The 125637-nt window shown below is 55.0% G+C and overlaps 5 protein-coding genes across 5 annotated transcripts; all 5 read right to left on the bottom strand.

The window, feature by feature from the left end:
• Positions 1-9132: 9132 nt before the first annotated feature.
• GALR3 (galanin receptor 3) lies at positions 9133-11951 on the bottom strand. Its single transcript, XM_049772469.1, has 2 exons — positions 10963-11951; positions 9133-9793 (listed from the first exon to the last, which is right to left on the bottom strand). Exons 1-2 carry the CDS (start codon positions 11322-11324, stop codon positions 9133-9135), a joined length of 1023 nt encoding a protein of 340 aa, XP_049628426.1. The 5' UTR covers positions 11325-11951.
• A 6003-nt stretch (positions 11952-17954) lies between these two features.
• On the bottom strand, positions 17955-24044 carry GCAT (glycine C-acetyltransferase). Its single transcript, XM_049771633.1, has 9 exons — positions 23822-24044; positions 22781-22911; positions 20952-21053; positions 20450-20596; positions 19922-20076; positions 19725-19807; positions 19382-19553; positions 19037-19158; positions 17955-18199 (listed from the first exon to the last, which is right to left on the bottom strand). The coding sequence occupies exons 1-9, from the start codon at positions 24027-24029 to the stop codon at positions 18048-18050; spliced, it is 1272 nt and encodes a 423-aa protein (XP_049627590.1). The 5' UTR covers positions 24030-24044; the 3' UTR covers positions 17955-18047.
• Positions 24045-25839: 1795 nt separating this feature from the next.
• On the bottom strand, positions 25840-26517 carry LOC126006315 (histone H1.0). Its single transcript, XM_049771707.1, has one exon. The coding sequence runs from the start codon at positions 26449-26451 to the stop codon at positions 25840-25842; it is 612 nt and encodes a 203-aa protein (XP_049627664.1). The 5' UTR covers positions 26452-26517.
• Positions 26518-47042: 20525 nt separating this feature from the next.
• TRIOBP (TRIO and F-actin binding protein) lies at positions 47043-114970 on the bottom strand. The gene is given in 40 exon segments (XM_049772468.1): positions 47043-47158; positions 48726-48868; positions 48870-48890; positions 48991-49077; positions 49865-49969; positions 50063-50203; positions 50205-50223; positions 50581-50683; positions 51619-51643; positions 51645-51689; positions 51691-51750; positions 51752-51769; positions 56783-56881; positions 57741-57779; positions 57781-58011; positions 58013-58048; positions 58050-58214; positions 58216-58243; positions 59362-59429; positions 59432-59473; positions 59750-59839; positions 59931-59999; positions 63173-63229; positions 76216-76353; positions 78404-78481; positions 79901-80531; positions 80595-80875; positions 81938-81958; positions 82025-82139; positions 90603-93063; positions 99380-99533; positions 101865-102057; positions 103687-103767; positions 104688-104832; positions 104932-105034; positions 105444-105482; positions 110440-110574; positions 113949-114041; positions 114736-114849; positions 114905-114970. Coding segments are annotated over 39 exon segments (6537 nt in total). The 3' UTR covers positions 47043-47158; positions 48726-48727.
• Positions 114971-116977: 2007 nt separating this feature from the next.
• Positions 116978-123612, bottom strand: NOL12 (nucleolar protein 12). Its single transcript, XM_049771704.1, has 6 exons — positions 123520-123612; positions 120190-120295; positions 119984-120032; positions 118522-118664; positions 117793-117890; positions 116978-117307 (listed from the first exon to the last, which is right to left on the bottom strand). The coding sequence occupies exons 1-6, from the start codon at positions 123603-123605 to the stop codon at positions 117145-117147; spliced, it is 645 nt and encodes a 214-aa protein (XP_049627661.1). The 5' UTR covers positions 123606-123612; the 3' UTR covers positions 116978-117144.
• Positions 123613-125637: the final 2025 nt, after the last annotated feature.

The raw sequence follows: 125637 nt of genomic DNA, 5'->3' as shown, positions 1-125637 counted from the left end.
TGCTTGCCCCCAATGCAGTGACTCACTTACCAGTTTCCTGGGGACAGGACCCTAGGCCTTATGTGTGCCAGGCACAGCCGTTGCACTGAGTCTGTCTAGGTCATACCCGGCATCATGCTTGGATTCCCGAAGACCCTCATCCTTGGCTCCTAGGACAAGTGCTCCTGGAACCCATCAACAGCCAGATTGTGGGGTAGAAGGGGGCCTAGCCTTTCACTGGCAACTTGAGCTTGGGAGGAGAAAGGAGTAGTGGGGCGAGGGCTGGAGAGCCCTTTGCTGTCGCCACTGTCCTCACCACCAGGGCTGAGTTAGGGGGGAGCAGCTGGCAAAGGCAGGAAGACACAAGCCCACCAGGTACCCTGAGGGGCAGAGGCCGGCCACAGGAAGGTGGCACCAGTCCTGAATTAGAACCCAGGTCACCCGCATGGCAAACATACAGAACCCCAAGAGAATTGCTCTAGCTACACTGCAGCTCCTGAGAACAGCTGAGGGGGGTCCTGCCTGCACCTGCACCCGGGGCCACCGGGATCAGTGGGTTCTTCCTGTTCCTTGGGATTTGGAGGCCCAGGAGTCTGGCACAAGCCAGCAGACTGGCCTCCTCTGGGCCCACCACCCAGTCCCCGAACTGCAGGCGGGACCCTGGTTCCAGAAGGTGCAGGGGAGGTGGTGCCAGGCCCCACAGAGGCCTGTTAGCACAGAGGGGTGTGGACACCCCAGGATTTCCTCTCTCCAGTGTTTTCTCTCTAATTCCGGGACCCTCAGCGCTTGGAAGAAGCCGGTGTGTCCAGAGAGTCCTAGAGGGGCCCGAGCGATAGCACAGCATGGAGGGCATTCGCCTTGCACGTAGCCAACCCGGGATAGATCTGGGTTCAATCCCTGGCATCCCATAGGGTCCCCCAAGCCTGCCAAAAGCGATTTCTGAGTGCAGAGCCAGGAGGAACCCCTGATCACTGCATTGTGTGGCCCCCAAAACAAAACAAATAAAAGAGAGTCCTAGAAACTTCCAGATCATTGACAACAAGAGGAGCAACCTCAGGCGGATTCCCTCTAAGTCCCTCAGATCTGGGCCGAATGAACCCCAGGAGTGTGGGCTTCACAACACCCAGCTGAGTCACACCCCCAGCAGCCACCTCAGCCAATTAAAGCCTGGGTGGAGAAAAGCAGAGGCCATTGTGCCCCTGCAGAGCCCAGCCCGGTCCCCCGCATGGCCCCCACTGCCCCCCCCCACCCCTAAGCGCCTCTGCCCTCTCCAGTTCAGACGGATCTCCACGTGCACAGGAGCAGAACGCGGCCAGGAGCTGCTGTCATTAATAGGCTCCCGGGACGCATAATTGCTACTTATAGCCAAGCAGCACGTCTGCAAGTTGATGGATCACTGGGTCCCACAGAATTGGGGCGGAGGGAGGGTGGCTCTGGCTGTGGAGACATCACGGCACCCACCTTCCTCAGGGTGGAGGGTTAGCCCTGCGGAGGTAACCACAGCCACAGTGAGGAGCATGGGGGGTCCTCAGTGCCCCCTCCTTCAATGCCTCTTCCCTTAGGCACAGAAATAACCCAGCCTGACTGCACATAGAATCTGTCCTCGTCTCTGGGTCTCAAGCGACAAACTTGAAAGCAGAGGGGACAGTTGTGGCAAGGCCCAGCAGCAGGCCTCTCTGCCCCTGTCTGTCCCTCATCAGGGCCCGCAAGACCCCCAGAATCCTCTTCATATTTCCCAGATTAGCCTCTTTCCCCTTCCTCGGGTCACTCTCACTATCACCCCAGGAACCCAAGTCTGCAGAGGCAGCATCTGGGACCCCTTTCTCCTTAGCCTCAGCATTCAGGCAACAGGCCCCTCCCCCTCCTGGTGTTGCCCCTTGTCCTCCTGCTCTGGTAGCTGTTTAGAGGGTTCCCCTCTTACACACACACACACACACACACACACACACACACACACACACACCCCACTCCTGTCCTCACACCAGCTTTTTACCCTGAGAACTGCTCGCATAGCACAGTGATAGGGTATTCACTTATCATGCAGCCAACCTGGGTTCGATTCCTGGTATCCCATAGGGTTCTCATAACCACACACACACACACACACACACACACACACACACACACACACACACACACACACACACCACTCCTGTCCTCACACCAGCTTTTTGCCCAGGGAACTGCTCGCATAGCACAGTGATAGGGTATTTACTTATCATGCAGCCAACCTGGGTTCGATTCCTGGTATCCCATAGGGTTCTCATAACCTGCCAGGAGCAATTTCTGAGTGCCACCAGGTGTAACTTCAAAAAAATAAATAAATAAAGAGGGGCCGGAGAGATAGTACAGTGGTAGGGCATTTGCCTTGCATGCCCTGATGGACTCTAGTTTGATTCCGGACATCCCATATGGTCCCCCAAGCCTGCCAGGAGCAATTTCTGAGTGCAGAGCCGGGAGTAACACCTAAGTGCCACCAGGTGTGACCCAAAAACCAAAACCAAACAAACAAAAAGAATAAAGAGTCCATCTGGGATGGGGGCTGGAGAGATAGTACAGTGGGGAGGGCTTATGTCTTGCACACAGCTGACCCAGGTTCGATCCCTGGGATCCCATATAGTCTATCGAGCCTGCCAGGAGTAATTTCTTGGCCAAAGAGCTAGGAGAAACCCCTGAGTACCACCAGCATCCCATAAAGTCCCTTGAGACTGCCAGGAGTGATTCCTGAGTGCAGAGCCAGAAGTAACCGCTGAATACTGCCAGGTGTTACCCAAACACACCATACACACACACACACACACACACACACACACACACATACACACACACACGTGTCCATCCAGAGGTCAGAGAGATAGCACAGCAGGAAGGCACAGTGGACAGTAAGGCACTTCCCCAGCATGTGGTCAATTTGCTTTGATCCTTGACATCCCTTATGGAATCAAGTCAGGAGCATTACCAACTGTGACCCCAAAACCAAACCAAATAAAACAACTGTCATCTGGGGCCCAAGAAATGGCTCAGAGTCTACGCAGCTGTCACACACTGGAGCCCAGGTTGAGTCACATTCTCATCACATCATTCATTCTCTGAGCACAGCCAGGAGGGCCCCTGAGCTCTCTAGGTATGAGCCCACACAGACACACAGCCAATCTGATGTGGTCACCCTAGTTTGGATTTTTTTTTTTTTTTTGCTTTGTTATATCCAATTGTTCTCAGGGGTTACTCTAGGCTCTGTGCTCAGGAATCACTCTGGCAGGCTTGGGGGACCCTATAGGATGCTGAGATTAAACCCAGGTTGGCTGCATGCAAGGCCTTACCTGCCTTTCTATGCCTCTGGTCCTGAACAAAACAAAACAAAACAAAACAAAAACAAAAAAACCAACAACAAAAAAACAAAAAGCAAAAAACAAAGAATTTTTCTGCAGGTTTTCCACTGATCTGGAAACATTCAGTTTCAACAAAATTTAAGACAACCGGGGCCGGCGAGATAGCATGGAGGTAAGGCGTTTGCCTTCCATGCAGAAGGACAGTGGTTCGAATCCCAGTATCCCATATGGTCCCCCGTGCCTGCCAGGGGCGATTTCTGAGCATAGAGCCAGGAGTAACCCCTGAGCGTGTGCTGGGTGTGACCCAAAAACAAAAACAAAAAACAAACAAAAAAAATTAAGACAACCCTTGTGACAGCCCCCACTTTACTCTGACTTCCCTATCCTGCATCAGCCTGGGCTGGAGCTCTCGCCAGACTCTGGGCACTTGAGCTGCCACCCTCCTTTTCTTTCTCTATCATCCCCACTTAGCACATGGGGGGCAGCACAGAGTGCCAGGCCCTCCTCTGGGCCACCACCCCCCACCCAGTCTATGAGCTTCAGGAGGGACCCTGGTAACAGAAGGCACAGGGGAGGTAAAACCTGGCTCCACAGAGGCCAGTCAGCACACAGAGGGGTGTGGACACCCCAGGATTTCCTCTCTCCAGTGATTTCTCTCTACTTCAGGGACCCCCAGGCTGCCTTAAGCCCAGTGAATATCTGGCCGGAGACTCATACCTCATAGCTCAGAAGTTCTCCTGGTCTGAGGGTAGAGTTGTCAGCAGGGCTCAGTGTTTATTTTTATTTGTTGGGGGAACAAGAGGGACAAGAGCTCGGGGTTTACTCCTGACTCTGTGCTCGGGGATTCCTCCTCGTAATGTTCAGGATGCAAGCAACTTATTCCTTTATTTGTTTGTTTGTTTGTTTGTTTGGATCACATCCAGTGGTACTCAGGGGTTCCTCCTGGGTCTGCACTCAGGAATCACTCCTGGTAGGCTCAGGGAACCCTGTGGAGTCCTGGAGATCAAATCCAGGTCAGCCAAGTACAAGGCAAACGCCCTACCCACTGTGCTATCACCCTGGCTCCCAGCTCCTTCTGTCTTCTCCCTATATCAGCAGTTTCCAAGGCTGGTTCACAGCCACTTGTAGGGCTCAGTCTGATAAATTGTTGCCCCTCGAACTCCTGAATGAAGCAGAACAGAGTCTGCTCTGCCCAGTAGGTGTCAGACCACACCTCACAGCAAGCTGCCAATCTTTCTGCTATGTCCACAGCTGAAACGCAATTTCTGAGTGTCAGCCCTGGGCAGACTTCCTGGCCTGGGGTTTGCCCATAGAGCTCTGCAGGGGTGTCCAGATGGGTGAAGAGACCCAGATTACTCAGAAGAGTTTCCTCTGAGCAGTTGCCTCTCCTGGGGTCTGGGGTACCCAAATCAGCTCAGACATGTCCCTACTGCTAGGGTTGAAGTAATAGGACAGCAGGGAGGGCATCTGTCTTGCACACAGCAGATCTTTAACACCTCCAGGAGTGATTCCTGAGTTCAGAGCCAGGAGTTACCCCTGTGCATTGCCGGGTGTGACCCCAAAACCAAATAAAAATAAAGCCCACATTCTGTGCAAAGGTGAGTTAAAAAAACAAAAACAAAACGACAACGGGCCCGGAGAGATAGCACAGCGGCGTTTGCCTTGCAAGAAGCCGATCCAGGACCAAAGGTGGTTGGTTCGAATCCCGGTGTCCCATAGGGTCCCCCGTGCCTGCCAGGAGCTATTTCTGAGCAGACAGCCAGGAGTAACCCCTGAGCAATGCTGGGTGTGGCCCAAAAACCAAACCAAACCAAACCAAAACAACAACAACAACAAAATAAAAACAGATCCATGGAGCCGGAGAGATAGTACAGTGGTAGGGTGTTTGCCTTGTATGCAATTGATTCCAGGACAGTTCAAAAACCGGCATCCCACATGGTCCCCCAAGCCTAGAGCACAGAGCCAGAAGTAACCCCCTGAGCGCCTCCAGTGTGACCCTAAAACAAAACAAAACAAAACAAAAAAACAACATCAGATCCAGGGCCAGAGCGATAACACAGCAGGCAGAGTGCTTGTCTTGCATGCAGCTGACTTGGGTTTGGTCCCCTGCATTCCATTGGGTCCCCCGAACCTGCCAGAAGTAATTCCTGATGGTAGAGCCAGGAGTGACCCCTGAGCATTTCTGGATGTGCCCTCAAACAAACAAACAAACACACAAGAAAAGTAAGTGCATGATGGTTTTATTTTATTTGTTGTTTTGGGGCTACACTCAGTGGCTCTCAAAGGTTACTCCTACTTCTGTAATCAGAAATCATTCCTGGCAAGCTCGGGATATGGGATGCAGGGGATAGAACCCAGGTGAGTCCTGGGTCTGCCAAGTCAAGGCAAATGCCCTACCCGCTGTGCTATCGCTCTGGCCTCAGGATCTGCAGTTTTGACTGAGCTGATCTGAATCTCATCTTTCCTCCTCTATCCTCTTCAGCCTCTGTTTCGGCTTCTGGAATACGGAGGTAACAACACCCCTTACCTGAGAGGACTGGAGGAGCCAGCGGGGATGAAAAGGAAGGTTCCAGAGAGAGGCTCAGGGCCTGAGCAGGCTGTCTGCCCTGGAGCAAAGCTGCAAGACTGGGCGAGTGGTGGAGAAAGGGCCAGAGGGTCAAACTGGGCATCCGGAGAGAGGGGAGGACCTGGTGCAGTACCCCGGTGACCTGGGTTCTGTAGCAGGTGGCAGGCAGTGAGGAGGGCCCACAGGCTACCCCCGTCACCTCCCTGGGGGAGCCAGCAGCTGGGAAAGGGCCTCATGTCCTGGCCAGAAAGCAATAAACATTATTGGCGTGTGGGGAGGGCGAGAGCCGAACTCTGCAAGTGTCACGGCTGATTTATTGGTTCATTAGTGCTTTTCCACAGCCACAGCACACCCGGCTGTGCGCAGGCCGAGGCGAGCGGGCTGAGGGGCGTCAGGGCAGCTGGGAGGCCAGATGGGACTCATAAATTGCTCCCCTTTGCCTGGGCCCTGACACAGGGCTGGGTGGGCTGAATTGGAACAGGGCAGGGCAGAGCAGGGCATTGGGTCTGCGAAGCTTCTTCCAGACCTCTGGGGACCTGAATATTGCTAAGGGCACCTAGCCAGGGGTGCGTCCCCCTTTATGGGGGGGAAGGAAGGGCTGATGGGAATGAGGAGAAAACAAGAAAAAAGGTGGCAACTAGACAAACAGAAAGTAGAGCTCAACAGCGAGCTGGGAGCTGGAGAGATAGCACAGAGGTAGGGCATTTGCCTTGCACACAGGAGACCTGGGATGGACTTAGGTTCAATTCCCAGCATTCCATATGGTCCCCGGTGCCTGCCAGGGGTGATTTCTGAGCGCAGAGCCAGGAGTAACCCCAGAGTGCCACCAGATGTGGCCCCAAAACAAAAAAATAATCAACAGCAAGCTGGGTGCTGCAGCTGGATGGAAGTAGGATGATTTAATGTCTGAGAGGTTTGTTACACATACAGGAGCTCTGGGCTAGATCCCCAGCACGCCACAGTCCCCCAACACCACAGGAACCATCAGGCATAGCCCCCAAACCAGCAGAGGCAGGCAGTGGGGCTTTGAAGCCAGCTTTTGCCAAACAGAACTCAGAGACTCAGTGCAAATCATGAAGCCCCCTTTTTTATGTTTCTTTTTTGGAAGGAGGTCATGACCGGCTGCACTCAGGGGTTACTCCTGGCTCTGTGCTCAGAAATCGCTCCTGGCATACTGTGGGGACTATATCGGATGCCAGGATTCAAACCCTCATCCGTCCTGGGTTGGCTGCATTCAAGGCAAACGCCCTAGCGCTGTGCTATCTCTTCGGTCTCATGAAGCCTTTTGAGCCTTGATTTCACCATTTGCAAAATGGGAACGAGGTCCATCTGTTTCAAAAAATATTTCTCTTATTAGTTTGCTTGGTTTTTTTTTTTTTGTTTGTTTGTTTTTGTTTTGGGGCCACACCCGGCGGTGCTCAGGGTTACTCCTGGCTATCTGCTCAGAAATAGCTCCTGGCAGGTACGGGGGACCATATGGGACACCGGGATTCGAACCAACTACCTTTGGTCCTGGATCGGCTGCTTGCAAGGCAAACGCCGCTGTGCTATCTCTCCAGGCCCTGCTTGGTTTTTTTTGTTTTTTGTTTTTTGTTTTTTTTGTTTTTGAGACACACCTTGTGATGTTCAGGGGTTACTCCTGGCTTTGCACTCAGAAATTGCTCCTGGCTTGGGAGACCATATGGGACTCAGGGGGATCGAACCGCGGTTCATCCTAGGTTAGCTGTGTACAAAGCAAACTCCCTACCAATGCGCCATCCTTAATTATTTGATTCAACATGGCCCCATTAGTTTTTTTGTTTTTGTTTTTGTTTTTGGGCCACACCTGGTGGCACTCAGGGGCTACTCCTGGCAGAAGCCTGCGACCATATGGAATACCAGGGATTGAACCCTGGTTGGCCATGTTGTGCAAGGCAAATGCCCTTCCTGCTGTGCTATTGCTCCGGCCCCTAATTAGTCTGTTTGGATGATGAAGTTGAGGATAATATTTTTGTTTGGGGCCCACATCTAGCCGTGCTCAGGCCTTACTCCTGGCTCTACACTTAGAAATTACTCCTGGCAGTGCTCTGGGGACCATATGGGATGTGGGAGATTGAACCCAGGTCTGTGGTGTGCAAGGAAGTGCCCTCCCCACTTAAGCCATAGAAATTTAAAGCCACCCCATTTTTGTTTGTTTGTTTTTGAGCCACTTGGGAGGTGCTCAGGGGTTCCTCCTAGCTCTGCGCTCAGAAATCGCTCCTGGCAGGCTCAGGGGACCATACAGAAGGCAGGGGATCAAATCCCAGGCTGCCATGTGCCCTCCCTGCTGTGCTATGGTTCCACCACCACCATCCGTTTTATTTTAATCACCTGGGCAGTGCTCAGTGAGACTTATTCTGAGCTGGGCTGGGCTAGGATAGATTCCTGTTGGGGCTCATGAAATCACGTGTGGTATCAGGGTTCGAGCTAGGATTGGCTGCGTGCAAGAAGAGTACCTTCATCCCAGGAGTCTCTCTGAGCCCAAGACTGGAGATAATGAGTGCACTGGATGGAGGAGGTGTGAAATTAGGGACTGTGCTAGCTAAGTGCTTGCTGGCTAAGAGCTCATTAGCACTAGGTCCTGGGGCCTAGCAAGGCCTCCCCTCAGCTAATGATGGGGAGAGCAGAGAGAATGAACCCCACTTGGTCCATAGATAGTGTGTTTGGGCACAGACTCTGCACAGAGTAGGGAGGAGCCCGAATGACTCTCTCTTTTGTTTGTTTTGGGGCCACACCCGGTGTCGCTCAGGGGTTCCTCCTGGCCATGCGCTCAGAAATCGCTCCTAGCTTGGGGGGACCATAGGGGACGCCGGGGATTGAACCATGCGGTCAGTCCTAGGTCAGTGCGTGCAAGGCAGACGTCCTATCGCTTGCGCCACCTCTCCAGCCCCTGATGATGACCCCCTCTTTTCTTTTCGTTTTCTTTTGGTTTTTGGGTCACACCCAGCCATGTTCAGGGGTTCCTCCTGGCAGGCACGGGGGACCCTATGAGATGCCATATGGGATTCGAACCACCATCCTTCTGCATGCAAGGCAAGCGCCTTACCTTCATGCTATCTCTCCGCCCCGACCCCCTCTTTTCCCCCCACTCCATCCCTGCTCCTCAGCCGACCCACCCCACCATGCCCTGGGGGACAAGGAGTGACTGACACGGGACACCCAGACAGAGGGTGGCAGGGCAGGGCACAAGATTTATTCCGAGACAGCTAGCTAGCCAGCACCGGGGCGCAACCGGGGTGCTCATTCGGCGTCCCCAGCGCCGGCAGGGCCCTCGCTGGGCTCCTCGGGGCGGACGCGGGGGCGGCGAGGGCGGCGGCGGCGGTGTCCCCGCGGGCCGCACGCGGGCCAGAGGCGACGGAGGCGCGCGCGAAAGTGGCGCGAGGCGAGCGCGTAGACCAGCGGGTTGAGGCAGGAGTTGGCGTAGGCCAGGCAGTGCGAGGCCAGGCGGCAGGCGTAGGTGGCGGGGCTGAAGGCGAAGCGGCCGAACCAGAAGCAGAGGATGAGCGCGTGGTGCGGGCCCCAGCACAGCGCGTAGAGCGCGGCCACCGCCAGCATCGCGCGGCCCGCGCGCCCCGTGGCCCGGCGCCGCGCCCCGATCGCCGGCCCCGCGGGCCCCACGGCGGCCCAGAGGAAGCGCAGCGTGCGGCCGTAGGCCACGCTCACCACGGCCACGGGCAGCAGGTAGCCGGCGGCGAAGGTGGCCACGTCCAGGGCGCGGCGCGGCGCGTCCTCCCAGGCGGGCACGCACAGCTCCAGCGCGCCGTAGCGCACCGTGCCGTAGTAGCTCAGGTAGGGCGCCGAGCACAGCGCCGCCAGCGCCCACACCAGGCCCACGGCCAGGCGCGCGTGGCGCGGGGTGCGCAGGGCGCGCGAGCGCAGCGGGTGCCGCACGGCCAGGTACCTGCGGGGCGCACCGGGGAGGAGAGTAGAGGAGAGGAGAGGAGGGGAGAGGAGGACAGGGGCGGTCGGGTCAGACGGAGATGGAGTGCCCGCCCTGGCAGGCCCTGCCACCTCCCACCTTTAGGCTGTGCACAACCGCATGGAATGGGGGGCAAGGCCTGCCAGGGGGATATGCGCCAAGATGGGGGACCCTCTGGGACGACCAGGTACCTGCGGGGGGGGACCCTGCCCCAGCCCTGCCACCCACCCACCAAGCAAGTCCCTTAGGTGTGCGCACAGCACAACCGCCTGGCACGGGGAAGGCCTGCCAGTGGGATGTGTGTCACCCCACCTCTTCAACCAAGATGGGGGGGGGGCTGTTGGTATGGCTAGGTACCTGTGGGGAGCAGCAAGGTTAGAGTGCCCGCCTCAGCCCTGCCACCACCCACACATAGGTGTATGCACAACCTCCTGTCATGGGAGAAAAGGCTTGCCAGGGGTTGTGCGCGTCACCCACCTCTCCAAGTAAGATGGGGGGGGGCCTGCTGGGAATGCCAGGGACCTGTGGGTAGGGACTGGAGTGGGGCAGCTGGGTCAGAGTGCCCACCCCGGCCTTGCCAACCACCCATGAGAGCGAGCCCCTTAGGCGTGCCCACAGCACAACCGCCTGGAACGGGGAAGTCTGCCAGGGGGATGTGTGCACCACCCTGTCCTGGGAGCGCTTGCAAGTGCCCTCCGGGGGGCCAGAGAGATATCATGGAGGTAAAGCATTTGCCTTGCATGCAGAAGGTCATTGGTTCAAATCCTGGCATCTCATATGGTCCCCTGAGCCTGCCAGGAGCAATTTCGGGGCGTAGAGCCAGGAGTAACCCCTGAGCGCCTCTGGGTGTGACCCAAAAACCAAAACAAACAAAAAGCAAGTACCCTCCGGAAAGCTGGCGGGTAAGAAGGGCCCCCCCACCCAGGTGGCCAGTCCTGCTGTGCCTTGGCAGCCCGCAAGCTGGCGCGCCTATGCGGAGTGGGGCACCCTTCTTTCCAAGGCGTGCATCCTGGTGGTCCCAAGTGGAGTTGGGGAACAGCAGCCAGAGATCGGTCCTTCCTTCCCTCCCCCTCCCCAGGCACCCCTGGAAATCAGAATTGGGTCCCCTCCTCCCCACTTCATCCAGTCCCAACCCCCACAGCCCCGCGCACCTGTCCACAGACACCGCGGCCAGGGTGAAGCTGCTGGCATACATGGTAAGGTAGATGAGCAGGTGCACCGCCTTACACACCAGCGCCCCGAAGAGCCAGGCGTCCAGGGTGTAGATGGCCGCCTGGAAGGGGACGCAGCACAGGATGAAACACAGGTCGGCCACCGCCAAGTTAAGGATGAACAGGTCCGTGGTGCTGCCTGTCTCCTGCCAGGCCCCCAGGCCCGGCTGCATTAGCACCGCCAGCACCAGCCCGTTGCCCACGGTGCCCAGCAGGAAGATGAGGGCGAAGACCACGGGTACCACCACCGCCGTCCCTGCCCCTCCCGGACCGTCGAGGGAGATGTTCTGGGCATCAGTCATGGCGCTGCCTGCCAGGTGGGCACCTAGAGGAGTGGTGGGAAGCTGGAATGATCAAGTGGCAAAACCCCATGTGCTGGGCACAGGATTGAGGAAGTGGGCAAGGAGATGGGAGCCAAGTCCCCCACTCACACCCACCAGCCCACCAGGCTAGCCCCTCATACTGCCATGATGGTGTTTTGGTTCTGGGGTGGGTTTCTTCATTTCCCAAAGGCCTGTCGAGTTACCCAGGCCATGCAAAGGGCGGCTCAACGGATGGGCATTTCCAACAAGGAAAGGGGGACATGCTAGGTGGGGCTGGGGAACCCTAGTCCCTGCATCTTTTCCCTTCTCAATAAAAGAAACCAAGCCCAGGGGGCTTTGGGGTGATGGTTGTCACCGCGTGCACAACTGGGACCACCCTGTTGTCTGTGTACCCTGAGTCCCCTTAGGGCTCATCAAGGCTTCGAAAGGGGATGGGGAGGCTGACAGATGCCACAGTCTGGCCCATCTGGGGCTGAAGCACCCCTGGGTCCCCACGGAGCACTTACCTGGGAGTCTGTGACCTGCAACGATATTTTCAAACTGTCCCCACCTTCCAGCCCTCACCAGCCACAACCTGTGGATGCTGCTCTAGGCCTGGCACCTCTGGGTGCTGAGACAAATAAAGACAAGGGATCAGAAAGGGGATCTAGCTGCATACATCCCCACTCAACACATAGCACCCCCAAACCTCATTACGGGGGACACCCACCTTACCCCTGGGCAAGGGGGCTCCCCGGCAGGTCCAGGCAGCCTCCCTTCACCTTCTGCTCCTTTCAGGCCCCTCCTCTGCCATTCGGGACTCAGAAAGTCCTTTGGGAGTAGCCACCAGTCACCCCCTCAGTCCCCCGCTGTCCCCCCGCAGGGCACGAGCTCTTCTGGCCAGCTCCTCTCTGCGTGGTTTCTGCCTTTCAGCGGCCAGTAACCAACCCATTGATCTCGCTCAAGATGGGCTGTGTGGTTAACCCCTCCCTGCCCAGTCCAGTCCAGCCCAACCCAGTGCTGCTGCTGCGTGAAGACTCCCCCACCCCACCCCACCCCTGCCACCAACACCCCCACTGCACCAGAGCTGGCAAAGCACCACAAAATCCCTTTGCTGAACACTCACTCAGGAGAAGCGTCCTCCTTTTCCCAAACTCGGGAGCCTGACCCCACCGGTTTCTCTCAGCTAGTTTTAGAGCTTCAGGCTGGCTGGAGCCCAGAGCATTCGTCCCTGTCTGTATGTGGTCTAAAGGCTGTGGGAGATAGTGGAAGTTATAGAGCGGAAAAATGATTCATCTATTTATTTTGATGCTTGGGGGCCATACCCGGCAATGCTCAGGGATTACTCCCGGCTCTGCACTCAGGACTATTACTCCTGGCGGTGCTCAGCAGTACTTAATAGTAATAGGATTATTACTCCTGTGCTATTGCTCCATCCTCTGTCTACTTGGAAAGTGAATTGTGGCCTGGGGTGAGGAGGATGGACCGAGGGGGGAGGTGATGTAGTCAGGTGCTTCCTTCCCAGCAGAGACTCCAGAGCTGGGAATGGCTTGGAGAATTCTCATAGGAACAGGTCATATGGCTAAATTCTTTCAGCCAGCTAGGCTGACACCTAGATTCAGCATCAGAGCTGGACAGGGATGGTGGGGGTGAAGGTGATGAGTTAAAAAAGGGGGGTGGGGCCGGGAAGATGGCGCTAGAGGTAAGGTGTCTGCCTAGCAAGCGCTAGTGTAGGACAGACCTCGGTTCGATCCCCCAGCGTCCCATATGGTCCCCCCAAGCCAGGAGCGATTTCTAAGCGTATAGCCAGGAGTAACCCCTGAGCGTCAAATGGGTGTGGCCCAAAAACCAAAAAAAAAAAAGGGGGGGGGGGAGAGGGGCCCGGAGAGATAAATAAAAGCACAGCGGCTTTTGCCTTGCAAGCAGCCAATCCAGGACCAAAGGTGGTTGGTTCGAATCCCGGTGTCCCATAGGGTCCCCCGTGCCTGCCAGGAGCTATTTCTGAGCAGACAGCCAGGAGTAACCCCTGAGCAATGCTGGGTGTGGCCCAAAAACCAAAAAAAAAAAAGGGGGGGGGAGAAGGGGGCTGGAGAGATAGCACAGTGGTAAGGCATTTGCCTTGTATGCAGCCAATCCAGGACAGGTGGTTCTAATCCTGGCATCCCATATGGTCCCCTGAGCCAAGAGTGATTTCTGAGTGCAAACCCAGAAGTAACCCCTGAGCACCGCCTGGGTGTGACCCAAAAAACAAAAATAAAAAGAGGGGGAGGGCCAGAGTGATAACACAGCAGGGAGGGTGCTTGCCTTGCATGCAGCTGATCCTGGTTCTATTCCCAGAATCTCATAATGTCTCCCAGCCTGCCAGGAGTGATTTCAGAGAAGTCTGAGAGACCAGCTTTGGGGCTCACATGTGTCTCCCAGAGCCTCATTGTCACCTTCGAAAGCAGCCCCCTTGAGCTGGGATGTGGACAACCACTGAAATAATTAGGGATCCTACCCTGGCTTCTCTGTCTTTGACTGAATTTCAGAGCTCTCAAAATTGAATTCAAGTGTAGACTCCAGAAAGGGGGATGGGGGTGAGATTCTGGGTGTGTGTTTCTTGGGGATTTTTTGGAAATTTTGATAGTCCATGGAAATAATATGTTGGGGCCGGAGAGATAGCATGAAGATAAGGTGTTTGCTTTGCATGCAGAAGGACGGTGGTTCGAATCCTGGCATTCCATATGGTCCCCGAGCCTGCCAGGAGCAATTTCTGAGCGTAGAGCCAGGAGTAATCCCTGAGCGCTGCTGGGTGTGACCCAAAAACAAAAACAAAAAAATGTGTTAAAACTCCAAGAAGTCTGTACACAGTACATATCTGATTCCCCCAAAGGTCCCTGAGATGTGTGTGTGTGTGTGTGTGTGTGTGTGTACACACACCGTATTTTCCGGCATATAAGACGACTTTTGAAACAAAAAAAAGTCAACCGAAAATCGAGGATCGTCTTATACGCCGAGTATATCCCGAAAAATGTTTCAATATGCCACTAAACGAAAATTGTCTGAATATTGCCACAAAACTAATTTTCCAACTCGATCCTGCACCGATCACTGCAAGGCTGCTTGGACCACCTCTCTGACTCAGCTAATCCAAGCAGGCTTTTATGCATGCAAATTAGACAATGTGCTTGACTGGAATCTACACTGTCAAAAGCCTGCTCAGATTGGCCAGAGTCAGAGAGAAAGTCTATTCCAGTAGAACCTTTGAACCTTTGCTTATTGTGATTGGCTCACTGTGGTACATAGAGTTGCAGCACAGGAACTTCTGTCTGATAAAGCGAATATAGGCCTAAACCTATGTTTTAACTGCAAAATTAGGGGGTTGTCTTATACACCCAGTCGTTTTATATGCCAGCAAATACGGTATATATATATTTGTTTTGATTTTTGGGTCATGCCCGGCTGTGCTCCTGGCCCTGTGCTAAGAAATTGCTCCTGGCAGGCTCAGGGGACCGACCATATGGGATGCTGGGAATTGAACCCAGGTCCACCCTGGGCTGGGTGAGTGCAAGGCAAACGCCCTACTGCTGTGCTATTTCTCCTGCCCGAGATATATACTTTTTTGGGGGGACACACCTAGCAGCACTCAGGGCTTCCACCTGACTCTGTGCTCAGGTATCATTCCTGGTAGTTAGCTCAGGTGGCCGTGTAGGGTGCTGGTAGGTCGAACCCACCTTCCATATGCAAGGCAAGTGCTGTCCCCACTGTGCTATCCCTACATCCTGCCCCCTGAGCTCTTGACCATCTGCCCCTTCTCTTCCCTTGGGCACCATAAACCATGAGATCTGTCCATGCCAAGGTGGGACAGCTTGAGAACCGGGTTCCCAGCAGGGTAAGGTTGAGGCCCCCCCCCCATTATTTTTTTTTTTTGGTCACACCCGGCAGTGCTCAGGGATTACTCCTGGCTCTGTGCTCAGAAATCACTCTTGGCAGGCATGGGGTCAGGGGGGCAGATGGGATACTGGCAATCGAACCACCTTCAGTCTTGGGTTGGCCGCGTGCAAGGCAAACGCCCTACCGCTGTGCTATCTCTCCGGCCCTGCGCCCCCTTCTTCTGTCCCTCCAACCAGCCCTGGCTCTATGGCAGACAGGATCTTTGACTGATGCTCCAGCTCCCGACTGCGAGGCACTTCCTTCGCCCCCTAATGGTCAGCGCTGGGCATCGCACCGAGGTACCAGCTCAGCCAGCCGAGCCGCGACCTCTTCCCGCGCTGGCCAGTAGGGGCGCCGTGTCCCAGCATCACTAGCTGCGGGCTCTCCTGCCTTCTGCCACCTGGGCCCGCTGGGTGTGCCACGCTGTCTGCCCTGCAATGGTGGGTGGCCCTGGGGCTGCTCGTGGTGGCCTGGCAGGACCTACCGCTGGGCCACCATTCCGGCCCCTTGTCCTGCTTCTTAAGCTGTTTCTGGCCAGACAGACCTACCTCAGGGTAGTCCCATGTCATAGATATGTGTGTAGGGTCCGGCCCACCTATGTCTGTGTTAACACCTAAAGCAGCAAAATCACCTGATGGCACCGTGCCACCATCAGGCCAGACCAGACCAGACCACACCACCCTGGTCAAGCTGCTGGCCACGTGGCAGCAGGCTGGCATGAGGACTGGCGTATAATTGCAGCTGTGTGCACACACCCACGGGCCCACGGTGCAGGATGCATGTAGAGGTTCGTGTAGCCTGTCTCTGGGCTGCCTCCCCAGCATCTGGCACCCAGCATCCTGACCTCCAGGGCCTCAAGGTGACAATCTTGGGATTTCCAAGATTCTAGCCAGAATAAGCAGGCAGAGCCAGGCCAGGTTTGCCCAGAATGAGAACCAAGCAATGTGACATGGTCCCTCCTGATAAAGAAGGGGCTTCCTTCCCTACCCAGGCAGATCTGGCAAACCTCCATATCCACCAGGTCCAAAGGACCAGGCAAAGTGTGGGAAAGGGGGTGAGCATCTCCAACGAGGACAAAGCTGCATGGGATCTCTGGTACAGCCAGAGTGTGGGAGGGGGTGCAGGATCCATTCTACTTGAGTGCGCCAGGAACCTGAGCTCGCTGAATCCCCCCAGTGGCTGGTTATGAGACCAGCAAGTGCGCAGGATGCATCTGAACCTAGTCCAGCTTGTTTTTTTTTTTTTTTTTTTTTTTGGGGGGGGCACATCCGGCAGCACTCAGGGGTTCCTCCTGACTGTTCAGAAATCGCTCCTGGTTGGTACAGGGGACCATAATGGGGTGCTGGGGATTGAACCCACGTCTGTCCTGGGTGAGCCGAGTGCAAGGCAAAAGCCCTACCGCTGTGCTACCACTCCAGCCCCTTGCCCTGCTTCTTTTTTTTTTGTTTGTTTTGTTTTTTGTTTTTGGGCCACACCCGGTGGGGCTCAGGGATCACTACAGGCTGTCTACTGAGAAATAGCTCCTGCCAGGCACAGGGGACCATATGGGACACCGGGATTCGAACCAACCACCTTTGGTCCTGGATCGGCTGCTTGCAAGGCAAACGCCACTGTGCTATCTCTCCCTTGCTTCTTAAACTGTTTCTGGCCACAGACCTCATGGTGGCCCTATGTCACAGGCATGTGAAGGGTCCAGCCACTTAGGTCTATGTGAGCACATGCACTGACACATATAGCAGCAAAGTCTCCTGATGACATCGCGCTCACAAAGTACCCTCAGGGGTAAGCGGAATATTTTTGGCCACTCTTGATATGGGGGAGACTGAGGCACAAAGGAGGGTGCAACCTGTGCACAGAGTCAGGGTCAAATTGAAAGAGAACAGAGTTTCAGGTCTGTGGGTTTCTATAGTAGTGATCCACATTCTTTCTGATTGTGTTTGTTTTGGGGCCACACCTGGAGTTGCTCAGGGCTTATTCCTGGCTGTGTTCAGGGATCACTCCTGGTAGGGCTTCAGGATCATACGAGGTTCTGCGGATCAAACCTGGGTCAGGGGGCTGGAGAGACAGCACAGTGGTAGGGCGTTTGCCTTGCATGCAGCAGACCTGGGATGGACCTGGTTTGACTCCCGACATCCCTTATGGTCCCCCAAACCTGCCAGGAGCAATTTCTGAATGCAGAGTCAAGAGTGACCCCAGAGTGGCACTGAGTGTGGCCCAAAACCAATCAATCAATCAATCAAGTTTAAAAATAAAAACCTGGGTAAGTTGGGTATAAGGCAATTTCTTTGCTACCTAGGGACAAACATCCGACCTACTGAATTCTTTCTCCAGCCTGTGACCCACATTCTTTTTTTTTTTTGGTCTCTGGATCACTCCTGGGGAACTGGGGGACATCAGTTCAGCACCTGTTCAGTTTCAGGCCTGTACCACAAAGAAGGCACTAAATTGGTTGAGTTTTCTGGCCTGTGACACAGTTCTCTTGGGCCTCTGTTCCCCAACAGGGCTGTGTGGTATTCCCCCTTTATCTGGGCAGTTGGGAAAAGTCCTTTTACCAATGTAGTTCTGGATCTGAGGGCCAGTGTTTCCCGTTCTCTACGGCATAGACCCACCCATGCTAGGCAAGAATTGGGCCAGCTGGGCATGTACACACCTCAGCAGCTCCAGCCCAAGTACTCCACAGGTCCTGGGCAGGAGGGAAGGAAGCACCAGCAGACGGCATGCAGTTTCCAAACTTTTGCTTCACATCTGTACAGCAAAGCATGACCCCAGCCCTGCCTGTTGCAAGCCCTGGACATGGCGTGGCCACAAGGCTCAGGGAAGTGCCCCGTGCAGCCGCCCCACCTCCACAAAGGCCTCTACACAGCGGTCAATGTCCTCCTCGCTGTGCACAGCCGAGATTTGCACACGGATTCGGGCTTTGCCCTTGGGGACCACAGGATAGCTGAAGCCGATGACAAAGATGCCTGGGAGGGACAGAGGAGAAGAGGCTTGAGCTCGGCTCACTGGGGCCAGGCAGGACTTGGGGGGCAGGACCTACAGCCCTGAGTTCTCCAAGGCTCTTTGAGGCATCTCAGACTCCTGCCTCATTCAGAGGTGTTTTTGTTTGTTTGTTTCTGGGGCACTCTTGGCGGTGCTCAGGGGTTACTCATGGCTCTGCACTCAGAAATCTCTCCTGGAAGTTTCGGGGGACTATATGGGATGCCAGGGACCGAACTTGGTTTCTTTTCTTTTCTTTTCTTTTTTTTAACTTGGTCTCTTCTAAGGCCAGCATGCGCAAGGCAAATGCCCTACCAACCTACCGCTGTGCTATCTCTCCGACCCCAGGGTTTTTTTTTTTCCTTCTGGTTTTTGGATTACTTCTGGCTCTGCGCTCAGGAATCACCCTCCTGGAGGTGCTCAGGGAACCCGATGAGATGCTGGGGATTGAACCTGGATTGGCCTCGTGATAGACAAATGCTCTGTGTTGTGCTATCGCCAGCCCCCACATTTATAGCTTTTTAAGCTTAGGCTTAGTTGGTTTAAGAAGGGTGAATGGGGGGCCGGAGAGATAGCATGGAGGTAAGGCGTTTGCCTTTCATGCAGGAGGTCATCGGTTCGAATCCCGGCGCCCCATATGGTCCCCTGTGCCTGCCAGGAGCAATTTCTGAGCCTGGAGCCAGGAATAACCCCTGAGCACTGCCAGGTGTGACCCAAAAACCAAAAAAAAAAAAAAAAAAAAGAAGGGTGAATGGGACTAGCAAATGGGGGTGGAGGTTCTAGTCCAGGGCAGCCCTTCCTCAGTTCCCTCCCAGGCCCCTCACCTCTCTTGAGCATGTCATCTGCCATCTGGGAAGCCAGCCGAGCATCCCCCAGCATCACCGGGCAGATGGGGTGATTGGCTCCGGAGATGGTGAAACCAGCGGCCTCCATCTTGCTGCGGAACCTGAAAGCACCAGGTATGATGGGGGGGTAATAACAAGACAGAAGTGCAACGAGGGGCATGGGTGGGTGGGGAGAGAACAGAAGGCAAAGCAGGGTCAGACACCGAGAAACACGGCAGGGCAGAAGTGGAAGAGGCAGAGGGGGAGGTCAGGGGTGGGAATGAGGGTGGCTGGAACACAGAACCGGGAGCACAAACAAGGTCTGGGGCCTGATTCGGGACGCACCGCTGGGTCTTGGCCGCCATGGACTGGACGATAGAGTTACTGTCCATGAGGAGGTCCAGGGCCTTGGAGGCGCAGCCCACCACGGCGGGGGGCAGGCTGTTGGAGAAGAGGTACGGCCGGGCGCGCTGCCGCAGCAGAGCCACCAGAGGTGCCGGCCCCGTGGTGTAGCCCCCTGAGGAAGGCAGAGGTGGGAGAGGATGGTGGTCAGAGGCCTCCTTTGGGGGATCATCTGGGGGAAGGCAACCCCTGCCTCCACCAGATTTCTGCAACCAGGGAAGTGGGGGGGGTCCTCTGAAAGGGCGTGGCCTTGGTGGAAGGGCGTAGCCTAGCAGCCAGTAGGTACCTGAAGCCCCGCCCAGGGCCTTGCCCAGCGTGGAGTTGATGATGGTGACCTGCTCCATCACACCCAGCAGCTCATCCGTGCCCCTGCCAAGGAAGTGTTTGTTCCTACCCCACCATTGGCTTGTGCCAGGCGGGGGCCGTAGAGACGGACTTCCCTGTTCCCCACCCAACCCCAGGCCTCAGGCTGCGTGTGCCCACCGTCCTGTGGCCCCCAGGAAGCCAGTGGCATGGCACTCATCCACAAAGACCAGGGCGTTGTAGCGGGAGGCCAGGCGGCAGATCTCCTGCAGGGGCGCGACGTCGCCGTCCATGGAAAAGGCACCATCCGTGGCCACCAGGCGCAGACGGTGCTTCTGTGGGAAAGCATGGACGGGGCGCTAGGTGCGAACTGTGGGGTCGGGGCCACACCCTCCCTTTTCCACTGCCCAGGACTCTAGGAGCCAGTGCTCAGCATAGAGTGGACACGTGGGACCGGAACCTGGCTCCCCCCTTCCTTGCTTGGTTCTCTGGGCCACAGACTTCGCCCCAGTGGCAGCACCAGATCTGTCCTGATGCCTCCCACCAGAGACACTGCCCAGCGGGAACCTGGGAATCAGCGCTGCATCGGTCACGAGCCTTCTCTTCAACTGATTCCAATTTTCTGGCTCCAGCGGGAAGCAGTCCACCTCTCCAGCCCCCTCCTCCCTCCATGGAGAGTCTGAAGGGATCCAGGGCCCCCTGTCCCACCTGGGCCTCCTGTAGCTTGCTCTCCAAGTCAGCCATGTCCAGGTGGCGGTAGCGGAACTTGTGGGCCTTGCACAGCCGGATGCCATCGATGATGGACGCGTGGTTCAGCTCATCGGACAGCACCACGTCCTCTGGGCTTAGCAGGGCCTGGGGCCAGGGGCCAGGAGGGAAGAATACAGCTGACCGCCAGCCAAAGATACCCCCTTCTCGGACTGGTCCAAAACCAACATGTCATGCCATGCCCAATGCCAGCCAGGGGGTGCCTCGGTCAGGGAGGGAAAGAGCATGCTAGTTTATGGGGTTTTCAGAGCCCAGGACTAAGGGACCACCTGCTTGGTGAGTGCCTGGCCCCTGCCCGCCTTCTGCCAGCTGCTGGAGGCTTCTCTGCTAGCCAACCTGAGCTGGACTGGCACCTTGAACATTAGCACTGCCAGGTTCTCTGCTTGCTCCCTCTCCAGCCTGGCAGGATCCCCCACTTGTACCCACCCACATCTGCACATACCTCAAAGAGGCCAGCGTTGGCATCGAAGCAGCTGGGGTAGAGGATGGCATCCTCCCGCTGGTGGAAGCGGGCGATCTTCTTCTCTAGGTCTTTGTGGATGCTCTGAAAGTGGGCAGAGGGCTCGTCAGGCCTGGCCCACCTTGGCCACAGAGGCTTTGGCACCTGCAGCCTGTCTCTCCAGTTTGAGTTTATTTTTTCTTCCTTTACCTAGGGGTGAGTCCTGATTCCGTGCTCAGTGGATCTTATGGTGCAGGGCCTAGACATGTGCAGAGTAAATGCCTTACCTCCTCTCTCTCACCATGCAGCCCTCTGCACAGATGTGGCTGTGATGACTGGGTGAATGGGGGGGTGGGTATCATCCATGTACTCAATGGAGCCATACCTTTTATTTGGTATTTGTGCATTTTGGATTGTGGCAGGCTGGAGACTACACAGGTAAGCATTCTAAGCAGGTATTTCCAGGTACTACCCGTCCAGCCCAATTTTCATCTTCTATTGTTTTTGCTTTTTGGGGCCATACCCAGAGACGTTCAGGGATCTGCACTCAGGAACCACACCTGGTAGTGCTCAGGGAACCATATGGGATGCTAGGGATCGAACCCAGGTTGGTCACATGCAAGGCCAATGCCCTTCCAGCTGTACTATTACTTTAGCTCTACATTCCAGCTTTTGTTTGTTTATTTAGGCCACACCTGGTGTCATTCAGGGGCTAGTTACTCTAGCTCTCTGCTCAGAAATCACTTCCAGCAGGCTCAGGAGACCATACGGGATGCCAGTGATTGAACCCCAGTTGGCAGCATGCACAGCAAGCACCCTACCACTGTGCTATCACTCTGGTCCCAGCATTCCTGCTTTTAGACAGATAAGACTAGAGAGATAAAACAGAAGGTCAATGGAGCCAGAGTGATAGCCGGTAGGGTGTTTGCCTTGAACCAATCGATCCAGGTTCAATCCTCAACATCTCCTATGGTGCCTGGAGCCCCCACCAGAAGTAACTTCTGAGTGCAGAGTCAGGAGTAACCTGACTGTCACCAGGTATGGCCCCAAAGGTTTGATCCACAGTGTCACATAAAGTTCCCAGAGCATTGCTAGGAGGGATTTTGAGCACTGAGTCAGGAGTTGTCTCCAAGCACTGCAAGGGTGTAGCACCAAAAATATAACTGGAGCACAAACTTTTTTGGAACGAGGGGCCACATCTAGGAACACTCAGGAGGAACTCCTGACAATGCGTGGGTGTCCATATGGAAAGCTGAGGCTCAAATCTACAGAGAGCAAAGCAAGTGCCTCTAATCTCTCTCTGGCTCTGGGAGCCAAAACTCTTGGGTCAAGTCCCTGGACCATTTTGTATGGTGGAGGTCAGAGAGATAGTACAGTGGGTAGGGCACTGGCCTGGTTTGATTTCAGCACCCCACTGGGTCTCCTCTGAGCCTAGAGCCAGGCGGGTGTAGCCCAAAACAAGAAAGTATTTGTGGTGGGTTGGGTGTTTGAGCCCCACCCCGCAGTGCTCAAGGCTATTTCTGACTTTGTGATCAAGAGTGACCCAGGACACTATCCTCCTTGAAACTGCAGGGAAAAGGATAAAAGCTTAAGGATTGGGGGAGATGGGGGAGAGGTCTCAGGTGACCCTAGTGGGGAATGATTTTGAGCCAGTACAGGAAACATGAGTAAGTGCGTGTACATTTCCTGTGGATTTCTAGCTTAATTTTGTCATAGAAGCTTGTAAAAGTGCATTTAAGGAGCAGGAGATGGCACAGCAGGGAGGGCATTCGCCTTGCTCCCGACAGACACAGGTTTGATCCCCGCCATCCCATATGGTCCGGTCCGTGTACCTGGGTCCCGCAGATGAAGCGGACAGAGCTCAGGCCAGCTCCGAACTCCTCCAGGGCACGCAGCCCGGCCTGGATCACCTCGGGGTGGCTGCTGAGGCCCAGATAGTTGTTGGCACAGAAGTTAAGGATCCCTGGGAAGAAGGGAGTTCACAGGAGTCGGCTCCAAGGGGGAGAGCCCAGGAAAGGGAGGGTCCAAGGGTGGGGGGAGGCCAGAACCTGGACTCTTCCAGGAGGAGACAGATCCCCAGTTAGTTCTGATGCTGGGTTGTGAGGGCAGCTGATTCCCTAGAATCAAAGAGTCGGAGGAGCTGGAAAAGTGAAGGCTCCCTGATGAAAGACAAACTTTAACTGGTGGAAGAGCATTCCTGCAATTTGGCTGCAAGTTGTACCGTTTCTTCTGCTTCCTTCCCCGCAGCCAGCCCAAAGAGAGCACGGTGGCAGGAGGGGCCCTAGAGTGTCAGATTCCCCATCTGCTTCCAGATGCCGGCTTCCCAGGGCACCTTATGCGGGTGCCAAGCTCCCTTTCCAGACAGAAAGCAGGGTGTGGGCCTCTGTGTAACCACCTGGTTGGCACGGCCAAGGGGCGGGCAGTGCTGGCCTTTGGGGAACAGCCTTCCCCCACCCCCCGACTTGGGCCCTAGACCTCCCGGGTCCCTGACCATTTGGCCATCTCCCAAGGCTCCGTGACCACAGCCTGGCACCCCACTGCGGTCGGGGGGGGGGGCTTCACTTCACTTTTCGGCCTCTGGAAGTGGGATGGGTCCCTCCCTAACTGCGACATTTGCCCGTGGAGGGGCCTGAGCAAACTCGAGCCGTCTGGGGCGGCTCCCACGTCCCCCCGTCCCGGTGGGGTGCAGCCCCCGAGGCCCAAAGAGCTCCAGGCCAATCGTGCTCATCCGTGAAAACGGGTCTAACCGGGTTAAGAATTAATTTCAAGATGGAGCAGGCGGGCTCGAAGTCTGCAGAGCCGAGGCAAGGCGGCCGGGCCAGGAAGGGGCCGGGGTGGCCGCGTGGCCGGAAGGCGCGCGCCTCGAAAGTTACCTCCCGGGACGCCCTCCACGTGGATGCTGGGCCCCTGCGGCGACGTGATGACCCGCTCGCTCTTCCAGGTGCCGGCCCCGCGGATGCCCTCCAGCTGCTCCTCCAGGATGCCGCGCAGCTGCGCCAGCGCCGACTGCGCACGTCGCCCCGGGGATGCCCGGGCCAGGGCGAGGGCCACGGCGGCCCGGCAGCCGCGACCCGCAAGCATCGCTCCGACTCGCCGCCCGCCACGCGCCTGCCAGTCCGGACCCCAGGGAGGCCACGCCCCTCCCCGGGCCCCGCCACGCCCGGACCGTCACGTGCGGGGGCCGGGCCGCGCCGGCCAATCGGAGGCGGCGGACTCGGCTCGGGGGCGTGGTAGGGAGCGGGGGCGTGGCCGGCGCGGTCGGTAGAGAATTGGGATCCGAAGCTCCGAATGGCCTGGGAGGCAGGGTTGGGGCTGGGGCTGGGGCCGGGGCCGGGGGCGGAGGGCGCCGCCCGCCAGACCCCTTCCCACTTCTCCGCGCACCCGAAAGGCCGAGGGACCTCCGAGCGTGTCTGCCGGCTCTGCAGCGCTCGCCCTTCCCCCGAGTTTGCTGGCCGAGGTTTTCCGGGGCCCTTTGGGACCCCCGCCCCGCCCCTCCGCCTTCTCTTCCCTGGGAGGAAAAACACACGCGCCGCGGCTCGGGATTTTCTTTCTCGGTTTTATTTTAAAGTGTACAATGACAGCAGATTCTTTCCGACACGAATAACACTGGTTTCCAAAATAAAAAAGAGGCTGAAGGGGGGGCGCGCACCTAAGCGAGTCTCGCTAGTTTATTAGAAATAAAAGACTGTAAAGTGTTTTTTCTGCAGCTCCCGAACAGATCGCGGACGGACTCGCCCGAGCTACGATCTATTTACACACCACGCACAGATGCACACGCGTCCAGCTCGGCAGAGCGACTCGGCGGCGGGCCAGGGTTCGCGTTCGCAGCCGGTGCCGGGCTGGAGTCTCAGCAGGTCGCCCAAAGCAAGCCACCGGAGTCCCGGAGGAGCCAAAACCCGAGCGGGAAGGAGAACGCCAGGGGGGAAGCGGACACAACAAACTGTCCCAGGACACAGCCCACGTTTCGGGGCGCATCGAGGCACTTCGCCGACTCCCCGCTCTTCCCGAAGTTTCCGCGCCCGTGACTGGGGTGGGAGACTGCACTTGCCGGAGTCAGAGACCCCAGACTCGCGTCCGCTTCCCAAACCAGCGGCCCTCGGCTCGCTCGGGACAAAGGGCGCCCGGACTAGGCTGGAGGCGGCATCCGTATGGACACCGCCAGCCCGCGAGGCCCCCCCTTGGCCAGCTGGGGCCGCCCGCCGGAGTGGGGTTTTTCCACCTTCCTCCCACCGGCCGAGGCCCAGTAAACTGGCACCCGGGGTGCCGCCTCCTCCCCTCGACCCGTCTCCCCTCCCAGGGCCCGCTCGCTGCCTCGCCCTTTCTCTTCTCCCCCCTTGTTTTTTTACCTTTCCCTGCGCACACCGCACCTCTACCCCGCTGAAAAACAAGAAACCTAAGTGGCCCCGCGGCTCCGCACCTCCAGCCGCGCCCCGCCCCAAGTCGCCCAAGTCGGCTGAATCCAAATGAACCCCAGTAGTAGTCCTTCATGAATACACTGGCACGGAGGTTCAGGCTCCGCGAGGTTAAGCGGGATCGCTCCGATCCAGAGTCTGACAAAGTCCAAGAAGCAAGGGGGGCGGACAGATGGGTTGGGGGTGACAAGAGACAGAAGAAAGGAGGCAAAGCACTTGCGGGAGTGGGAGACAGCCGGGCAGGGGGCCGGCCTGGGGAGGGGATGGCTGTCACTTGTCGCCGGGCTTTGGCGCGGGCACGGGAGGGGGACCCCGGGGTGGGGGGTCAGCAGAATCGCTCCGATGCAGTCCCAAAGCCCAGGAAACAAGGGGTCAGACAGGTGGGACCGGGGCGCAAGAGAGTCCGAGACGGAAAGAGGCCGAGCATGGACGGACAGCAGGAGGCGGCGGGCCGGCCCGGGGAGTCGGGTCGGGGGGCGTCACTTCTTCCGGGCGACCTTCCTGGCGCCGGCCTTGGGCTTGGGCTTGGCGGGCCGGGCCTTCTTGGGCTTGGCGGCGCGCACGGGCTTGGCCCGGACCGCCTTGGGCTTCTGCGCCTTGCGGGGCTTGGCGGCGGGCGGCTTGGGCTTCCGCTTGGCCTTCTTGGTGGGCGAGGCCGCCGCCGCCGCCGCCTTGGGCTTCTTGCCGGGGGTACTGGGCGCCGCCCGCTTGGCCTTCGCCGCCTTGCCGGCCGCCCTCTTGGGCGCCTTGGCCTTCTTGACGGCCGCGCCGGGGCGCCGGGGCTCGTCGGCGCGGGCCAGGCGGAAGGAGCCCGAGGCGCCCACGCCGCGCGTCTGCTTGAGCACGCCGGCCGCCACGAGGCGCCGCAGGGCCAGCTTGGTCTGCGCGTCGGCGTTGTCGCCCACGGCGTAGTGCGCCTTCACGTACTTCTGGATGGACTGGCGCGACGAGCCGGCGCGCTGCGGGTCCGCGCGCAGCGCCGCCACGATCATGTCCGAGTACTTGGGGTGCTCGTGCGGCTTCTTGCCCGCCGCCCCCGCCTTGGCCCGCTTGGGCTTGGCCGCGGGGCCGGACGACGAGTTCTCCGTCATGGTGGGCCGACTTGTGTGTGGGAGACTGTGTGGGTGTGAGAAAAGAGCTCTGAGGGTCGCGCCTGCTGGGCCCCACTCAGGCCGGGAGAAGGGGGCGCGGCGGGAAGTGAGGGGGGGGGGCCCTGACTCGGAGCAGCGCACGGCCTCAGGTCGGAGGGTCGCTCGCAGGCTTGCTCCTCAGGCGTGACCGCCCCCTTGGTGGCTTTCGCCTCAGGCGACCGACGCCTGGCTGGATTTCCTCGCAGAAGATCGCTCTCTCCTCGGGCGATTGCCTGCCTGGAGGCTTTCTCCTCAGAAGATCCCCGCTTGCTGCCTTCCTCCTCAGGAGATCGCTCCTTCGCTGGCTTTTTCCTCTGACGCTCGCTCGCGCCCTCAGCGGCGCTTCCTTCCTTCCTTCCTTCCTTCCTTCCTTCCTTCCTTCCTTCCTTCTTTCCTTGCTCCCGGAGCTCGCTCGCCAGCTCCGTCCTCGTCCCCGTCTCGGCGGCGAGTGGCGCTCGGGCGGCCGCATCCGGGTATTTATCGGCGGCGGGCGGACCGCGGTGAGGACAGGCCGGCTGGCTGGCGTCTCCCGGCCCGGAATGGCGCCGCGCCGCCGCCATCTGTGTTTCTTGCGCCGAGCAAACGGCCCTTTTCCCGCCCGCCCGGCGCGCCCCGCCGCCCGCCGCCTCCGGGGCTCGCTAGCCGGCTCCCGGGGCTCCCCCTTCGGCCCCGCCGCTGCCCCCCACGGCGCCCCCGGCGCCCGCCACGCGCCCCAAACTCGGCCGCACCCCTCGGGGCCGCCGGCACATTTCCCCTTTGCGGGGGGCTGGCTCGGAGACGCCGGGGAGCCCCGAGGCGCGAGACCCCGCGCGATGAAGCTCCCCCTTGGGGCTCCCCGGGGCACCCGCTCCCGACCCGCTGCGGGGCTCCCCGACCCCCCGGAGCCCCCCGAAAGCGGCCTCAACTAACACACGCCGGTCCCGACTCGGGCGGCTCCCAGCCCGGCCGAGGCGGGCCAGGGGGGAAGGGTCGCTCCCCCGGGGTCTGGGTCCCTCTCGGGGGTCCCCCCGCCACCCGCACCCCTGCGCCCCCAGCCCCCCTCTGCGCCCCCGGGGCGCCCCAGGCCCAACTTTCCCGCCCAGAGTTGCACAAACTTGGCCCCTGCCCCCTCCCTCCTCGCCCACTCCTCTTCTCCCCTCTTTGGGGCGCCCCCCAGGACTCTGACCCCCAGCTTCTCTAAGGTGGCTGCACCCCAAAAAAGTCCCCGAGTCCCCGGGGCATCGAGAGGGGGGGTCTCCCGAGTCTCTGCAGAGACCCCTCCATCTCTCACAGATCCTAACTAGGAATCTCATTATCTGGCTGTCTCAGCCTTGTGCAAGTTTGGGGCTGTCACAGAGGCATCTCGAGGCCTCCACTCGGGGGTCCAGACTCTCTCAAGGGCTCCTGGAAGTAATGGGGGGGATGGGCTGGCCAGCAGGACCCCCCCCCACACACACACACCTACAAGCCCCTCCAAGGCTCTGCCCTGGGAGAAGTGCTTGAGCTTGAATGCTCCCTGCACTTGGGGAAGTGGGGTTCTGGGGCAATGCGGGAGAATAGGGGTGTTGGCGTTCCTGGGGTGCTGGCTGATGTTTGGGGAAACTATTGGGGGGCCAGTGGCCGGGACCACCGCCATTTTGCTGGGAGGAGGCGGGGTGTCTTTGTTGAAAGTGTACAATCTTCCCCGCTGCCTGGCAGGTACAGCGATGGAGGCAGGACCCTGCAAGCGCCTGCCCAGAATTTGGGGGGGCTCCTAGAGGCCTGAGGGGCCCAGGAATTGCCCAAGAGACCCCTACAGGTCCTCGCACCCCATCTCTGCAGCTGACCTGCTCACATGCAGTGGGGGGTAGTGAGCGGCCCTGATGGAAACTCTGAGAAGCTTTTCCTTGCACCCCCCCCCCCCAAATTCCCTTTTCTCTGGCCTAAAGCAGACCCTTAAACAATGCCCGGGACTTTGGGGGGGGGGTTGGAGGGGGTCCAAAGACCTTGGCCAGTTGGGAAGGGAAGGAGGAGACATGTGGGAGGTCAGGATGGGGTGTGAGTGTGGGGGGGTCCAGATTGTTGGGAGAGCCTCACTGGACTTGGGTGGTCTGGGACCACCACGAGGGGATGGGTCCATTCAATTGATTGGGAAGGGAAGGACAGAACAGGGGGAAAATAACTCCTCCCCCACCCCACCCCACCTCCTTATCTGGGTGATACAGGCTGGGAGGGGACATGGTGAAGGGCCAGGTTAGTGCAAAAGGTCAAGGTACTTATTTGAGTGATGGCGTTTGCCCTGATTTGGAAACCGGGGAGCCGGTGGGTGGGTTGGCCTGGGCTGGTTTCTGGGGGGATCAGGTAGCCAAAAGCCCACCCCTCTATTTAACCTCAGCGCCCTGAGACGTGCTAGGTCGCCCCCACCTGACCCCGGGGGTCCGGGTTCTCAAAAATAAGGACTGGGGGGACTGCAATGACCCTGGAGGTGGGGTTGTTTCCCTGGCAAAGTGCTTGCTTCCCATTTTGGGGTCCTTGGAGATTTCATCTTGGGGAGACAGACAGCACAATGCTCCGTCCCGCACCTTCCCGCAGCATCACCCCCATTTTGTAGCCATGGCCTGGGGACTCTGCAGGACTGATGGGGAAGGGGTTTGCATCGTGAGCCTTAAGTTCCCGGCACCCCCAAACCTCCACTTCTCCTGAAGGCGCTCATAGCTCGTGTCCCCGCCCACCCCGAGACTCAGTAAATTATTTTGGGGGAACCGCAGCTGGGAGAAGGAGGGTGAGAGGGGTATTCAAATCCAGGGGGGTTTTGGAGAGTAATGGGAGAAGCCGGGAAAGGAGACCCCAAGAGTTGGGCGCAGTGTCCGGGGCTGAGAGGAAAGGGGGAAGGAAAGACGCCCCCTCAGATCGGCTTTGCCTCATCCAGGCCACACTGCAGGAACTGGGGGCTCATGGAGACCGAACCCCTGTTTCGGGACCCCTGTTTTGGGTTTCGGGACCGCGGGGTCCGCGCCTCCTTTAAGGCGAGCCCTTTAAAATCCCGGACTCGCAGCCGCGGGCAACTCCTCCTGGGAAATGTAGTCCGGGCTCCAGCCCCACCGGAGCCCACCACCCCGGGGCCCAGAGCGCTCTGCACAGACCAGATATGGACCACATCGCCCACCCCAGGCTAGGGTGATGGACTGGAACTCCCCCAGTCTTCCCTAAGGTGTATTTTTCTTTTTAGGGTCTGCTGTGACATGAAATTGTCTATGAAAAATCCCTGAAGACCATGGACACTATATATAAATATGGTTTGGTAAATATATGTATTTTTTGGTTTGGGGGCCACACTGGGTGGCCCTCAGGGGTTACTCCAGGCTCTGCGCTCAGAAATCGCTCCTGGCAGGCTCAGGTGGCCATATGGGATGCCCAGGATGGAACTCAGATCAGCCTCATGTAAGGCAAATGCCCTCCTCCCCTTCACCCCGTGCTAATGCTCTGGTCCCCGTATTTTTTTATTTTTATTTTTATTTTTTTTTAGTTTTTGGGTCGCACCCGGCAGCGCTCAGGGGCTCCTCCTGGCTCTATGCTCAGAAATCGCTCCTGGCAAGCTCGGGGACCATATGGAATGCTGGGATTCGAACTATCGTCCTTCTGCATGCAAGGCAAACGCATTACCTCCATGCTATCTCTCCAGCCCGGCCCCCATTTTTTTGGGGGGGTCACACCCGGCAGTGCTCAGGGGTTCCTCCTGGCTCTATGCTCCTGGCAGGCTCAGGGGACCATATGGGATGCCGGGATTTGAACCACTGTGTAGCATATGAAAAAGTTTCCATAAGATGATTCTTGGAATTGTATTTAAAAGTGTTTCCTTAGGATTGTTCTGTGACTTTTGCCCCACCTAACCCTTCCAGGTGGGGCGCTGTGGAGTTGGCAATAAATAGCTTGAGGGACAGGAGTGAGGGGTCCTTCTGTGAAAAGCTGCTGGCTGCAGGAGGATTCTCTGGCTCTCCTTGCCCGATCTTTTAAACCCTATCGTTCTTGTCTGTGTGGATTATTACTTGCTGCGGATAAATATTACCAAGGCCTTCCCCCGAAAGGGGACAAGGGGATGGGAAGTAATTTCTCATTCTGGGGACTGTTCTTGGATTCACAAATACCCAGCCAAGATAACGGCGAAGATATCTTGCACCACTGTCCTTCTGCGTTTAAGGCAAATGCCTTACCGCTGTGCTATCTCTCCGGCCCCCCATATTTTTAACTTAGTGACTTAATATTTGTCCAGTGTGGATCGGCTTGGAGATGGGTGACAAGTTTTAGGAGCCCTGGAGCAATCTGGCTGAAGGCTGCCCTTGATGTAAGAGAGAGAGAAAGAGACAGAGACAAACAAGAGAGACAGAGAGACTGAGACAGGCAGAAAGAGGGAGGGAGGGAGGGAGGAAGGGAGAGAGAGAGAGAGAGAGAGAGAGAGAGAGAGAGAGAGAGAGAGAGAGAGAGAGAGAGAGAGAGAGAGAGAGAGAGAACAAAGGAATGAAATGCTGGGGCTGAGTGATAGCACAGCAGGGACGGCATTGACCTTATGTGAGGCCAACCCAGATTCAGTCCCCAGCATCCTATATGGTCTCCTGAATCTGCCAGGAGCGATTTCTGAGTGCAGAGTCAAGGTTAACCCCTGAGCAATGCTGGTGTCCACAGAGAAAATGCCATTGCAAGTAAGTACCCAGCCAGGTTTGATTCCCAGCATCCTCGAAGGTCCCCTGAGCATCACCAGGAGTGATCCCTGAGTATAGAAACAGCATACAACCCTTAAGCATCACCTATTGTGGCCCCCAAACGAACAAACAACCACCACAACAGAAGCCGAATTTGAGACAGAGTTTGAAGGAGGAGAGACAGGGGGATGCCAGAAATGCAGCCAGAACAAATGTCCTGTGGCAGAATTGTCAATTAGTTTAATGGAAGCAGTTTAATCCCAGAGAGAGAGTACAGAGGTCAAGGTGCTTGCCATGGGCACGGACACCCTTGGTTCGATCCCAGCACCACACAAGAGCCCCAGAATGCTCCCAGCAGTGATTCCTGACAACCGAGCCAGTAAGCCCTGAGCATCACTGGGCGTGGCCCCCAGAAAATAAAAAGTGGACGACCCGGTTGAATCCCTGGTATTCTATATGGTCCCCCAAGCACATTAGGAGTGATTCAGCCCCATGGTCAGGCTTGATCCCAGATGTGTCAACAGTGGATCCAGAACAGGCAGGTAAAAGAAAAATCTGGATTCAAGGAGTGGCAGGCAGGGAGCTGGGAGTTCCAGGGAGAGATGGGTAAGAAAGAACACCAAGCACAAACAAAAAGGGACAAAGCAGTGGGCTGGGGACTGACAGGGAGAGGAAAAAGCCGCTGGAGGGAGGCTGGGTTCGCTCCCCCGAACCCTATAGAGCCCTGTCAGGAGTGATTCCTGAGCACACAGTCAGGAGTAAGTCCTGAGCATTGCCCACAAATAAGCAAACGGGAAGAAAGACCTTGGGGCCACAGAGATAGCACATTGCGGAGGGTGTTTGCCTTGCACTCATCAGACCCAGGTTCAATTCCCAGCATCCCTTATGGTCCCCCAAGCCTGCCAGGGGTAATTTCTTCTTCTCCATTTTTTTTTGTGTGTGGGGGTGTCAAACTCGACAGCGCTCAGGGGTTCCTCCTGGCTATATGCTCAGAAATCTCTCCTGGCAGGCTCAGGGACCATATGGGATGCCGGGATTCAAACCACCGACCTTCTGCATGCAAGGCAAATGCCTTACCTTCGTGTTATCTATCCGGCCCTTGCCAGCAGTAATTTCTGAGTGCAGAGCCAGGAGTAACCCTGAGACCCACAGGGTGTGGCTCTAAAACCAAAAAATAAAAGGACATTGTGGAGGTCCATAAAAGGAGTAAATAATCCAATTCATGGAGAATTCTGGAAAGGCCTCAAGAGGGAGACACTGAGCTTCCAGATAAAGGCGTGGGTGCAGGAAATAGTTCCAGAAATGGTCACAGGGCCCCCGAGGACAGGCATGCAGACCCCGAGGTCAGTAACTGGGTCTGGTGTGCCTGGGATGCCCTTTATTCCTCTCTGAGACATGGGATTGGGATGGTAAGATTTTATTTTATTTTATTATTTTTTTTATTTTTGGGCCACACCCTGCTGAGCTCAGGGGTGACTCCTGGCTCTTGTACTCAGAAATTGGTCCTGGCAGGTTTGGGGGAACCATATGCTGGGAATCACGACGGGGTCTGTCCGGGGTTGGCCTCGTGCAAGGCAAACGCCCTAACACTGTGCTATCACTCCGGTCCCCAGAAGTGATTCTTGAGTGCAGAGCCAAGAGGGACCCCTGAGCATTGTTCAGTGTGGCTCTGAAAAACAAAACAAAACAAAACAAAACAAAAAACAGGAAAAAAAATTAAAAAAAAAACCTGAGTATCTGAGGGGTGGCCCCAAAACAAAAAACAACAAACCACAAACCAACTGGGGCTGAATAGATGCACTAGCACAGTGGGGACTAGTGCCTTGAGTGCAGCCAATCTAGGTTTGATCCCCGGCACCCCATGTGGTCTCCAACCCTCACCACCAGGAGTGATTCCTGAGAGCAAGAGCAAAGAATAATCACTGGCCATCACCAGGTATAGGACCTTCCCCCACCCTACCCCCCAAAAAAAAGAAGTGTTCAAAACCAAGTATATTGGAAAAGGAGAGGCATGGTGAGGGGACGGGATTAGCTTGGAAAGGCCACCCCAACCCACTTCTGATCTTCCCCACACCTCCAGTTCACACTTTTTGTATTTTTCTCTAGGAGATGCGTGTCCCAGGTAACCCCCATTTGGGCCTACTCTGGATCCCCCAGTCACTCTTTTACTCAACCCGTCACTCTACACTGTAGAAATGGAGAAAGCTGTACCCTGACTCTGGGCTCCAGGGCCTTGGCATTCACTGATCAAGACAGCAGCTGGGCTGGAGTCTCAGCAGTTCTCCCCATCTTGGCTAAGTGAACATCCCCCAGCTCTGGAACTCTCTTTCCTGGACATGCCCACACGTGTTGGGGTTTTTTGGCCTGTGCAGATGAGCCCTTCCTAGCTGTTTGTTTGTTTGTTTGTTTGTTTTGGGGGAAGGGGTTTTGGGCCACACCCCATGGTGCTCAGGGGTTACTCCTGGCTCTGCACTCAGAAATCCCTCCTGGCAGACTTGGAGGACCGTATGAGATGCTGGGAATCAAACTCTGGTCCGGTCTGTCCCAGGTCAGTTGCGTGCAAGGCAAACGCCCTAGCGATGAGGAGGGACACTTGGGAGAAAGATGGGAACTGAGAGTCCTAGGGCACGAAAGAAGAACAAACCTCAAAACTAGAGCTTCTGGAAAAAGACAACAAACCACAAAGGTCATTGCCCTCAGCCAGCTGCCCCCCAACACTATGTGATTCCCTCCCAGGAAGAGGTCTTTGCTTGGTGACTGAAGGACAAGGGCTTTGGGATTCAAATCCAGAAATGTTGAAATTCTGAGCTAAACTTAATTCTGAACTGAACTAAAAATTCTCAGGGTTTTTTTTTTTTTTTTTTTTTTTTTTTTTTGTCTTTTAAGCCATATCTGGTGGTGCTCAGGGGTTACTCCTGGCTCTGTTCTCAGAAATCACTCCTAGCAGGCTCTGAGAATGCTAGAGTTCGAACCTGGGTTGGTCGCATGCAAGGCAAATGCCCTCCCCACTGTACTATCGTGCTAGCCCCTTTATATCTTATTTGTTTTTTTGGGTCACACCTGTTGTGCTCAGGGGTTACTCCTGGCTCTACACTTAGAAATCGCTCCTGGCAGACTCAGGGACCATATGGGATGCCAGACATCAATCCCCGGTCTGTCCCTAGTTGGCAGCGTGCAAGGCAAACCTCTACCGCTGTGTGATTGCTCCAACTCCTAGTCCCTCTAATTTTTTATACTTGTATTTGGGTTACTCCTGGCTCTGCATTCAGAAATTTATCCTAGTGGGTTTCGTGCAAGGCAAGTAGGGAAGCTTTGGTCTTCATTGCTTTGGGGCTATTCCCAGGGCTTACTACTGGGTCTGTGCTCAAGAACCAGCCCTGGCGGGGCTCAGAGGATCATATGGGGTTCTGGAAATATAACTTGGGTTGGCAGCATACAGGCAAGAGCCCGGCCCACTGTGATCTCTCTCTGGTCCCCTCCTCCAGCCCTGCTTTTGCACACACTTGATTGTGAGGCTCAACAGGATTTACACACTTAGTGGCTGTCCTGGGGATGGCAGACAGTAGAGACAATGGCATTGAATTTAGGGGGTGCTAGGAACCAAACTCAAACCTCAGATTTGCAAAACTGATGCTTTGTCATTGAACTAACCTTTGGGGTGGGGGTTGGCGTGGGTCACATCCGACCACTTTCAGGGTCTACTCCTGGCTTCAAGTTCAGGGCACCATATGAAATGCCATGTGCCAGGCAAATGCTGTATTCTCTTTAGCCCCATGAAGCATTATTTATCCCTTTTGTTTATTTGTTTTTGGGTCAAACCCAGCAGTGTTCAGGGGTTACTCCTTGCTCTGCACTCAGAAATCATTCCTGGCAGGCTCTTGGGACCCTATGGGACGCTGGAGATTGAACCTGAGTTGGTCCTTTGTAAAGCAAATACTCTCCCACTGTGCTATAGTACTCTGGCCCCCCCAAGTCTTTTTGTTGTTGTTGTTGTTGTTAGAAGCCACATCTGGGGCCTGGAGAGATAGCACAGTGGCGTTTGCCTTGCAAGCAGCCGATCCAGGACCAAAGGTGGTTGGTTCGAGTCCCGGTGTCCCATAGGGTCCCCCTTGCCTGCCAGGAGCTATTTCTGAGCAGACAGCCAGGAGTAATCCCTGAGCACCGCCGGGTGTGACCCAAAAAAACAAAAAAACAAAACAAAAAAAAAAAGGGCCCGGAGAGATAGCACAGCGGCGTTTGCCTTGCAAGCAGCCGATCCAGGACCAAAGGTGGTTGGTTCGAATCCCGGTGTCCCATATGGTCCCCTGTGGAATTACTCCTTGTGGGAACTTAACTGACTGGCTGGATGCAAGCAAACAACTCCACCTATGCTGCTATGCTCCAGACTTGAAGACCCAGAGAGACAGAAATAGAGACAGAGAGACATAGAGGGAGAGAGAGACACACACAGAGAGACAGAGAGATACAGAGAGACAGAGAGAGAAAAGAAGAGAGAGAACCTTAGCGTGAACCTTGGTCAGAATCAACAGTGGGGTTGTCCAACTCGTTGCTGTGGAGACAAGTTGATATGTCAAAAGGTGAGAGTTCTGTTTCCAAAGGGCAGTTTTCAGCTTTTTTGAGGACTTTTTGGTTTGTTTGTTGTTTTCTGGGCTTTGGGGCCACACCTGGTGGTGCTCAAGGGTTATTCCTGGTTGTGCATTCAGAAATTGCTCCTGGCAGGCTTGGGTGACCATATGGGATGTTGGGGATTGAACCTGGGTCCGTCCCAGGTCATGCAAGGTAAATACCCTACCTCTGTGTTATCTCTCTGGCCATTTTTTGTAAGGTTAGACTAGCTACAACCCTAAACAAAGGTGTTCCCCCGACTTCCTCTTCCCAGTAACTACTTCCTTTGATATTTAAAAGCCCATCTGGATTACAGGATGTACCCCATCTTGGTGAATTTGGTTCTGGAGAAAAAAGAGAGAGCAGTTCTGGCTTCAGGGGGTATAGAGAGAACACATGGCAGAGAGGTCATGAGGCAAAAGGCAGGCTGACTCCAGTGAATATCTTTTTTCACTGGTTTGGGATTATTTCTCCATTGCTTCCCTGCTTCAACAGACCCGTCCGCTTAAGGGGCTAGAAACAAGGTGTCTGGGGCGGTCTCACAACACATGGATTTTATTTTACAATTATTTTTTATTTTACAATTTTTTGTTTGTTTTTCTTTTTCGTTTTTTGTTTTTGGGTCACACCTGGCATCGCTCAAGGGTTACTCCTGGCTCTATGCTCAGAAATCGCTCCTGGCAGGCTCAGGGGACCATATGGGATGCCAGGATTCGAACCACTGACCTTCTGCATGCAAGGTAAACACCTTACCTCCATGCTATCTCTCCAGCCCTTATTTTACAATTTTTGAGGTTTTTTTTTTTTTTTTTTTTGTGTGTGTGTGTGTGTGTGTGTGGTTTTTGGGTCACACCGGCAGTGCTCAGGGTTTTTTTCCTGGCTCCGTGCTCAGAAATCGCTCCTGGCAGGCACGGGGGACCATATGGGATGCCAGGATTCGAACCGATGACCTTCTGCATGAAAGGTAAATGCCTTACCTCCATGCTATCTCTCCGGCCCCTGAGTTATTTATTTTTTTAAGGACCCTCTTTTCTGTTTGTTTGCTTTTGGAACACACCCAGCAATGCTCAGAGGTTACTCCTGGCTCTTTTTTTTTTTTTTTTTTTTTTTTTTTTTTGTTTTTGGGCCATACCCGGCGGTGCTCAGGGGTTACTCCTGGCTGTCTGCTCAGAAATAGCTCCTGGCAGGCACGGGGACCATATGGGACACCGGGATTCGAACCAACCACCTTTGGTCCTGGATGGGCTGCTTGCAAGGCAAACACCACTGTGCTATCTCTCCGGGCCCTACTCCTGGCTCTTCACTCAGAAATCACTCCTGGTGGCTGGGATGCCTGGGATCAAACCTAGGTTGACTGCAAAGCAAATGCTCTACCTGCTGTGTTATCGCTCTGGCCTCAAGGAACCTCTTTTAACCCCTTTAGAACTCAATGAATTTTGGGCGGAGTGATAGTACAGCAGGCATGTACTTGCCTTGATGAGGCTAACCCAGTGTTAGATGCCCTGGACCCAGATGGTCCCTCAAGAACTGCCAGGAGTCATTCCTGAGTGTAGAGCCAAGAGTAACCATTTTGCTGGGTCACTGGATGTGGCTTCAAAACAAAAACCAAGCAAAAGGTCATCGAATTTTACAGTAAAATAAGGACATCAGAATGCAAAGTTCATGTGTGCACATAGGATTAGCCCACTTTGCAGGAGAGTCAACAAAGGAACCTTTTTTCTTTTTCTTTTCTTTTTCTAGCCACACCAAGCAGTGCTTAGAGGTTACTCCTGGTAGGGCTTATGGGATGTCGGGGAACGAACCCTGGTCGGTCCCAGGTTGTTCGTGGGCAAGGCAAACTCACCACTGCTGTGCTATCACTCCAGTCCCTAGTCTTCATTTCTTAGTGATCCTTTCTTTTCTCTTTCTGTTTTATTTTACTTTGGGGGGAAGAGGGTCACACTGCTCAGGGTTTACTCCTGGCTCTGCAGTCAGATAACACTCCTGGTGGGCTCAGGTGGAGCCAGTGGGGTTCTGGTGATCAAATCCATGTTGGCTGTTTGCAAGGCAAACACTCTCCCCGATGCATTATTGCTCCAGCCTTTTTGTTTTTGTTTTGGGGCCACACCCAAACTCAGTGTTTACTCCTGACCCTACACTCAGAAAATCACTCCTGGCAAGCTCGCAGACCATGCTGGGGATCAAACCCTGGTTAACAACATGCCAGGAAAACATCCTCCCTGCTGTTCTATAGTTCTGGCTCTCATTTGTGATTCCTTCAAAAAAAAAAATTGTAACGATTGAAGCCGGCCAGATGGATAGCACAGTGGTGAGGGCACTTGCCTTGCAAATGGTCAGCCAACCTGGGTTCAATCACCAACATCGGGGCCAGAGAGAGATAGCACAGCGGCAGGGCTGCTGACCCGGGTTCAATCTCTGGCATCCATTATAGTCCCCCAAATCTGCCAGGAGCGATTTTAGAGCACAGAGCCCTGAACGCTGCCGGGTGTGGTCCAAAAACCAAAACCAAAACCAAATCAATCCCTGGCATCCCAGAGAGTCAGTCCTCTGAACCCACCAGGAGTTCCCAAAGAACTTAGGATAGGCTGGAGCAGTAGCACAGTGGTTAGGGTACTTGATCTGAATGGGCAGCCTGGGGTTTAAGGGACTATTCTGGGTCAGGCCAGGCCACTGCTCTCTGACCTTGGGACATACACACAACACACACACGAACTCAGTGCTTCATGAGATCTGTGAGCAGGTGTACGTCGTTGTGCCTTCGGTGTCTGAAACATCGGCAGGAACAGGAACAAGAACATGTCAGCATCTTCGTCCACGAATCAGGAATCAAACCCAGTTGAGCATTGGAACCACCTCCCACCATCTTCTGAGGCTCCAGGGGGGGCCAGGGAGGCAAAGAGAGGATAAGGCATTAGTCTGGGCTCACACAGCAAGCCTGTACCCCAACCCCCTCCCCCTCCGCTGCTCCTCTTTGCTGGCAGGGTCGGATGGGTGTGTGTATATGGGCTGATGTTTGCTTCTCCAGTTGTTTACGTGGACTTGAACTCAGCTGCACCCCCACACTCTCCACGGACGCCTCTTTGTCTGGGGACTCAGCGCTGGGCGTTGGTCACCTTGCTGACCCAACTTTGCATCACCAGGGGCTCCCTGACCTCAGGATCCTCAAGTGGAGGGTGTGTCCCTTCTCCTTTGCATCACTATGGAGGAACCTGCCTGACCGGGAGTCACAGTGATGGTGGCGGTGGGCATGGTCCCTGGGGCGGGTGTGGTCCCTGGGGCAGGTGTGGGGGCACCCCAGCTCCTGACAATGTGCCTTAGGGGCCCTGTCTTGGGGAAGAGGTTCCAAGGATCGTCAGAGCACCAACCACGACAGGATTGGGCAGGACTGAGTCCTGAAGTTGTCTTCAGAGTGGCGTGATTTCACTAGGGTTGGAATTTCCAGGAGGGGAGCTGGAGAGATAGCATGGAGGTAAGGCATTTGCCTTTCATGCAGAAGGACAGTAGTTCAAATCCAGGCATCCCATATGGTCCCCTGTGCCTGTCAGGGGTGATTTCTGAGCCTAGAGCCAGGAGTAACCCCTGAGCACTGCCGGGTGTGACCCAAAAACCAAAAGAAAACCCAAAAAACAAAAAAAACACTAAATAGGGGCCGGAGAGATAGCACGGAGGTAGGGCATTTGCCTTGTATGCAGAAGGTCAGTGGTTTGAATCCTAGCATCCCATATGGCCCCCTGAGCCTGTCAGGAATGATTTCTGAGCATATAGAGCCAGGAGTAACTCCTGAGCACTGCTGGGTGTGACCCAAAAACCAAAAAAAAAAAAAAAAAGTCTGGGTCTGGGGTGATAGCACAGTGGAAAGGGCGTTTGGCTTGCCTTCCTTGGAAGACCTGGGTTTGATCCCTGGCGTCCCATATGATCCCCTGAGCCTGCCAGGAGTGATTTCGGAGCTCAGAGCCAGGAGTAACCCCTGAGAGCCTCCGGGTATGGCCCCCAAACAAAAACAAACAAAACCCCTCACCAAACCCCAAAACTTTTTTTTTGGGGGGGGCCATACCCGGCGGTGCTCAGGGGTTACTCCTGGCTGTCTGCTCAGAAATAGCTCCTGGCAGGCACGGGGGACCATATGGGACACCGGGATTTGAACCAACCACTTTAGGTCCTGGATCAGCTGCTTGCAAGGCAAACGCCGCTGTGCTATCTCTCCGGGCCCCCAAAACTTGTTCGCGGCCCAGAACAGAGCTCAGCGGGCGTACACTTACTTGCCTTCTTGTATGTTTGAGGTTCTGAGTCCACTCCCCAGCACTGCCTAAAAAAACCCACAATTTTTTCTTTTTTTTTTTTTTTTTTTTTTGGTTTTTGGGCCACACCCGGTAATGCTCAGGGGTTACTCCTGGCTATGCGCTCAGAAGTTGCTCCTGGCTTGGGGGACCATATGGGACGCTGGGGGATCGAACTGTGGTCCGTCCAAGGCTAGCGCAGGCAAGGCAGGCACCTTACCTCTTGCGCCACCGCCCGGCCCCCACAATTTTTTCTTAGTCTAGGAACAGATATTTCTGTTGTGGACAACAAACTCAGAATGTTGGAGAGTTAATGAGGTCAAAATAGGTGATCCTTAGGGCTAGAGGGATAGTCCAGTGGGCAGGGTACTGACCCTGGTTTCAATCACCAGCACCATAGATAGTCCCCTGAGCCCCACCAGATGTGATCACTGAAAACAGGGCCAGGAAAAGCCCTAGATAATGCTGGATGTGCCTATCACCAAATCATGTGGTGTCAGAGATCCAATTGGGGTCAGCCCATGCAAGGCCAGCTTTCAGCTGCTGTACTATTTCCCTGCCCCTGTTACTGATTTTTGTGAAGGGAAGGAGTTGATGCATGCTTGCAGATGCTCAGGGCTACTCCTGGTTCTGTGTTTTGGGATCACTCCTGGTGGGGCTTGGAGGACTCTACATAGTGCCAGAGCTCAAAGCCTGAGTTGGCCCTGGCCTAGCTCTTGGGTGCCCCTCATTGCCTTTTTATTTTCCTATGTTTGGCCACACTCAGACAGCAATCTTGGCTCTGCGCTCAGAAAACACTCCTTGCAGGCTTGGGGGACCACATGGGATGCCGGGAATTTAACCTAGATCAGCCGCTTGCAAGGCAAATGCCCTACCGCTGTGCTATCCCTCTGGCCGCCTTTGCCCCACTCTTAAAGGGAGGGGTCTCTCTTTTCCTTATATCATGAAAATTAGAACATTTTAACCATCTCTCACTTACCTGGCAATTGAATTTCACAACTACATCATTTTTCCCCCCCTCGAAGACAAATCACAACTGCTAATGCTCTAACTAAGCTTCTAAATTAGCGACTTTTTTTTTTTTTTGGTGTTGTTATGGTTTGGTTTGGTTTGGTTTCTGAGCCACACCCGGCAGTGCTCAGGGGTTTCTCCTGGCTCTGCACTCAGAAATCACTTCTGGCAGGCTTGGGGGGTCCCTATGGGAGGCCAAAGACCCAACCCAGCAAGCACCCTACTATCTGTGCTATCTCTCAACTACTTCCCTCACAGTTTTATAACTTCATGGCACCAGCATGATGAAATCATGGAGATGCTCCTGACATCCTGTACGGCCAACGCTGTCCTGTCACAGATATGGAAGGTTATGTGAGCCAGAGAAAGGAACATCACAGGGTATGGGGCTCCGGGTCCCCACAGAGGGGCTGGGAAGTAGAGACACCCTCACATCAGTGTCCTCGGGGGCAGTCGGGGACAGAGAGGAAACACCTGAGCCCAGAGGGTTGTGGCCGCCCAGGTGACCACCTCCAACCTTGACAATGACGCTAGGAAGCATGTGGCCATGAGTCACATTCAGGTCAGACCCGCCTGGCCAGTGAGGCCAGATGCCCTCTGGTGGTGTTTGGGCAGCTGGACCTGTGGGGCAGAGGGTGGCTGAGCCAGGACGCAACTGGGTCTCCCTCTCTCGCCCTCTAGCATCTACAGAAATGGTGGATAGGGTTCTTTTTGTTTCGGGGCCACATCCAGTGATGCTCAGGGGTTACTCCTGGCCCTGCACTCAGAAATAGCTCCTGGCAGGCTTGGGAGACCATATGGGATGCCAGGGATCAAACCTGGGTCCATCCTGGGTCGGCCAAGTGCAAGGCAAATGCCCTACCCTGTGCTATCTCTCTGGCCCCGATAGGGTCCTTCTGTCCAGTGTTCAGGGAGGTAGGGACAATGTTGACTAAGAAACTTAGGGATGGAGGGAGTGAGGGTGGGACAGGGGTGCCAGTGGGCAGCAGCTTTTGAGAAGTGGGTCTTGGGGTACACCTGGGCTTGCACCCCCATTTTGAGCAGGGAGCCTATCGCTGCAGGATGGCCGAGGGTAGAGAGCCTGGCTGTGACCAGGCAGCCCCACATCAGCCTCCCTTCAGGGGTCTCTAGCCCTCCTGGCCCCCACCCAGGCATCTTGCTCTGTGTGAGGAGTACGAGAGGCAGAAGTGGATAGGACAGCGTGGAGGGTATTTGCCTCATATGTGGCCAGTCTAGATCCAATCCCGGCAAGAGTGATCCAGAGTACAGAGCCAGGAGTAAATCTTGATGAGTACTGCTGGGTATGGCCCCCAAACAAGCCAAACAAAGGGGGCACAGAGGGGTCAGAGCAATAGAACAGTAGGAATGTTTGCCTTGCATGTAGCTGACCCGATTCAATTCAAGGCATCCCATATGGTCCACCAAGCCTGCCAGGAATGATTCTTGAGCACAGAACCAGGAATAACCCAAGTACCACAGTGTATAGCCCCCAAACCAATAAAGAAACCGAGGCAGGGACTCAGTGTGGAGGTGACTGGCCCTGGTAGAGGGGCACCCCCTCCCACCTCACAAGTGGTTATCTGATCCCAGGTGACCTCCAATGAGGACCCCTTACCCCGGGGTTCAGTTTAGGATGGTTCCTGGGACCCCAACTCCTGCCCCATAGGGAGGTGATGCATTGAGTGGCTCTTGGTGGTCCTGCTTTCGAATGGGGTTCATTGTGCACCCCTGAGCCCGTGGGCCCTTCTGGGGCTCATGGTGGTAGTGGGAAATGGTGCAACAGACACTGGGCCACATTGGATTGGGGATGATGCTGGGAGTTGGCTGTGGGAGCAGACAGGAACCTCGCGGACGGCCCCTTGCTGTGCCTCAGTTTCCTACTCTAACAATGAGGCACAGCTTCGTACTTCAAAGGGCGCGGGGACGCTGGCTCTGAAGTTGGCTCCCTCCGTGGCCTCAGCCCACAGGGCCTGAGCTCATAAAGTCCAGATGGCTGTCGGGGTGATGGTTGAGTCACCCCAGCACCGCCCTCCCAGGCGCCGGAAACAGGTGAGCGGCTGGGCTTTGCGGCTGGTTTATGGGGAACCCTGGCCCTCTGCCAAGGGCATGGACGGCTGAGGTGGTGGGGTGGATGGTATTCCCGGCAGTCACAAAGTCTGTCACCAGGGCTTGAAGCCATAGCATAGCACCTTGCACGTGGCCCAACCGGGTTCGATCCCCGGCATACACCGTATGGTCCCTTGTGCCTGCCTGGACTGATTCCTGAGCTCAGAGCCAGGAGTAACCAGAGTGCCTCTAGGTATGGCAAAACAAAACAAAACAAATCAATCAACAGGGGCCGGAGAGGTGGCGCTAGAGGTAAGGTGTCTGCCTTGCAAGTGCTAGCCAAGGAAAGACCGAGGTTCCCCCGGTGTCCCATATGGTCCCCCCAAGCCAGGGGCAATTTCTGAGCGCTTAGCCAGGAGTAACCCCTGAGCATCAAAAGGGTGTGGCCCAAAAAAAAAAAATCAACAGACTGGGCTGGAGAGATAGTGCAGTGGGGAAGGCATTTGCTTTGCCTGTGGCTGATCCAAGTTCGATCCTTAGCACCCCACATGGTCCCCCAAGTTCCGTTCAGGAGTGACTCCTGAGCATCGCAGGTGTGGTCCCTAAATAAGACAACAGAATAAAAAAAAATCTAGGGCTGGAGTGATAGCACAGCGGGAGGGCATTTGCCTTGCACGCTGCCAACCCAGGGTGACCGGGTTCCATCCCTGGCAACTCATATGGTCCCCCGAGCCTGCCAGGAGCAACTTTTGAACGCAGAGCCAGGAGTAACTCCCGCTTCCAGGTGTGGCCCAAAACAAAACAAAAACAAAATCTATTCTAGTTTAGGCCTGGCAGATGGTTCAAAGAGTGGAGCACACTTTTGGGGGCCACTCCTGGCAGTGCTTGGGAAAACATATGGGGGAGGGCATGGACTGAACCTGGGTCAGCTGTGTGCAAACGAAGAGTCCTCCCCAGTGTGACTTGTTCTGCACATAACACCTTGATTCCATCGCCAGTTTGGCAGAGGGGACACAAGTGGTCAGAGCTGGCTTTAGGGGTGCCTCTGGGCTGGCTGTGGGCTGCTGTGGCTGCCCACAGCAGGGTCACCCACCTTTCGGACTGACTTCCTGCACCTGCACCGGGTCACTTAGGACTCAGGAACAAGCATGTCATGAGAAGCAGCAAACTGGGGGTGTGAGTGTGAAAAGACGGCAGGACAGGGTGTGAACAGTGGTCTACAGACGGGGGCCCCCCACTTCTAGGACAGGGTCCCTCTCCAGCAAGCGCTGGAGAGGCCCAGGAGAAGGGGTGCATGCGGCTGGCCACCACCAGGTGGCATTCCCGAGCACAGAGCCAGGGAGAGGCCCAGAGCAAGGAGTGACCCACACCTCGCAAGCAAACAAAGGCTGAGCTTGGGTGATTTGCATTTCGGGAGCCCCAATGTCGATCCCTGGCGCCACACGGTCCCCTTCTGGGTGTGGTTCCAAGGCAGTAAAAACGCTTTCAAGTACTGGGAGGTGGTCGCCTAAACAGGGAGCCTGACTGGCAGGTGGGGGACCCACCCCCCAGTTTGCTCCTGAGAGCTCTGTGCTGTCCTGCTGGATCTGATCACCCTGTGGCCTGATCACTGTGAGCCACTCTGAGCTTTGGGGGTCCTCAAAGCTCAGAAGGGCCCCCAAACCAAACCTGAAAAGCCCGCTGGCAGGTGGAGGTGAGGGTCAGGAAAAGGGCTCATGGGGTCTGGGAAGAGCCTGGGGACCTGGTTTTTCGTTTGTTTTTTTGGGGGGACCACATTTGACACTTTTCAGGGGCTACTTTGCTTGGTTGTCTCAGAAGTGTTCTGGGGACCCTGTAGCTTCTCCCTGGTCCCTTGAAGAACCCCCCCCTATTTTTGTTTTGGGGCCACATCCTGGGGCGTTCAGGGGTTCCTCTTGGCTCTGCACTCAGAAATTACTCCTGGCAGTACTGGGGGACCGACTACAGGATTTTGGGGATCAAGGATGTTGGCTGTAGCAAGGCAAACACCCTCCCCATTGTGCCACTGCTCCGGGCCACTGGGGTCCCCTTTGGTCCGAAAGAACAGAACTGGTGACAGCCCCCCCCCCCCAAGACCACAGCCCTGGGGCCGGAGAGATAGCATGGAGGTAAGGCATTTCCCTTTCATTGCAGAAGGTCAGTGGTTCGAATCCCGACATCCCATATGCCAGGAGTGATTTCTGAGTGTAGAGCCAGGAGTAACCCTTGACTGATGCCGGGTGTGACCCCAAAAAACAAAACAAAAAGAAAAGAAAAAAAAAAAGAACACAGCCCTGTCCTCACTGCCTGCAGCCCTAGCTGTAGACACACCACCAACCTTCCTCAATTCTATACTTTGGGGGGGCTCAGAGGCAGGCTGCTGAGTAAAGGGGAAGGATCCTGGTTCTTTCTTCCCTGCTGGCATTTTCAGCACAGATGGCAAAGGAGTGCCAATGTGGGAGCCTCAAGGCAGTCCAAAGACCAGAGACAGAGACCTCCCTTCTCTGCACCCCCCCTTTTTTGGGGGGACCACACCCATTTGACACTCAGGGGTTACTCCTGGCTCTGCATTCAGAAATTGCCCCTGGCTTGGGGGACCATATGGGATGCTGGGGGATCAAACTGCAGTCCGTCCTAGACTAGTGTTTGCAAGGCAGACGCCTTACCTCTAGTGCCACCTCTCCGGCCCCTGCACCCCTTTTTTTGGTGGGGGGTTTGGGCCACACCTAGCAGTGCTCAGGGGTTACTTTTGGCTCTGCACTCAGAAATCGCTCCTGGCAGGCTCAGGGGACCCTATGGGATGCTGGGGACCAAGCCCGGGTCAGTCTTGGCTTAGCTGCGCGCAAGGCAAACATTATTGCTCTGGACCCTCTGCGTCCCTTTTGTTTTGCTTGTTTTGTGGCCACACCAGCAGTGCTCATTAGGCTTACTCCTGGCTCTGTGCTCAGGAATCACTCTTGGTGGGCTCAGAGGACCATATTTGGTGGTGGGGACCGAACACTGGTACAAGACAAACGCCTTGCCTTCCCGGCTGGCTGTGCTGTCCCTGTTGCTATCTCTCAGGCCACTTGTTGCCCCTCCTGGCTGACACCCCCACCTGGAGTCCCGCTGTAACTCACACCTGCATGGTCCTCGGGCCATCCCGAGCCACCCCAGGCTTGCATGGCATTACCCATGGACCAGCCCTACAGGAGGGTGGGGTGTGTGGGTGGCGAAACCTCCTCCAGACTCATCCAGGACGCTGGAGCTGCTGGGACATTTTTATTAAGTTAAGAAGGCTCATGGGCAGGTGCGAGAGGAGAGCGAAAAGAGGGGATGCTTGCCTTGTGGGCGGCCAACCTGGGTTCCATCCCCGGTACCCCATTCTAGGTCCCCCAAGCCCGCCAGGATGTGATTCCTAATGCAGAGCCAGGAGGAACCCCTGAGGGCCGCCGGGTGTGAACCAAAAGTTAAAAACAACAATCAAAAACGAAATTGTCCGTGGGCAGGAGAGAGCCATCTTCATGGGAAAACTGGAATGGTCGCAGGCCAGGAGGTGATGGGGCTGCGCCATCTCGGTCCCTCTGTCCCGAGGCTAGGGCTGGGGTCCTCAGGACAGGAAGTAGTTAGTGGGAGGTAGGAGGGTAGGGGGGGCGGGCTCCCTGCCTGGCCCCCCAGCGGTTCAATTCTGTCACATTCGGGGCAGGAGGCACCAGGATGACAGGTACTTGGTGACTAATATTGCTCCAAAGTATAAAGTGTTGGGGGAAGAAGGGGGGAAAACTATATAAAAAATCTCTTCACATATAAAATCCTGAAGAAGGTGCAAAGTAAGACCCAGTGTGAGGGACACGCTCAGATATGCAGAATGTGTGTGTGTGTGTGTGTGTGTATGTGTGCGAGGTCTTGTGTGGCCGTGTGTGTGTGGCCGTGCATGTGAGTATGTAGGTGTGTTGGGGCTTGTGTGTCCTGTGGGGGGTTGTGTTGGTGCGGCCCTCAGAGGGTGGGGACAAAGCTTGGCTTCTGACTTCCGTCCGACTGGACAGGAGGGTGACAGGCCTCTGGGACGGGGTCTGCGGATGAGAAGGACGCCAGGACCTGAAAGACAGGGGGGAGGCGCTGAGAGCTGGACCCAGCACAACCTTGAGACCCAGCCTGGTGTAGTTGAGGCAAGGGGGTGGGGAGGTTCACTAGTTCCTCCTAGAACTTCTCAGTCCCACATCCGGGGCCGGATCTGTTTCTCCAGCTTTCTAACATGTTCGTTGATCGAAGGAAGCACGGATCAGACAGAAGTTCTAAAGCTGCGTGATGCAGAGAAGTGCCTATGGGCCAGGACAACTCTATCTGGGCAGAATGCACACAAGAGGCCAGGTTTGCTTCCCAGCACCAAACGGACTCCTGAGTACCACAGGGAGGGACCCCTGAGCACAGAAGCAGGAGGAACCCCGGAACAGTGCTGGATGTGAGCCAAAATCACACCAACCAGACAAAAAGCAAAAATCCTTTTAAAGGTCTGAAGCCAGCTCAGGGCTGGAGTGCAGCCTGTGGGCAGCAGACACAAGGAGGATCCATCCTGGGAGCACTGTCGGGGTCCAGTCCTGAGCACAGAGCCAGGGGGAAGCCCCTGGGCACCGTCTAGTTTCAAATACAACAACTAGTACAACAATTAGTTTCAAATACAAAAGAAAAATAATCTAACTATTTAGAAAAAAAAAAAATAATCTAACTATTTTCCAGGACGTAGGTGGTTGCAGGCCCAGGGAAGGACTTTGCTTACCCATGCCCAGGCGGATGGGTGCTGCCAGTACAGGTGGATGCTGTGGGTAAGGAGGGAAGCAGTCTGCTGTTTTAGGGCCACACAAGGCAGAGTCAGGGGTGAGTGGCAATAACAGACTGTAAAGCGGCTTAGAAAGAGGCAAACAGGACCCCCTGGGCATCAGGAAAAAAAAATCACTCGGTAAGGGGAGGGTCCAGGGAGGGTCCTTGGGGGTCCAGGCCCTGGGTTTGATTTCCTGCTCCCCCCAACAGAAAAGACATCTCCAAATGCTCCCAAACCCCACACCTTTGGGCCTTGGGTAACTGAGACAAGGGAGAAGGGGATAGACTGGATTGGGTCCCTGATCTGGGGTCCCTGGAAAGCTGTTGGGGGCCGTATTGTGTCCCCAGGAAGGAAGTGGCCTGCTCACACCCTGCTCACCTCCCCCAAGGACAGGTCCCAGTAGCCTCCTCTGGACTAGGCCAGGCAACTACCTGTGGCTGGCCCTAACTGAGGCGGGACACACCCACCTACCCCTAAACCCCGCCCACCTCCTTATAGGAGGCCCTCTCATTTTCTAGGCCCGCCCACACCCACCTACTGAGTCCCGCCCACGCTCACCAAGGCCCCGCCCCTTATTATACTGGGCCATATCCAGCTCCCAAGACCACGCCCACCTCCTTGTACTGGGTCCTGTCCACATTCCTCAAGGCCCCGCCCACCTCCGTATACTGGATAACGCCATCTCCCTCAAGGCCCCGCCCACATCATCATACTGGGATCCGCCCACTACCCTCAAGGTCCGCCTAGTCCTTACACTGGGCCACGCCCACACCCAACTTCTTACGCTGGGCCACGTCCACCCATGACATGCCGGGCCCCGCCCACCTCCCTCCAGGCCCCGCCCACCTCTAGTCGGCCAGGCCGGCGCGCAGCCCGTCGCGCTCGCGCAGGGCGGCCGTGGCCAGGCGCAGGTGCTCCTTGAGCTGCTCGATCTCGCGCTCCGAACGCGTCTTGATGTGGTTCAGCTCCACGTACACGTCCTGGTACTTGGCCCGACGTGAAGCGCTTGTCCTGGGGCAAGGGGGGCGCTGAGCATCCGCGCGGGGTGCAGCGAGCAGCAGCAGGGGCCACCCCCTGCCTCCCCGAGCCCCTGTGCCCCGGCCGGCCTCACCTTCTGCAGCATCTGCAGCTCGTCGCGGAGGGACTGAACCTCCTTCTTTAAGTACTGCAGCTCGTTCTCCTTCACCCGCAGCAGCACCTGCGGGGGTCATCGGGTCATCAGGCAGGCCCACCCCAGCCCAGGCCCCTGCCCTGCCTGGGCCCCAAATGGCACGGTGAAGGTGTGTTGGTGTGGACTTTGGCCATACCCGTGTATCCAGGAATGACTCCAGACTCTGCTCAGGGTCACTCCTGGCAGGGTTCGGGGGGACCTGGACATGTGCCTGGGATCGAACCGGGATTAACCATGCATAAGCAATACCAGCTCCTTCACCTCCTCTGTCACCCCACTATCATTTCCTTTTCTTTTACTTGTGTTGGGGGGCATGCCCTGTGGTGCTCAGGGGTCATTGCTGGCTCTGCTCTCAGAAATCGCTCCTGGCGGGCTTGGGGCACGATATGGGATGCTGGGATTGAATCCTGGTCCGTCCAACACGTGTAAATGCCCTTCCCCGCCAGGCTATTGCTCCAGCCCCTCCATTTCTTTTCATTTCTATTTTTGCCACTGTAAATATAGGGCTTATTCCTGACTCTGTGCTCAGGCAGGGATCACTCCTGACAGGGATTGGGGGAAGGGGACCATCTGGGGTACCCATGGATCGAACCTACGTTGAACAAGTGCAAGACAAATGCCTTCCCCCACCGTATGTACTCTGGCCCTCAATTCACTGAAATACTGAGTGTCCTAAAGGCCCCGTACTTTTTTTTCCCAGCCGAGGAGGTGTTATTGGCCCCATTTCACAGAGGCGAGAGGGGCTGTGGCCAGGCGGCAGGGAGAGGGGCTAGACCCGGGGCTCCCCTCCTGCCCCCCACGGGGCTCAGCTCACTTCCAACTCGCAGGAGCTCCTTTCTCCGCAGCCCTTGCTGGAGCCCTGCGAGGCGATGAAACTGCGCAGCCGGTCAATCTCCTCCGACAGGCGGGCGTGCAGGTCCTGGGGGGCAGGCAGGAGGGAGGGTCAGTGTGTGTATGTTGGGGTGAGGGACTCCCTCTTCTCCACCCTCCACAGGCCCTGGGCTGGCCCCACCTGGTTGTGCCTCTGGAGCTCCTGGCCTTCCTGCTGGCAGCAGCGCAGCGTGTGCTCTCGCTCCTCCGCCTGGAGCGTCAGGGCCCCGATCTCCAGGCACTTCTGCGAGTACTGCTCGGACAGCACCTGCAGCTCGCGCTTTCAGCCCCTCCACGTCGGACCTGTGGGGTGGACAGTCCCACGTCGGACCCAGGACCACTGGCCCCAGCTCGCCTGCAAGCCCCAGACAGGTGCTGCGGCCAGGAGCGCACAGGACACCTACTAGCCGAGTGCAGCAGTGCAGCCCAGCTCCAGGAGCGCCCAGGCCGCTAAGCAAGGGGACCAGGCCCAAGTGATAGCTCAGGGTCTTGGGTTCGAGCCCCTGCACAGTGGTAAAGCCAGAAACCCAAACCCAGACTCCGCATGGCTGAGCTAGGGGCCTGGCTGAGCACGCGAGGCTTTTTGCCCATCTCCCCTCCTCACGTGTCCCCCCCACCCCAGGATCCCTGACTCCTGAGCCTGCTGAACACCCGACTCACTGGTGCTGCTGCTGCAGGCCATCGGGGCCCTGGTGGACACCCTGAGTCTTGCTCAGCTCCCGGCTCAGCTCCTCCTTGTAGGCTTTCTTCACGGCCTCGATGGCTGGAGTGGGCAGAGGGGCGTGAGGAGGGAGCTCAGAGGGGGTTGCCACCCCCATAGAACAGTGATATCAGCTGACGGGGTGGGACAGGGACCCACGAGCCGAAAACCACTGAGCAGGGACAGGCTAGCCAGGGACAGGGTGTCAGCTGTTTGAGAAGCCTGCTGGGGGGATGAGTGACCCCTAGTCAGTCACTTTTTTTTGTTTTTGCTTTATTTTGGGGGGGGCAAACCTGGCAGTATTCAGAGATTCCTCCTGACTCTGTGCTCAAAAATCATGCCTGGCACACTCGGGGAATGCCGAGAATGGGATGCCAGGAATTGAACCTGGGTTGACCGCAATGCAAGGCAAGCTCCCACCCCGATGTGCTATTGCTCCTCATTCAAGTCAGTGATTTCTGAGGGATACCACAGATACCCATCTGCTCCCACCTTGTCCAGCTGGGTTCCAGAGTGCAGAGTCAGAGGGACAGCTGCAAGTATCAGGATCTCAAGCCCCTGACTGGGATCCCGGGGACCCCCAAGTACCCTCTGATGGACTTCTTATGGGAACAAAACCCTTCTATTAGTTAAAGGCATCCCCAGGCTGTGAATGCAAGAATGGGCCCCGGCACCCCAAGATCTGCCAGGGGGAGCCCCCCAACAACAAACAAGAACAAAATGGCAAGGTCTGGACTGGGGAAATCATCCTATGGTGGATGGAATGTTCACCAATCTGAGTTCAATCCCAGCCTCTCCTATGGTGCCCTGAGCACTGCTAAGAGTGATCCCCTGAGCACACAGTCAGGAGTAAGCCCAAGCACTGTGAAATGTGGGCCCCCCCAAATATAAAATCCCAGGGCCTGGGCTATGAAGCAAGCCCAAAGTGAGCATTCGTGGGCCGCAGGGTTCAAGCCCCAGCCCCTTCCGGCCTCCTGAGCATGAGCCCCAAAACGCACCGGAAGCGGTGGCCGCCGTCTCCTCAGGCCAGGAGCCAGTCCTTTTCTTGCTGCAGCCGCTGCAGCTCCCGCTTCATGGTGTCGCTGCAGTTCCTCCAGCAGCTGCTGGTGCGAGGACTCCATCTCTGCCAAGGCTGCGCTCGCAGGCCTCCTGCCCAGGGAGCAAGGAGCAGGGGGGGTGACAGGTTGGGGGCTGCTGCCTGCCTGTGCCCAGCCTGATGCCAGCAGCCTTGGGTGCCTGCAGTGACCCTCCTGTCACCCACTTTTTTTTTGCTTTTTGCTTTTTGGGTCACACCCGGTGACGCTCAGGGTTTACTCCTGGCTATGCACTCAGAAATCGCTCCCGGCTTGGGGGACCATATGGTGATGCCGGAAATCAAACCACAGTCCGTCCTGGGTTAGTGCATGCAAGGCAGAATGCCATACAGCCTGCACCACTGTTCCAGCCCTGTCACCCCACCTTTTTTGTTTTGTTTTGAGTTTTGGAACCATTCTGGCAGGAGCCTGGGGGGCACTGTATGGAGTTCTGGGACTTGAACCCAGGTTGGATAACTGCAAGGCAATCGCCTACCCACTTGCCACTATACTTTATCTTATTGTTTTGTTCTTGTTTTTGTTTTTGTTTTGTTTTATACTCCTAGGGGGCCAGAGCAATAAGCACAGCGTGTATAGGGCATTTTGCTTTGCATGCAGCTGACTCAGGATGGACCCGGATTCAGTTCCCCGGCATATCCCATATGGTTCCTGAGCCTGTCGGGAGCGATTTCTGAGTGCAGAGCCAGGAGTAACCCCTGAATGCCGCCAAGGTGTGGCCCAAAACCAAAAAGAAAAAAAGAAAATTGCTCCTGGCAGACTTGGGGAACCATATGGGATGCTAGGGATCGAACCTGGGTCTGTCCTGGATTGGCCAAGTGCAAGGCAAACACCCTACTGGGCCCCTGTTTTGTTTAGGTTTCCTATTTCTGTATTTGTTTTTGGTTTTTGAGCCACACCTGGTGGTGCTCAGGGGTTACTACTGGCTCTGTGCTCAGAAATTGCTCCTTGCAGGCTCAGGGGACCATATGGGATGCCGGGAACTGAATCCAGGTCTATCCTGAGTCAGCCGTGTGCAAAGCGAGACATCCTAATGCTGTGCTATTACTCCGGCCCTGCTGGGGGCATTTTAAATGACCCCAACTCTGACAGTCATCTCCAGCAGTGAGCATGGTAGTTGGGGAAATGATTTCCAAGTGCTGCGGTTACAGATTTGGCGGACAGGAACCCCAGGTTTGATACATCCAAACCCCATGGTCCACCCAAGCACCTCAGAGGGTGACCTCCAGAATGGCGCCAGGAATAGCCTCTGAGCACTGCCAGGTGTGACCCGGAAATCCAGGTGGTACCAGGGATCAGAGATAGTACCGAGATGAGTGAGTCAAGGCACAGACTTAGTCTGCAGCCGAGCCCTGTGGCTCAATCCCCGGAATCAGCACAGCCCCTGAACACCATGGGGGTGAACTGGAGGACTTCAGGATCTAAGCTTCGGCCACAGTGATTCTTGCATTGAACCATTGGCCCAGTTGGCTGAGGATGATCACAAGGAACCCCTGGCTCTCTTGAGCAGGGCCCCCAAAGGAGTGAGCCCCAAGTCCCAGTAAATAAAGCCCAAGGGGCCAGAGCAATAGCACAGTGGGGAGGAGTATTTGTTTTTGCACTCAGCCGACCCAGATTTGTTCCCTGGCATCACCAAATGGTTTTGCTGAGCAAGCCAGGAGTTAATTCCTGAGCACTGTCGGGTGCAAGCCCCCAAACGAAAATATATAAATAAAAAATAAGGCCCTTAGAATAAATTCGCTGCAGCAAGGCTGTAACAGACACAAACTAACCAAGAGTCTCGGTGCCACTGGAACCCCTGAGATTCCAGGATTCACCTCACAAAGGATCCCAGGATGGGATCGAAGAGACTGTGTAAGGTGAAGGTATTTGCTTTGCATGCTGCCAACCTGGGTTCAATCCCCAGCGTTGGCCAGTGCAAAAGTCCAGCGGGAAAGGCACTTGTCATGCATGAGGCCAATCCAGGTTTGATTCCTGACTGCCCAGAGGGGGTGAGAACCTCCAGGAGGATTCCTGAGTGCAGAGTCAGAAATAAACACTGAGGTTACCTGGTGCAGCCCCTCAAAAGACATAAAGACTATCTCTGGCACTACAACAGGTTCCCCCAGAGCCTCCCATGAGTGATCCCCTGAGCACAGAGCCAGAGTCAGCCCTGAGCACTGCTTGGTGTGGCCCCAAACTCTCTCTCTCCACCATCCCCTCCATGACACTGTCAGAAGACAGGGTTCCCCAATAAAGACGAGGAGCTAGTCACTATTTTTTTGTTATGGGATCACACCTGGTGGTTGCTCAGGGGTTACTCCTGGCTCCGTGCTCAGAAGTTGCTCCTGGCAGGCTCGGTGTGACCATATGGGATACCGGAATTTGAACCTGGGATTGGCTATCCATCCTGGATTGGCTTCGTGCAAGGCAAATGCCCTACTGTTTGTGCTATCTCTCCAGCCCTGGAGGGGGGCGCTGGTTCCTGACTGATGCACCAGGCACAGCTAGCTGACAGTACCTTGGGCTGCCACCATCCCCAATATCCGGGAATCTCCAGCGGCCACATGGACTCTGAAGGTTAGCCATTTCTCTGGGTCATGTTAACGTCTCCTTACCTCTTGTACCATCCACCCCACAATCCCTTCTGCTCCTCCCTTACTCTCTTTTTTTTTTTTTTTTTTTTTGGTTTTGGGCCACACCCGTTTGATGCTCAGGGGGTTACTCCTGGCTATGAGCTCAGAAATCGCCCCTGGCTTGGGGGGACCATATGGGACGCCGGGGGATCGAACCCGCGGTCCGTTCCTTGGTAGCGCATTACAAGGCAGACACCTTATCTCTAGGCCACCTTCCCGGCCCCTCTCCCTTACTCTCTGAACCCCAAAGTATCTTGTGCTGGTAGCCCTCGGTTGCACACACGGCGCTGGTCTAAAAACCAGGAAGCCTGAATACAACCGCCCCCATCTGCAGTATTAGGGTTTCAGTTTCCCCTCTTTAATTCCCCTCTCTTTTATTTTTGGATTTTAGAGTCACATCCAGTGGTGCTCAGAAATCATTCCTGGCAGGCCGCAGGAGACCATATGGAATGCTGGGGATCGAACCTGGGTCTGCCGCACGTAAGGCAAAATGCCCTAACCATTGAAAGCTATGGTTCTGGACCCCAGGATCTTCCTCTCTTTTAATTGAGACAGGAGGGAGGTGCCGATCAGAGGTCCTGAGATAGAGGGAAGAATTCGGGGTGCTCTCCCTCTCTCCCCCCTTACCCACCCAGGAGCTGGATCTGGGGAGCCCAAGGGCCCAGACCCCAGGGAGGGTCCCTGAGTGGTCTCACTCTCTCGGGCTGGGCCCCCACCTCAGTCCACAGAGGAGCTGGACGAAGTTGGGCCAAGAATTTTGGTGCAGGGCCCGGAGAGATAGCACAGAGGTGTTTGCCTTGCAAGCAGCCGATCCAGGACCAAAGGTGGTTGGTTCAAATCCCGGTGTCCCATATGGTCCCCCGTGCCTGCCAGGAGCTATTTCTGAGCAGACAGCCAGGAGTAACCCCTGAGCGCAGCCGGGTATGACCCAAAAACCAAAAAAAAAAAAAAAAAAAAAAAAATACAAGGGGCCGGGCGGTGGCGCTGGAGGTAAGGTGCCTGCCTTACCTGCGCTAGCCTAGGAGACGGACCGCGGTTCGATCCCCCCGGCGTCCCATATGGTCCCCCAAGCCAGGAGCGACTTCTGAGCGCATAGCCAGGAGTAACCCCTGAGCGTTACCGGGTGTGGCCCAAAAACCAAAAAAAAAAAAAAGAATTTTGGTGCAGTCTCCCCACAGGGGACCTGCACCCCTGGACCTGGGTCTCTGCACAGCTGCAGGCCTCACCCCTCAGCTGCTGCTCTTCTATCCCTATCAACCCGTAATCACCTTCCGACCGATGCCACCCACCTCTCAGCCATGGCCCTTGTTCCTGCCCTTGGTCCTGTTCACACCTGTCCACACCCCACTTCTCAGACGGACTATGAAACCCCAAACCAGTCCTCAGGCCCAACACCTGGGCCTGACAGAAAAGTCACGTGACTTTCTCCCTACACCAGGGCTAAGCTCTGTGCTGCTCCAGGTTGTCCTCCCCAAGAGCCTTCATACTGACCTCCATCCATGTGGGGCTGGAACAAATTCCTTGGGGCCCACTGCTCCTCTGTCCCCATAACTGAAGACAAGAGGTCTGTTTTGTTTTAAGGCCACACAGGGACTATAGGGTGGTGAAGGGAACCAAACCTTTATTAGATCCATCAAGCAGGTGCCCAGGACCAAAACTTACTGGGTTGTGCATTTGGGGGCGACACCTGGTGGCACTCAGGCTTACTCCTGCTCTGTGCTCAGGAATCGTTCATTGGCAGATGCTCAGGGGGACCCATTGGGGGGATGTTGGGGGATCAAATTCAGGTTGGCTGTGTGTAAGGCAACATCTTCCCTGCTATTGCTATATCACTCTACCCTCTCCCCAGTTGCAAATAAAGTTCCAACCAATTAACCTGACGCACACACAAAACATCTACCAGCCTGGAAGGAGACTTGGGGCTTGTCCAGCTGAGGCTATAACCGTATCGCAAAGGGCAGGGGAGCGCGCTCGGCTATTTGTGGGTCACCGGGGGAGGCATCGAGTCATTTTGATCTGAACATCAGGCGCAATCGAACCATCCTTTCCACCCTTGGGCTGACGTGTACCAGCTCGGAGCTAAGCGTCCACAGCGGCGTTTCTGGAACGCTCGGGGCGTACATGCCGGCCGACCACAAGCCCTCAAAGTTGACGGTCCCCGGTGAGGAAGTCCCCCAAGGCAGGGCCAAGCAGGAGTGGGTCCCCACTGGGTCCCCACTTTCCAGCCACAGTCCCCAAGCCTGCCCCGGTCGGCCGTCACAGGGACCCCCAGAGTCAGCTGCTCCCCCTGTGTGTGAGGTGGGGCAGCGACGAAGGTGTCAGGGCCTGGGACACCACACCTGGTGTCACATGCCACGGGGACATCTCTCCCCACCTGCCTGCCCCCAGCAAAAGGTGGTCCCGGAAAACCATCGACCTGGCCCCCACCCACCCCGAACCCAGCCCTGTGGCCTTACCTGGGAGATGTAGCCTGGGGGGATGTGGGTGTCTTCCTGGCAGCCTGAGGTCTCTCCTCGGAGCCGCCACATTTCCAGCTGGGCGCGGAGGGACTGCACCTGGGGGTGGGTTGCTTGAGGTGAGGGGGGTGCAGAGGGGCCGCTGACACCCCAGAGGGTCAAGGTTCAGCCACCCGAGGGCCCCAGAGGACCAGCCCTGGAGAGACAGATCTTTACCACCAGGCAACAGGGATGGGACCATCTCATGCCTCAGTTTCCCATCAGTGACAGTGATAGGGCAGAGTAGGAGCCAGTGCAGGGGACACGCAGTGACACACAGAGATGATGCTCTGGAAATGGGGCCTCCTTTTGCCCTTCCCTGAGATGGTAAAGGACAGAACTAAAAAAGGGGGAGGGAATTACCCACAGGGGCCAGAGTGATAGTACAGTGTGGTAGGGCTCATGCCTTGCAATAGGCTGACGTGGGGATCGATCTCCAGCATCCCCTTAGGGATGTGATCCCCAAACACAGAGCCAGGAGTAACAACCCCTAAGCATCATGAGGTGTAGCCCCAAAACAAAACAAAACAAAACAAAAACAAAACAAAACAAAAAAACTACCCACAGCTGGGCCAGAGCGATAGCACAGGTGGATAGGGTGTTTGCCTTGCACGTACCCTACCCAAGTTCGATCACCGGCATCTCATATGGGTCCCCTGAGCCTGCCATGAGGGATTTCTGAGCACAGAATCAGGAGTAACTCCTGAGCACTGCCGGGTATGGTCCCAAAACCAAACCAACCACAATAAAAACCCAAACAAACAGGAAAAACACCCCAAACAACCCACAGCTCCAAAATCTCAGGGTCTAGGAAAAGGAAAAAGGTTCAAGTTGCGAGGTGGGCAGAGGTGGTGTGTAGCCGGCCCTGAGCTCAGATGGGAGCTGCGGGGCACCCTGTAGTAGCCCCGGGGAGCCCTACCTCTCTCTCCAGAGCCTCATGGTTATCAGTTGGGGCTCCCCCTGCGCTCGCTGCGGCCCTGATTGAGAAGCGCTGACAGGGGCACCCCTGTGTCCCCCCCCCTCCGTAGCGGCAGCTTCTCCAGCTCCTGCCACTTCTTTTTCGATCTCTCCTCGCTCAGTCTGGTCTGCTGGTCTTCGGTCAGCGGGGCGACCAGGTCCCGGCGCGGGGCCTCCCCTGCAGCGGGCTCGGGGGTGTCGAACCATTTGCGCCGTTCCTCAGAACGCTGGGCCCATGAATCTCTCCAGCTCCTCGGGCTTGGTGGGGCGCGTCTGAGGAACGGGCTGAGGTGCGTGCCCGCTGCGGAGTGCCCAGGCTCAGCGGGGAGAGCTCACATAGTCCAGAGCTGGCCGCTGCCCATTCTGCCTTCCTCGTGGGGACCCCACGCGGCTCCCCACCCCTCAGGGAGCCTTTCGGGGCGACACAGCTGTGCAGGGGTGTTCTCCTTGTTGTTGTCTGAGAGCCTGGAGTGCAGGGGGGCAGCCAGCAGAGCCTCGTCAGACAGGACCCCTCTCCCAAACATGACCCCCAGCCTGTAGCAGAGATGGGGGTTCAAAAGCCCCTTGCAGCCTGTGACAGTTCTGGGAGCCACACGAAGCTCCTGGGTAGCCCCTCAGAGCACCCCAATGCTGGGCACAGATCCTGGTCTCCTGGCCCCCAAAGGGAGTGACTGAGGGGCAATCCAGGAAGGCACAGAAGGGATTGAATTGAACTCAAGCCTCAGCATCCCATAGGGTCCCCCCTGAGCACTATCAGGAGTGATTCCTGAGTGCAGAGTCAGAAGAGAGCTCTGAGCACTATAGATGGAGCTACCTCATAGTTCTGAGTATACAAAGGGGGGGGCAGGGGTACGGTTCAAGCAGGGGCAACAGGCCTTGGTGGGAGGCTGTGAGACTGGCCCCCGAAAAGGATAGCACCAAACAAAAGAAACAGAAAGCCAGGGTTTTTAAAGCTCCCCAGGCCCTCACTTCTGAATAGAGTTTATGTCGTTAGGGTTGGTGTTCAGTTAGGATTGGAATAGAGGGTGGGTTAGGGTATAGAGTTTAGGGTTTAGCTGGGTTAGAGTTAGGGTTAGGTTTGGATCAGGATTCAGGTCAGGGTTGGGGCAGTGTCAGGGTCAGCGTTAGAGCTGGATTGGGGCTTGGTTAGCATTAGGACTTGGACCAAGAGATTCAACAAGTCACCACGGCAAGGTCCGCTTGCTGTGGCCAATGAGGGCTGCACTAGCCACTCCCACCCCCATTCCCCATTATTCCTGGTCCCGCTAGCACATTTCCCAACTCTGGGGGAACCCTGGGTTCTCTCCTTGGTTTCTTACCAGGTATCAGGCCCCTGGGGCTCATTCCTGTCACTTCCAGAGGATTGAGCCCCTCGGAGTCCCCAACACAGACTCAGGCACGGCCCCCAGCCCTGACACAGGGATACACTGTCACCCTGGGGAGGGCCCTCAGCACCACCAGCAAATTTTTCCAGGGATCTCAGAGATGGGGAAACTGAGGCCCAAAGGTGCAGCCACAGCCCAGGGTCTCCCACACCGCACCCCTGACCACCCCAACCCCAACTGCTGGCCCCAAACACATACTTGGTGACATCCGGCGCTGAGGTGGGACGCACTGTCTTCCTCAGGGCCTCGATCCAGTTCCTAGCGGATTGCCCGAGGTCATGGCCGACAAGGTGTAGACGGCGTCCTTGGTCTGCAGGCCCCCAGGGGTGTGGACAAACGGGTCAGCCCTGCTCCCGGGACCCAGAGGAGCTGCCCCCATCCTGTGTGGGGCCTGAGGACTAAGGGAGGGAGTGGGGCCACCCCCATGTCTGGGATCTCACACCCCCCCCTAAAAACCACCCCGTGTCTGGGGATCTAGTCCCATTCCGTGTGGGATCTTGTGATCTCTTCTCCCTATGTCTGGGTTCTCTCCACCTCCCCCTGGTGTCTGGGGTCCCTTTCCCCCATGTCCAGGTCCCAGCCTCACGTGGATCTGGAAGCCATAGTTGCGCTGCACCGCGAACTCAGTCACATCTGTGCAGGTCCGCAAGTCGATCCTCCCATCCAGCTCATCTGCCTGCAGCAGCGGGGAGGCCTTGGGTTACTCTGGGGGGGTCCCATCTGACCCCCAGTGCACCCCGCCACCCTGTGAACGCTTCGAGGCTCACCTCCTCAGCCGAGGAGTCTCTGTAGTACTTGAGGCTGGAGTCGGTGAGCACGAACCAGTGTTTCTTCCACTGCAATGAGGGTGGGTGGGATGGGGTGGGGTGGGGAAAGGTGGTAAGTGGGGCCAGGCAGGGGAGAAGTAGGAGTCCTGCCTGCCCAGGCCCTTCTGCTCTCACCCCTGCTGATGCCCAGAGTCCAGTCCAGTCCAGAGTGGTGCTAGGCCCCCAAGGGGGCAGCAAACATCCTCTCTCCTTCCTTCTCCTGCTTGGACCAGGGCCACACTGATCCCTCCTGGTTACTTCCAGGACTACTGGCTCCTGCCTGGTGCAGGAAAGGCACCATGAGTGCCTTTGACACCGCTTGGTTCCAGGTCCCCCCCTTTAGTGCTTTGGTGCTGGGGAGGCAAACCCGAGTCCCCTGCTTGTGGGTGGCAGGGATGCTTCTGAGCCATTGTGCTCCCTCTAGTGGACCCTAAGGTCTTTCTTTCCCTGATGACCCATGTGGCTGAGCACATGTGAGCCCAAACCTGGACTGGGGTTGGCAGGGGGCGGGGGACGGGGAAAGGTCTGGGCACTGCTCTTGTTCTGTTTGGTGACTGTGCGGTAGGATCTAAAACCTGGGCTCTGGGACCTGTCCTCCATTTGGAACTGGGTGTCAGGACACAGAAGAAGGGGGTGAGAGGCGACAAATAGGGCGAGACACTGCCGTGTTGTCTAGCCTGAGACCCCAGTTCCAATGTCTCAACACAAATATAGTGCCTGAGCAATACTGGGGGGGGTGTGTAATTTTTTTTTTTTTGGCCATATCTAGTGGTGCTCATAATTACTCCTGGCTCTACGTTCAGAAATCATTCCTGTGGTGCTCGGGGGACCCTTTGGAATGCTGGAGATCGAACCTGGTCAGTTGCATGCAAGGCAAGTACCCTCCATGCTGAGGAATCGCTCCACATTGCTCTGGTTACTCCTGAGCACAGAGCCAGTGGTAACCTCTGAGCATCCTCAGGTAAAGAAGACCTGCTCCTCTAAAATAAATGGATTGGGGTTGGGCAGGAGAGAGAAAGCCCGAGGCCTGAGCAGAGGCTGTGCTCACGGGAGTACAACCTGGACCCACCCAACCCAGTTAGGCTACCTCAAGGCTTCGGTCCTTCAACGGTCCCATGTCCATCCCAGATCAGGGAAACACACCTGGTTCCTGGCTTACTAGGGTACCCAGACATCGCCAAATCTGACCCCCCCATCATCTCCCAAACTTGGTTTTTCTTCCCGGAGGAAGCCACAAGTTTCATGAGTGATTCTAGGAATAACCTTTGATCTTTTTTTTTTTTTGGTTTTGGGCCACACCCAGCAGTGCTCAGGGGTTACTCCTGGCTGTCTGCTCAGAAATAGCTCCTGGCAGGCACGGGGGACCATATGGGACACCGGGATTCAAACCAACCACCTTTGGTCCTGGATCGCTGCTTGCAAGGCAAACACCGCTGTGCTATCATCTCTCCGGCCCATAACCTTTGATCTTTACTCAAACTCTTTCTTAAAAAACTGGGTTTCAGGGGCCGAGGGATAGAATCGTATCATACCGCTAGGCCTTGCACACAGTCAACTTGGGTTCGATCCTGGCACCCCAGGACAGGTCCCCCCAGACCCCCTCTAGGAATGATCCTTGAGCTCGAAACCAGGAGTAATCCTGAGTATTGTCAGGTGCAACCCAAAACAAACGAATGAAAAAGAAATGGAGTTTTAGAGGCCAAGAAAATGCAGGTAATGATTCTGGACCCCATTGCCAGCTGTGTGGCCTCCGACAGGAGCCTTGACATCTCTGAGCTGGTGAAGTCGAAAGCAGTGATGTCCCTGTGGGTTCTTGGGTGGCCCAGAGGGATCCAAGCTACCCTGGCACGTCTCTTAGGGCCCTTGGCACCAGGCCGGCCCTGAACTGTGGGGCGGCCCAGGGGTCCAGCCGCTACTTGCCCCTGGAAAAGGCAGCGGCGTCCAGAGCCAAGGCCTCACCTCCGGCTTGAGAGGGAAGCTGGCCGGGCCCCCAAGTCTGGGCTTCTAGAGCGTAAAGGCCTTGCTGGGTGGGTGGGGGGCTGGGCGGGCTCAACTTTGAGGGCCCTTCCAGCTGGGGACATTCCAGAACCCCACGGAAGAGGATGAGTAAGGCCCAGTGCACTGGGTGGGGCCTCGCATCTCTGCCCTCTGGAGAATCGGGGTGGAGGGGCCGGGGAGGGTCACTGGCGGTGTGGCCAGGCCTTGTGTGTGCCTGGAAGGCAGCCTGGGGGAGGCGGGCGGCGGGCACAGAGGGCCGCGGGGCGGAAACAATGAGATTCCTTCTGGCGTGCGGGGCTGGGGCGGGCCATGAGCCAGCTCAGCGGCGGGCTCCAAGCCGGCCACTCCGGGACCGGTCAAGGAAAGGCCACGGCACTGTCCCCTGAATGAGGGACAGAGGAGGCTCGTAGCGGCCTCCCCAGGCCGGGCAGGAGCCCTTCAAAAAAGGCCCCAGGACTCTGGGAATAAAGACTGGACTCCCCCTTGCAGCCCATTTCACAGACGTGACTGCTGAGGCCAGGCCAGGCAGACCACAGAGCTGAGCTTCAGTCCTACCCCCACGGGTGCCAGGTCAGGGCTGGGTAAGGGGTGAAAGGAGGGGCAGGGATACCAGGTGCGGGGGCTAGGGGATCCCCAGTGCTAGAGACACCCTATCCAGGAGGACAGGGCCTGAAACTCTCCCCCCTAGCCCACTCCCATAAGCCCAAGACTCTGGGTGGCTCTTTGGTTTCTGGGCCACACATAGGTTGCTCAGGAGCAAACAAAATTGCATTCCTGGAAGGGCAAAACATCATTACCTCGGCCCACTTGGTCCCTTAAGGCACCCTCCTTTTTTGGGTTTTGGGGCTACACTCGACAGTGCTCGGGGATCACTCACAGATGGGCTTGGGAGACAATATGGGGTGTTGGGGATTAATCCTGGGTCACCTATGTGCAAAGCAAGTGTGTTGCCCACTCTGATCCCTCTCCAGTCCCCCTCCAAGGTCCTCTGTTTTTGTTCTCTTTTGGGGCCACACCCAGCAGTATTTAGGGGTCACTCCTGGCTCTGCACTCAAAAATTACTCCTGGCAAGCCATATGCCAGAGGTTGAACCCAGGTCGACATGAGTGCAAAGCAAATGCCCTCCCCATTGTGTTATAGTTTCAGCCCCCAAGTCCTTTTCTAACAAGAATGCAAACCCCAAGTCCCCCCACTGCCACACCTACCTCGCCCGGCTCATCCAGGATCGACATCCATCCCTTCTTGAAGTTGAGCAGATCGGGCTGTGAGGAGAGGGGAGGAGAGACCGTGAGCCAGGCAGGAGATGTGGGTTCTGAGAACCTATAGAACCCCACATCTGGGCGGGCTCCCCTGCCACAAATCTTTCCGAGCTACGGACCCTGTTGACGGCCTCACCAGCATCCAGCAGCCTCTGGGGGGCCCTGCTGGGAAGGAGACCTTCCTTGACACCCTGAAACTCGGGAACAGGATCTGGCAGCCTCAGTTCCCCATAGACCTCCAGAAAGGCAGTGGATGGAACTGCCAGTGGGAAGGAGACCTTCACTGCCATGAAGCAGTGACCCCACTGGAGAGGGGACCCTCAGAGAACCAGAGAACAGCCTGCTCGAAGAACAGGCCAGTTCCAGCCCAGGAGGGGCCCCAGGGCTGGGTAGAAAAAGAACCCCCCCCAACATACAAGCAGATCCCTCCAACATTCACACACCCAACAGGCCCCAATACATACCTAACACACACATAGGCCCCCAACTTACATAGACACAAACAGATCCCCCAATATACACAAACAGGCCTTTAATATAAACAGGCCCCCACAGCACACATAATATAACAGGCGCCCCAAAACACACACACAACTGATTCCCCAACCCAATAAGTTTGCCAACACACACGAAATAGCCCCTCAAGATACACAACAGGCCCCCCCAATACACACACAACGAACTCCATGACAGATACAACGAACACCAACACACACACACACACACACACACACACACACACACACACACACACACACACACACACACGCCACCTCTGCCTATCCTCGGCTCCTCCAGGGCCCAAGCTCCCTCCCTGATCTCTCAGACACCCTGAGATTCAAGGCCAGGCCCAGACCAGGATCAGGGAGGCTCAGATCCCCCCCAGACTTCCAGAAAGGCTGTGGAGCTGTGGACAGGGTCCCCTAAGCCCTACCTGACGGGTACACCCCAGAGGGGCCCGGGCCCGGGGGGCTCCCAGCTGCAGCATGTTGTGTGCAGGCCCCATGAACCGGGTCCTCCCGGGCCCCCCCTCCCTGCCCTGAGCGGGTGGCACCGTGGGCCAGGCAGGAGGCGGCCGCGTCCCGTGGCTCCAAGCCCACCTATCAGCACCTGCATCGGCCGCGCCAGCCACGGTGTCCGGTTGCGCTGGGTGGGCCGGACAGCAGGAAAGCGGAGCCTCCTGACCCGCCGCTTCCCCCCTCCTGCTCCCTGGGCAGGGGGGGGGCACAACTGAAGAGGGGTGGGGGACATTTGGGGGACACCCTGAGGGTCTTCAGCCCCTGATCCTAGCCAGGAGAGGGGAAATCCTGCAGCTGTTTCCCCTGTCCAACCAGTATCCCATTGTTTGAGGGACCACCCCAGGGCTGACTCCTGGCCCTGCGCTCAGGGGTCAGTCACTCCTGGTGAGCTCAGGGCCCTGAGTGGGATGCCTGGGATCGAACTAGGGTCAGCTGCCTGCAAGGAACATGCCCCTCTTTGCAGTATTATGGCTGTCCTGACTTGGCTGCTTTGGTTTGGTTGGTTTTGGTTTTGGTTTTTGTGCTCAAGGATTAGCCCTGGCTTTGGGCTCAGAAATTATTCCTGGCAGGCTCGGGGGACTATATAGGATGCTGGGGATAGAACCTGAGTTGGCTACATGCAAGGCAAACACCTCCCCACTGTGCTATTGCTCTGGCCCCCAGGTCCTGGCTTTCTGGGGGGACCCAGGAAATGGGTGTGGCAGCGCTGGCCCAGGGGCAAGCCCTGGGAGGGCAAGGAGACTGACTGGACAGGGAGCAGTCAGCCCCTGCCGCACACACACACAACCCCCCCAGGCTCAGTGTGTTGTTCTTCGTGAAACCCCCCTTCAGCCCCATCTGCCTAACACGACATCTGAGGGAAGGGCCCGTCCCCTCAAAGCGTTATGAATGAGAGAAATGAGGACCCAACGCAGAAGCCGGGGCCCTGGGGGGCTGCCATGTGTCCTCTTTCTTAGCCTTTGTTTTTGGGGTCACACCCCATTACTCACTAAGCACAGGTGCTTGGTGCTTGGGGTAGCTTTTTGGCAGTACTGGGGGGGGACCTTAAAGATAACACCCTGCAGTGCTCAGGGCTTATTCCTGGCTCTGCTCAGAAACCACTCCTGATGGGGCTCCGGGAAAGATAGGGGATGCCGGGGATCGAACTCGGGTCAGGAACATGTAAGTCCAATGCCCTCCCTGCTGTGCTTTCGTTCCGGGCCAAGCCCAGACCTCCATGCATGTAGCCCTGGAGCGTCAGTCAGGCTCCTCCAATGTAGGCTTGTCATTTGTGGGGCAGGGGCTCAGGGCCACACCTGGGGGTACTTGGGGAGCTTTTCCCAGCTCGGTGCTCAAGGGGACCATGTGGCGGGGGGTGTCAAGAAGGAGCAGTGGGGAGAACCAGCTCAATGGGCAGAGGGCAGGCTCTGCACACAGGAGTCCCAGGTTCAATCCCTTGCTCCACATGGCCCTGGGCATTCCAAGGGCAACCCCCAAACCAAGTACCCAACCCCTAACATTGTTTGGTGTGAACTCCCCGAAAAATAACAAAAACAGGGCCCGAGTGATAGCACAATTAGGGGGTGTGTGTTTGCCTTGCACACAGCCGCCTGGGGTTCGATCTCCGGCATCCCATATGGTCATCTGAGCCTGCCAGGAGTGATTTCTGAGTGCAGAGTCAGGAGTAGCCCCTGAGCACCACTGGGTGTGGCCTCAAAACAAAAACAAAATAAAAATAAAAACAACCAAGCCTGGAGTTGCAAGGCAAGTGCCTTAAACACTGGTCTATCTCTCTAGCTCCGCATGTGTGTTTTGTGGGGATGGTTTTGGGATCTTGGGGTCACCCACAGCTGGCCTTACTCTTGGCTTTATGCTCAGGGGATCATTTGTGGTTCAAGGGATGGAACGCAGAATGCAAGGCAGGAGCCTCAGCCCTGAACTAAACTCCTTGTCCCTCAAAGAGCCTTTTTGTTTCGTTTTGGTTTTGTTTTGGGGCCATATATGGTGGCACTGACGGGTTACTCCTGGTTCTGCATTCAGAAATCATTCCTGGGGCCAGAGAGATAGCACAGCGGCGTTTGCCTTGCAAGCAGCCAATCCAAGACCTAAGGTGCTTGGTTGGAATCCCGGAGTCCCATATGGTCCCCTGTGCCTGCCAGGAGCTGTTTTCTGAGCACTGCCGGGTGTGGCCCAAAAACAAAACAAAATAAAACAAAAACAAACAAAAAAAAAGAAATCATTCCTGGCAAACTTGGGGGACCTCATGGAATGCTGGAGATGGAGCCCAGGCTGGCCAAGTGCAAGGCAAATGCTCTTCCTACTCTGGCCCCTAAATGCACATTCTTTTTTGGGTTTTTGAGCCATACCTGGCAGCACTCAGGGGTTACTCCTGGCCAGGTTGGGGGATCATATTGGATGTGGGGATGGGGCAGCTGCATGCAAGGCAAACACCCTCCCACTGTGCTATCATTCGGACTCCTGAATGTGCATTCTTTTTGGTTTTGTTTTTTGGGGGTCACACCCAGCAGCACTCGGGTTCCTCCTGGCTCTGCGCTCAGAAATCACTCCTGGCAGGCTTGGGGGACCATATGGGATGCTGGGATTCGAACTACCACTCATCCTGGATCAGCTGCATGCAAAGCAAACGCCCTACTGCTGTGCTATCTCTCAGGCTCTAAATGTGCATTCTTGAGCCCACTGGCAAGGGAGTTCCTGGTCCCCCTTGGGCCCCTTGAGTCCCATGTGCAGCACCCAAAGATCTGCCTACCTTCTCCCTCTCCTGTGCTCTTTTTCACTTGGCTTCTGGGCTGACCACTGACCTGCCACCTTCCAGGCCTCCTTCCCCTTCAGCAGTACTCATGGGCCCCCAGGACCCTTACAGCTAGTCTGGGTGACAATCCAGGAGTGGCCACAGTAGCAGAGAGGCTCCCTCATGCTAGCCTGAGTTCCAGGTCCTCAGCCTGGTCACCATACCCCGAGAGTCTTATTTCTGTCCCAGTGGCTTCACAGATGGTCCCACTGTAGCTCAGGCCTGCCTGCCTGCCCGTGTCTGCCCCTTGAAATGCCAGACCTTCGGGGCCGGAGAGATAGCATGGAGGTAAGTCATTTGGCCTTTCATGCAGAAGGTCATCGGTTCGAATCCCGGCGTCCCATATGGTCCCCCGTGCTTTGCCAGGAGCAATTTCTGAGCATGGAGCCAGGAGTAACCCCTGAGCACAGCCGGGTGAGACCCAAAAAACCAAAAAAAAAAAAAAAAAGAAATGCCAGACCTTCACCTCCTCCTCCTCTGAGAGCCACAAAACCTTCAACCTTCACTTAGGGCTCGAAAGAAAGCTTAACAGGCACCTCAAGGGTCCTTCTCTCCTGCGCACCCCACACACGTGCCTGCCTGCAACCTCCCACACAGGCACTGGCCAGGCGAGTGACCTGGGCCATCTGTTAAGCCACGCAGCACTTCCGTTAGGGATGCACCCTGTATCCTCCTCAGAAGAGATTTCTGTCTTTTGGGGGTTGTTTTTGTCATACCTGGAGGTGTTCTTTGGCTCTATGCTCAAGGGTTACTCCTGGCTCTGTGCTCAGGGGTTTCTCCTAGAAATGCTCAAGGGACCACATGGGATGCTGGGAATCTAACCCAGGTCAGTCGTGTGCAAAGCTATCACTATGGTCACTCTGACCCCAAGATTTCTATGTCTTAAGCACCAGAAACCCAGCTGGGAGACGTCACTGTGCCCACCCTAGTGCCTCCATGCCGTCCTATCCCGCTGGCACTCAGGAGGTAGGTAAGAAACCAGCCTCTGGTGCTGGAGCAAAGCACAGCAGTTTCGGATGTTTGCCTTGCACACAACAGACCCAGGTTCAGTCCCCATATGTCCCCAGAGCCTGCCAGGAGTAATTCTGAGTGCAGAGTCAGGAGGAACCCCTGTGCACCACTGGGGTGTGGCTCAAAGAAACAATAAAACAAACAAAAAAAGAAACCAGCCTCTGATGTCAAGCATGGACCAGGGGACTGGACCATCCAGCTAAAACACAGGTTCCAACTAAAGGAGCTACAAGAAACCCCAACTACAGCCCACCCTGGGGCTCAGGCCCCAGAGTAACAAACCAGATCCCCTGAGAAGCTCCGAGCTTCTCATTCCTGGGACCTTCAGTCACCTGCTACAGAGGTACAGGGATAGAGGGCCAGGGAAGGAGGGAGGCACCCAAGCAGAGACAGCACCCTGTGGGGGACCAAAAGCCCCCCCTCTGTGGTCACTGGGGGCTCCAGATTCCAGCTCCAGCATCCTGGTTGGATGCTCTGAGCACCACCAGTGATTTCCCAGTACAGAGCCAGGGGTCAGCCCTGAGCACAGTTGGGTGTGGCCCCCAAACAAAACAAAAACCAAGACCTACTTTGCTCTCTGGGGTCAGGGGCAGCTGTTTGGTTCAGTGGAACTCTCCAGCAGGGATGAGCTGCCCGCCCCCAGCATCCCCACTTCCAGCGGCCTCCTCCTCCCCCTCTGCTGGGCATGTGCTGACCATACGCTGACCTGCTCGAGGCCACTGTGTACATGTCCTACATTTCTTTTTGTTTTGTTTTTATTTTGGGGCCACACCCTGCCTTACTCAGAGCTCACTCCTGGCTCTGCACTCAGAGATCTCACTCCTGGCGGGGTTCAGGGACCCTGTGGCATGCTGTGGATGGAAGCCTGGGTTGAACTGCGTGCAAGGCAAGTGTCCTACTGCTGTAGCCCCATTTTATACATTTTTGGGGGGGGGGCAAAACCAGCATTGCTCAGGGATTACTCCCCTCTGAGTTCTGTTTTTTGTCTGTTTGTTTGTTTTTGGGTCACACCCAGCAGCGCTCAGGGTTTCCTCCTGGCTCTACGCTCAGAAATCGCTCCTGGCAGATTCAGGGAAACCTACCGGATGCTGGGATTTGAACCACCGTCCTTCTGCATGCAATCTCCTATCTCCATGCTATCTCTCCAGCCCCTACTCCGGGTTCTGCGCTCAGGGTGCTATCCCTATGGGGACGCCGGGGATTGAACTAGAATCTGCCTTAACCACTTGGGACACTCTCTCTCACTCTGACCCCAGCCATGTCATCCATCCACTTCTGATCTCTCCCACACAGCAAGGACACGCAGCAAGACCCGGAGCTCATTGTGACTCGGAATGGGGGCCAGTCCATATGTCCCCCTGTCACCAGGGCCTGTCACATCTCTTAGAAGGGGAACTGTAAGGGGGGAACCTCAAAGCTGGTCTCGTCGTCCAGGCCCTAGGTTTTGAAGTCAGCTGGCACCAGGAGGGCCCAAGCTGGCCCCTACCCTGACCCTCCCTCCCCCTATGCCCAGGGCCCCTGACTCAGTGCCCCCCACCCCCTCATGCGCCCTGACAGCCAAGGGGGCAGGCTGGATGACGACAGGAAGGCCCAGCAGGGAGGCGGCAGGATGTGCGGGAGGCCGAGGAAGTCCCGGAGCAGCGGCCAGGTCAGTGCACACTGGGCCAGGAGCCCCAGCACCACCCCAGGACTCCACACCAGGTGCCCGCTGGCTGCTGGCTGGCTCGGGGCAAGGTCTGGGCGCTCGCCTGGGCGCATGCGCGCACACCCAGGGGCCCCGGCCGCGCCCCCCGCCCCACCCCCACCGCACCCCAACAACAGCCAAGAGCGTCCAGGGCCCCCCAAAGCCAAGGCAGCCCAGCTCCAGCTCCTTCCCTGGACGGGATAGTCACCGACACCCCAAAACCAGGCCCGGAGAGCTCTCAACTCCCTCACTGACACTTTTGGGGTGCCCTGGGGCGGCTCCCCAAATGGGTTTCGCTCCAGATCCTGCCTTTCAAAGCCATCGGAGGAAACGGGGGTGCAGATCTCGGCCCCTGCGGGGTCCCCCAGTCTTGAGGTGGGCCCCACGCGATGAGCTCCAGCATGGGGGGCCAAAGGCAAGCCCCCCAAAAACGACTCGACGGCTCGCCCCACCCTCGGACGCCCCTGCCCTGGAGTTCGAGGACAGAGGGGGGACCCCGGATTGGTCCCTTTCTCACCCACCACCCTCCAAGGGTGTCTTGCAACCGGGCCTCGGACCCGGGCCAGGTCCCCCCCAACCATCGGCTCTGCCCTGTGGGGACCCCGACAGTCCCAGGCAGTTTTGGGGGCCAGGCAGATGGGCTAGAGAGGCGCTGAGATGGGATCACCCCGAATTTCCCCAGTGGCGGGTCTTGCAAACATGGAGGGACCCCCATGGGGAAGTTGGGGGGCATCTCACCGGGGGGGAGCGCTCCCCAAAGGCCCCCCAAAGAGGAGCTGGAGGTTTTGGGGAGGGAAAGGGAGGCCGATCGTCCCCTTGGGGTCCCCTCTAGTGTCTCCCCAAATTGCGGGGCCCTGGAAGAGGGGGACGCCCGTCTCCACTGAAGAGAGGGACACTCACCGTCATGGCTGCGCCCCGGGGTGTCGGGCAGGACCGTCGGGCCGGGCTCAGCGGCGCGGGGATCCCGCCGCCGCCGCCGCCTCCGCCGCCAAAGTCGCTGCCGCCGCTCCGGCCCTTCCCTTCCCTTCCCCGGCGCTGCCCCGGCCCCTTCCATCCGCCCATAAAACTTTTTTTTTTTTTCAAACTTCCTGGGAGGACCCCGGCGGGCCAATGGGCGGCGAGGACGCCGAGGCGAACGGTCACGTGGGCCGCGCACCGGCCAATAGGAGCGCGAGCCCAGCCGAGGGGCGTGGCCTACCCGAAGCCGGGGCGGGGCCTGGCAGTGCAGTGGGCGTGGTCTGTCCTAAACTGGCGGGCGCGCGCAGGGAGCAGGAAGGGCCCCGCGTGCAGGTGACTCGCCCGGGCCACCCCGAGGCGGAGCCTCCGTTGCAGCGGCGGGGACAGCTGGGTGTGGTGCCCTGTCGTCGCCCGGGCGTCCGCTGCCCGCCCCAACACGGGTTCTGCTCATCGCCGAGCCTTCCCTCACTTCTAAAACTCTCCCCCACATACCGATCTTTCCAAAATCACCCCAAAAACCGACGGAGGAGCCTCCCTGGCTAACGGACAAGGTCCCTCAGAGGCGAGATTTTTTGCACCAAATAAATTTTGCATTGCTAAATCGCGTTTTGCATTGGCTACATTGCATTTGGCACATGCAAAATTGCATTTTTGGGCACTTGCTAAATTGCATTTGGGGACACTTGCTAGATTGCATTTTGGGGCACTTGCTACATTGCATTTTGGGGTACTTGCTAAATTGCATTTGTTGGCATTTGCTAAATGGCATTTGGCACATATCCTTTCCTCACGCAGGTATTTTTTTTCCCCCACCAGAGATAGTCCCTTGGGTGTGGCATGGCTGTGTACTTATGCAGCCCTGGGTATCAATCTACTCTCTACCCTTTAGCTACTCCAGGCTACCCAATTCCACTTTTCAGACACTCCCCGAGCCCCTAAAAGCAATTCTAAGAGGCCTTCAGTCCGCAGATGTTCCCCTCCAGGAAGGAGGGAGTGACTCAAAGTGGCATCAGGATATACAGCTTTGTGCTACTTAAGGCCGGGCAATTAGCCTTCTCAGTACTTCGATTTCACCTCCGGTCAGGGCAGAGGAGGTTAAGGACTCCAGAGTGAGCTGCAAGAATTAGGTGTTAAGGGCCTGGAGCCCTAGTCTGGGCGGCTAGGGTTCTCGCTGACCTGGTGACCTGGTTTGATCTCTGGCATCCCATAAAGGTTCACTAAGCAAGCCAGCAGTGATGCCTAAGCACAGAGTCAAGAGTAAACCCCTAAGCACCGCCAGGCATGGCCCCAAAACAGAAGTAGCTGTTAAATAGTTAATTGAAAAGAATTGGGTGTTAAAAGGGATAAAACTCACAGCCCAAATCAACTCTCTAAGTATTGGAGCCTGGGAATGATTTCCATTTCAGTTAATCTGCAGTTGAGGATTCAATTGGGGGGTGGGGGGGAACAACCAGAGTGATAGCACAGTGGTAGGGCATTTGCCTTACACGAGGCCAATCCAGGACAGACCCGGGTTCGATTCCCGGCGGCATTTCCAGCATCCCCGAGCCTGCCAGGAGAGATTTCTGAGCACGGAGCCAGGAGTAACCCCTGAACAGTGCTGGGTGTGGCCCAAAAACCAAAAAAAAAAAAAAATTACATTTGGGGGTGTCTGATTGATAAGTGCAGTGGGTATGGCTCTTGCCCTGCAAGTCAAACCCCGACGGGGGTTCAATCTTCACCTCATATGGTCCCCCATGCCTGCCAGGAATGATTCCTGAACCAGGCAGAACCAGGAGTTAACTCCTGAGCATCGCTGGGTGTAACCAAAAAAAATTACATTTTGAGTTATAAGACAGCAGGAAGGGTGTTTGCTTTGCAATTGCCCAATCTGAAATCAGTTCCCAGCATCCCAAAAGGTTCCCCAACCATCACTAGGAGGAATTCCTGAGCTCAGAGTCAGAAGTTAAGTCCTGAGTATGGTCGGGTGTAACCCCAGAACAAACAAAACTACTGTTGGATTAGGAAAGAAGGACAGTGGGTGGGCCCTTTCTTTGTATATGGCTGCCCCAGATTTGATCCCTTGTTATTTATACAGTCCCCCGAGCCCTGCCACGAGTGACCTGGAGCTCTGCCCTCCCCGCAAAAAATTATTTTGAGACCAGGGAGAAGGTCTAAAAGGCTGGAACACATGAGCCCCCATCTAGCTAGATTCCACACCCAAAGCAGCACCACATTCTGGAGTTCACTCATTCCACCCAGATGCCCAGAGTATCCCCATGAATCCCCCTCCTCACTGTTCCTACAAGAATTAAAGCAACTACATTTCACAGGTAAGGAGATGGAGGCCAAGGCTTCGGAGCTCTCTCCCACCCGGCCCCTCTCTGCCTTCCTCCCTGAGCTAAAGTTGCCAAGGAGAAGTCCTTCTAGACTCCACTGTCTGGCTCCCCCCCACACTCCCACCCTGCCTCAGGTCTCTGCTCAGACGGTGAATCCTAGGAAATTCTCCAGTGGGCTTTGCTGCTATTTTCCCGGGACTGTTCCCTTGACCTCAGGACCAGCTGGCACTCCTGCTTGGAGCAATTCTGCCCCAGAGCAGGATCTGCTGGGCATTTGGTGGCAGGCGGGCAGTGCCCAAGGGAATCCTGGGCCTTGGCAATGCTGTCCTGGGTGGCCATGCCTTCACTCTGACACATGTCCTCGGGAATTCCCCAGAGTAGCCAGGTCACAGGGTCACAAGTTGTCCTCTGCCCTGTCTGAACTAATTTATTTCCTGTCCTTTTGATCACCCCTCTCTCTCACTCTCTCTAGCTCTCTCCCCTCTCTCTTGTTCTCCCCCCTCTCCCATTCCCTCTCAACATTTTCTTAGAAAATTAATTTCTCCTCATTCTTCAAATCTCTCTCCCAAAGCAGATCAATTCTTCTTCTTCTTCTTCTTCTTTTTTTTTTTTTGGTCATACCCGGTGGCGGCGCTCAACTCCTGGCTTTATGCTCAGAAATCACTCCTGGCAGGCCCGGGGAACCACATGGGATGCTGAGGATTGAACCTAGGCCTATCCTGGGTCGGCCGCATGCAAGGCAAACACCCTACTCCTGTGCTATTTATTACTCCAGCCTCAGCAGCTCAATTCTTTGGGGTTTTTTTTAGTGTTTGTTTGTTTTTCTTTTTGGTTTTTGGGTCACACCCGGCAGCGCTCATGGGTTACTCCTGGCTCTACGCTCAGAAATCCCCCCTGGCAGGCACAGGGGACCATATGGGATGCCAAGATTCAAACCACCGGGGCCGGGCGGGTGGCGCTAGAGGTAAGGTGCCTGCCTTGCCTGCGCTAGCCTTGGACGGACCGCGGTTCGATCCCCCGGTGTCCCATATGGTCCCCCAAGCCAGGAGCGACTTCTGAGCGCATAGCCAGGAGTAACCCCTGAGCGTCACCAGGTGTGGCCCAAAAACCAAAAAAAAAAAAAAACAAAAAAAAAAAAAAAAAAAAAAACAAGATTCAAACCACCGTCCTTCTGCATGGAAGGCAAACGCCTTACCTCTATGCTATCTCTCCGGCCCCAGCAGCTCAATTCCTGAAGCAAGATCTTCCTGCTTCTGTCCCTACAGTATTATATGTCAGTGTCCTCCACATTGATGTTATTACACCCATGTTTTAGTAGTCACATATCACGGTGACGCTATGACACCATGTTCTGGTAGGTTACATGTCAGTGTTCACCAAACTGATTCCCGCAAAGAGATGGGCTCGTTTGGAGTTTGATTTTAGGATATGTGTGATTTGGGGAAAGGATTCTGTGCTCAGGAATCACTCCTGGTGGTGCGAAGGGGACAGGATGTGGTGCTGAGGATTAAACAAGGGTTGCCGTGTGCAAAGCAAATGTCTTAACCCCTAGTCTGTCTCTCTGGTCACCCTGCACTCAGAAATCACTCCCAGCAGGCCTGGGGGACCATATAGGATGCCGGGATTCGAACCACTGTCAGTCCTGGATCAGCTGCATACAAGGCAAACGCCCTACTGCTGTGCTAGCTCTCTGGCCCCTCCACTACACTTTCTTTCTTTTTCTTTTTTTGTTTGTTTGTTTGTTTGTTTTTCGGGCCGCAGCCGTTTGATGCTTAGGAGTTACTCCTGGCTAAGCACTCAGAAATTGCTCCTGGCTTGGGGGGACCATATAGGATGCCGGGGATTGAACCGCAGTCCTTCCTTGGCTAGCGCTTGCAAGGCAGACACCTTACCTCTAGCGCCACCTCACCGGGGGCCCCCCCCCTTTTTTTTGTTTTTGGATCACACCCGGCAGTGCTCAGGGGTTACTCCTGGCTCTATGCTCAGAAATCCCTCTTCGCTTGGGGGACCATATGGGATGCCGGGATTCGAACCAATGACCTTCTGCATGGAAGGCAAATGCCTTACCTCCTTGCTATCTCTCCGGTCACCCACTGCACTTTCTTTTTTTTTTTTTTTTTTTTTTTTTGGTTTTTGGACCACACCCAGCGGTGCTCAGGGGTTACTCCTGGCTGTCTGCTCAGAAATAGCTCCTGGCAGGCACGGGGGACCATATGGGACACCGGGATTCGAACCAACCACCTTAGGTCCTGGATCGGCTGCTTGCAAGGCAAACACCGCTGTGCTATCTCTCCGGGCCCGACCTTTAGTAATTCTGATAAGGTTGATTCCTGCCCGTAACCCCATCCAGATAACCGCAGATGTTTGCCAAATCACCCTTGTGCTTTCGTCTGTCTCCAAGAGCAGTAGAGCGGAAATTCCCAAGTGGACAGAGAAAATTCAATTGTCTAGATGTGGCCTGTCCCTGCCACGTCCACACAACCCCAGAAAAGGCCATCATTTCCCACCTAACACATACAGGCCACCACCGAGTCTTGGTGACCTCGCTAGAGCCATTCTCTGTCTAGGACAGAGAAGCGAATTGCAAATCGGCACCACCCTAGCCTGGCTGTGCCCCTGAAAGCCAAGCAAGCTTGGGCAACTTCACCGCCTTCTCTGATCCTCAGTCCCTGCATTCATAAAATGGGCACACGATCTCTTCTGTTCCCAACAGAGTGGAGGAGAGAAGGTGGATGGAGAGAAGAGACCCCAGGAAGCAGTTGAAGGTGCCAGGAGTTGGCCGGATCTCTCATTCAACCCCTCACCACCATGTCCCCACAAGAAAGGGGGCCTCCATCAGGCCCCACCAACCCAGAGACTGAGTGTTCACAGCCCTGTCTAGCTGGGCCCTTACATAAAGCTAGATGTTGACGAAACTGGGTGAGGCCCACTTGTCAACCGCTGAGCCCCAAGCAGGCCTTTCTTTCTGTGGCCCCTTTCCCCGAGACAAGACTGCTCCTCAGGGCAAAGCACCCCACTCCCAGAAATTGGAAAATCCCAAAGGTACTGTCCTGGGGCGACCCCACCCACCCACCCATCAGAGGATGACCTCTGTCCCATTTCCCCATTTCTTCTTAGAGGGGACCCAAAGCCCCTCACTTGGCCCCATTCTCTCTTCTTAAACTAAGGTCGACCTCCCCCAGTTCCCTTCGGCCCCTCCCCCTCCAGCCTACCCTTTGCCAATTGAGGACCCCCAGAGATAACAGGAACGGATTGAACAGCGTGAGGCGGTCCCCGGGCATCCGCCAAGAGGTCACCAGTCGGCCCTGGAGTGGGCTTCCCGCCTTGCCCGCGGCTGGCCTCTTGTCTGCCTGTCAAACAGGGTCCAGGTTGGTCCCCAGGTTCCCTTGCTGGGACAGGGGTTTCCTAACTTCACCCCCTCTCTCCTCTCTCTAAGGATCAGAGCTACCAAAACAAAGCACAAGCAGAGTCTTTCCTGCTGTGGGGGGCCGGTAGCCTCACCTTTGAAATCATTTTGCAGGACCCGAGTGATAGTAGAGCAGATGGGGTGCTTGCCTTGAACACTGCTCACCTGGGTCCAACCCTCCATACCACCTGAGCCCCACCAGGAATAACCTCTGAGCACAGCTGGATGCAGCCCCAAACCGAAAACCTAACCTAAAATCAACATGAAATAAAAAGCTCTGGGCCTCTCCTCCCTGTGGCAACAAGTATCTGAGCCAAGGGTCACACGGTGACCCTCCAGTCCCGAGTCACCCATTGGCCAATTCTGGAAAGGCCCGAGTCCAAGATGTCCAGGACCTCCCTTGGCAGAACCCCCAAATGTGTCCCCTGAGGCTTGTGGAAACCAAGTAGAGGCTACAGAGCAGGTTTCTGGAAGGGGGGAATAGAAGGAGCCCCAATTTGCCAGAGCAGGACATGAGTCTCAAATCAAGGGGGGCTTTAGAGGGATGTCTGCACCCCTTCTGCCTGCATACCCCCTCCTTGGCCTGTCACTGGGCCCTGAGCTTTGGATTAAGGCATCAGTCCAAACGGACATACATGCTTTAAGACCATTGTCAGTTCCTGTAGTGAATGAATGAATGCATATATGAGGGAATGAATGAATAAGCACGTGAATGAATGTGAGTGACTATGAATGAATGCGTGAATGAATAAATGAATGTGTGGTTGAGTGGATGTGTGAGTGGGTGAATAAGTAAATGAATGCGTGAATGAGTGAATAAATGTGTGAATAAATGAATGAATGCTTGAGTGAGTGAATGAGCCAGCCATCAATCCTGTACAGTCAGTTGCCCGGGGTGTGAGAACTAAGCTGTAAGGTGCCGGGGATCAAACTTGGGTCGGCTGGCATCCAAGAGAAGTGCCTGAACCTCTGTACTATCTCCCCGACCTGGGCTGAGAGGTTTTTCTGCGGGACGTACCAATTTTGAAACGTCCCTAGGGAACCCTTGAACCCCTAAAATGGCAGTTCCTCTTTGTTCACAACACTCTCGGCCCAGGAAGTGTGAAGAAATCACCCAGAAAGAGGAAGGGCAGCATCTTGGGAGCATTCTGGGAGCTCCAAGGGCCCACGTCTGCCCTGCCTGGGGAGAGGAACCGGCAGACCCGGGGCTAACAGCGCCGGAACCGGAACTGCAGAGCTGGGCAGCCTGAATCCAGCCACTGGTTGGCTGCTCAAAGACCCGCCTGACCCCTTTGTGAGGGATTGGGGAGAGCACCCCAACTCAGCCAGGAGTTGGGGCCCCCATAGTCTGGCACACCTGACTTGGAAAGGTCCCCGATGTGCGCACAGGATTGGGGGTCACAACAGGACAACAGCTAAGAAAGACACCCCCACACACACTGCCCCCAGCTCTCAGCGCTGACCTCACCTCCCCAGAGGCTGCGGGTGATGAGAAACAGGCCTTTTGGCAGGTTGAGGGGGGCGGGGTGCACCAGGCACTGCAGCTGCAGCTGACCTAGGCCAGGGCCCCCCACCCTCCTCACTGTCTCCAGCCCTGGCTCTTGGGGACCCTCCAAGCCCCTTCCACCCTCTTTGCTAGTTCCTAGGATCCCTCCCGACCCCCCTTTCCTCCTGATCTGGACAGTTCTGAGAACCATTGGGGGCCCTGCCTCCAAACCCACAGAAGAAAAGGCCTGGAAACACAGGGGCCTTAATCAGGGTCACTGAGCCAGCAAGAGCCCTGAGTTTCTGGCTTGGGGTCACCCAGACCCCCCTTTCCCAAGCTCCCCCCATCCCAAGGTGGCTCTGTTCTAGCACCCCACCCTCCCTGTATGTATGTCCGTCTCAGCAGAGGCCTCAATGGGCCCGAGACAGAGCTAGCCTTGATCTGGCGGACACCCGGAGTTCTCCAAACTCTGTCCACTCCCCTCTGTGCCCGCCCAAGTCCCAGCTACCGAGTCAGCCTGTTTCTGCTCCGGCGAGTCCGGGCCTCGGCTGGGTTCTGGCTCCTCCTCCGGCTCCTCAGAGTGCAACTGGAGACAAGAAATAACGGGGCTTAGCCCAGCTCATTCCGAGGACCCCGCTCTCAGCCCTGTGCTCAGTTCCTGACATTTGTCCCCTGACCACCCAGGGCTGCTTGTCTTCTCAGTCCCCACAACCCCATTATAGGGGCCACGACTCACCAAAACCCATATTCCATCTACCAGCCCAGCCCTGCTCACTGTCTGCTCCTCCATCTGTCCGGCATCCTCCTGACTCCATGCTAGTCAGTCCTAGTCAGTTGGTGCCTGTTCCTGGGGCCAACACCACCCCCCCTCATCTCATGTCGCCCCATCCACCCTCTAGCATGTTCATTGTCCCTATTCCTGAAGCACTACCTGTTGCTCTCTTCTCCCCACAGCCCCACATACCCGAAATCACCATCCACCATGGAAGTGCCTAGGAGGTAACTGTGTGCCTCTTGTGGGGGTACCCTGGGGTGGGGTGGGTGTTCAGGAAAGGCTTCTTTCTAACTGCTCAGCCCCCCTGTGCCCAACTCCCCTATGATCTGCCCTCCACATTCCCCCGCACCCTGGCCTCTGATCTGAGATGGAAGGGGCTCCTGCTTCTAGGCCCTCCAGCAAATAACTATTCTGGAAAGCACTGAAGCACTGGAGTCTGGGTACCCCCGGGGACTGTGCCTCTGTCTCAGGTGGGAGAGGGACTGTGGCAAGCACCACTCATATGCCAGCCACAGATCTTTCCCTCAGGAAACCTCTGCCCTTCTCCCTACCCAGCCCACCCCATCAGCCAAGCCTTGTGGAAGCTAGAGATGGAAGTTAGGCCCAGTTGGACTGGGAAGAAATTAGGTAGTGGTAGCATTGGGGTACAGGTCTTGAGGGTGGGGCCTTGGTAGTTAGGGACAGGGCCACAATCCCTAGCAGCTCTGAAGCATCAAAATTCGGGTGTCTAGGGACCGAAGAGCTAGCATGGAGGTAAGGCGTTTGCCTTGCATGCAGAAGGACGGTGGTTTGAATCCGGCATCCCATATGGTCCTCAGAGCCTGCCTGGTGTGATTTCTGAGCGTAGAGCCAGGAGTAACCCCTGAGTGCTGCCGGGTATGACCCCAAAACAAAACAAAAACAAAGTTCAGGTGTTTGGGGGCAAGTGAGGGCAGTTTGGGGGAGAAGGCCCTGGCCAGAGTGGCTTGAGACCTCAGGGGAACCTGCTCAGAGCAGGCCTGGCTGTGCCCAGACACTGGCTGTGTGATCTGGGGCAAGTGTCTTAACCTCTCTGAGCTGTCAAATCAGCAGCTCCTTTTTCATTTTTGATGGAAAATCAAGGGAAACACCCATCGGGTCTGGCTCAGGGTCCTCAGTGTCCCCTTCAGGGTCGGGGTGAGGAGCGGGGCTGGTTCTGAGGGTCACGCAGGAGGTGAGGGCCAGCAGCCCCATGGAATGAGGAGGACTTACCTTCCCTTCTGGCAAGCGGGGCCCCCCAACAGGGCTCCCAGGTGTTTCCTCCAGGCCAGCAGGAACTGGGGCGTCGGCTCCACCGGTGCTCACTTGGGTGTTTGGCCACTGGGTGGAGGTGCTGGCAGGGCCAGGCCCGAGGCCGGGGCTCTGGAGCCGCTGGGCTGGACTGTGGCCATTGACCATGGTGGCCTCCACTCCACCTGCGGGCTGGCTGGGTGGCTCCTTCCCTGGAGAGTCAGGCCGGGGCTCCGGTTCCCTGCGGGCCAGCGGGGCCTGGAGTAGCTCCAGGAGACGGTCCCAGCACAGCCTGGGCAGACTGGGAGCACCCGGGGGCTCCCCGGCATGCGCCCCGAGGAGGCCCATCAGGTCCCTCCAGTCAAACTCGGGGTGCTTCTCGGGGGTGTGGGCCTGGTGTGGGCAGACTCCTCCGTCCCCTCTGTCTGCGGGGGTCTCTGCCTGCCGGGATTTTGACAAGCTTGCAGGATATCTGCTGGCGCTGTCTGGGGGTGTCCTGGGCCGGGGAGGCCCAAACAGCTCCTGCAGGCTGCCCCAGCCCCTCTGGGCCGGCCTTTGGGGATGGTCCCGGGGTCCATTCCGTGGGGCCCCCTCCCAGGCCTCTGAATGCTCTCTGTGGCAGGGGGGACCACCTAGTTGTCCCCAATTGCCCTCAGATTCCCTAGAGGGAACCCACCCTGCTCCCTCTGGGGCTCCGGCAGCCCCCTGGCCATGGTCCCCAAGTCCTTGCCAGCCCCCCAGGCTAGGGTCCTCCTCCTGGCTACTCCAGCTTCTCTCCAGACGTCTGTGAGTGTCCTGGCATCCTGGGGGGTGCTCCTGCCCCGGCCGCCCCCCCACAGGTTGTCTGGGGCCTGTTCGGTCCCTCTCCGGAAGTCTCGGGGTCCGCCGCTCCCTTTCGGGACTCCTGGGAGGAGGGTCCCTTCGGCTCAGGCGGGCAGGCTCTGCTGGCGGGGTCACCTGAGGGTGAGGCCAGGGGGTGGTAAGACCTCAGGGCCTCGACTGGGGGGCCCTGAGGAAGGTGAGAACTGGGAGGTGGCTGGTCCCTGCCCTCACTGCTGGACTGACTGGACTGAAGTAGGTTGGGGGGAACTCAGGGTGGGGACAGGGTGCTCAGTGGCCACATGTGTGAGGCGCTGGGCTTGCTCCCTAGCAAAGGATAAGGGCGAGACCTGGAGTCTGTGTGCAGATGCTCTTCCTGGGGCTCCCTATCTCCCAATGTCCCAGTCCACCCCCCAAACACACACTCTCACATACACACACTCTCACATACACACACACTGATCCTCATGTCCAGGGGACCTGGGTGGGGGGGGCTGCCATTTCTGCTACCAACATGCCATTGAACTTGGGGGGGGGGGGCTCAACCACAAAGGGTGTGTTCATCTTTTGGACTTTTGTGGACACACCTGGCAGTGCTCAAAGGTCACTCCCTGACTCTGTGCTCAGGAATCACTCCTGGCAGTGCTCTGGGGACCATATGGCATGCAGGGGATCCAACCCAAGTTGGCTGCATGCAAGGCAAATGCCCTTCCTGCTGTGCTATGGTTCCGGCCCTCTGAAAGTTTCTTTAAAAGATGGTTCAGGGGCCACTGCGATAGCAAGTTGTAGGACGTTTGCCTTGCAAGCGGCCAACATAGGACGGGCCCCGGTTTGAATCCCAGCATCCCAAATGGTCCCCCGAGCCTAACAAGAGCGACTTCTGAGTACAGAGCCAGGAGTAACCCCTGAATGCCAGTGGGTATGACTCAAAAACATAAAAAACAAACAAACAAACAAACAAAAAACAATGATGGTTCAGTCCCTCCCACCAAGAGGGGGTTCTAGAACTCAATTTCTGTCCCCAGAAACTTCACAGGAGAGCCGCTATTTCAACAGGGACGGGCTGCCTATCTGGTTCATTTTGGGGTCACTTCTGAGGATCTGGGGTGACCATCTGTGGCTGTGTGTGTGTGTGTGTGTGTGTGTGTGTGTGTGTGTGTCTGAGACCTGGGCCAGATGCGTGCAGAGAAAGCACCCCACCTGCTGAACCTTGGCCTGGCACTGGGGATGGGAGTCAGTGCGGAGTCCTCTGGGAGCAGGGAACCCCCGCAGACAGGCAGTGCTCACCTCCCTGCAGAGAGCAGGGCTGGACTGTCTCCGCTGAAGCTGGCTCTGAGTTGGGCCTGGCCGCCGTGAGTGCCCCTCCTCTCGGGCCTGGAAGGCCCCCGGCGCCTCGGACTTCCTACAGGCAAAGGGAAGCACCCCTCTAAGGTCCTTAGAACCCCCACACCCACGACTCTCCTCCTTCCACCCCCGTGGGAGATGGGGAAATCCTGGGAACCACCCCCACTGCCTAGTCAGAGCCTCAGTTTCTCCTTCTGAAAAATGGGGCTGACCTTTACCCCTCTCCAGAAAGGGGGTACACCCAGCCTGGGCCCTGGGCTGCTTACGGCCACTGCAGGACATGCTGCTCCTGCCTGTCCAGCTCACCACTCACGCCCACACAAAAGCCAAGACTGGTTCTTGTGGGGAACAAAGATTTATTGAGCATCTATTGTGTCCTGGGTGCTGTGAGCAGTGTCAGCCGGGTCTAGAGAATGCAAGCATCCCTGCTACTTTTATCTGCCCTGGAGAGGTGGGGCAGGGGTGGGTGGGAAGTGAGAATCCCCCCACCACACACTCCTATGTGATTCTTCCAGCCCCTGGGGCCAAGCTGGGGTCTCCTGGCTCAGGACTCACTCCCTGCTTTTCTCCTTGAAAACACCAGGGCACCTTGGCACTGCCTCAAGCCACTCTAGGCAAAGCCTTGGGAGAGAGGACCTCCCTGCCACCTTCCAGAGAGGCCACTGCCCTATCCAGGACTCTGTAGGACATGAGGGAAACGCTGTCCGACTGGATGGATGGTCTGGCCTGCAGGAGACCAGGGTTCCATTCCAGCACTATGTGGTCTCCAAGCACTGTCAGGAGACACCTTTGAGTGAGCACATATCTGGGAGGACCTGGGGGGTAGGGGCCATGTGTCTTACATGTGAACCTGAGGTCGGCGCCCAGCACTCTATGCCCTGCCACCCCACCACCACCAATATCCTGGTTCCAACTGGTTCCCTTGTTCACGATGCGTAGCATGGCTACTAATGTCTCATGTGGCATCTCTGTGGAGGAGCAGGACCCCCCCAAATGTGGGTGTGTCTCCCCAACGTAGGTCAGGGCGGTAAAGAGGAGACGAGGGGCTGTGTGATAGTACAGTGGGAGAACGTTTGCCTTGCACACGGCTGACTCAGATTCGATCCCTGGTTCCCCTATATGTTTGTTTTCCCCTAGTACTGCCAGAAGTAGTTCCAGAGTGCAGAGTCAGGAGCAACCCTGACTCTGAGCATCACTGTGTTTCAAAAAGAAAACAAAAACAAGGTAGGAAGGATAGCATAGCAGGGAGGGTGTTTCCCTTGCATGCAGCCAACCGGATTCAATTCCTGGCATCCCATACAGTCCTCAAGCACGCCAGGAATAATTTCTGAGTGCAGAGCCAGAAGTAATGCCTGAGCACCACTGGGTGTGCCCCCAAAACCAAAATAAAAAAAATACTAATAAGATCAAAGTTAAAAAATGAAGCCTGTCCCCCCCACCCCACCCCCCGAATGACAGCACAGCAGGGAGGGCATTTGATTTGACTTGCTCGCACCAAGCCAGGTTCGCTCCTTACTATCCCATATGGTCCCTGAGCACTGCCAGCCAGGAATGATCCGAGAGCTCAGAGCTGGGAGTAAGCACTGAGAGCTGCCAGGTAAATAAATCTGTCAAAGATCAGCCGCTGCCATGCTGTGAGGTGCAGCCAAACCTGCCTGCCTGCCAGGAACCAGTCCCCCACCCCACCCCAAGTGAGGTCTCTATTGTTCCCATTTCTGCTTTTCTTTACCATCAGGGCACAGCACCCATTGGTATGCAAATGAGCATCCTGGCAGAGCTGGGGATCAAATCCAGGGACCCCAACATGCAGAGAGTAAGAATGCAACCTCTCCTGAGGATAAGCGTTTTTCTAGCATTTACTTTATTTGGGGGATCACACCCAGAGGTACTCAGGGCTGAATCCTGGCTCTGCACTCAGGGATCATTCTTACTGAAGTTCGGGGGACCCTATGGGGTGCTGGGGATCGAACGCCCTCCCCACTGTGCTCTCACTCTAGCCCCCAATTAGAAGTTATAACTTAGAAGTTCCCCCACTGTGTGGAATGGCGAGACAGATGGAAAAGTTTCTGGATGATTCTGAGACCCCTCTTACAGAGGCAGACCTTTCCGATACTGAAAGAAATGTTGGGTGGTGTGGGGGGGGGGGTACCAGGTCCTGTGCGTACTCTTATTCAGGTGACAGCGACTAAGGAAACACTAGCTGGATGTCAGGGCTGGTTCCTTTCCAGAAGGTACGGAAAGACAGAAACCAGCAGATCTAGCAAATTCCATGAGGATTCTGTTTGGAATTCCAGAGACTAGGACAGGCTGACTTGATTCTAAGATAAGAAATTCCAAAGGATGGGGGCCAGGAAGAGAGTACAACAGGCCAGGTGCGAGGCTAGAGAGATAACATGGAGGTAAGGCGTTTGCCTTGCATGCAGAAGGACGGTGGTTCGAATCCCAGCATCCCATATAGTCCCCCGAGCCTGCCAGGAGTGATTTCTGAGCATAGAGCCAGGAGTTACCACTGAGCATTGCCAGATGTGACCCAAAAACCAAAACCAAAAACATAAAAAAAAACAAAAAACAGGCCAGGTGCTTGCCTTGCACGCAGCCAACCCAGCTCTGATCCCCCAGCACCCCACAGAGTCCCCCAGAGTGCAGAGTCAGGAATAAGCAATAGGCCCTGAGCATCATTGGATATGGCCCCAAGACATTTTTTTTCTTTAAATGCATCTGGGGATAGTGGGACATGATAGAGGAAGGAAGAAAGGAAGCTCATAAAAATGCTCAGGAGCCAGAGAGATAGTACAATGGGGAGGACACTTGCTTTGCAAGCGACTAACCTGGGTTTGGTCCCCGTTATCCCAATGATCTCCGAACACTGCCAGGAGTGGTCTCTGAGAGCAGAGCAGGAGTAAGCCCTGAGCATTGCCAGCTGTGGCCCAAAAACCTAAAGCTTAAGGAAACACCCCTTTAGGAAACACCTCCAGCTCAGGGCGAGCACAGCAGGGATGGAATGTTTATTAAACATTAAAGCCATCAGCTTCTAAAAAAAAAAAAAAATCTGCCACACCTTACAGGTGCTCCTAACAGATTTAAAACTGCTGGGTGGGGAGAGGTAGTGGGGAGAAAGATAGCACAGCAGGGTGGGCGCTTGCTTTGCACAGCACCAGGAGTGATTCCTAAGAGCAGAGCTGGGGGGCCGGGTAGGTGGCGCTGGAGGTAAGGTGTCTGCCTTGCAAGCGCTAGCCAAGGAAGGACCGCGGTTCGATCCCCCGGCGTCCCATATGGTCCCCCCCAAGCCAGGGGCGATTTCTGAGCACATAGCCAGGAGTAACCCCTGAGCGTCAAGCGGGTGTGGCCCAAAAACCAAAAAAAAAAAAAAAAAAAAAAAAAAGAGCAGAGCTGGATTAACTTCCCTGGGCACAGCTGGATGTGTCCTCTCCCCTAAATCAAAACTGGGGGTTGAGGGTTTGCAGTCAAGTTTAGAATAAAATAAAAGGAACAGCCAAGTAACTGAGAAAATAAATAAACCCACAACTAAATGACGACAAACAGTATATGTGTTTGTATGTATATATATTCCTGACTTTTGGGGGCTTTGGCTCACACCGGGCAGCACTTACGGGGTTACTCCTGGCTCTGTGTTCAGAAATTGCTCCTGGAAGGCTTGGGATGCCGGGAGTCGAACCAGGGTCTGTCTATGGTTGAACGCGTGCAAGGAAATGCCCTACTGCTGTGCTATCATTCTGGCCCCATATTCCTGGCATCTATTATAAATTCTTTTTTTTTTTTTGGGTCACATCCGGCAGTGCTCAGGGGTTATTCCAGGCTCTATGCTCAGAAATCGCCCCTGGCAGGCACGGGGGACCATACGGGATGCCGGGATTGGAATCACCATCCTTCTGCATGAAAGGCAAATGCCTTACCTTCACACTATCTCTCTGGCCCCCTATTATAAATTCTTTATCACTGAAAAATTGAAAAAAAAAATGAGTTTTGGGCCCGGAGATATAGCACAGTGGCGTTTGCCTTGCAAGCAGCCGATCCAGGACCAAAGGTGGTTGGTTCGAATCCCGGTGTCCCATATGGTCCCCTGTGCCTGCCAGGAGCTATTTCTAAGCAGACAGCCAGGAGTAACCCCTGAGTACTGCCAGGTGTGGTCCAAAACCCCCAAAAAATGAGGTTTGGGGGAGACAGCTTAGTAGTACTCAAGGCCTGAATATGAGCCCCTATTCTGCAGGGTCCCCAGAGCACTGTCAGGAGTGACCTCCTAACACAGAGCCAGGATTAGCCCCAGAGCACTGCTAAGTGTGACTTCCAAACCAAAAAAGAAAGAAAAAGAAAGAAAGAAAGAAAGAAAGAAAGAAAGAAAGAAAGAAAGAAAGAAAGAAAGAAAGAAAGAAAGAAAGAAAGAAAGAAAGAAAGAAAGAAAGAAAGAAAGAAAGAAAGAAAGAAAATGAAAGAATTTTACTTGGTTTGAAGACTTTAGCAACTGTGCCGAGTTATCAGATAACATCGAAGGTATGCATGCTTCCTCCGGAACAAAAATAATCATTATAAAAAAGGCAAAGACAAGGGGGGGGGGTGTTGGGAACAGGAAAGCAATTCGAATCTATAAAGTGGATAACGAATTCCCGATTCCAAGTCCAGGAGAAACCCGGATCTCATGACTAGGACAATAACAAAGGTTCAGTACCAAAGAGACCAACTGGGGCGCAGACTAAGGTGCCTTCCTTTTCTGGCGGGAGCGGGGGTGCGGGGTGGGGGGAGCTACACTAGGTGGTGCTCAGGGGACTATGCAGTGCCAGGGATCAAAGCTATGCTCAGCCTGTTGAGCCTTCCCTCCTGACCCTGCACATTTTGTGGAGGGACAACACCCAGTGACGCTCAGGGGTTATCCTGGCTATGCTCAGAAATTGCTCCTGGCTTGGGGGACCATATGGGAGGCCAGGGGATTGAACCGAGGTCTGTCATAGGTTAGCAGGTGCAAGGCAGATGCCGCACTACTGCTGGCGCTACTGCTCTGGCCCGATGACCCTGCGGGTCACACCCCACCATCCTCAGGGTTTATTCCTAACTCTGCACTCTGGAATCACTTCTGGAGAGATCCAGAGAACCATATGGGGTGTCTGGTATCAAAAGGGTCAAGGCAAGCGCCCTCCACACGGTACTTCACTCCGCCCATCTTTTATTTTATTTGGTTGTTTTGTTTCTTGGGGCAACAGCAGAGAAGCTCAAAGGTTCCTCCTGGCTCTGCACTCAGGAATCAATCCTGGAAGTGAGTGACACCTGGGATGCCAAACTACTGGGGATCAAACTACTGCCTGCAAGGCAACTGCCCTTCTGGCTATACCATCTCATTGGCTCAGCCTCCATTTTTTTTTTGGGGGGGGGTGTTGTTTTTAAAGCTTTTTAAAAGTTTTTAAAGAGATGAGGAAGATTGTCACCTGGACAGGAAACGGATGACATTTAGTGGAACAGGAAATTGGAAGAATAAGAGATAAGTTTCCTCAGGCAGATTCAAATCTAAGAGAAAGTGCGGCCTCAGGAGACAGGAGGAGGTTGAGGGTGTGGAGACAGGCTCTGAGGGAGCCCCACATGAATTTCTGACACCAGAGGTCTCTGAGCATTGTGAAGAGCAGCCCCAATCACCCCCAGATTAAGCTGGAAGTGTCCCTTGGCACCCCTCATTTCCTGAAAACAAACAGAAAAGAAAGAGGGGCCTAAGCAATAGCACAGTGGGGAGGGCTTTTGTCTTGCAGGTGGCCAACCAACCAGGGTTCAACCCCGAATCCCATAGGGTCCCCTGAGTATGCCAGGAGTTTCTGAAGGCAGAGCCAAGAATGAGTTCAGCCAGGTGTGACAGGAAGGAAGGAAGGAAGGAAGGAAGGAAGGAAGGAAGGAAGGAAGGAAGGAAGGAAGGAAGGAAGGAAGGAAGGAAGGGAGGGAGGGAGGGAGGGAGGGAGGGAGGGAGGGAGGGAGGGAGGGAGGGAAGGAAGGGAGAGAGGGAGGGAAGGGAGGGAGGGAGGGAGGGAGGGAAGGAGGAAGGAAGGAAGGAAGGAAGGGAGGGAGGAAGGGAGGAAGGGAGGAAGGGAGGAAGGAAGGGAGGAAGGAAGGAAGGAAGGAAGGAAGGAAGGAAGGAAGGAAGGAAGGAAGGAAGGAAGGAAGGAAGGAAGGAAGGAAGGAAGGAAAATGGCCTGAGCCAGGAACTCTAAAATCGAGGAGGTATTAATTCAAAATACAAAAAAATTAGGAACAAGCCTGGAACGATAGCACCCGGGACCAAAAACGAAAAAAGAAACGAAGGGCCAAAGTGATAGCAAAGTGGTAGGGCGTTTGCTTTGCATGCGGCTGACCCAGGATGAACCTCAGTTACATCCCCAGTGTCCCATATGGTCCCCCAAGCCAGGAGCGATTTCTGAGCGCATAGCTAGGAGTAACCCCTGAGCATCACCGCGTATGGCCCAAAAACCAAAAAAAAAAAAAAAAAAAAAAAGAAAAAGAAAAAAAAGAAAAAGAAAAGAAAAGAAAAGTAAAGAAACAAGCAAACAAAAAAAAAATATAGGGATGGCTGTGCTCAGACAACGGTAGGTGACGCCAAAATTGGAGATTCTGGAGTCACAACCCCATGCAAAACAAATGCATTATCTCCCGTGCTATCTCTCTGGCCTCAGACCTACATTTTTGTTCTTCTCTTTACCCTAATTCACAGGATTACAGGCATGGTCCTTGTGGGTTTTGTAGCAGGGAAACGCCAGAGGGAGAAATCTCAGACAACAGGAGGAAACAATCCCTGACTGGGGTATGGGAATGTGACCCTGTACTGAGTTACAAAGGACCCTCGCCCCCCAACCCAGGGGCTCGAAGGACCACCAGGCTTCAGGCCATTTTGCCACAAAGAAAGTAACAGGCAACGTCCAGAAAGCCTGTGATGGCGTCAAGAGAGATAGGACAGTGGGGAGGGCATTTACCTTGCACTAGACCCACCTGGACTTGATCTCAGCATCCAAGAGGGTCCCCTGAGCACGGCCAGGAGTGATTCCTGAGTGCAGAGCCAGGAGTAAGCCCTGAGCACTGCTGGGTGTGCCCCCCCCCCAAGAAAATATTTTAAAAAGTAAGGAAAAGAAAATGTGTGATTCTGGATGCTTTTGCACGTGAGGCATGCAAACAGGAGAGAAGTCATGGGCTGAGCACAGGGTTCTCTTTTTTTGGGGTGTGTGTGTGTGTGTGTGTGTGTGTGTGTGTGTGTGTGTGTGTGTGTGTGTGTGTGTGGCCACACCCAGTGACATCCAGGATTTCCTCCTGGTTCTGCACTCAGAAATCACTCCTGGTAGGCTCCAAGACCCTATAGGATGCTGGGGATCGAACCCAGGTCAGCAGCATGCAAGGCGAAAGCCCTCCCCCTTCTGTGCTATTGTTCCAGAACAATAGCCTAGAGCCACAGACTTTAATCCTTGGAAAATGCTTGATCTCTTAAGCACTGCCAGGAATGACCTAAGTCACACCAAAAAAAAAAAAAAAAAAAAAAAAAAAAAAAAATTGCAGGGCCGGTGATAGCATAGTGGTAGAGCATTTGCTTTGCACGAAGCCAACCTGGGTTTGATTCCTGACATCCTATAGGGTCCCCAGAGCCTGCCAGGGGTGATTTCTGAGCTCAGAGCCAGGAGTAACCCCTGAGTGCCGCCGCCAGGTGTGGCCTAAAATAAACAAACAAGCAGACAAACAAAACCACAATGCCGCCACAGAGATGTTAAGTTTTCTTGTATGCTATAGACCCTGGTTTGATCCCCTGGACCCTGCCAAGAGTCACTCCTAAGTGCAAAGCCAGGAGAAGTTCCTGAGCACTTCTAGGTAAGCTCTGCCGCGCGCCCCCCCCCCAAAAAAAAAAAAACCCCAAAGAAAAAAGTTGTGTCTTTGGTTCTGGGTTTAAAACTGCTATTTCTGGAGCCAGAGAACTAGCTGGTAAAGTCCCAGTGTTTGATCCCTGCCCCACCTAGGGTCTTGCAAACCCCACTAAGAGTAAGCCCTGAGCATAGCTGGGTGTGACCTCAAAACCCCAAAACTAATACAAGTGCTATTGCTGTTTCCTAACCTGCCTGGAGGTCGGGAATTTTCTTAGTTAAGGCATCAGAGAATCGGGGTTTCTTCCTTCAAGCTAGCCCATGGCATAAACTGTGGGAATTTGTCTAGTGTCCATTCCAATGACCCTACCCCTCTACCCATTTCAGACGGGAAACTGAGGCTCAGGGAGCTACTCTGCCATGTCCCAAAGCCTGGCAAGCGGCCCAGCATTTATAGTCACAGCCCACTTCGACTGACCTAGACCTCCCTCTCCCCCCTCTTCGGCCCCATCTCTGAAGATGTGGAGGACAGAGAAAGGATGTGAGGGACGGTCAGTGGGAGGCATGATCCAGCCTGTCTGTCTTTCTGTCTTGTCTGTCTGTCCGGGCAGGCCCTCTCCCTGTCCTGGACATCCTCCCTGCCCACCGTCTACCCACCCACCACCCTGTCCACCCAACCGGGGAGGCCTCACCTTCGCTCCTGCCCGAACAGCCGCTCCACCTCTGCACGACCCGGACTTGGGGTACGGCCCCCTCGGCCACCCTGGGGTCCGGGTTCCCTCTGTGCCCGCCTCCTGGGGGGTGGCAGGTCAGCCAGCACCGTGTACTCCTCCCTCTCCAGGTTGTGCCGGGTCTCCCCGGGAGGCACAGAGCCCCGGGAACCCCCAGAACTGCAGGCAGGGGGTGGTGGGGAGGATGCCAGGAAGGCCGCCAGGTCACTTGGGGGATGGCGAGGTGGGGACGAGGCCCGGGGGGCATCACGGTGCCCTATACACACTTGGGGGTGCGGCCCGGGGGATCCCCACAGGGAGTCAGTGGACGGGGCCAGGCTCTCCATGCTGCTGGCCCCGGGGGGGTCCTGGCAGCCTAGGCCCAGCTCGGGGGGCTGGCGTGGCGGGGATGAGAAGGAGGGTGCGTCCCGATGGCCAATGCACACAGGGCCGGGCATGTGGGGGGCTTCACGCGTGGGGTCCGTGGAGGGCCCGAGGCTCTCGGTGCTGGCCCGGGGCAGGTCCTGGAAGAGCAGGGCAGTGGGCTCGGGGGTGTGCCTGGGTGGGGACAAGGCCCGGGGGGCATCCCGGTAGCCGATGCAGGCGAATGGGGGGAACTGTGGGGGGTCGTGTTGGGGGGCCACATTCTCGGAGTCCCCCGTGTCTGGCAGGAAAGGGAAGGGGTCAAACTGTGCGTGGCGTGGCGGGGAGGAGGCCCTGGGCGCGTCTCGGTGGCCGATGCACACGGCGGGGGGCATGTTGGGGGGCTCGTGGTGGGGGGCGTCGCTCTCAGCGGCATGGGGGTCAGGGAAGAAGGGGAAGGGGTCGTGTTGTAGGTGGCGAGGAGGAGAGGTGGCACGAGGGGCGTCGCGGTGCCCGATGCATACGGCGCAGGGTGGTGGGGAGGACTCCAAGGAGAATTGGGGGGGCCCCCGGGAAACAGGGTGCAGCGGGGAGGCACCCTGGGAACCTGGGGCCTGGGGGGTGATCTGAGGGGCTCGGGCAGCAGGGCCTGAGGAGCCCAGGGCCGACTTGGCAGGAGCCGTCGAGGTGCCCTGGGTAGGGCGCAGGGCGATGGATGCCCAGGGCACCTCGCTCTGCTTGGGGCGCGCTGCCGGGGTACTGGTTCGAGTCCCCTCGCCCTGGGTGGGCCGCAGCGGGAAGGAGGCCCAGGGGATGTCCTTATTGGTCCGGTGTGGGGAGTGGTTCCTGGGGGTACCCTGTTGAGGGCCCCGACGGGGCGAGGCTGGGCCGGCATTGCTGCTGCCCGGTGCGGTGCCACTTTGCGCACAGCTGGACATGCCCGGGGTGTCCCTGCGTGGAGATGACGCGGCCTGCGGGGTGTCCCTCTGGGTGCACGAGGCCCTGCTGCTATTCCACAAGGCCCCGGAGGAGGCTTTCGGGGTGTCCCGTGGGGTGGGGGCGTTTCTGGGGCTGTCCCGTGGCGGGGTTCTGTTGGGAGACGGGGCTCTGGGGTTGTCCAAGCGCTGGGCACAGGAAGAAGTTCTAGGATTGTCCCTCTGGGGGGTTTTGCTCGGTGATGACGATGAAGTGCCGGGGTTGTCCCTTTGGCCACAGAATGTCCTGGGATTTTCCCTCTGGGTGGCTCTGTTAGGAGATGGGGAGGCTCTGGGTGTGTCCCGCTGCGGACAGGAGGTTCTAGGATTTTCTCTCTGGGGGGTCCTGTTGGGTGGGGACGTGCTGGGGTTGTCCCGTTGGCCACAGGCTGTTCTAGAATGTTCCCTCTGGGAGGCTCTGTTGGGAGACGAGGCCCTGGGGTTGTCTCGTTGGCCACAGAATGTTCTGGAGTTGTCCTTTTGGTGGGTTCTGTTGGGAGACGAGGCTCTGAGGTGGTCGCTTTGGGCACAGGAGGTTCTAGAACTTTCCCTCTGGGGGGTCCTGCTAGGTGAGGAGGCGCTGGGGTGATCCTGTTGGCTACAGGTTGTTCTGGGCCTGTCCCTTGGGTGAGGAAAAGAAGCCGGCGGGTTTTCCTGTGGGGAGGACAAGGTTCTGGAATGCTCCTGCTGGGGGGCCCTGGCGGGCGAGGACACCTGAGGGTCCCCCCGCTGGGCGGCTGAGGCTCGAGGGTCGTCCCTTTGGGTGGTCCTGGAGGGCGAAGGTGCTCTGAGGCTGCTGTGCTGTGTGGACGGGGTCTTGGGGACGTCCCGCTGCGTGACTAAGGCCCGGGCCTTGTCCCACGGGGTGAGGCGGGTAGGAGAGGACCCCTGGGGGGCATCAGGCGGAGTAGAAGCAGCTGGGCCGGCGTCCCTGAGGGCGGAGCGATGGTGAGACGGGGTCTGGGTGGTGGCACTACGAGGGGCCCCTGGTACGGCCGTGCAGGTGGCTGGGCTGGGTGCGGGCCGGTGGCGTTCCAGGAAGTGGCTGCTTTCTCCCCGGAGCTTTGCCCAGCGCTGGCCGGCACTCGGGCACCCGCCACCCGGATCTGGACAGAGAGGGGGGCTCATGGTAAGGGAGCTTGGCCGGGAGCTGGCCTGGACCTTCCAGGCATCACTGGCTTTGATAACTGGCCTTTCTTTTCTTTGTGGGGGAGTTTGAGCCACACCCGGTGACACTCAGGGATTACTCCTGGCAGGCTCGGGAGACCATATGGGATGCCAGGGATCAAACCTGGGTTTGTCCCGGGTTGGCCGCTTGCAAGACAAATGCCCTACCACTGTGCTATTGCTCCAGCCCCTCGAACTAATTCTTGAGTCCAGAGCCAGGAGTAAGCCCTGAACATGGCCCAGTGTGGCCCCCAAAGAAAATGAAGAAATATTATCAAGCAGGTCAGAGGCAGGCTACCCACTTTGCTATCGCTCCAGTCCCAGATGCTCATTTTTTTTGTTTGTTTTGTTTTGTTTTGTTTTCACACCCAGCAGTGCTCAGGGGTTCCTCCTGGTTCTACGCTCAGAAATCGTCCCTGGCAGGCTCAAGGGACCATATGAGATGCCGGGATTCGAACCACTGTCCTTCTGCATGTAAGGCAAACACCTTATCTTCATGCTATCTCTCCAGCCCCCTAGATGCTCATTTTAAATGGGGCTGAATTGGGTTTGATACTGAGTACCACATATGGTGCCCTGATTTAAGGTAGGAGTGATGCCTGAGCACAGCCGTGTGTGGATCTTTCTTCCCCCCCCCCACCCCCCCCCGCCAAATCAAAGAAGAAATAAATGGTGAAGATATATCATATTCGTAGAGGGCAAGCTTATGTTCTCGAGATATTTTTTCCCCCCTGAACTGATGAATTAATTGGTATGATGAAATCTCTAGCTTCAGGCCAGAGAGATAGCATGGAGGTAAAGTGTTTGCCTTGCATGCAGGTCGGTGGTTCGAATCCCGGCATATCAGATGGTTCCCCTGAATCTGCCAGGAGTGATTTCTGAGTGTAGAGCCAGGAGGAACCCCTGAGCGCTGCCGGGTGTGACCCAAAAACCAAAATAAAGAAATCTCTAGCTTCACTACTTCCTACTCTGAACGATCCATCTCTCTCCATCATCTCCTTATCTCTGGCCTTCCGGTCTGTCTCCTTTCTAGCTTCCTGGTTGAACCATGTTAAGCATTAGTGGAGATCTGGGGAGAAGAGCTCAAAGAACAGAGGGCTTACCGTATTTTCCAGCATATAAGATGACTTTTGAAACAAAAAAAAGTCAACCAAAAATCAGGGGTTTTCAATCTGGGGTTGTCTTATATGCCAAGTATATCCCGAAAAAAAGTTTCAATATGCCACTAAACAAAAATTGTCTGAATATTGCCATAAAACAATTTTTTCAACTCGATCCTGCACCAATCACTGCCAGGCTGCTTGGACCGCCTCTCTAACTTTTATGCATGCAAATTAGACAATGTTCTGGACCCGAATCTACACTGTCAAAAGTCTGCTCAGATTGGCCAGTCAGAGAGGAAGTCTATTCCAGTATAACCTTTGAACCTTTGCTTGCTGTGATTGGCTCACTGTGGTACATACAGTTGCAGCAAAGAAACTTTCTGTCTGATACAGCAAATATAGGCCTAAACCTATGTTTTAACTGCAAAATTAGGGGGTCGTCTTATATGCCCAGTCGTCTTATACGCCGGCAAATACGGTAGTTTTGATCCCTGGTAGGGTGCCCCAGTCACCACTAGGACTGAAGTAACCTCCAAACCCTGAGGTAGGAATAGCCCCCCTCTGCCTGCCAGCACAAAGAGTGCCCCCAAACCAAACAAACCAAACCAAACTAAGGTAATGAGTTGGATCAATAGCACAGTGGGGAGGGCACTTGCCTTGCACACTGCCCATCTGGATTTGATCCCCAGCAACCCACAAGGTCCCCTGAGTCTGCCAAGTGATCCCTGAGCACAGAGCCAGGAGTAACCCCTGAACACTGCCGAGATGCCCAAAAACCAAAACCAAAACCAAAAACTTAATTGGGGGCTAGAGTGCTAGAATAGCAGGTTTAAGGCACTTGCCCTGCACACTGTCTACCCATATTGAAGCCCCGGTACCCCCTAGAGTCCCCCGACCCCACCAGGAGTAATCTCTGAGCACAGAGCCAGGAATCAGCCCTGAGCATCGCCAGGTGTGACTCGCAAAACCAAAACAACTGAGAAAAGGAGTTAGTTGAAGACAATTCATGCCCAGTCCTTCTGTGTTTCCAAGAACAGGGACAGTGCTATGAGGCTTGTCCCTTTCTTTTCTTTTCTTTTTTTTTTTTGGTTTTTGGGCCACACCTGACGGTGCTCAGGGGTTACTCCTGGCTGTCTGCTCAGAAATAGCTCCTGGCAGGCACGGGGGACCATATGGGACACCGGGATTCGAACCAACTACCTTTGGTCCTGGATCGGCTGCTTGCAAGGCAAACACCGCTGTGCTATCTCTCCGGGTCCTAGGCTTGTCCCTTTCTGCCAGATCCTCCGGATCACCACACAACCATCTGTGACCCCCAGACTCCCTCCCTCCCCATCCTAAACCCAGTTCAGGCTAACACATGCATTTCATATCCCTGTTGCTGCTGCTTTTGAGCTTATCTTAACCTGTGGGGGGGCTCATACCCAGTGGCACTCAGGAGTTACTCCTGGCTTTGCACTCAGAAGTCGCTCCTGGCAGGCTCGGAGGACCACATGGGATACCGGGATTCGAGCAACCATCCATCCTGGGTCGGCTGCATGCAAAGCAAACGCCCTACTGCTGTGCTATCACTCCGGCCCCAGAACTTATCTTAAATTTTACTCATTTATTTATATTTATCATTTGGGAGCCACACCTGATGGTGCCTCTACCTGCAATGCTCAGGGGCCCTGGGGTACCAGGGATCAGCCAGGTGGGACCCGAGCCCTTCATCTGGGACCCCTTCTCAGATGACCCCTCCCCCAGACTCTTTTTTTTTTTTTTTTGGTTTTTGGGCCACACCCAGTGACGCTCAGGGGTCGCTCCTGGCTTGGGGGACCATATGGGACGCCAGGGGATCGAACTGTGGTCCGTCCTAGACTAGCGCAGGCAAGGCAGGCACCTTATCTCTAGCGCCACCGCCCGGCCCCATCCCCCAGCCTCTTTTATTGAAGAACAGGCCTCTCTCCTTTCTGCCTTTTTTTTTTTTTTTTTTTTTCGGTTTTTGGGCCACACCTGGCGGTGCTCAGGGGTTACTCCTGGCTGTCTGCTCAGAAATAGCTCCTGGCAGGCACGGGGGACCATATGGGACACCGGGATTCGAACCAACCACCTTAGGTCCTGGATCGGCTGCTTGCAAGGCAAACGTCGCTGTGCTATCTCTCCGGGCCCTCTGCCTTTTTAATTTTTATTTTTGGACCACATTGGGCAATTCTTAGGGCTTACTCCTGGCTCTGCACTCAGGAATCACACCTGGTGGTGCTCAGGAACCCAATGGGATGCCGAGGATCGAACTTGGGTCAGCACGAATGACACAGGCCGTATCCACTATGCTATCACTCCAGCCCCCTTTGGTTCCCTTTGGGTTTGTCTGATTATTTCCTGCAACCAGACACGGGCAATACACTTGGAGCAGGAAGTAAGGACATGTGCATCCCCAGAGGGCCCTCCCCCCAGTACCCGAGTGCGTGAGGCTGGCACCTAGAAAGTGCTGATTGCCAGACCGTCCCCTGGTCAAGGTGCCTGTGCCTGGCGTAATCGGGGTGTAATCTGAGGGCTGGTATATGAGGAAGATCTCGCTTCCCACAACCCCACGGGCAGGATTTCAAGGTCCACCTCTGGGCATGCCTGTCTAGAGCAGTGAATCCCAGATGAGGGCTCTCAAGGTTCTGTTTCTGGGGGGCTCACACTCCTGGACACTGTAAGGCATGTTACTTGCCTCCTCTCTAACCTCACATGGCTCCCGAGTGCTCAGAAAAGCCCAAGCCCTTTTTTTTTTGTTTTTCCTGTTTGTTTTTAAGTCACAGCCAGCAGTGCTCAGGGGTTACCCCTGGTTCTAGGCTCACAAACTACTCCTGGTGGTGCTCAGGGGATCCGGGTCACCACATGCAAGACAAATAACCTCCCTGCTGTGCTATTGCTCTGATCTCCTATTTATTTTGCTTTTCAGCCACACCTTTGGTGCTCAGGACTTACTCCTGGCTCTGTACTTAGGGATCACTCCTGGCAGGGCTCAGGGGACCGGTATATGGGAAGCTGGGGGATAGAACTCGGGTCTGCCGCGTGCAAAGCAAGTGCTATTGTTCTGCGCCTAATAAATGGACTTTGTAGGCCCACAACATCCTGCCTGGCTCTGTCCTTCCTTTCTCCCCCCCCCCCCAGCCTTTTTTTTCTTGTGTGTTTGTGTTGGGCCACACCCGGTGACGCTCAAGGGTTACTCCTGGCTCTGTGCTCAGAAATCGCTCCTGTCTTGGAGGACCATATGGGACACTGGGAGATCGAACTGCGGTCCATCCTAGGTTAGCACCTGCAAGGCAAACGCCCTACCGCTTGCGCCACTGCTCGGGCCCCGTCCCTCTGAGCCTTTTAACAGAGCCGCAGCTGGAAGGCAAGGCAGGTGGGAATGAGGGTTCTCCTCCTCTGCACCCCGCACCCCTTGATCCAGGGCTTGGTACATGCCTTGAAGGAAGGTGCTGTGCACCCAACCCTGAGCCCCCAAAAGGTCTGGTCACTACACGCCCACCCCTGGGAGCCAGGACCGCCTACTAGGGCTAGGACGTGGCAGCTCTGACTACACCCAAAATTTCCCGACACTGCTGAGGTCTCGGAGCAGAAGGGTCACACTATGTCTTAGGGACAGACCCACACTCTGGGGGCTTCGTGTGCCCATAGGATTCTGACCCACATCTTGGACATTATCACCATGGTTCAACCACGGCCTATGTATGTAAAACCACCCTGATGTTCTTTTATTGTTTTTGTTTTGTTTTGTTTTGGGGCCACACCTGGCTCTGTGCTCAGAAATTACTTTTTTTTTTTTGGTTTTTGGGTCACACCCAGCAGCGCTCAGGAGTAACTCCTGATTATGAGCTCAGAAATCACTCCTGGCAGGCTCAGGGGACCATATAGGACTCCGGGATTTGAACCACCATCCTTCTGCATGCCAGGCAAACATCTTACCTCGATGCTATCTCTCCGGCCCCCAGAAATTACTCTTGACAGGCTTAAGGAACTCTATGGGAGGCTGGGAATTGAACCTGGGTTGGCCTCATGCAAGGCAAATGCTCTACCCACTATGCTATCAATCTGCCTCTGAGACCTGAACTTTTTGGCTTGTGTTTCATTCTGCATTTGCAGTGCTAGGGGATCAAACCCAGGGCCTTATACATGCAAGGGAAATGTTCACACCCAGCAGTGCTCAGGGCTTACTCCTGGCTCTATGCTCAGAACTCGCTCCTGGCAGGCTTGGAGGACCATATGGGATGCTGGGATTCGAACCACCTTCCGTCTGCATGCAAGGCAAATGCCCTACCTCTGTGCTATCTCTCTAGCCCTATTTCTTTTATTTTGAGGGACTTAGTACACCCAACAATGCTCAGGGGTTACTCCTGGTTCATTACTCAGGAATCACTCCTGAGCTTGGGAGACCATCTGGGACACTGGTGATTGAACCAGGTGATTGAACCAAGCACCTTCCTCGCTGTGCTATCGCTCCACCCCTATCTCCTGGTTCTGTGCTCTAGGATCACTCCTGGTGGGCTTGAGAACCTTACAGGATGTTGGGGATTGAACTCAACTGTATACAAGGTAAGAGTGTACAAGGCAAGCATTACCGTGTACAAGCGTTCTATCCTAAGCTCTCTATTTCAAAGCTATTTTCTCCTGATTTTTTTTTTTGGGGGGGGGGCCACACCCGGCGGTGCTCAGGGGTTACTCCTGGCTGTCTGCTCAGAAATAGCTCCTGGCAGGCACGGGGGACCATATGGGACACCGGGATTCGAACCAACCTTTGGTCCTGGATCGGCTGCTTGCAAGGCAAACGCCGCTGTGCTATCTCTCCAGGCCCCTGATTTTCTTTTGGTTATTGGGCCACACCCGGCAGTGCTCAGGAGTTACTCCTGGCTCTATGTTCAGAAATCGTTCCTGGCAGGCTCAGGGGACCATATGGGATGCCGGGGACCAAACCACAGAAAGCTCTGGGTTGGCTGCGTGCAAGGCAAATGCCCTTCCACTGTGCTATCTCTCTGGCCCCTCTCCTGATCTAGATGATAACTCTCAGCCATTCCAAACGTTGTCACATTGATAAGAACTGGACCCACCCACAGTATGAGCCCCTCACAATGACACAGCCCCCCAATCTCCACCATCACCGCCCCTGGGAACCAAAACTCACCCTCTTTTCTCTGGCACACCGAGGACCGGGCAAGCACTGAAGGAGTTCCGCGAGCACTGTCCACTCTCGATGTGTCCTGCAGCTTCCTGGGGATCATGGTGGGGAGACCCTCACCACTGCTCTTCTCCTCCTGCCTCTCAACTGTGCCTTGGTCCTGAGAGAAGGGAAGGGAAGCTTATTTTGGGAGACAGGACAGAATCTGAGGTCCGCACTCTCTACATCGCACAGATGGGAGGAAGGAAGAGCACTGTGGGCCAGAGTGATAGCACAGCAGGGAGGGTGTTTGCCTTGCACGCGGCAGACCCAGGTTTGATCCTTGGAATCCCATATAGTCCCCCCAAGCACAGCTTGAAGTGACTCTTCTGTGCAGAACTAGGAGTAAGCCCTGAGCACCGCCAGGTGTAGCCCCCCAAAAGACAAAAAAGAGGGGCCGGAGAGATAGCATGGAGATAGGGCGTTGGTCTTGCATGCAGAAGGATGGTGGTTCAAATCCCAGCATCCCAATAAGGTCCCCTGAGCCTGCCAGGAGTGATTTCTGAGCATAGAGCTAGGCGTAACTCCTGAGCATTGCTAAGTGTGACCCAAAAACAAAACAAAAGACAAAAAAGAAAAAGAAATAGTACTTACTGGTGGCCAGAGAGAAAGACAGCAGCCAAGATATTGCTTTCATGCAGCTAACCCAGGTTCACGCCCCAGTACAGTATGAGGGCCCCAAGCTCACCCAGGAGTGACCCTTTAATGCAGCCCCTAAGCATTCCTGGTGTGGTCAGAAAAACAAAACCCAAAAGAAACAGCACCTGCACTGATCCCACTCCTGGGCAAAGTAAGGCTGAGTGAGCTTATCTTCACCCCAGCAGAGAGGGAGACAGCATCAATTCAGGGGGTCCCTGGTCTAGAACCCCCATATACACAGAGGTCCAAGGAGAAACAGTCAGTACTGCTTTGCCTTTTATTGCTTCATTTGGGCCATTCCCAGCCATGCTAGGGTTTACTTCTGGCTCTGTGCTCAGGGATCACTCCTGTCAGGCACAGGGAACCATTTGGGGTGCTGGGGATCAAATTTGAGTTGTTTGTGTACAAAACAAGTGCTCTACCCAGTATATTTCTGCTCTCTCTGTCTGTCTCTGTCTGTATGTCTGTCTGTCTCTCTCCCTCCTACCCAGTGGCGCTCAGGGGTTACTCCTAGCTCTGCACTCAGAAATCATTCCTAGTAGGTTCAAGGGACCACATAGGATGCCAGGGATCAAACCTAGGTCAGCCATGTGTTATTACTCCAGCCCCATCTTCTCTTTTTCTATGTCACTGATGGCTCTGTGCTCAGGGGATTTGAACAAGGTCACTGCCATAAGCCATATGCAAGGCAAGCACTGGGCCAGCACCTTAACAATGTTCCACTGCAGAGCAGCACCCTTAGACCAAAGAGAAATGGGGTTCAAAGTTCAGATCTGTGTACTTTCCTTCTCAAAGACTCCTTTTCCTGCCTTTAATCAGACCATAGAGACCAGACCAATAGTAGAACAGGGAGAGCCTTGCCTTGCACATAACTGACCTAGGTTTGATCCCCAGAATCCCATAAGGTTCCCTGAGCACTGCCACAAGTAATTCCTGAGTGCAGTGTGAGTAAGAGGAGGAGAAAGAAGAAAAGGAGGAGGGCCAGAGAAATAGCACAGCGGTAGGGTGTTTGCCTTGCATCCAGCCGATCCAGGACGGGTGGTGGTTCAAATCCTGGCATCCCCTATGGTCCCCCAAGCCTGCCAGGAGCAATTTTTGAGCACAGAGCTAGGAGTAACCCCTGTGTGCCACTGGGTGTGACCAAAAAAAAAAAAAAAAAGAAGAAGAAAAGGAGGAGGAGGAGGGGGAAGGGGAAGAGGGAGGAGCAAGAAGAGGGGGAGAAGAAAGAAGAGGAAGAGGAGGGAGGAATAAAGGGGGAAGAGGAGGAGGAGAAGAAATAAAGGCTGGGCAGCTGGGTCCTGGCAGGCCTAGCGAGATAGTCCAGGGACCGAAGCACTGGCCATGCATGCAGCCAACCCCACTCCCACAGCTGTCCCCCATAGCTGCCCACTAGGATGCTCCCAACTCCCCATCACTCAAATTTTCTCCATCTTTATTTTTTAGGTCACACCAGGCCGCACTCAGGGGTAACTCCTGGCTCTACGCTCAGAAATCACTCCTGGCAGGCTCGGGGACCATATGGGATGCCGAGATTCGAACCACCGTTTGTCCTGGATCGGCTGCTTGCAAGGCAAATGTCCTACCACTGTGCTATCTCTCCGATCCAAATCTTCTCCATCTTTCAGTCAACGGCAGCATCCATGGTCACCTTGCAGATACCCTGTGGGTCCTGGCTGGTGGTCCAGGTGAGATTCAAAGCACCTGTTAGTCTCCTGGGTCCCCTAAGACCCAGGCTTGGTCCTGGTAGAGGGACCCCCCTCCACGCTGACACAGAGGGTCATCAGCACTCACACCTGCTTCATGCCCTGCTCACCACAGAGAGACTGCTGCTGCTGGTACCATCAGGGGTGTTGCCACTGTCAGAAATGGAGCTGGTGGTGGAGTCGGGGTCCTCGTCAGAGTCGAAGCTGCCACCCGGGGGCGAGATCAGACCCTCTAGATAGGGCAGAGCTTCTGGGTCCCAGGTGCTGCTGCCAGCGGCACGGGGGTGCTCGGCCAACAAGCCCCTAGGAGAGGGAACAGACCTGTGATATTTCCCCCTAAAGTGATAAGAATCAAGGGGTAACATGCTCCTTCCTGCATACACCCCTGGAATTTGCTTGCTGGAGTGGGCAGTGGTGGCAGATCAGTGTGTGTCTCCTGTGTGGCAATATAAGGCTCCCATGTCACAGATGAGAAACTGAGGCTCGGGCATCTCCAAGAACTGGTCAAGGTGACGGAGCTAGGAAAGGAGCGGGAACCCCCAAACCAGGCAGATAAAGAAGACAGCACTGAGCTGGCAGGGGAAGCAGCTCCAAGACCCAGAGATTGGGTCCACAAACCTGGGTGCCAAGGGACCCACCTGGGGGGGGGGGTGACCACAGGCTGCAGCACCAAAGGGGGGCTCACAACTGAGCCTACCAGAGTAGGCTAGAGAAATGGCACTGGGGGGTGGGGGGAGCCTTTGCACATGAGCACAGTCAGGAGTAATCCCTGAGCACCACCAGGTATGGCCCAGGTATACCCCCTCACCCCACCCCAAAAGGTGACTTCTTTGTAAAAGAATCAAGGTCAGAGAGATGGGATAGAGGGGAGGGCATCTACCTTTCTTGTGTTCAATCTCCAGCATCCCAGCAGGTCCCTTGCCCACCCCCCTTGAAAGATCCTTGAGCACAGAGCCAGGAGTAAGACCTGAGCTCCCCTGGGTGTGGTCCCGAAACCAAACCAGAAAAGCTCTGAAGCCAAACAAGCTTGGAGGATATTACACAAGTATAAATACCGTACAGTTTGGGGCGCACTCCACCCATATACGAGACAAATTGGTAATACACTACACACATACAAGCTGGGAGGCTACCTGTACCTCCCCACCCCCAAATAGAAAGGGCACTGGTAAACCAAAGCTTTTGCTATAGTTCCGCACAGAACCCTGGTTCAACCACTGACCAGAGCTGTTGGGAGGTTTAGCGCTAACTGTCCGATCTCCATACCCAGAGAATGAGGATTTGGTTCAGCACCCTATTTTTAATAATTCCCCTTTGCTTCTTGGGTGTGGGTCAATCTCAGGGATTGCTCTTGGCTCTGTGCTCTGGGACCCTGAAAGCCTCCCACATGCAAAGTGTGGGCGCAGCCTACTGGGCCACCTCTCTGGCCTACACTCCTTCTTAGCTCTCAGTAGAGGAAACAAAGGCCAGGGATAGAGATGAAGCTCCAGGCATCACAGCAGGAGTTTTCCAGACTCTGGACACCCCCTTGGCTGCTGTCATTCCCAAGGGGGGATCCCTTCACCCCAGGTATGGGACAGAGGCAAGAATCCCAGAGTCTAAGGCCAGGCACCCTCAGGTCGGGGGCGAAGTGTAGCAGAGACACCAAGACCACTGCAGCTGACATTTAGAGGAGAAGTCCTTGAGACCCTTTTCTAGGGCTGTAGGGCCACTCCCAGAGATTTGGGGAACCCTGGAGTCCGAGGACAACACCCTCAAAGCCCATACTCTAGCCTTTGGAGCCCCCCAAAGTTGAGTCTTTTACTATGCAGTGGGGCTGGCTTCAGGCTGTATTCCTCCCACAGACAGACACTATATTCCTGAAAGAGAATGGGGTAGCCTCGGGGAGGGTCCGCACCCCAGAGAGCCCATTCCCAGCCTGGCACTACCTACCTCTCGGGGCCTGAGCCGGAGCCCAAACCCGCTGGAGCCCAGATGGACTCTTCTGCTGGGTGCTCTGAAGCAGGCAGACGGCTTGGGAGGTCGCAGTAAGGCACGTCAGCCCTCGGAGGGCTCCTGGGCTCCTGGGCCAACAGAGATGAAAGAGGAGGTAACTGGGGACCACCCCACATGGGAACCCTCCTGCGGTCCTTCCCTCGCTCTCAGGCTGGGAGGCTGCAGGCATCTCCCCCAGGATCTCTTACTTCTCAGGGAACGGCCATCAGGTTAGAGGCACCTCTGGGACCCCTGCTGGGGGCTGGCCAGGTACAGGCACAAGCAGGGATGTGTGTGTACATGTGTGCATAGGTTGTATGTGTGTACCACATGAATAGAAGCGTGTGCATGCATGTACAAAGGCCAGTGCAGATGGATTGGAGCAATGGCACAGCAGGGAGGGTGCTCGCCTTGAATGCGGCTGACCCTCTCGGATCCTGGCATCCATAGTGTCCCCTGAGCACCATCAGGAGTGAGCCCTGAATGCAGAGCCAGGAGTTAACCCTGAACACCACCAGGTATATCCCAAAAGCCAAAGAGAAAAAAAAAAGGCTGATGCAAGAATGCACTACATGCATGTTTAGGGTGAGGACATGAGCGAAAGAACCCCTAACACACACACCCCATAAAAGGCCTGCCATGCCCCAAGATATAGAGAAGAGCCAGAAGGTAAAGAAGGAGGCTTAAGCCAGCCTGGAGAAGGTGGAGGAGGCAGAAATATAACCTTGGGGGAAAGGAGAGAGCTAGGGGACCAAGGCGGGCTGTTGGGGGGCTTCAGGATGCCACGGTCAGGGTCAGGCTGTTGGGGCAGGACTGGCACAGGACCCGATCCTGGCTCCCCCTTCCGGCCTTGGCAAAGACACCCAGGGGCAAGGCTCACCAGGGGGGAACGGCTGCTCCCCTCTACTTCCCCCACCCCTGGGGGCCAAGCACCTTGCACCCGCCTCCTCTCGGGTTACCTGGGCTGCAGGCTCCGGCAGCGGTGGCTGTCAGCACCCTGGTCCCGGGGGGCTGTGGCTCCAGCCCCCACAATGCCACCCTCCCGGGTCCTGACTCCCGGCCGCCGTGGCAGCGCCCGAGGCAGCGGAAACCTTAGAGGGGCAGCTAGGGAGTGTGGGGCCCCTCATTACTGTTTCATAAGCCGGGGCCCAGCCAAGAACAATGCAGGACATGAAACCGTGGAACCTGATCTTGCAGGCTTACCTGAGAGCTGCTGGGCCAGGCGGGGCCTCTGCTCTCGGGGGACCCCAGAACTCTGAGCCCCGGGTCGCAGCCTGCCAAGCACCCCTTCCCTTTGAGGCACCGACTTTGGGTCCCCAAGGCCACCATGATTGGGGCAGGGAACACCGAGATATCTGCAGCAGCCCAGCCCGGCAGAGACAGTTGGGGTTCAGTTCCACCCCCCCTCTACTGACCCCCATTCCCTTACCCTCCCTGAACCAGATTCCGATCAGCTGTAGGAGGTGTCAGATCTTCGGGCTGCCTGGCGCCTTGGCCGAGGCCTTGGGGACCTCAAGGCATGAATGAGGGAGCAGTGTGCTGGGTCAGGCCCTGTTCCCCCTGCAATTTCTGTCTGAGACTTCCCACCATGCCTTCCACTTTTGCCACTTGCATCAACAGCCAGTTTCTGTCTCTGATTTCCTGCCTGGGGGAGAGCAAGGCCTCCAGACAGGCGGCTGGCCGGGTCCTGGGGCCCCACATCTCCGCTGGCTAACCTCCGTGGCCGCCTCCCTCCCAGAGTCTGGTTTGCGGAACTGTGAGGAAAGGTGAAGAGTGAGGAGGTCGCCCCCAAGAGCTTCGGGAATTACAGGACCTTTGAAAAGAGCTTTACTATCTATGTCCCTACAGCTCTAGGTAATGAAAACCTTCCATTGCATTTTATTTTATTTATTTATTTGGTTTTGGGGTCACACCCGGCAGCAGCACTCAGAAATCGCTCCTGGCAGGCTCAGAGGACCGTATGGGATGCCAGGATTTGAACCAGGGTCTGTCCTGTGTTGGCTGTGTGCAAAGCAAATTCCTTACAGCTGTGCTATTGCTCAGGTCCTTCCATTGCATTTTAGAACCTCAGAACTTTTGACCAGTGGAATCATGTCATGGGCCCTTAGGAATACATCCATAGGGGGCTGGAGAGATAGGATAGTAGGGAGGCCCCCGCTTGTCTTACACTTGTCTGACCCAGATTCCATCCCTGGAATCCCCTGGGTTCCTTGGAACATGGTGAGGAGTGATTCCTGAGAGTGCAGCAGAGCCAGGAATAAGCCAAAATAAACAACAACAACAAAGAAAGAAATCTATTGGCCAGAAGATTATTCATGGGGCTGAAGAGCAGATTTGCATGTAGGAAGCCACGAGTGGGGAGTTTCCAGCTCTGCATGAGTCTCACCCAAGCACAGAGCTGGGAGTAGCTCCTTTATACTGTCAAGTGTGCCCTTGGCAAACAACAAAATTAAAAAATAAAATAAAAACCGGAGAGATAGCACAGCGGTGTTTGCCTTGCAAGCAGCCGATCCAGGACCTAAGGTGGTTGGTTCGAATCCTGGCATCCCATATGGTCCCCCGTGCCTGCCAGGAGCTATTTCTGAGCAGATAGCCAGGAGTAACCCCTGAGCACCGCTGGGTGTGGCCCAAAAAACAAAAACAAAATAAATAAATAAATAAATAAAATAAGGGCCTGATAGCCTGATAGTACAGCGGTTTGCCTTGCATGCTGCCAACCACAGACAGACCCGGATTCGATCCCCAGCATCCCATATGGTCCCTCGAGCCTGCCAGGAGCAATTTCTGAGCACAGAGCCAAGAATAACCCCTAAGCACAGCTGGGTGTGACCCTAAACTAAAAATAAAATAAAGTAAAAAAAATTTTGGAAAAAGGAGCCGGGAAGGTGGTGCTAGAGGTAGGTGTCTGCCTTGCAAGCACTAGCCAAGGAACAGACTGCGGTTCGATCCCCTGGCATCCCATATGGTCCCCCCAAGCCAGGGGCAATTTCTGAGCACATAGCCAGGAGTAACCCCTGAGCGTCAAACGGGTGTGGCCCAAAAACAATAAATAAATAAATAAATAAATAAATAAATAAATAAATAAATAAATAAATAAATAAATAAATAAATAATAAAATAAGGGAGTTGGAGCAATAGCCCATTTTTCAAGGCAAACACCTGACCCGGGTTTGATCCCCAGCATCCCACATGGTCTCCCAAGCCTGCCAGTAGTAATTTCTAAGCCCCAAAATGAAGCAACATAAATTTAAAAAATAATGAATTGACCCCATGTAGGAGTGATAAGAGTGGGGCATTTGCAGACACAGCCAACTTGGGTTTGATTCCTGGCATCCTATATATTCCCCAGAGGCCTCCAAGGAGTGATCCCAGAGTACAGAGCCAGGAGTAAATCCAGAGCATAGAAGAGTGTGGCCCCAAAAACAAACAGGGGCCAGAACAGTGATGCAGTGGTAAGGCATCTGCCTTGCACATGCTAACCTAGGACGGACTGTTGGTTCCATCCCCCGGCATCCCATATGGTCCCCCAGGCCAGGAGTAATTTCTGAGTGCAAAGCCAGAGTAACCCCTGAGTGTCACCGGTTATGGTCCAAAAGGCAAAAAACAAACAAATAAAATAATAACTGGCCCCAGAGCCAGGAGGCAGCTCAGAATCTAGTTGAGCACCCAGCCAGGAGCTGCCTCTAAGGCCTGCAGGGTTTGCACCCTGGGGTGATGAGAGCCATCCTGGAAGCCTGCGGTCCCTTCAAGTGGGGCGTGTGCCCTGCACATAGACTAAGTGGCCCCACATATCTGCTTTTGTTTTTTTGTTTTGTTTTGTTTTTAGGCCACACGCTGTGACACTCAGGGGTTACTCCTGGCTATGCGCTCAGAAATAGCTCCTGGCTTGGGGGACCATATGGGACGCCAGGGGATGGAACCGAGGTCTGTCCTAGGTTAGCGCATGCAAGGCCCCCTACACTTGTACCACCGCTCCGGCCTGGCTCCACATCCGAATCTAGTCCCCGTGATCCAAACCTCCAGCAATGCCAAACCCAAAAGACTCCCAAGTTGCTATCTCCATCCACAGGGGGCTTGTGATCTAAGGGTCCAGTGTGCCCCACAGAGAGACTCCACTCACCCCCCAAAACCCTAGTCCAATCTCTCATCCAGGAAACAATGGGATTCAACATGTCACCCCCCAGATCTCTTCCTTTCCCCATAATGTATAGTTTCTCTTCCTTATTCTGACATGTGCCCATTTGGCTTCTCTCACCCCCTGCAACTCCCCCATGAGGAATTGCACCTTTTCATTACTGGGTCCCCAATCCAAGCATTCCCTGTACCCCACAGCTAGTTTCACAATCAGAGTGACTTAAGAAAATATCCATTTTGGGCTGGAGAGATAGCATGGAGGTAGGGCGTTTTTGCCTTGCGTACAGAAGGTTGGTGGTTCAAATTCAAGCATCCCCTATGGTCCCCCAAGCCTGCCAGAAGCAATTTCTGAGCATAGAGCCAGGAGTAACCCCTGAGCATTGCTAGGTATGACCCAAAAATAAAAAATAAAAATAAAAAAAAAAGAAAGAAAATATCAATCCTGGGACCCGGAGAGATAACACAGCAGTGTTTGCCTCGCAAGCAGCCAATCCAGGACCAAAGGTGGTTGGTTCGAATCCCGGTGTCCCATATGGTCCCCCGTGCCTGCCAGGAGCTATTTCTGAGCAGACAGCCAGGAGTAACCCCTGAGCATCACCGGGTGTGGCCCAAAAATTAAAAAAAAAAAAAAAAAAAAGAAAATATCAATCCTGGGGCCGGAGCAATAGAACAGCACAGCACATCTGCCTGGCACACGGTCAATACATGTTCGATCCCTGGCATCCCATATGGTCCCCCAAACCAGCCAGGATTGATTGTTGCACACAGAGCCAGGAGTAACCAATGAGCACTGCTGGATGTGGCCAAATAAAAAGAAAAAAATATATATATATGTATATATATATACATATATATATATACACCTGGGGTCAGAGCAGTGGAAGAGCAGGTAGGATGCCAGTCTGAGAGGCGGAGCCTAGTGATAGTTCAGTCAGTTATCAGAATCTGAATATCTGATATGGGGAGGACATAGGCTTTGAACGTGGTCAACCCCATTCAATCCTAGATACCCCATATGGTTCCCTGAGCCTGTCAGGAATAATCCCTGAAGGTAGAGCCAGGAGTAAACTCTGAGCTCTGTCAGTTCCCCCAAAGCCAAAAATTAAATAAATCGGGACATGGAGGTAAGGTGTTTGCCTTTCATGCAGAAGGTCATTGGTTTGAATCCTGGCATCCCATATGGTCCCCTGAGCCTGCCAGGAGTCATTTCTGAGCGTAAAACCAGGAGTAACCCATGAGCACTGCCGGATGTGACCCAAAAAAAAAAAATTAAATAAATCAATAAATGTAAATTTATTTAAGTAAATTAAAAATAAAAGTTATCAGCTAGGACCAAGGAGAGTTCAGTGCCCAGGACTTTTCCTTGCACACTGCCAACTGGGGCTCCATATCTGGTACCACCAAAAGTGATCCCTGAACACAGAACCAGGAGTAAGGCCTGACACTGCCAGGTTTGACTCTCAAATCAAAAACCAAAGTTAAGGGGGCTGGAGAAATAGCACAGCAGTAGGACTCGCAGCGGACCCAGGACAGACTTGGATTGATTCCCAGCATCCCATATGGTCCTGAGCCTGCCAGGGGTAATTTCTGAGTGCAGAGCCAGGAGTAACTCCTGAGCACTGCTGGGTGTGGCCCCCCAAAAGAAAATCAAGGCTAGAAAAATATTACATGAATTTGGGGGGGTATAAAAACAGGAGCGAAGGGGCCAGAGAGATAGCATGGAGGTAAGGTGTTTGCCTTTCATGCAGAAGGACGGTGGTTCGAATCCCGGCATCCCAAATGGTCCCCTGTGTCTGCCAGGGGCGATTTCTGAGCATAGAGCCAGGAGTTACCCCTGATCGCTGCCAGGTGTGACCCAAAAACAAAAACAAACAAACAAACAAAAAAAAAACAGGAGAGAAAGGGGACAGAGTGATAGCACAGTGGTAGGGCATTTGCCTTGTATGCAGCCAATCTTGGATGGACCTGGGTTCAACCCCTGACATTCCATATGGTCCTGACAGGAATAATTTTTTTTTTTTTTTGGTTTTTCGGGCCACACCCATTTGATGCTCAGGGATTACTCTTGGCTAAGTGCTCAGAAATTGCCCCTGGCTTGGGGGGACCATATGGGACGCCGGGGGACCGAACCATGGTCCTTCCTTGGCTAGCGCTTGCAAGGCAGACACCTTACCTCTAGCGCCACCTCGCCGGCCCCAGGAATAATTTTTGAGCACAGAGCCAAGAGTAACCATTGAGCGCTACTGGGCATGGCTCCAAAAGAAAACAAAACAAAATAAAACAGGAGAGCAGGGCCAAAGTCATAGAATAGTGGTCAAAGTGTTTGCCTCGGACTCAGCCAAACCGGGTTCAATCCTCGACATGTCATATGGTCCCCCGAGTACTGTCAGAAGTGACCCTGAGTGCAGAGCTAGGAGTAACCTCTGAGCATTTTCAGTGTGGTCCCAAAACAAACAAAAATTCCACGGAGTTCAACCTCCTTACTGTACATATGGGGATCCCAAGGGTGGACCCAGGCTCTGGTTCATCGGCCTTACCCATCCCTAGACCCCCTAAACACCCACAAAAAAACCCTACCTGGTTCCCTGCTGTATGCTCCTCCTCCTGAACCCCACAATTCTGACAGCAGCTCTCGGCAGGCATGCTGGCCTCAAAGTGTCCACAGGGGGCATAGACACGCCCCCACTCCATGCTGGCTGAGTCAAGCAAAATCTGGAAAGAAAGGGAGAAAGGCAAGGACAGGTTTGGGGGGGTCCATCCAGACTTTGATCCCAGTTCAACCCCAGACAAACAATGAGCAAGGATCCCAGGACACACCCACTCATTCACCTGTTCGTAGATTCACTCAGCAAACACTTCCGTAGCACCGCTGAGCACTTCACTCATGTTTCCAAAAGGCTGGAGAGATGATACAGAAGTTGAGACACCTGCCTGGCATGTGGTCGAAGCGGGTTCAATCCTCCTCACTGCATAGGGTCCCCCAAACCTCTTAGGAGAGCCAGGAGTAAGTCCTGAGCACCACTGAGTATAACTCTTCACCCCCCCCCAAAAAAAAAAAATTAGTGCTGGAGACCAGAGCGGGGAGGTGAAAGCGGTAAGGTGTCTGGCCTTGCCCGCACTAGCCTAGGACGGACCGAGGTTCAATCCCCCGGCATCCCATATGGTCCCGCAAGCCAGGAGCGATTTCTGAGCGCAGAGCCAGGAGTAACCCCTGAGAGCTGCCGGGTGTGACCCAAAAAGCAAACACAAAACAATAATAAATAAGATAAAATAAATTCCCAGAGGGCTGGAGACCTAGCACAGCGAGGAAGGTTCTTGCCTGCCTTGCACATGGCTGACCCAAGTTTGATCCCTAATCTCCCATATGGTTTCCTGAGCCTGCCAAGAGTGATTCCTGCAAGCAGAACCAGGAATGACCCCTGAACACTACAGGGTGAAGCCCCAAAAATTAATTCCCAGGGGCTACAGAAATAATACAGTAGGTGGGCCCGGAGAGATAGATAGCACAGCGGCGTTTGCCTTGCAAGCAGCCAATCCAGGACCAAAGGTGGTTGGTTCGAATCCCGGTGTTCCATATGGTTCCCCGTGCCTGCCAGGAGCTATTTCTGAGCAGACAGCCAGGAGTAATCCCTGAGCATCGCTGGGTGTGGGAAAGAAAGAAAGAAAAGAAAGAAAGAAAGAAAGAAAGAAAGAAAGAAAGGAAAGAAAGAAAGAAAGAAAGAAAGAAAAGAAAGAAAGAAAGAAAGAAAGAAAGAAGAGAAAGAAAGAAAGAAAGAAGAAAGAAAGAAAGAAGAAAGAAAGAGAAGAAAGAAAGGAAAGAAAGGAAAGAAGGAAAGAAGGAAAGAAGGAAAGAAGGAAAGAAGGAAAGAAGGAAAGAAGGAAAGAAGGAAAGAAGGAAAGAAGGAAGAAGAAGGAAAGAAAGAAAGAAAGAAAGAAGAAAGAAAGAAAGAAAGAAAGGAAAGAAAGAAAGAAAGAAAGAAAGAAAGAAAGAAAGAAAGAAAGAAAGAAAGAAAGAAAGAAGGAAAGAAGGGAGGGAGGGAGGGAGGGAGGGAGGGAGAAAGAAAGAAGAAAGAAGAAGAAAGAAGAAGAAAGAAAGAAAGAAAGAAAGAAAGAAAGAAAGAAAGAAGAGAAGAAAGAAAGAAAGAAAGAAAGAAAGAATACAGTAGGTAAAGTACTTATCTTGTATGCAACTGATTCAAGTCAATCCCCAGCATCTCATATGTCCCCCCCAAGTCCCCCAAGACTAATTCCTGAATGTAACTAGTTCCTGAATGAGCACAGCTGAGTATGGCCAAAACCCCAAATTAACTATTTGTTTAATTATTTTGGTTTTTGGGCCACACTCAGTGATGCTCAGGGGTTACTCCTGACTATGCACTCAGAAACCTTTACTGGCTTGCATATAGGATGCCTGGGGATCAAACCACAGTCTGTCCTAGGTTAGCGTATAGCAAGGCAAATATCTTACTGCTGCGCCACCGCTCTGGACCCTAGCTTATTTATTAAATTAATAAGTCCCCTTGGGACTAGAGAAATAGTTCACAGATATGATCCTTGGCACTACACAGAATCCCCCATATGACTCCTGAATGACTCCTGAGAACTGAGGCAGGAGTAGCCCCCACGCATGGATTCGTGCTGGTTTGCAAGTATCAAAAAGTTAAAAACTGAAGGGCAGGAGAGATAGCATGGAAGTAGGGCATTTGCCTTGCTTGCAAAAAGACAGTGGTTTGAATCCCGGGATCCTATATGGTCCCCAGAGCCTGCCAGGAGGAACCACTGAGCGCCACCGGGTGTGACCCCCCCCCCAAAAAAAAAGAGGTTCCTTGAGGCCAGAGCGATAGCACATCAGTAGGGCATTTGCCTTCATGCAGCAGTCCTGGGATGGACCCAGATTTGATCCCTAACATGCCATACGGTCCGAGCCTGCCAGGAGCAATTTCTGAGCACAGAGACAGGAGTAACCCCTGAGCGCTGCAGGTTGTGGCCCAAAAAACAAAACAAAAAATATAAATAAAGTTGAAAAGTAAGGGCTGGAGCAATAGCACAGCGGTAGGGTGTTTGCCTTGCACACAGCCGACTTGGGACAGACCTGGGTTCAATCCTCGGCATCCCATATGGTCCCCTGAGCCTGCCAGGAGCAATTTCTGAGCATAGAACCAGGAGTAACCCCTGAGCGCCACTAGATGTGACCCCCCCCCAAAAATAGATGAAAACTGGGGACTGGGGCAATAGCACAGCAGGTAAGGCATTTGCCTTGCATAAAGTCAACCTGGGATTGAGACATAGTATCGCATAGACTCCCTCAAGCCTTCCAAGAAAATCTCATTTGTGGGGCCACACCTGGCAGCGCACAGGGGTTACTCCTGAATATGTGCTCAGAAATCGCTCTTGGCAGGCTCAGGGGACCATATGAATGCCAGGATTTGAACCACCGTCCTTCTGCATGTAAGGCAAACACCCTACCTCCATGCTATCTCTCCGCCCCCCCCCCACCAGGAGTGATTTCTAAGCGCAGAGCCAGGAGTAACCCCAGAACGCTGATGGGTGTGGCTCAAAAACCAATCAATCAATCAATAAAGTTAAAAAAAAAAAAAAAAAAACACTGAGATGAGACCGAAGTATTCTAGTTGAGGCCAGAATCTTGGATGCAGGGGAGTAAACCAAAGTCCCTGGATCTGAGCTTAGTATGAGCAATTCAGTTGTTCTCTCCTGCTCCTGCATCCACCCAGTCACGCCTCATGTCTGGCCTTGGGGTGGGGGCGACAGCCAAGTGAGTTGAAAATACGCTTTTGGGGCTGGAGAGATAGCACAGCAGCGTTTGCCTTGCAAGCAGCCAACCCAGGACCAAAGGTGGTTGGTTCGGATCCCAGTGTCCCATATGGTCCCCGTGCCTGTCAGGAGCTATTTCTGAGCACACAGCCAGGAGTAACCCCTGAGCACCGCCGGGTGTGGCCCCCCCCCAAAAAAAATACCCTCTTGCTAATATAGAATCCTACAAGGACTGCAGTACGGGGACCCAAGAGACCCTCAATGCACATACCAAATACACATATGCATCCATCCCACCTTCTACCAGTTCTCACCTGGAAAGCTTCCATCCAAGTGCTCCAGGAGCTGGATGTGGAGAATGTCACATTCTCCCCCAGGACAGCCAGCCTCTGCCTCCACCAACCGGCCTGGGGAGGAGGAAGGAATAGGGGGGTGGTCGTGAGGGACCCCACTGGTCCCTGGGCGGCTTGGAGGGTCTCTGATGTCATTTCCCAGCGCCTTTACCTACTCCTTGGGTAGCACATCCATCCCACCACCCACCTGGGCGGTTCTTTCCGGATCCACATACATAAGAAGTGCATCATCCCCTCCTAGACTGAGAAGGCGGTCGTTTCTTTGGGGGGGCTAGAGCAGCACGTGCCCCTCTCCACTCAACAAAAGGCAGATTTTTTTCTAGAAGGGGAAGGGGAAAGCCTGCAGGGGCTGGGCCTGCCACACCCAGAGAATGGATCTCTCTCTCTCCTCTCTCCTCTCTCTCTCTCTCTCTCTCTCTCTCTCTCTCTCTCTCTCTCTCTCTCTCTCTCTCTCTCTCTCTCTCTCTCTCTCTCTCTCCTCCTCTTTCTCCTCCTCTCCCTGTCTCTCTCTTCTCTCTCCCTCTCTCTTTCTCTGTCTCCCTCTGTCTGTCTCTCTCTTCTCTCCCCTCTCTTTCTCTCTCAGAAAAATGACTCCAATGGGGGAGTCTATTCTCTCTGTCTCTCTGTCACACCCCCAAGAATAGACCCCTGGATCTATCTTGCTGTCTCTCTCTGTCTATCTGTTTCTCTGTCTCTCCCTCTCTCTCTCTCTCTCTCTCTCTCTCTCTGCCTGCTCCCCAAATCCCACCCCTGGCCGTCTCCCCCTTCTCCCCGCACCCCGCAGCCTCCTCTGCAGCATCGCCCGCCCAGGCCGGTCCTCACCTGGGCCCGATCGGGTTTCCAGGCCCGCGGGGATGTCCGGCTGGGGGCGCCGGGGTCATCGCCTCTTCTTTTTAACAATGAATCAGAACACTGACCCGGAGTGCCCGGAGGCCACGCCTCCGCCGCGCCCGATTGGCCGTCTCGAGGCGCCTCATTAGCATGCCGGCTCTGCGATTGGGCGGCCCGGGGCGAGGGGCGGGCGGAGGCCCGGCTGCCTCGGAGCGCGGGATTGCTGCAAGCTCTGCCTGCTGGGCTGCAGCAAGCTTCTGCAAGGGGGTCCTGGTCCCTGGGGTGGGGGTGTGGCGGGGGGGGCCCTGCAGGGAGCTGGCACCGGCGGGGCTGGTATCCTCGGAACGCTTTCTTTTCTTTTGGATTTTGGGCCACACTAATTGACACTCAGGGGTTAATTACTCCTGGCTCTGTACTCAGAAATCTCTTCTGGCTCCGGGGACCATATGGGATGCTGGGGATAGAACCAAGGTCCATCGGGGTCAGCCTCCTGCAAGGTAAACACCCTACTGCTGCGCATCGCTTCAGCCCCTTTTTATGTTTTTAATGTGACTACTGGAAAATTCTAAATCTCATTAGGTTTGATCCACGGAGCACATAAGACCTTCCCGAGGGGCTGGAGCAAAATCACATCGGGGAAGGCGTTTGCCTCGCAGGCAGTCAACTCAGGTTAGATCCCCGGCATCCCATATGGTCCCCTGAGCACTGCCAGGAGTGATTTCTGAGTGCAGAGCCAGAAGAAACCCCTGAGCACGGCCAGCAGGTGTGGGCCCAAAACAAAAACAAGGGAGAACCACAGCTCAAACCTGGAGGGCTCCAAGTACCTAAGGCCAGTGGACCCCAATCCCAGACCCAGCCCATCAGAACAACCAGGAGCCATCTGATTTAAGGTCCATAGATGAGTCCCTCCTAAGAGCCCTTTATTTGTTCGGCTGCAGACACCCCAATACTGAATCTCCCGTCAGTAATACAAAGTTCAATTCTCTTTTCTTTACGTGTCTTGGGGGTAAGGAGGGGGGCTGTGAGGTGCAGGAAGGCTCTGAGCCACCACCAACTGTCCACAGACCAGCTGCCTCTCCCAAGAGGTCTGTGAGGCTGTGTTCAATGTTAGGGATCTAGAGGATTTCTTGTGGGGGGCCACTCCCAGTGGTGCTAAGGGCACAGGACCTAAGGGTACACTCAACCCTTAGCTTAGAGCATCCCCTGTCCAGCTCCCAGATCTGGGATGGGGATGCTCCACCCCTTACTCCCTCCCTTAGTCCTAGCAGAGCTCATGTCAGGCAGCAGTCTTGGGGACCTAGGGCAGTCAGGGGGGACCTGCTTTAACTCTTCCCTCTCAGGACCCTTTTAGAATTCTGGAGAAATGTTTATGGAATCCCGGTTTAGAGGTAAAAAAATCAAATGTTTACTAACAAAATCACAAGTTTATTTAAAAAAAATAACTGATGGGGAGTGATAGGACAGCGGGGAGGGCGTTTGTCTTGCACATGGCTAACCTAGGTTCGATCCCAGAATCCATATGGCCCCTGAGCACCATCAGGAGGAATTCTTGAGCCGAGTCAGGAATAATTCCTGAGCACACACACAAGAAACTTGGGGAGGGCACCCTACAGTGCTCAAGGCCAGCTCCTGGCTTTTTGCTCAGGATCGCTCTTGGTGGTAGAGGAGAAGACCCCAGCACACGCAAAATAAGTGTCTTCACCCCATACTACTTCTCCAAACTTAAAGAAATATTTAGGATTTTTCAGGAGTGGAGAGGTAGTACAGCAGGTAGGGCTTACAGATAGATGGCTGGCTACCTAGGTTTAAAGAGTGGACCCCATTTGGTCCCCTGAACTAGTGGAGAGTGATTACTGAGTGCAGAGCCTGGAGTAACCTCTGAGCATGAGTGGATGTTGCAAAATTAAAAAATTAAAAAATAATTTTTTTGTTTTGTTTTTGTTTTTTGGATCACATCCAGCAGCGCTCAGGATTACTCCTGGCTCCACGCTCAGAAATTGCTTCTGGCAGGCTCGGGGGACCATATGGGACGCCGGGATTCAAACCAATAACATTCTGCATGAAAGGCAAGCACCTTACCTCCATGCTATCTCTCCGGCCCCCAAAAATAATTTTTTAGGATCTTTCACAACCCCCCCCTTTGGTTATGAGGTTGCACATCACAGTTTAAGGTAAGGGCCCCCAATCCCTTTCTTCTCCCATTCTCACTCCTGGGGTAATGGGACAGCAGGCTGTCCCCAAGGGACCAGAAGGTGGCTGAACAGGGCCCAGGGGTGGCCCGAATGGTCTTGGGGCAAGTGGGGGCCGGGTCACGGGTGCTCAGGGCTCACTCCCCACTATGCCGGGCTCGACCCGTCAGCCGGCGGCGCTGCGTCTTGCTGGTCCTCGTGGCACTGGGTGGTTTCTTGGGGTCCTGGGCCCGGTGGGTCCGTTTTCTCTTGACCTTTCGGCGGCTGTGTGCGTGCAGTGAGGCCGTGAGAGAAGAGATCCTGTGGTCGGGAGGAAAGAGAATAGGCTTGAACCTCAGTTTCCCCTGGGGAGCAGGGCATGGGGGCAAGCTGGGGAGGGGGAGGCCTGCTAGCCCAGCTCAGAGGGGACGTCAGGACAGTCAACACCCCAAAAGCGGGTGCCCTGAGCCCATCCCAAAGGCAACTCTAAGACCAGAGGGCTGTTGGCCACATACAGGGGGTGCTCCTTCTTTTCTTCTTTTCTTTTTTTTTTTTTTTGGTTTTTGAGCCACACCCGGCGGTACTCAGGGGTTACTCCTGGCTGTCTGCTCAGAAATAGCTCCTGGCAGGCACGGGGGACCATATGGGACACCGGGATTCGAACCAACCACCTTTGGTCCTGGATCGGCTGCTTGCAAGGCAAACGCCGCTGTGCTATCTCTTCGGACCCAGGGAGTGCTCCTTCTATGGAGCCCCGATCTCCTGCCCTGACCCCCAGGGCCCCAATTCCAAAGCACAGAGCTCACCGCTGGGACAGCAGGGGATCCTTGGATTTTCGGGGTAAGGGTTTGCTCAGTGTCTCTGCGGTGGGTGCCTCTTCCTCCGAACCCTGCCCGGCCACCTGCTAAGGAAGCAGACAAGAGAGAAGAATAAACATGTCAGAGCTGGAGTGACAGGACAGCAGGAGGACATGTGCCTTGTATGCAGCTGACCCAGGTTCAACCCCCAACAACACATATGAATTTTGGGGAGCCACATTCAGTGACGCTCAAGGATCACTCCTGGTGGGCTCAAGCGACCATATGGGGTACCGGGGATCAAATCTAGGTCAGTTGTGTACAGGCCAAGACCCTGCCAGCTGTGCTATTTAGTTCAGTTCCCCCAGGCACCATATATGTGCTCTTTAGCCCCTGTGGGGCCGAAGCAATAGCACAGCAGGTAAGACATTTGTCTTGTACGCAGCTGACCTGAGTTTGATCCCCCACATCCCATATGGTTCCCTGAGACTGCCAGGAGTGATTTCTAAGTGCAGAGCCAGGAGTAATCACTGAGTGCTGCCAGGTGTGGCCCAGAAACAAACAAACAAACAAAAGAACCAAGTCGGACCCATGACCAGAATCCGTTGTCATGTCAGGGATGGGACATCTCTGACCCCCGACACACTTAACAGAGACAGGATGCTTCAGCTTCGGCCAAAGGACAAAAGCCCCACACCCCTTCCTGTGTCAGGGGACTTGGGCTGGGGTGACACATACCTCGGACACAGGCAGCCCCAGCAGCCGCGCTCCCGACAGGTCCAGGTCACTGATGGTGGTGACGGTGACCGTGTGGTTGGGGTGGTCGTACTGTATCGACTCGGTCTTGGCTGTCACCAGACGGTCCAGTTCATCTGCTTCCTCTGTGCAAGGGGGTCACGAGACAGCACACTGTCCCCCACCCCTCAACAGGAGAGCAGGGCCCGAAAAAATACCTGGCCTACACCCCTTATTCTTTCTTACAGACAGGGGTCCTCAGCCCTTTCGAACCCCTCCAGGACAAAGCTGACCCTGCTGGGAGCAGCTTGGCTCCTTTCCTCCAGGCCTTAGAAACAGGGTGCTTCTACTCAGCTGGGCATAAGGGGGTTTAGTTTAGCTCCTCCTGAACTGTGGGGTCTTGAACCCAAACAGGGAAGGTGTTGGGTTAACTGGGTTCCACCCTATTCAGGATATGCTTGTTACTCATTGGTCGGGAGCACCTTTGGATAGAAGCATCCTTTGTTTTTGTTTTGTTTTGGTTTTTTTGGTATTATTGGGTCATGCCTGGCAGCGCTCAGGGGTTACTCCTGGCTCTACACTCAGAAATCGCTCCTGGCAGGCTCTGGGGACCATATGGGATGCCGGGATTCAAACCACCGTCCTTTTGCAAGCAAGGCAAATGCCTTCTCTCCATTCTGTCTCTCCGGCCCCATCCTTTGGTTTTTGTCTGTTTTTTGTTTTTTTTTTGGTTTTTGGTTTTTGGTTTTTGGGCCATACCCGGTGATGCTCAGAGGTTACTCCTGGCTCTGTGCTCAGAAATTGCTCCTGGCAGGCTCAGAGGACCAGGATTCAAACTACCATCCTTCTGCATGCAAGGCAAACGCCTTCCCTCCATGCTATCTCTCCAGCCCCATCCTTTGGTTTTTGTCTTTTTTTTCTTTTGGTTTTTGGTTTTTGGGCCATACCTAGTGATGCTCAGGGGTTACTCCTAGCTATGTGCTCAGAAATCGCTCCTGGCAGGCTCGGGCACCATATGGGACGTGGGGGATCAAACCACGGTCCATCCTAGGTTAGCATGTGCAAGGCAAATGCCCTACCGCTCTGCCACCGCTCTGGTCCCAGAAGCATCCTTTGGCTTGGTGCCTTACACCACTATGTTCTCCACCCCAGGGTGTGATTTGGCACTTGCTAATCAAGACCCCAGGTCTCAGGGGAAAACTGCTGGCCGTTTGGGTTTTCCACCACTGAGCTATCTGCTTCTGAGGATCGGGCTCGCCTGTGGGAGTTCCTGAAGCTGTTTTATCCCCTCAACCATGTGTGGGTTATTTCCTGCATCGGCGTTTGCTTCCAGACCCACATCTCGCCAATGCCCTTTATTTGGGGCAGGAGGCTTCCGTTTCTGGAAAGCCCCAAAGACACCCCATCACCCTGGTTTCCCAGGAGGCTGAAGAGGTTCCCACTCTGTCCCACGAAGGGTACACACCCAGTGCCTCCTCTCTCTCCGCCAGCATCTTCAAATACTCCTGGTGGCGCTGAAAAGAAAGGGGGACCCAGTGAGTGAGTCGCGCTTCTCACCCAGAGGCGCTCTGCTGGTAGTGGCCTGAGACCGGGACGCAAGGCCGCCCACACCTTCCCATGTCCCCATTTCAAGTCGCTTAAGCTGCTAGTGCTACTGGCTGCCCTCCTCACCTCTTCCCGAAGCTTCTTTTGCTCCAGCTTCAGCCGCTGCTTGATCTCCTCGATGGCCGCTTTCTTCCTCTCCACCTTGCGCTTGTGGAAGCCTGTGAGATAGTCCCTGTGGGGGGGGGGGGGAATGGGGGTCATGGCTAAGGCAAGTTCACTGGGCGCCAGGCACCTTTCCTCCCCCCGTTATTCTCATGGCATCCTGTGGAGTGACCACTTTACGGATGAGACACTGAGGCACAGAAGAGAGGTTACGTCTCTAACTAATGGGAAAGTTGAGATACAAGAAAATGGAGATGGGCTAGAATGGAAGAGGGTGTTTGTCTTGTACCTGGTTGACCCAAGTTCATTCCCCAACATCCCACAGGGGTTGCAAGCACTGCCAGGAATGACCCCCTGAGCACAGACCAAGAAGTAATCCCTAAGCACCTCTGAGTCTCTCTCTCTCTCTCTCTCTCTCTCTTTTTTTTTTTTTTTTTTGGTTTTTCAGTCACACCCATCAGCGCTCAGGGGTTCCTCCTGGCTCAACGTTCAGAAATAGCTCCTGGCAGGCTCGGGGGACCATATGGGATGCCGGGATTCAAACTACATCCTTATGCATGAAAGGCAAACACCTTACCTCCAGCTCATTTCTGAGTCTCTGAGTATGGCACAAAAGTCATAAAACAAAGACTGAAGAGATAACATGAAGGTAAGGTGTTTGCCTTGTATGCAGAAGGATGGTGGTTCGAATCCCAGCATCCCTTATGGTCCCCCCCAGCCTGCCAGGAGCAATTTCTGAGTGTAGAGCCAGGAGAAACCCCTGAGCACTGCCGGATGTGACTCAAAACCCAACCCCCGGGGCCGGAGAGATAGCATGGAGGTAAGGCATTTGCCTTTCATGCAGAAGGTCATCGGTTTGAATCCCTGCGCCCCATATGGTCCCCCGTGCCTACCAGGAGCAATTTCTGAGCCTGGAGCCAGGAATAACCTCTGAGCACTGCCGGGCGTGACCCAAAAACCACAAAAAAAAAAAAAAAAACCAACCCCCCGCCCCATAAAAAAGACAAGGGGCTGGAGTGGTGGTGCAGCAGTAGGGCATTTGTTTGCCTTGCACATGGCTGACCTGGGACAGACCACAGTTTGATCCCCCAGTGTCTCATAATGTCCCCCAAGCTAGGAGTGATTTCTGAGCACAAAGCCAGGAGAAACCCCTGAGCATGAGTCACCGGGTGTGGCCCAACAAAATCGAGGTCCGTCCTGGGTCAGTCATGTGCAAGGCAAATGTCCTACCACTGTGCTATCACTCTAGCCCCCAAAATAAATAAATAAAAGAGGAGAGAGACAGACAGAGAGAGAGAGACAGAGACAGAGAGAGGCAGAGAGAAACAGAGAGAGAGAGAGAGATATTTGGAGATTTAGAGATTTGAGGGGCCAGAAGCACTAGCACAGCAGGTAGAGCATTTGCCTTGCAAATGGTTGACCCAGGTTTAATCCCTGGCATCCCATCCCGTATGGTACCTGAGCACTACCAGGAATGACCTTTCAGCATAGAGCCAGGAGTAACCCCTGAGCACTGCCAGCTGTGGGGTGGAGAAAGTATAGGTTTAGGAGCTTGACGTGCAAGTGGTTGATCAGGTTCAATTTCCCACACCACACAGGGTCCCCTGGCCCAACCAGGAGTGATTTTTGAGCACCACTGGGTATAGCCCCAAAACAAAGAAAAGGAAAAAAAGAAAAAGAGTAAAAGGTGGCAGAACAATGGTACAGCTGGAAAGGCACTTGCCTTGCATACAGCGGATCTGGGTTCAATCCCAGGAACCCATATATGGTCTCCAGAGGGCCACCAGGAAGGAACTGGCTGTCAAGGCCAGAAGCAATTTCTGAGTGTTGCCCAAACCACCCAACCCAAAAATAACACTAAAAATAAGAGATGCTGAGGCCCAAGCACAGTGGGGAGGGTGTTTACCTTGCATGAGGCTGACCTGGGTTCAATCCCTGGCATCCCATAGGGTTCCCCAAGTCTGCCAGGAGTGATTTCTGAGTGCAAAGTTAGGAGTAACCCCTGAGTGCAACTGAATGTGGCCCAAAATTTAAAAAAAAAAAGGAGAGAGATAGAAATGCTGCCAATGCCTCTCTGAGATCCCATCTGCCTGGGCCACAGGATGCTAGCAGGCTAGTCTGGGGCCTTAAAACAGGAACCCCTCCACTCTGAAGGACACATTCCACCACTCAATGAACATCGCTTCTTCCAGAGCTGCCCTCAAGATCTCCTCCCCAACCAGAATACTCCTACTGGAAGACACACCATTTTCCCAAAGCCTGCCCTATGGACTCATCTACACATCCAGTTTTGTGGGGGTTTTTTTTTGAGTTTTAGGGTCACACCTGGCTCACTTAAACAAATGGCTATGCTGTCTCTGCACTCAGGGATCACAATAGGCAGTGATCAGGGGACCATATTGGATGCTAGGGATCAAACTCAGACCAACAAGGATTCCAAGGCATGAACCCTTCTCTCTGTGCTATGGCTGGAGCCCAAAATTATTATGTTTTGTTTTGGGAGGGCCACACCCAGCAATGTTTAGGGGTTACTTCTGGCTCTTGCAATCAGGAATCACTCCTGGTGGTGACCGGACCCGATTTCCTACAAGGCTGGCAGGCACTTTACGAACTCTCAGATCATTTCCTTCCCTACAGCTCCTCTTGACACCACCCCAATTTCCCAACTGCGATCCAGGTCCCCTCCTAGGCCCCCAAACACAAAGCCCTTAATGGAGCCAGCACTGACACCATGTATGGGGTTACTGATAGAGTTGAGAAGACCCTTTGCCCAGACAGAACAAGGAGATTCAGAAGTTCAATTCAAAAGTCCTGAGTAAACTCGGGGTGCTCTGAGCACTAGGACCCCTAGCCCAGCTCTTTGGCTGCAGCCGAACCAAGTGGGCACTATGTTTTATTTTGCTTTGTTTTTTGGGTCACACCAGGCAGCGCTCAGGGGTTCCTCCTGGCTCTGTGCTCAGAAATCGCTTCTGGCAGGCTCGGGGGAACCATGTGGGATGCCGAGATTCGAACCCCCGTCCTTCTGCATGCGAAGCAAACGCCTTGCCTCCATGCTATCCTGGGAGCGTGGTCGGGGCCGCCGCCCTCCATACGTGGGCGTGGCTATGGTAACGAGTGGGCGTGACCTCCACAAATGGGTGTGGCCCGCGTGGGTGGGCGTGGCCAGCAGCCGCGAGGGATCCCGGGACCGGAAGTGCCCTCGGCGGGAGCGCGCATGATCGACCGCGAGCCTGAGTGCCTTGCGGGGCGGCCCTTAACATACGCCGTCCTGCCTCGCCGGGACGACTAACTCACCGCCGCTTCTCCTCGTCGAAGTTGAGAACGAGCCGCGGCCGCCGGTCACCGCCATCCCGCTTCTTCTTTTTCTTGTTGCGGCCCATGGCGGCGAGATCTCCGGCGCGGGCGGGGTTCCTACGCGCCCCAGACACTTCCGGGTGTGGCGGATACGACTTCCGGGTGTGGCGACTGCGACTTCCGGTGTGGCGCCTACGACTTCCGGGCGCGGGAAAAAGTGCCTCGCCAAGCCCCGCCTTTTAAAGGGGCCGTGTCCTCCTCACCTCTTCGTCCCATTTGTAGCCCCTAACTCCACTCGCTGCCTTCCCAGCCCTTGCCTGCTCCGGGTCATCTCAGCTTCTGCGCAAGGGTGGTGCAGTCGACACCCCCGGGGCAGGAATGATTGATTACTGGACACCCCAAATTTGCCTTTGACTCCTGAAACAGTCCCTAGAGCCCCTGGTGTTCCCCCACATGCCAGCACCGCCTGGAGTATCTCTGAGCACCAAGCTTGGAGCAAGTAAAAACAATCAGAATTAAAAAAAAAAAAATCAGAATTGCACTGGTGAAGGGGGGTGTCCTTTTCTATAACTGAAACCCATCTACAAACACAAAGATATTAATTTTAAAAAATAAATAAAAATAAAAAGCAGGCATTCATAAGACATCACACTCGTGCCAACGTGTATTGCAACATTATTTCATATGTTAGAAATAAACAACAGTAGCTCTCTTGATAATGATGGTAAAAGAAGTCATGTATGTGGCCCAGAGTGGGGGTGGCGAACAGGATTTTGACCCTCACTCAAAATGGCAAAATGCAATATGTGTTTAATAAATTATTGTTAGAATTAGATGGTTTTGTGTGTTTGTCTGTTTTGGCAGGTCACTGCATGGTGTGACTCTTTGTGTCCAACTTGTTCGCTACCCTGGAGTTAGTAGGGCTTGCAGGGGGCCTACCCTGGTTCCATCCCCTTAGGCATCCCTTAGGGTCCCCTGAGCCTGCCGGGACTTTGGATTTTGGAGTGCAGAGCCAGGAGTAAGCCCTGAGCCCTATCAGTGTGGCTCAAACAATAACCAAAAAAAGCCTGTATATTTCTATAATGAAACAGTCTTCATTCATGGAAAAAACTAAAATGAAAAAAATGTTTCTATGTGCATCAAAAACCCGAGGAAGAACAACTGAGGATTATCCAAAATAAAGAAAAAACAAGATCGAAGTTCACAATAGAGGCCCATGCAAGCCAAGCACCTGACTGTCTCTGCAGCTACTTACTTTATTTTGGTTTTCAGGCCACCCTCAGGGGCCCTCAGGGTTTACTCCTGGCTTAGTGCTCAAAAATTACTCCTAGCAGCTTCAGGAGACTCTGTGGGATGCCGAGGATCTAACCTGGGCTATTGTTCCGGCCCTTTTTCTTTCTGACCTTTGCTCTGATGACTGGGTGGGGGAAGCAGAGAGTCATCCACAGACCTGAGTGGGGTGCTTTTGCATTTTTAGCTGTAAAATGCAGCTCATTTAGTCTGGGCTCATTTAATGGGGATACCAGGGGCCAGAGAGCTAGAGGGCTAGCACAGCTGTAGGGCATTTGCCTTGCACGCAGTGGATCCAGGGCAAACGGTGGTTCGAATCCCAGCATCCCATATGGTCCCCCAAGCTGCCAGGAGGGATCTGAGCGTAGAGCCAGGAGTAACTCCTGAGCGTCAAAAGATGTGGTCCAAAAAAAACATAAAACAAACAAAAATAATAAAAATGGGGATACCAAGGGCCAGAGCAGTGGCACAGCGGTATGGTGTTTGCCTTGCACAGGGCTGACCTTGGATGGATGGAGGTTCAATCCCCCAACTTCCCATATGGTCCCCCAAGCCAGGAGCGATTTCTGAGCACAGTCAAGAGTAACCCTTGAGCTTCACCAGGTGTGGGCCAAAAACAAACAAACAAAAAATGGGGATACCAGCGCATAGGCTCACATTCTTGTGCTTAGTTCAGCCTTAGGTTAAGGCTGCCCTTCTCGTCATGGGTCGTTGTGGTACTCCAAGGCTGGCACTTCCTTCCTAGATGGGAAAGTCTTTTGGGGGGCATGGGGAGGGGTGCTCTCACACCAGGAAATGCTCAGGGGTTACTCCTGGCTCTTGGCTCAG

The sequence above is a fragment of the Suncus etruscus genome, chromosome 4 (assembly GCF_024139225.1).
Source record: "Suncus etruscus isolate mSunEtr1 chromosome 4, mSunEtr1.pri.cur, whole genome shotgun sequence".
In the NCBI taxonomy this organism is placed as follows: Eukaryota; Metazoa; Chordata; class Mammalia; order Eulipotyphla; family Soricidae; genus Suncus; species Suncus etruscus.
Note: the sequence above shows the minus strand (reverse complement) of the source record. Positions and strands in the feature narration are given on the sequence as shown.

Excerpts from the sequence above, each read along its gene's own strand:
- GALR3 (XM_049772469.1), bottom strand. The coding sequence starts at position 11,324 with ATGACTGATGCCCAGAACATCTCCCTCGACGGTCCGGGAGGGGCAGGG. Across the intron at positions 9,794-10,962 it reads GCCGCGGTGTCTGTGGACAG|GTACCTGGCCGTGCGGCACC; the intron begins GTGCGCGGGGCT and ends TGCGCCCCGCAG.
- LOC126006315 (XM_049771707.1), bottom strand. The coding sequence starts at position 26,451 with ATGACGGAGAACTCGTCGTCCGGCCCCGCGGCCAAGCCCAAGCGGGCC.
- GCAT (XM_049771633.1), bottom strand. The coding sequence starts at position 24,029 with ATGCTTGCGGGTCGCGGCTGCCGGGCCGCCGTGGCCCTCGCCCTGGCC. Across the intron at positions 19,808-19,921 it reads TTCCTGGGGGCCACAGGACG|GGGCACGGATGAGCTGCTGG; the intron begins GTGGGCACACGC and ends CTTCCTTGGCAG. Across the intron at positions 19,554-19,724 it reads GGCCCTGGGCGGGGCTTCAG|GGGGCTACACCACGGGGCCG; the intron begins GTACCTACTGGC and ends TGCCTTCCTCAG.
- NOL12 (XM_049771704.1), bottom strand. The coding sequence starts at position 123,605 with ATGGGCCGCAACAAGAAAAAGAAGAAGCGGGATGGCGGTGACCGGCGG. Across the intron at positions 120,296-123,519 it reads TTCGACGAGGAGAAGCGGCG|GGACTATCTCACAGGCTTCC; the intron begins GTGAGTTAGTCG and ends CCCCCCCCACAG. Across the intron at positions 117,308-117,792 it reads GATCCCCTGCTGTCCCAGCG|GATCTCTTCTCTCACGGCCT; the intron begins GTGAGCTCTGTG and ends TCCCGACCACAG.